General features: G+C 38.0%; 1 protein-coding gene across 3 annotated transcripts; it reads right to left on the bottom strand.

The window, feature by feature from the left end:
* Positions 1-15321: 15321 nt before the first annotated feature.
* On the bottom strand, positions 15322-91276 carry POT1 (protection of telomeres 1). Of its 3 annotated transcripts, XM_056340589.1 has the most exons (20): positions 91147-91276; positions 86737-86870; positions 81382-81454; positions 79870-79961; positions 73839-73949; positions 72099-72146; positions 70811-70925; positions 58333-58463; positions 45841-46131; positions 41340-41495; positions 35198-35355; positions 32374-32462; positions 31214-31258; positions 30709-30865; positions 27709-27914; positions 25333-25468; positions 22482-22576; positions 20937-21028; positions 17915-18020; positions 15322-16971 (listed from the first exon to the last, which is right to left on the bottom strand). In XM_056340589.1, the coding sequence occupies exons 2-20, from the start codon at positions 86857-86859 to the stop codon at positions 16859-16861; spliced, it is 2337 nt and encodes a 778-aa protein (XP_056196564.1). In that variant the 5' UTR covers positions 86860-86870; positions 91147-91276; the 3' UTR covers positions 15322-16858. The 3 variants fall into 3 exon arrangements, with proteins under 3 accessions (XP_056196564.1, XP_056196565.1, XP_056196566.1); XM_056340590.1 differs by lacking the exon at positions 45841-46131; XM_056340591.1 differs by lacking the exons at positions 81382-81454; positions 86737-86870; positions 91147-91276 and having other exon boundaries at positions 73835-73949; positions 79870-79960.
* Between the last annotated feature and the right edge of the window lie 44159 nt (positions 91277-135435).

The following is a 135435-nucleotide window of genomic DNA, read 5'->3' as shown; positions in this document are numbered from 1 at the left end:
GCTGATGAGTCTCTAGCACAGCTTTGCTTTTGGCCTACAAAAGGAGTCTTTGTATTAGCCAAATTTTCTCTTTATGTTGGTGACGATTTTCAGAAGGCTCTTCAGGTGTATTGTATGTATCTAAAGACATTGTAGAAATTAATTCAACAATGTCAGTGCTGAACCTCTTGCAAACATCTCTCATCATTAGGAGAAACACCTTAGCTGGTTATGATGTCATGAATGAGCAGCTGGGATGGTAGTGAAAGGTTTGCTGTAGGTTGAAACTTTGATTTTGAAAAGCAAAAACTTGATTTGATTTTGAAAAGTAAAACTTGAAGCTGTGTGTGTACTGGGACAGGACTTCAAGAGCACAGATGGCTTAGCAGGTAGCTGCTAAAGACATCGCAGGACATGGAGTTGCTGTGCAATAGCAAGGACAACGCAAGCAGAGTCTTTTCCTGCCTGGCATGCTCCATAATTTACATCCTTCTCACTATCCCAAATCTAAATAGATCAATAGATAGATAGATAGATGTTGATGCTTTCACTGGTGACAGCTTATACATGAGTTTAGAAACAACTGATAGAAGAGCAGAAGACAACAACTTAAAAAAACGTGCTGTTCCTCACACTCTTCCCTCTATATAAGTATGTCTGTAGCTGGGAGGCAAAAGCAGGATGAATATAAAGCAGCACAGGAATTGTTCCCTCAGTCTGCAGGGAGACAACCCAAAATAACAGTCCCAAGACATGTAAGCTGCACTCATTCTTCATTATGACAAGTTAATGAAAGCAATTTATGGTCATCCTCTTAATGACTTTACTGTTGATCAAATCACCTAAAAGGAGAATCCATGTTGTGAAAGTTTGCAAAGGAAGGCTTGGGAGCTTATGACCAGAGTAAAATGCAGGACTCCTCTTTTTGATGGCACCATGGACTTGATGGGGCTTAAGTGACTTATGAAGTTGCATCTTCTGAAAAAGTTGTATCTATGCAAAGCCTGCTGGTGTACAGGACCTTCCGCGGAGATACTAGAAAAAGCAGCAAGTGTTTTCAGGATCCAGTGGCAACATTTCAGGATGTTAGTGGTTGTGTCTGAGAGCAAACCAGCAAGCTGGATTCACAGTACTCAGATGAAATTTAGAGGGCTTAGCATCTAACATTAACTAAGCACTGTCAGCGTAGGATCCTTGAACCCAAGGATCCCACACTATCCTTCCCAGACTGGGGAGTGACTGCTACACTTCTACAAAACGAGTTCCCAGAGTGGAGCAGCATTTCAGAATGCAAACAGATAAACCAGGCACAAGGCAGCTCCACGGAGCTTGGTATTAAGCCTGGGCTGCCAGCTCCTCTTGCGTTCAGGTGCACCAATTCCATCCATGTTCTTGTTACAGATGAAGAAGCAATTTTAAATGAATTCCTGCAGGAGCCCTAAACCTATTCAATATATACACACAAGCTCCTTTTCCTCAAAGAGGTAGAATGTAATGGATGACTTAGCTGTCAAAGGAGTAATTCTGTTAGAAGAATTTTTTCTGTGTACCATATCAACACATAATAAACTAAAAGGTTTGAGATTTAATAATTGTTTCCTATATTGGAAAGACTTGAACTCTAGCCTTTTGCCAATGAAATAAGTTTCAAAGTTCTTTTGCCTGTATCAGTATAATACCTATACTTTCCCGTGATAGTTTTGGTAACTGTGCGACTTTAACAATCACGAAAACTTTTCTGTGTGTTCACCTAAAGTTTTGTTTTTAAGGCCAAATGTCTAATTCACAATCAGCAGGAGCACTCTGAAGCCAACAGTAAATCTTTGCTATGAAGTGCAATACGTTTAAGTCTTCATTCCATTATCTAGAAAGAGTCACATAATGTGGAATCTGATTCACATAGTTCAGCCTATCTGTTCAACCTAACTGCTTTGAAATTGCCTTAATTACACAAGGGATGAATAAGGCTCGTTGAGTTTAAGAAAGCAATAAGAAGACTCATCTCCATATTTCTAAAGATGAAATGTTAAAGATAGCGATCACTCATCAGCATTCAAAGAAGAGCTATGTCAATCTCAACTCAAACTCCAAGAGTTCTGGCATAAAAAAAGTGTTCAACTGGCTCAAGAATGAAAACCAACACTGGATACATTAGCTGAATTTTCAAAAATTGACTCCTGCCTCCCTTGGATGTGCAAAAAAAATGATCATGAAGTTGTAAAGATCCAGTTCCTACCCGTTGCAGCACTCTCCAGACTATTAAGCTGCAACAAGGTCTTTTACCCTCTCTTACCAGCATACTCTTCATGCCAGTCCCTCTGCTGCCTTCTCTTAGTCTCACCTCATCCAGGGCATGTGTTCTCTCTTCTCTTGATTCTTCCTCAGCTGCTCTCTCTTCATTGACTCTCAACCACTTAACTTCACCAGCCACAGCTGCACCTTATCTACATCGGCCAACCCGCCGCCCCTGAAGCCAGCCCACAGTTCTATATGATCAATGCTAATTAACCCAGCTTCGTTCCTCTAACCTTACCTACTTTTCATACTCACACAGCATTATGCACAATATAAAGACTGGTGTATAATCTCAGAAGGCAGGAGCTTTTTTTTAATTTCTTTTAGAAGTATTGTAATATACTTTAATCAGACCTGGTTTTCCTGCTATAGTTTTAATACAGAGGGAAGATCTATTTCATACTTCGTGCATGATGCTCTGTTGCTTTGAACAAGCAAGGAGTTTGTTTCTTCAAACATTTGTGTTTCCTTATGTCCTGGTTTTGGCTGGAATAGAGTTAATTTTCTTGGTGGCTGGTGCAGTGCGGTGTTTTGGATATGGTATGGGATCAGTGTGGTCTGGGACTTTCTGGTTTCTCAGGCCCTGCCAGCGAGAGGGCTGGAGGGGCACAGGGCCTGGGACCGAACACAGTCAGGGCAGCTGACCCAGACTAGCCAAAGGGATATTCCATACCATGGGACAACATGCTCGGTATATAAACTGGGGAGGTTTGCTGGGACCCGCCGATCATTGCTTGGGCACTGGCTGGGCATCAGTCAGCAGGCGGTGAGCAGCTGTATTGTGCGTTACTTGTTTTCTTTTCGCCCTTCTTTTTGGATTTCATTCCTCTCCCCCTTCTCCCTCCTTTTCATTATAACTGTTATTGTTACCATTACTATTATTCTTTTATTTTATTTGAATTATTAAATTGTTCTTATCTCAACCCTTGAGTTTTGCATTCCTTTCTGATTGTCCTTCCCACCCCTCTGAGGGAGGGGGGAGTGAGAGCAGCTGCATGGCACTTAGTTACTGGCTGGGGTTAAACTAAGATACCTTAGGAAAAGAAATAACTCGCCAGCGTTTCAGAGCTCTGAATGAAAGCCTCTAACAAAGTCATTGAACAAAACCCTTGCCAGCTTTTCAAAAGACAAGTTGAACAGCTTCTCAGAAAAGTGCTTTTGAAAAACTAGTTGCTTTCTCAAGTGGGGGATGAGCAGTGTTTGGAACCTTGGCTTGTAGCAAAGCTAGGAAAGGAAACTAAATGTCTTGTATTTGGTGGACTTCAAATGGGAAGACACCCCTTCTAATAAAACGGGCACAATAACTGGCCTGTAGCAGCTATGCAAGTTTAATTGCACTGTTATCCTGACACCCTTTCTTTCACATCCCCCCCACTCATCTGTTTCATTTCTGTGTTGCATCCGATCATAAATGTGCACAATCATCTACAAGGACTGTCTCCATATGCCTGCCTGTGCGGGGGTACACACATGATTCCCAAATCTGGCTGTGGTCCCTGGCTTGACTGGCTTAAAAATTATGGTCTCAGCTAAGTTTGAAGTATGACCACAGCCAATTCAAATAGTGCTCTATCACTAGGCTGATGCAGGTAAAAAAAAAAAAAGGGGGGGGGGGGAAGTAAAAATCTTACTTCCCAAATAGTATTGTATCTAACACATTTTTCTTTCACAGCTGTGATTGTTTACTTCAGATAGCAGCAGTCACTTCAGATACTGGGGAATAGCTTCACCTACCCGCTTGCTTTATTCAGCCGTCCTGAATGAATATCTGTACTTGTACACCTTGAAGCTTCTTCAGTTTCACAATGCTCTTTGTATATCAAATGACTGCAAAAGATAATACCTGAATAAATGTGCTGAACTGTCCACACGAAAGGCACTGCCCCAAGAAATACTGCATAGGTTTTGACTTTGGATTTTGCCTAGGTAGACACATGGGTAGACAAATTTATGAGCCTATGGTACAACTTTCAAAACAAAAATGATGTCATATTCTTGTTGGACAGTACTGTAAAAGGCTTACTAGGACTGTGTCTGTGCTTGTCTCTTTTCTTCTCTAAAGACAATTTTCAGTCATCATCCTCAATTTAGGTACCTTTACAGTGGGTTTCCCTTTGAAAGCATCTTGATGTGACCAGAACAATAAGGGTAAAGAAGAAAAGCTTAAACATCCTCCAGATACATGCTGAAGAGATTCCCATTACAGAATAAAGGGATGAGTAAAAAGCTCATGCTAGAGGGTTTGTCATGAAGATCTTACATGGAAAGCATTTATATAACACCTGAAAATAAGAATAAAATTCAGATTAAGAGAATTCTGTGAATAATTTCCCAATTCCTTCTTTTAGAATCATAGAATCATTTAAGTTTGAAAAGACCCTTAAGCTCATCAAGTCCAACCATTAACCTAGCACTGCCAAGTCCACCACTAAACCGTGTCCCTAAGCACCACATCTACACCTCTGTTTACTACCTCCAGGGATAGTGATTCCACCACCTCCCTGGTCAGCCTCTTCCAATGCTTGACCACCCTTTTCCATGAAGACATTTCTCCTAAGATCCAATCTAAACCTCCCCTCAATCAACTTGCAGCCATTTCCTCTTATCCTGTCACTTGTTACTTGGGAGAAGAGACCGATGCCCACCTCACCATAACCTCCTTTCAGGCAGTTGTAGAGAGCAGTAAGGTCTCTTCTCAGCCTCGTTTTGGTTTGGGGTTTTTTTTCTTTTTTTTTTTTTCCTCCAGGCTAAACAACCCCAGTTCCCTCAGCTGCTCCCCATAACACTTGTGCTCCAGACCCTTCCCCAGCCCCGTTGCCCTTCTCTGGACACGCTGCAGCCCCTCTGTGTCCCTCTTGCAGTGAGGGGCCCAGAGCTGAACACAGGGTTTGAGGTGCGGCATCACCGGTGCTAAGTGTGGGGGGATGTCTGGTCACTGCCCTGGTCCTGCTGGCCACACTATCTCTGACACAAGCCCGGATGCTGTTGGCCTTCTGGGCCACCTGGGCACACTGCTGGCTCATGTTCAGCCAGCTGTCGACTGACATCCCCAGGTCCTTTTCCTCCAGTCAGCTTTCTAGCCTTTTCACACATATTAAGTGAAACAACACTTTCTTTCAGTAAGTACATACACCTCTGGGGGCTGCAGTAGTTCCAGTACCATTAACAGAAGAGATGTGTTAATCATTTGCTCAATTATTTGAAGCCCTTTCCATCCACTTGTTTGTCACTTAAACTAGATGAGTTAATGGATAATAGTACCACTGCCTGGAGCTCAGCTGGGTAGAAGTGGCAACAGCTTGTCTAATTTCTAAGGTGTTGATTTAGCCTTAAAAATATTGCTCTGGTTCTGCACTATACAAGACAGATGGGTTATTTGTACAATCAGGTCTTAAGTGTTAAATTCTTCTCTTAAAATGCCCGAGTCCTCCCTCTGTTGCCAACTACCATTTAAACTGTGTGCATCTAGTTCAGGGAAGGTTACACTCTTAAGTATTTAATTATGTTTTTCAGATAGCTGGGTACAGAAGGGTGGAAGGAATACTGCACATTTCTGTTCCACATTATTTCTGCTCTTAACTTGGGAAATTGAGCCATTTGCGGATCATAACCAAACTTATTTGTGTTTACCAAAACCTCACATCTCATCAAGAGGCTGGCTCTGCTCCATCAGTGAACAGATTCAAATTTTTGGATTAACAGCTTTTCACGTTATTTATTATGCTGTCAATTTTTATGCTGTTGTCTTTAACTAGAATCAAGACATCTCAGCCATCAAGGGCAAGACATCAGTGTCTTAGTGTGCGTGAGCCTGATCCTGTGCCTGCAAAATCAGGCCTCATACGGTGTGTCCACGCCCCGGTGCTAGCGGTGGGGCTGGGGTGGCCTATGTGAGGGGTGGCCGGGGCTGCCCCAGGCTGGGCACAGCTGGTTCCAGCCGGTTCCAGCCCACCCGCCACAGGGCACCGCTGGGCACCGCGGCCATGGCGCCTCGGGGAGAACCAAGTTAAGAAAGGGCAAAACACGGCATGGCAGTGAGGAGTGAGGGAAAAAAGTGTGAGGAACAGCCCTGTGACACCAGGTGTGATAAAGAAGGAGGGGAAGAAGGTGCTCCAGGCGCTGGAGCAGAGATTCCCCTGCAGCCGTTGGAGGAGACCATGGCAGAGAGATTATCCTCACTGCAGCCTACGTTGGACCCTACACCGCAGCAGGCAGATAGTTCCTGAAGGATCTGTGGCCTGTGGAGAGCCCACGCTGGAACAGGCTCCTAGTGGAAACTGCAACCCATGAGAAGGACCCGCATGGGAGCGGGTTTATCCCAAAGGTCTGCAGCCACGCCGGAGCAGGGGCAGAGTGTGAGAAGGAAGCAACAGCAGAGAGAATCTGCTATGGACTGACCACAGCTCCCATCCCTCATCTCCCTGTGCCACTCAGGAGGGGAGGGGGTTGAGGAGCCAGGAATGGAGGACTGAAGTTGAGCCTGGGAAGAAGAGGGTGGGATGAAGTTTTAGTTTTTGTCTTTGTTTCTCACCATCCAACTCTATTTTTAATTAGCAACAAATCAAATTATTTTTTCCCAAGTCAAGGCTGCTTTGCCCATAATAAGTAATGTCCCTGTCTTTACTTTGGCCCATGAGCTTTTCCATCTTTTTTTCTCCCCTGTTCTGCTGAGGAGGGGGAGTGAGAGAGCAGCTGGGGGGGGCCTCTTGCAGCCAGCCAAAGTCGAACCACCACAGCCAGGCAAGGGAATGGGACCTCCCCGCCCCTTCCACTGTGACAGCAGCACAGGTGTAAAGGTGTGGAAATTCATACAGGTGCAGATTTGGGTACTCTGTATGCAAAGGTGAATAATCCTCTTCTTTCCTAATCTGGTTAAAAAAAAAAAGCCTCATGTCATCAGAGCAGGGAGGCTGGGCCATCAGGAAATCTGTCTAAATCAAATAACTCTGTCTCTCATTTCCACCCACCTCTCCAATCTCCATCGAGCAACAGCGTCAGTCAGACTGCTGTGCTGTTTCCAGGTGCCTTTGCACTTGCTGTCAGTACTATGCCCCTACACCTCATGCACATCTACCACTCCAACTACAAGAAGCTTGAGAAGCTTTGATAGTTTTTTAGTTAAAAAGGGTAACTGCAGTGTAGTGTGAAACAGTGGGGAAACACTTGTTCTTTCAGCCAGGACAGTATGCTGGCAGAGAGGAAGCACTGGTCCGTTCCTGGCTTGAAATAAATTTGTTAAGAAAATACATCTAAGTCATAACATTGTTGGGCCTAAGTTTCACTTGTCTGCAGTGAGAATGCTGCCTGTAGCCCATGCCCCTACTCCAGTCTGCAACGACATATGGTGGGACACTGGGTGGGCTTATTGAAAATATATCTATTACCACTGATCCCATCTGTTACAGCACCTAGTTCTCTACAATCTTCTAAAAAAAAAGCGTATCAACATTCAAACAGTGCCAATTGGCAATTGTTTTCCTCTACTCTCTATGTGAAGATTAGAAAAGTAATTTTTTAACTAAGGAAATTGGTTAAAAGTAATTTTCTAACCAAGAAGAAATTTCTTTTACAACCAAATAAACGCTGGAAGTAAGCACAAATTATAAAGGAGGAATTAAAGGGCTGTTTTGCTACAGTACCACCTGGCATTATGCATACTCATCCATACGTGTTTTGCAACTGTGCAGACACAGCTATTGTAATCTGTGATTTAATCTGCTGCTTCTATTTTGAACTTGCCAGTGTTCTCTTTTTGATTAAGACCAACTGCTGCATTTTTTTAATATTCAAGATTCATGAAAGAATTTGAGGAAAAGCAGCAAAGTACTGGCATGTTTTATAAAAAACGGTGTTTTGCACTAAGGAGGTGCAAACATTCTTATCTTTTGATAAGAAAGGCACTGACACTCAAAGCTGGTTAGACGATTTATTTAGAATGGAAATCAGAGAAAAGGTGACAGTAATTTTATGTCCCTCTTGAAGCTGGGATGCAGCTAGCACACAGCACAGCTCTTTACACACTCCTGACGACTGTCTACAGTTATGCTTAGTCACAATTCTCACTGGTTCTTACACGTCTTGCCCCCATTTAAAGGTACGGTGTTCTTTTTTTTCACCACCATGTTCTGTGGGGAGGAGGCCTTGTTAGTAGGGGGCTCTCTTTGCTTGAGGATGGATCTTTTAGTACGACAATCATGATAGTTCACACGGAGTTCCAGTAATTTTCTGTTTAGTCTCATTAACAATTTGGTTCTCCTAGAGTGCACCTTGCTGTACCCCAGCTTAACATATTTATGGTGTCTGTTCCCTCTCCCAAGGCCATGTTTTGTTAACTGTTTGTAAGGATTTAACTAACATCCTCTGTGTGTAAAATTCTATGGTTTTCACTATAGATATTTACTTTATTTTTTCCCTCTTTTTCTTTTTTAAAGTAAATAATGCTAATATTAGAAGCATGCTGCACAGCGTTCTGGGCAATGGTGGGGTTCACCAGCTCTGTGTTCACTGGCACTTAGGAACAGATTCATCAGTCACTGACAGCTGTCAAGTTTGGAATCCGGATTCAGTTTTGATGAGAACCCTGGATAGTGTGTTCCAATACTCTTATCTCAATGAAGGTATGGTTCCCAAAGTACATACATTATTTGAAGGGCACAAGCTAAGGCACTATACCTAGAATTATATGTATTGAATACATGCAAATTATTTATGCATTTATATATATATATACACACACACACCTTGATTAGTTATGCTATTCTATAAAGCAGTTGCATGGTATTCATGGTACTGATAAATACACATGAGTAAGCATGGATTACTCTGTTGGTAAGCACTCACAGGCTATTCGGAGTACACATGAGAAGGCAGCAAACACACAGATCTCTAACCCCTCAGTGATAGTCTTCCAGCTGCCTCACTACAGATAGGAAAGACTGCATGGAGGAGTTGTAAATGAATATTAGCGACATTTCTTATCACCTGATGTGTTCAGGATAGCCTCCTAGATCCCAAAGAAATGATAGCCTCTAAGTGATGGTGTTTTTATGCTGACATAGAGGCTTAGACTTCAGTTCCAGTAAAATAAGGTGGAAAATCCAAAGGCTGGTTGGACTGGATTGGGAACCTAAGTATACTGATTATGAAGAAAAATGCCTGAAGAATGAAACTCTCAAGGAAGTCAGGTTAATCTATCTGCAGTACAAAAAAAAAAAAAAAAAAAAAAAAGCCTCTTCTGAGGTCTTTGCTTTATTTAAGCAAGTAGTTTTGCTATACTTTTTTATTTACTATTTGGTTTAAGTTCAGACCAGAATTCTTTACCAAAGCTGAATTACCAAAACTAGAATATACCACTGTCACACTTTTCCTTGTGTCAGTTTCAATTGGAATTGATTTCTAGTTCTGATTTGCTTTGCTGCACATGCTCTTGACAGTTTTTGGTACAGCTCTATGATTTCCTGACACATATTAGCCGATGACCTCAATATTTAAAATGAAGCTTGAGTACCTTTGCCGTAGCCACTAAGAAAAGAGTTAAGAATTCCCTGCTCCATCACATCAGATCTTTGCCCAGACCGAAAATTAGGTCAAACACATTCACATTTTTCCAGACCTTACAGAAGAGCTAAATGAGCTTTGAAAACTATGGCTATTTTTACAGTATCTTGGTGAGCTTGCTGTGAAAAGGTACACTTACACAGTATCATTTCATAATATTGTCATTGCCAGAACAAATAAAATAATAATCACAGAATTAATTAAGTTTGAAAATACCCATAAGATCAAGTCCAGCCATTAACCCAGCACTGCCAAGTCCACCACTAAACCATGTCCCTAAGCACCACATCTACACCTTTTTTTAATACCTCCAGGGATAGTGATTCCACCACCTCCCTGATCAGCCTCTTCCAATGCTTGACCACCCTTTTCCATGAAGACATTTCTCCTAAGATCCAGTCTAAACCTCCCCTCAATCAACTTGCAGTTGTTTCCTCTCATCCTAACGCTTCTTACTTGGGAAAAGAAACTGACACCTCGCTACAACCTCCTTTCAGGTATCAGTACAGAGTAGTAAGGTCCCCCCGAGACTCCTTTTTTCAGGCTAAACAACCCCAGTTCCCTCAGCTGCTCCTCACAAGACTTGTGCTCCAGACCCTTCCCCAGCCCCGTTGCCCGTCTCTGGACACGCTGCAGCCCCTCTGCTCCCTCTTGCAGTGAGGGGCCCAGAGCTGAACACAGGGTTTGAGGTGCGGCCTCACCAGTGCTGAGTGTGGGGGGATGTCTGGTCACTTCCCCTGTCCTGCTGGCCACACTATCTCTGACACAAGCCCCGATGCTGTTGGCCTTCTGGGCCACCTGGGCACCCTGCTGGCTCATGTTCAGCCAGCTGTCAACCAGCACCCCCAGGTCCTTTTCCTCCAGGCAGCTTTCCAGCCACTCTGCCCCAAGCCTGTAGCGCTGCGTGGGGTTGGTGTGACCCAAGTGGAGGACTCGGCAGTGAACCTTGTCAAACCCTCTACAACTGACCAGAGCCCTTCGGTCCAGCCCGTCCAGATCCCTCTTGACATGCAGAATCGAACTCCACAACTCGAGGAGAGTTATAAAGCAGGTATGTTTATTGCAGCGCTGGGTGCAAGGGGGCTCGCTCCTCCTAACTTGCACACCTTCTCAACAAGCTGACAGCTATTTATTGTACGAAGTCATGCATATACATAAGGTTTCCCAAAATTCAGAATGTCAAGATAATACATGCCCCCTGGGCTGGTTTTAATCTATATCTGCATGATCCCTGGGCGGGGTTCCACCCTTCTCGGGTGGGGGCCATTTGAGTAGAAGGTTGCTGATCTCCCACTACCACCATTACTCCACCCTGGCTTGTTTTCTTTTAGGAGTTAGCACATCCTTGTCAGAAGGCTCCTTATTTACATTCTTGTTGAGCTCATCTACATCATCGGTGCTAACGGTCCCTTCTGGAAGTGCTAAGCTCCCGCCCTTTGCTCTTTCTGGGGTGTTAATGTTCCTGTTACCTATGCAGCTTCTGTCTGCAGCGGAGTTTCAGGTTTTTCACTATATCGCTCCGCAGAGCCTTCCTGCCCTCAACTTGGTGTCATCTGCAAACTTACAGAGGGTACACTCCATCCCCTTGGCCAGATCACTGATAAAGATATTACAGTGAACTGGCCCCAATGATCTGATGTGAGCAGGCCCTGGCACTCAGTGGAGTGCAAGAGTGCATCTAATTAATGATGAATGTTGTCATCTTGCCAGGGGTTTTGGGTTTTTTTTTTCACAGTTTCAAACGCACAAACATACTGACCCCCCTCAGTTCAGATAGAAACAATTTCCAGTAACTGGATCCAGTGGAAGTAGACTTGTTTAGAATCAGAATTGTAAATTAGTGGTCTAGTTAATCTGTTATATACAGACGAATACTATTCAAAAGGTTATTAACTAGACTGGAAGACTATTCAAAAGGTTATTAACTATCAAATCATATAATCATGGCAGTCAACACATTTGAATCCAGATTTTTGAGTTACAATATCTGATTTTTAGAAGTGCAGTTAGATATTTAAGGGGCTTTCCTCATTCCTAACTGTCCTTTCATGTGTAACTTCTGACCTTTCCCATCTCTTCAGACAAAGCTTTTCCACCTTTCTTTTCTGCTGCTTTTTCCTACAAGGACCCAAGCAGCAGAAAATTGCTAACAAATGCATTTAATGACCTGCAGGGGAAAAGCAATTTTTCACCCTTCTCCTTACTTTTAATGCTAGTTGATTCACCCTCCACAAAACACAGCAAATAGTAGAAGCGCAAAGTAATTGTCTCCCTTTAAGATGACTGTAACTTTATGAGCAGTGAGACCTTACACACATCACTATACGTACTAGGATACCCATGCACAACGAGAAACCAAAGGGCAGCGTGTCAAGATGATCTGCGACTTCTCTTTATACTGTGGGTTTACGGCAGAGTCAATCAATGCAACTACTTTTTTTTTTTTTTTTAATGCGATTTTGCACCTTTAGCATGGTAAACGGCGATAGAAGAAGAGTATCCTTCGAGATGGAACATCGTATCAACGTGTGCCAGAATAACAGCATTAAACACTGCTGCCAGGTGCAAGCCCCTTACCCATCCCCCTATTCAACACAATAAAACACCCCTCTGGTAATACACACCCCTCCTGTGACTGATTGTCATTTGAAACATTGCTTCAGAGGGGCTTTGAGTTGCTTAAGGGGTCATTTGCAGACCGAAGGAAGAAATAATGTCTGTACTTCATTGTGTCCAATCAACAGATTTCAGCGTTCATTTACGCCACTCTTTTAGTCACAAAATTCAAGCAGTATTTCTAAGTTGCCGTCATTCAGAGAATTCCTTTCAGCAAGTAACACCTGCATAATTCAAAGCCACCTGACAGCCAGTCTTTGAAATAAATACAGACTCAATTGTAAAGGTGTAGGCTTGTACTCACAACTATTTTAACGGTGGTAGTCCACAGGCTGTATGCACACAGAAGGTAAGAACAAATTCATGCTCAAAGGTTTGCATGCAATAGAACAGTTTTGAGGCAAAAAAAGTATTTTTTCTTCTCTAATGCATATTTCTACATAAGACACGTTTACTCCTAGTTTACTTGCAAGACCTCAAATTATAGGAAGTATCTACTAAAGGCAGATTTATTCCTAGACTTTCAACTTGCTCAGTTTATGCAAATAGTAGCATTGCAGCAGTTTTATGGAGTTACCCGTGTGCATATATCATAGCTGTAGCAGGAAACAACAAAAATCCCCGCGTTGCAGCACTGTTCTGGCGTGAAGTCCATCTGTAGCTTTACCACAAATATAAACTCGTTAATTATAGCATAATTCTGCTCAACATTTTTCAAGCACTTTTGATGCAAACATCTGATGGATATTTCCACAAACCATCGTTCTCACTGGGAATTTCGTGTACAGAAAATGCCGTGAACAGGACCTGCAGCAAAAGGTCTTGTAGACTCTCTACCATCGCATCCTGCCTTTGCTACTGTCCTCTGAAACTGTTCCTTCCTTCTTTCTTCATCTTCTGCTGAATTCCCTTGGTCTCAACTCTTAACATTCACTGTTCAGTACAGCTTGGAATAATGTGTATTTAAAGTTAATTCTTATTTCAATTTTTTTTGTCTCCTGCACTGAAGATTTTCTGCGGTGTCCCCACTCCATTTGAAGAACTTACTTGAACATACATGTTTGCTTAATATTTTCACAACTCCATTTCAATTGGCCTTGCCCCTTACTGCAGCTCTGGCCCGTTTCACATATTAATGGAATGGCTTTGGCCAAGAAGTGACCCAACGTGAATAAATTCCTGTAATATAAACCACTGTGGCACTGTTATCCGCTATCAACATAAACTCTCTTCCTTCTGTTGCAAACCTGAGCCTGTGGGCTCTGCTACTCTTCTTTGCCAATCCCAGGTCCTGCTGCTCAGTAACCAAAGGATTAGTATTAAGCAAAGCATGTCACACTGTAAATCTCTTCATGCTGTAACAGCAAAAGCTGATGAGAAAGTTCAATCACCACTGAACAGCAGGCCACCTATCAGGATTGCCTCCTTGTTTCTGCAGTGTATGTTATTTACATTGTGTCTTTTCAACTGGCGTTTCAAGAGCGTGAGGCATCCAAGAATTTAAATTCAACAGACTTTTGAGAAACCTCCGATCTTAAGTTTTTAAACACCCTTAAAAGAAGGGCTTCAATGAGCCCATTCATACAAGCACCCCTGAAAACACTATTCCACACTTATTTTTTCTCATTTTTTTTTCCCTGAAAACTTTTTTTTTATTACAATTTTGCCACTTTTATGCACTTACCTGTGTTGTGTAACTGAAGGAGGGGGTTGGTGTGTTCATGTTCCCTTACTGTTCTTTTATAGTTTTATTTTCCCTCACCGCTCCTCCTTTACAATCAGACACAACTATTTGCCCTTGCCTGTGGTGAACGTTGCTGTGTGCTGTACACTTGCACACCTCACACTCCATGCATGTTTGCTATTTCTAGTAAGAAGCTGATGTTTTGATGCAGTTACCCTGTATGCTGGGATGTATGTGGATGGAGGAAGATGAGACACCAGGAAAACATCCCTGGAGTTTTCATTGGACCTGGTCTACCATTGTTTCAAATTTTGAGTGTCTTTAAATACATTATGATCTAATTCAGTAATTTTTTAAACTATTAGAATAGACATTTGACCTTTTATTAATGTTTTAGAAACTTAAATCACATACTTGGTCAAGAAACTGACCGAGGAAAACATGACTTTTGTTTCTATTAAGGAAATTATTTCTATTACTACATAAATATTATTTCTAATTTCTTGTATCTTCTATATACTGTTTTAGCTTGTAATGGCTAAAGTCATTGCCGCCTGGGATACTCAGCTTCCAGAAACTGGAGTCACTTGGTGCTGTAAGTTTAGGACACAGCAATCTTGAGTTTTCCATCCATCAGTCAGCTATTCCCAGGCCTCAGCATTTACCAGGGTAAGTAACTGAAGGTGTGATCCTGTCCCCATGACTTCCATTGCTCCATATAAAGGCTGCCAGTGAGACACAGACATTTTCGACTGTCTGTGCACTAATGCTTTCCTGTGCAGTGATCGTTAGTATTGCCAAACACATACTCTTTAATTATTGATTTAAATTATTTCTATGAACTATATTCAGAAACAGAATCAAACATGGATGTTTCAATCCATCAAACTACACAAACATTCATTTGGAGCATATTATTGGATGAAGGTTACTGACAAAATTTTCAGTATCTTATGAACTAGGAACTAAAAGTCAAGTAGAAGAAAACCTCAGTATTTGGAAAAATCTTTACTAACAATTTTAATACAACATTCAATAATAAAAAAATAAAATCAAGTGACGCATACGCAGAGTTTTTTGACAGGGATCTCAGACAAGGGATGTGGTGAAATTGATCTAACTTACACGAAAGTTCAAAACAACAACTTACTTAGGAAATGTTTTTATTTTTGGATTTTTTTTGTAACAACTCTGATATTGTACATTTTTTCTTCCAATGTTTTCATATACTACATACAAGAAATGCAAAAAAGATTGCCTTCAGCTTAATCCATTTGTATATGGCCAGTGTCTGAAGTTTTATAATATTCATTCCATAACTTGTTCAACTGTTTTTTGTTTATGCATTTGTTCACAGATTCAGGCAAGCTTTCATAAGCCAGTACTGCTGATTCATAAACTGCTCATCCAATTCCAAAGTGTTCCCCCCCCCCTTTTTAAAAGGAAATATCCACTAACCACTTTTAATATTGATTCTCCCTATACATCAATCAATAAAGAACAATCTCCTGGTTTATGACATATAAACTCAGAATAACTTTTTAGAACACCAGAAAGTTATCAAAGATATTTAGAAGAAATTTTAAGTGACAGAATGCATAACATACTAAACAGCCCTGAGAAATTAAAAAATAAAATGTCATCTACTATCAAAATAATAATCTACTTGCAAGTATTCCATCTTGCTTCCGAGCTTCCTTAAAAAACAGCTGTTGTAAATATTAAGTAATTTTGCTCTGATGGAAAGCATTTGATTTGACAGGGATTTCTACATTAATTATCCTTGGAGAAACATGTCCTGAATTTGTCCTGTAGACTTCTGAATGAAGAATAAAATCGAGTAATTTTCCTACTCCAGCAGTATTTTCAAGCCATGGTATCACTAGATCAGTTTTGTATCTCTAAATTTAGTCACACAATCTGGTTACGTAAGACAGAAAAGGCAGATCTGGGCAGTGTAATCTGACAGCAATTGTAGCCAGATACGTGAAAGCCCTTAAAAACAGAGACCCAGCTAATAAACGTGCTAACGACTTTGGTATCCAGTAAGTCCCCCCTAAAAATTATGATCTAGTGAATGTCAATATTAATTTTACAATTTTACGCTACCGTACTTTCATGGCTTGACTTTAATTTTAGTGATTATCATAACTCCATCAAAATCCACAGTAAATGGAACACATAGCAGTTACTTCGGTGTGATTAACAGGAAGGATTCTGTCTAAATGTACATATCGGTGCAAAATCAAAGAAGTCTCTAAACACAGACAACCCCCCTACCTGGCCAAGAACAAAGAGTAACATATGCTTGCACAAAGTAATCCAAGATGGAAGTTTACTAAAGAGCTCCTTTTTCCTACCTCTGCTGGCTGACGTTGTTTATTTTAATAAGGAAATGGACAAAGCAACATCATTCTGACTATTTTCTGAGTAAAAATCACCAGTTCAGAGTAACATTCACTGCCTTTTTGAAGGACAGATGGATACTAGATTGCTTCCACCTGCCTGAGCCAAGCAGCCTCCAGGGAAAAAGCTTAGCACCTCCACCCGCACTCAGATCATAAGGCTGTACGCCAGGAAAGCAGTAAATACATCAAAGCAACTAAAACTTCATACATACATGTTGAATTCCTAAGAAGGGAACAAAGATTTTTTTTAATACAGTCTGCTCCCCAAAACCTCTAAAATTGGTTTCTCACTGGGTCACTTCCGATACGCAACACATCACTATATAACATCTTCAGCAACTGTAGTGTCAAAAATTTGGTAATAAACTTTATGTCCCGTCGTATCTCTGACATTATAGGACTTGATGAAGCAATCCAGCCATGGCAAGTCATCTACAAACAAAACCCAAAATATTGTTTATATATATATAGGGGAGAAGTAGAACTTCACAACAGTTAGTAGCAAGAAAAATGAATTACTGATTTTGGAATTCCAATTTGTACCTTAAAATTTCCCACACAGTCTGAAATGGTGTTCAGTGACAATCTTCCAAGCCTCACCCTCCCTGCCCTAGCACTTCCCCCACCCCCCAAAACACCTGGTACCCATAGCTGTACCACAATAGCACATACAAGGACTTTCCAAAAAATAAACCCTCATCTCCATGTGTCTCAAGGAGACAATTTCATTGATCTCGAAGGAAACATCCTTTACACCCTTTACAATAGGTATAAGCATGGTAAAGACTCCAGCAGGGTTGCGGTGGTCACTGACAGCTGTGCACTTAGAGGGAGCATGCTCCAGAGATCAGAGCTGTAGCAGAGACACGTAGCTACTGTCTGCCACAACAGAAATACTGAACAAGCTTTTGCTCAATTTCCATGGATGTTTCCTGAAGCAAGGGATGCTCTAAATCCACATGTGCATTCAAAAGTAGAATCTCTCCCAAAGCATGTGCTACACCCCAAATTCCCTTCCAATTTTCCCCTAACGTGCTCTGGCATTCAGTACAAGGGCATTGTGGTTAACTTCCCTATGAATACAAATGGCATGTTAGTGCCTGCATAGTGCAGACTGTATTCACATATCGCTGCGTGCTACGTGAGAATTTACTGAACCATTACTCTTCTTTCTCAAAAGGGAGTTCTGCTATTAAAGAAATGTATCAAAATACATATCAAAATTTGAACTCTCCTTACAGACTCCTGCATTTCTCTGTTCTGAGAAACATGCTGCCCATGTGTAAGTCGAACTCTAAGACTTTGCATATGCAATAGCAGATTAAAAGACCCTTTTCCCTTCCCACCCCCCCTTTTGAAATAACGGCAAGCTGACCTAATTTTCTTCCTGGAGGACAGAGCATATTCATAGTCATCTGCATCTTTTGCTGAAGAAAATTATTGGTTAAAATTTCAGAGGCGGGAATTTGGAAAAACTTTTCCTGGAAGAGAACAGAAAAGTATGAGCTGTTGGAAGAGGGGTAAAAAGAAGTCATTAGCCAGAACCCTGACTGCACGTTCTTTTATCGTTTAAGGAACTTAGAATTATCCAGATAGGTAATGAAAGAGAAGAATATTATTTCTAAAACCGTTCAGGTACGGAAAAAGCCCAAACTGTTGGAAAAAATTAAGTCTGTACTTCAGTACAGCTGAGTATTCAGGGACTACAGCCACCTGGAAAGCACACGTGTAGGCCTGTATAGATAACTGGCAGATATTCCTCATAAACCTCCAGAACCAGGCAATGTTATGGCTGGAGAGGATGGTCAGTCCTCCTCAACAATACCTATAAAACTTTTATATTTTTTCCCTTCATGACTTTTCCGATAAATAGGAGAGGAAAGAAAAAGAACTGAGCACTCCTACGAAAGTGCAACTGGAAGCTAGTGCAAAGCTGCACTTTAAAATAGCCCAGTTTCTTCTCAGGTGGTGCTGAAGGACCCGAGTTTAGGCTTGGAAGGTGTTGGCTCGTCTGTGAAGTACAACCAGCAGGAACACCAGCAGCTGGCACTTCAGATGAAATTGTGTTGCTTTTCCTGCAGCTAAGCTGTAGTACTAAGCAGTGTCTGATAGGAATCTGAGCTACCCTGAAGCAGAGATTTTTGGAATTCTGCATCAGGAGATGATTTAAAATCTTTTCCTCCACTTTCCCTTTGCAGTTTAATTTCTTGATATAAAAAGGAGAAAGGACAGTAGAAGGAGAAGATGACTAGGTGAAATGGGGATTGCAATCTTTGACCTCTTTTGCTGCTAATACACAATAAAAAAAGCACACTTACGTTTTTTCCAAAATAATTTTTACTTACAGTGTTGAAATCAAATGAGGAAAAGTATTCCCTTCTAAGTTTCATTCAAAGTCATTTAGTACAATGGTGGAAATATGCAGATATATACACATTAAATAGCACTGCTGTGGGGAAAAAATCCCACTAAATTGTTTCTCTGTCCCCTTTTGGACAAAGTTGCAACACATAAGTGCCACTACACTATTTTCCATTTGGATAGATAGATTATTCCAACTGTGTATTGTGAGATCCTGACATTCCAGCTGTGAACTGCTGGAATAACAAAACACATAAATGCACTTACAGCAGGACAAATGGTATAATGTAATAGTGATCTATTTTAGATTATAATTATCTTCTCTACCAAGTTCTCGCTTTTTTATTATTTTCCTGTTTTGAAATGATGGACATACCATCTCAAAATTTAGGCTAGTAACTAAAATGGATGTGTGCATGTGTGTAAAAGACAAAACAAAACTCCAAAAGGTAAAACAAGAGAAAAAAACCCATAAAGTACATCGCAACAGATATTTCTACTGCACACAGAAATACATGTAAAAGTAAATTTAATGAAGAGGGTGCTAAATATATACAATTAATCGCCAGCCCTACATTGGTGATGTAGGAAGCAATGACCAGTTCATCAGTCAGAAATCCTCCACCTTCATCATCACAAAAATTCTTAGTCAAACCATCTTTGTGTATCAAACTGCTAGTGTAATAATAAAGGAATGATTTAGAGTAAAAATGAAAGAAAAAAAATAATCCTTAAGAGTAGTTTACTGTTAAAATGGGAGATGTCCAAAGTGGATTCTGCAGGGGATTGTTCCAAGTCTGGTGATTTTGAGAACTTCTCGTTAATAACATGCTTTATGGAGTAGCAAATAGGCCCACTACATTTACAGATAAAACCAAGCTAGGAGAACTGAAACCATACAGAATTAAAGACTTAGAATGAATTTTTTATAAACTTGAAACTCACAGGACAAAACCACCCCAATACCCCCACTTTCCACCAGACACATGTATGAACACTGCTTTTTAAGCAAGCCAAATCAACCGCTCAAACAAAGAATGAAGAGTAATTTCCTAAAGCCAAGGCTCTGCTCAGAGATGAAGGGATTATACCATGAATCAGTAAGCAAGAAATTAACGCTTCTATATGTAAATTAGTATGGTCATCGCTTATCTGCCAGTGCCTTGTGCTCGGGTACTGTTTTAGCATTTCAAGGAAGAAGTTCTTTTGGATTCTTCTCAGGTGGCCCACACCAGAGAGGATGGCCAGAGTTTTTGAAAAACTCTGGTATGGGAAAAAAAACAACTGGTATGAAAAAAACCTCTGATACAGAAGAAGATAGAACGAACAGTGTTTTCTTAGCCTTCAGAAGGCAAAAGCATTACACAGTGTGTAGTGACAGGAAAACCATCTGTTCTTCAGTGTCTCAGGTCGCAGGAATGCTCTTAAGCTGCTCCAGAGAAAACTGAAGATAGGTTAATTCTAAGGTTAGCAAAATAGTTGAATAAACTACTTCTGAAATCAAAGACAAATATCTATATAGCTGAGTCCTGCCTAGGTTCACGGGAAGGAAGGCCTCTTCTACCTTATGGTCATATAAAACAAAAATCAAGAATAACTGAATGGATGGATTCTACTGAGAGTTAAACAAACAGGTAATAAGATTTTGAATTAATTCAGAAGTTACCTGCATTAATCCTGAAACACTCCCATCATTCACACAGCATTCAGGCTGCCCAGTTTAACATTGCCAGTAAAAAAGAAATTCAGCCATGGCAACATATAGAAGTCTATAGAAATACCAAATAATCTATCTACAAGCTTCAGTTTTGTCTTTATGCTTTGATATTCTACACACCGATATTTTATTGAAAAATTACATTCTGTGCATCTTCATTTATGGACAGTATCAATAACATTACAGCAGTTATCTGCAGTGTTTTGCTGGGACAGTTACACAGAATGAGTATTTCTGTACATACATTTGCTATTTTAAAAACAAATAAAATTAAACCCCACATAATCTGCAGAGTCTACCTTAACCTAGATTTACTTACATAATCAAATAGGTATGCGTTTAGTGCTCCTGTTCCATCAACCAGCGTAAACTTCATAATAAAAACATACTGGAGCAGTTTAATACCTAAAACTAAAGAAAAAAAAAATTGGTCTTTCGTAGAGTGAATATGCAAGACAAACCATAACAACTCAAGCTGACAATATCCTTCTTTTAACAGTAACTGACTTTGAATACTGTCATTAGGAGTATAAATTGAGAGTCCAAAAAACCAGAGGCTCTTAATAGCAAAACATGGTTTGTATTTTGAGTGTGTTGCAATTTCCCTACAAACATTTTAATAGATGAGTCTATAAAAATGCGGGAAGATTTTAAGTACTTATTCTCATCCTAGCAAAATAAATGCTAGCATTTGCTTAGATCTTTGATCCTATCTTTGTAGGATCCTCCTACTCCTTTTATCCATAGAAGATTAAAGCAGACTTGCTCTTAATCCAGTGATAATAAGATAGCATTCCACCTGAAAACATATCTTCTTAGGAATACAATTTGTTTCATATGATGTAGTAAAAGCTACCAGGCAAAGCCTTATTCAGAAACACTTTGCTGGCAGTTCTGAAAATATTTCAGCATAAGTACGTGACTACAGTAAATTCTTCTTGCTGGACGCAGTAACTGTTATGCTGCAAACATAAAATACCTTAGATATACAAAGTTACTGCAACTCTGCATCAGATGACAGAAAGCATTTAACAAGTATAATTTTCATTTTGAGAATTAATTGAAAAATAGATGTCACAGGTGCTGTATCACTGCCAGTTATGTATTACTTCAAATTTATTTAATAGAATTATGACCTTTTAAGAGAACCACTGTATTGCTCCAAGATTTTTCTTTTATAAAATCCTTACCAAGCTTAGAGATTACTAGATATTCCAATTTAGTATGCTAAACATGAACTGATAAACATGAAAATATTCTCTTTCCTTAATGTGTGATGAAGTTTTAAGCTCCATTTTAACTCCAGCATTTCAATGTGCTGACAACAAAGTAACTCAAGGAACACTCAAAGCATGGAACACATATGTATGCTACGGAATAATTCCTTTCATTTGAGTATTACTTCTTGCAGAGTCTCTGGAATATGCTGAGCATCGATAAGGCTTACAGAAGATAAAAGTTTAACTTGTTCTAGACACTACATAAGACACTCTTTAGTTCAGGTCAGAAAACCTGTACTTCTAAAAGGAAAAGGAAGATTAACTTCTAGGATTGCAACCATATACAGTTTTAAAATTGCATCTGCAATCAAAAATTCATAACATCTGTACTGCAATAGGTGTTACTAGTGATATGTATGGTAGAAAAAACTATTCAACATAAAATCGTTTAATTCATACTGCAATGGTTTCAAAAGTAAACGTTATCTCAGCTGGTAAAAGGTGAACTTACAGCTTTATACTCAAGCACAACCATGATTATCTGCTTTCTGTACAAAATTGCAACCCGGAAACTAAACTATCTCATATGAACACTTCAGAATCAAGGCACAACACTATTTCAGGACAATATCATGTCCGCTGACCTTGTGCTATTTCAGTTGGTTCCCACGACGGTTGTTGTTCCGCTGCAATGGAACTTAGATTCTTGATAGGCTTTGGACTTGAACACTGCTTGCACCTAGCATTTAAAACAAGAAACTTAGACTAATCAAACATTGATTTATTTATACTAGAAGCTTTCTGCACAGAAAAAAAATAATTCTGATTTTCTTACTCAGAGGGAGTGCAAAAGTATTTCTATTGCTGTTTAAAATAACTATTTTACCAGATACACAAGCTTTGGACCACAGCAAAACCCTTAAATGCTGCTTTTGAATTATCCCTGAGAAGAAATAATATCCTTTTGGTCTGGAAAAACCACCTCAGTGAATAGAAAGGAGGAAAACCCATACATCAAATCAAGGCTGAGAGTTGGGGTTGCCAGCCTGAAGAACAGAAGGCTCCGGGGAGACCTCACTGTGGGCTTTCAATATATATGAAAGGGGCTTATAAGAAAGATGGAGACTTTTTACCAGGGCCCACAGTGACATGACAAGGGGCAATGGTTTTAAACTGAAAGAGGGTCATTTAGATTGTATACAGAAGGCAGAAATTCTTCATGACTAGAGTGATAAGACACTAGAGCAGGTTGCCCAGCGAAGCTGTGGCTGCCCCCATCCCTGGCAGTGTTCAAGGCCAGGCTGGATGGGGCTTTGAGCAACCTGGTCTAGTGGGAAGTGTCCCTGCCTATGGCTGGTGATCTTTAAGGTCCCTTCCAACCCAAACCATGACATGATTCCAAGATCACTACATTGCTAAACTTACATTCATATGCCACTGCTAAACATATATTCATATGTTACTACTTTGTTGTTTAGCAATACAACATTCCACTTTGTAAAAGCAGGAATGAATCTGAACTTTCAGCACACTAAAACCTCAATAGGGTTAGAAGAGAAATTTGGCTTTATCTATGTTAGCAAATTATTAACTATGAGTTATTAAAACAATCTCTTTCATTACTGGTGGATATACACCAGTAATTATAAATCTTGCATGTGACAGTAAGAAAATGCTGCAAGTAGATGAAAATCAGTACTGAAGAATTGTTTTCAAAGTTGTTCTCGTTTGCCTCAAGGAATACAATTACAGAACAACTATCTTTTCCAAACTAGGCTTCTGTGCTAGTTAAAGTTAAAAATTAAAATACACATTTATTATCTTTTAGAATTACATGCAAAATGTGTAATAAAAATCAATAGCACTAGCTGCTCAAGTGATACAAAGCCAAGTTCAATGAAGTTACTGTCTGTCTTTAAAAAAAAAAAAACCACACAAACTCCAGTAAAGTAACTTAGCTGTGAATTTTGGTTTTTATATGCAAATATGTGTGTGTTTAGTTTTTTATCTATATATACGAATACACATGCATATGCACACACATATGAATATCTATACTGGTATTCAGGTTCATTCCTATACCAAAATTACTTTGCTTTTCATTCTACTAGACAATCTTTTTTAGACTTTGCTATGTATATGCTATTGATTAAAAAGCACATGTAACAAAGCTCTGAAATGTCAACATCCTTGTAAGGTTCCTTCCTAAATATCCTATAAACAATCATGGAATATCTTCTAGAGCATTGGCTTTTACAATACAGCCATTTAAACAGAGAATGATATCAGAAGGTGAGTTGTATGTAGCAGGAGAAATATATGGATTATGAAAGTGCAAGGGGAAATACTTTGTACTGGTTAAGATCTAATCCCAGTAGGAATACCCATATATTGCCTTTATTTAAAAAAGCTGTGGATAACCAGATCTGGAATGGTCAAAACAACGTATGACAAAGAGAAATCATTATCTGTATTCATCTTATCAGGTCTTTACAGGAAACTTTAAGGGTCATGTGAAACGAGATATTTCTGCACAGAAATTTTTTTACTGCCTCCAGGACTGAAGCAGTGCAACACAGTGCTCTGCTTGAACTTACCAGGACTGCTGAGAGGGCAGACCCAGTAAGCTTGCATGAAGTAGACTGACATTTCTGAGCTTAGTTAACTGCATGCTGCTGTACAGTACTGGGAGAACATACCGCTGCTAGCTCTCACTAAGCAGGAAGAGTGTATTGCATAGAATAGCACATATAGTACACCTATACACACACACAAAAAGTGTGTACCGTATTCTGCAGCCTTGGAACTGTGGAATTCAGAAACCTGTTCAAGTTTTCTCTATAGTGACTGACATTCACAAATAGGTAAGGCACTTTGTAGTGTGGCGGAGCCCAATAAATGGCAAATTGTGAGGAAAGGCTGTCCAAAATCCCTTACTGTTCCAAAACCCAAGCTTTCCCAACACTAGGAATGATTTCCCAATACTAGGAATAGAGAGAATGAGATGTGGATTGACAGCTTGAAATTATTTTCTGGGTCTCTATTTAAATATTATCTGCGTACAAAAAAATGCAGCGTACAGTTTTAACAGGTGTTTTGACTGTAGTCTAATAAGACAGACCAGAAAATGGAAGATCTGGACTAAAAGAGGAAGATTTAGGCATTCTGCAGACTAAAGAGACTCATATGTACACTTCTGTCTCTGTAGTATATTGCCCTACCCACACACAGGCAAGATGGAACCTGGGGTGCTGTGTAATTAAGGGTGTAAGATTTACAGAGCAAGATAAAGCCCAGATGTGGTTGAGTCCTTTCATATGAGGCAGCAGTATGGCATTTCATCCCTGATCTCAGTGCTGCGATCACGTTATGTGTTTTGCATCAAACTATCTTTGGGTAAGTTATCCCTTGAGTAGTGCGATTTGAATTACTGAAGAAAATGGTATCTATTTATTACTGCAACTACTAAAATATCAAAAATTAGTCTTAACCTACCCATAATAACTTATGTTCCCTTGTAAAAGAAAAGGGGCTGAAAGATCTAATAATTCAAGATCATCTTCTGTGGATCTCACAGGAATGACACATTTAAATCTTTTTGTAAGCTTCCAGACTTCTTTTAGTTTTCCACCTATTTAAAACAGAAAAACATGGGTTTTTTCCAACTGTCAACAAGAATAAATTGAACAACTTGCATTTCTTGGCTGATTAGATGATGATTTCAGGATCTTCAAAAAAATATTGAGACCCACTATTTAAAACTGAAAAAATGGTCCACAACCTTCTCACTCTTACTCAACGACAGACTTAATAAAGAATCAAAGATGGACATTTAACAGAGCAGATGCTTTGGTATCTTCCTCATAACCATGAAGTTGTATTCAGTTAGCATCACTTTCACTCAATTTTTCCTATGATATTACTAGCTATTTTCTTGGGGGTGGGGGGAGAGAAAATAAACTGCATTCTTGCAGTTGCTCCTAAGTGTTTTTTCAGCTTATAGGTGGCAAAAATCTATGCAACTTGTGTTGCAGAGGTAACTAGAGAAGAAAATAAATTTTATGAAATTGGATTATTACTGGTGATGAAAAAGTACACAACAGCATGAAACCTTCTCAATGAACTTGCAGTAAAAAAACCCCCAACACCAAACAAAAGACCAAGAACAGAGGCACAGATACTTGAAATGGCTTCCCTAAGGGTTAGAAAACAAAGGTCCTCCAAGCACAGTGACACAGATAAAGCTTCTCATATACATTTGAGCTCTCATTCAAGAGATTTACACATAAAATTCAGGATAGTTTTAACAAACATTGCTAAAAGGTCTCTAGAATTTAAACTTTGCTGTAATATGGAGTTATACTGAACAAATGTATTCTGGCTTCTAAGAAACTGGGGTAAACCACAGAGAATTATCAGGGGCTGACAATTATATGAATCCCAGTGATTTCATGTACAAGTGATGAGGATATGCAAGGAGCATTAATCTACTTGTTAACCGTAACATTTCGCTCTTCAGTTCAACTAATCTATAGCAATGGTTATAGAGTCCCGTCACTCCCTGTAGAGAGTCACTTACAATTCTGTCTGTTACCCAAGTATTTCCTCAATTCCACCCGAATAGATGCCAAACACCCGAAAAGAAGTCCTTGTTTCAGCATAATGATTATGGGGAAGAATAAAGTATTGTGTTGTGGAAGAGCAAATTGCTTGTGGTTAACAAACACTTAGAATCCAGACCATGTCTAATAAATAATGGGTTTGGCCTTTGAGGGTTGTCTGTATCTGGAAAAGCACTCTGAAGATTTCTAGGGAGACTTCAAAATCTCCACCTCCAAAACTTAAAGATAAAAATTAAACCAGCATGTAGCTTTGGCAAGGTCCATGATCAATATTCTGGGAACAAAGTGCTAAAACACTCAGCAAGTCTCTTCCTTGTGCACCAACATAAAGCACATATATCCACATACACACATAACTTAGCTGCTGGCACTTCAGTATCTGAAAAAAGATTTACCAAGATATATTGTTCAGTTATTTTAGGGAAATAGATTATTTTGTCTTTTGTTTTCATAAAGCTAAGGTTAGATTGAAAAACAAACAATCCAGTTTGGAACATGTCAGAAATAAAGCAGCTATCAGAACTAGCTGAATATAAAACAAAGCAGAAAACAGAAGGGGTTTTGTCATTGATCCTAGCATGAAGGACCACATGACTTACATTTGCTTATTCACATCACTACTTGAGCACAATTGAAGATTTTGGTTTAAACTCAGGAAGTACTAGATGCATTTATTGATATTATTTAAAATATTCTTTATTAGTAGTCTTGCTATATTACTTTGTTTAAAGTTCAGTGGCTACTCCTCTTCCCTGAGGAAACGTGATAAAAACCAAACCAAAAACCCCTCATACTCCAAGAAGCTCTATTAATATGATACAACACTGACATCCAGAGGCTGACAAAATTAATTGTAGGTTTCTGTTATCAGAAACCTTCCAAAACTCTTCCACATCCACGCCAATACTAAAACAAGTGCTTTTAGAAGACTCAAAGTTTCAAAACAGAACTGAAAAATCAGTAAGCATAACTAGAAAAAACAAAACATATTCAGATGCTAACTTTAGCAGACTCAACAATAAACTTATTGGTATATTTTTAAAATAGACAGAGGCATCTTACAAGACCTTCAGAGATAACTTTTTCATGTTTCCATGCTTCAGTTCCAGCTGAGTTGTTCTTTTCTTTCAAGATGCCTTTATGATCATCACAACTTACACTGAATATAACCATTGCATATCTTAAAATTGTAGATACTCAGAGAGGACACTGCACCATAAGAAGTGGTAATATTTGCAATTTATCTTACCTTCTATCATAAGCAAGGTGTCTTCAGGATGCTGAAGCATTTCATCATGCCTTACAAAATGCATAGTTATTTTCCTTTGGTTTTGGTCTTGTGTAGTCCACGTTACAGAATCATACCAGGATGTATTGTGTAATTCCGGGTTTGAGGGAGTAACAGCAGAGTCTTGTAAAATAAAGTCAAAGCTATCTCCATCTGGAACTTCTTGCCTAAAACCATTTCCAAAATGAGCAAGTAAATTCTCACAGTTTCTCCTTAGGCAATCTAGCAACTAGGACAACAGTACTCCCAATAAATATTAAAATATCACGAGAGTTAAAGTGTATACAGGAAAAAGTAACTTTGTTGTTGTATCAGTTTAAACATTTAGAGTTGTATAGCGAATTATGAAAAGATTCATTAATTTCCATGTAAATAAATATGCTAAGTAATCTAATCTCACCTAGGAGCAGAGGCAGCCCAATGGCTTCATCCACACATAATGTAAATTAATGGAAAAACAAATACATCGGCTTTATGTGATTTCAGTTGGATTTCAATTGGGCCTTAAAAGGGCTACACAACTGTACACCATGTCAGTAGAGCAAAAAGACCATATAAGCTCATATAATTTCAAGTTTTATGTCCTAGCCTATTCTACTTCACATATTGAGGGGGGTGGGGGGGGGTGGGGAGGGGGAAGAAGGAAGGGTAGGAGCAGAATAGCTTCACATATATACTGTAAAGGGAAAATCTGGAACTCTGCACCATGCGGCTTCTCTTCTGTCCTGCTCTCCTAAGCAAGACAGAATTTGCTGCCTTCAGGTGGAATATGAACCATGACAAAAAGGCTAATGAAAAAAAAAAAGGCAAAAGCCTGGGCTTTCGTAAAACACTGAAAGAAAGTAGGTGCCAAGCTTCAGAGTGGAATTGAAGAATGAACATCATCAACTCCTGCAGATTATTCTGACGGTTTCACTTCCAAACGCACGAGCAGCTGCTTCCACCAGCGAATAGAACAATTCCTGTTTATGAAACCCAACTTTGATATTCTTCTGCCATGACTGTAGAACTGGCACACAAGAAGTCTTCCTCAACCAGAACTCTGACTTCATGAACACAGTGCTGTTCATATGAACTCTTTCCACATGTGTTCCTGCTGGATTTCTAAGTTAAATGCAAACACAATGGACCTAACATAACAGGTTGACTTTCCAGATATAGCCATTAAACTCTTCCAGCCTCTACAGCCTGCCTGTAGGTTTTCTGCAGAGGCAGGAATGGAACTAATTGGTTTTGAACTAAGCTACACACAAGGGCTAAAACTTCTGTAATGTGGGTATATGAATAAAACTACATTCATGTATATCAATATGTTGCTACTCACAGAGAAGCTTCCAGGCAAAGTCTAAAAACCAAAAACACTTTTCTCACAAGGATTTTATACCCCAAGCATTATATGGATCTTACTGCATGAAGTGTTAAAGCAGCAAAACTTGCACGAACTTTGTTCAGTCAGGCTCTTCAGCATACGCTAAAACTTTGAACAACTTTGTCTGCCACAGCAGGAAATGTAGGAGAGAAGGATGCCCCTAACTCACTGTTTCCTTTATGGGCCTCTTCACTCACCCAATCTAGGCTGCAGTACAGCTTTACTGATTCCTTTCACCTGATACGCACAGTTGAGAAAAGAGAAGCTAAAGTTCTGGGAAAGCACTACAAGTACTCCCACCATTGCAGCAGGACAGTGGTAGCAGTAGTAGTAAACTACTAACTAAAGCCCCTAATTCTGTGGTAAAGAGAAGGCAGCAACGTGTGAAACAGGAAGAGACTCAAATGAACAGAAATAAAAACATTAATAAGTCAAGTATACATAAAAAGGCTATAGTACTCATGGAAAACTGTTGGAATAAAAATAAAGTCCATAAGGGAACAAACACAATTCTATCAATTGTATCTGCTTATTACTATACAGGATTGGCAGATATATCAAAATGACAAAAAAGGCCAAAACAGTTGGTAATTATCTCCTTTTTATACTTGGTTATAAAACCCATGTTCTTTTATTTTGTGAAGATGATGAAGCACTTCCTCTTACACTGGCAACCAAAAGAATGTTATAACATCTGATAAGGACCAATACGGTTAATGCTGCAAGAGTGGCACTTTGCATGCAAAAGCTGTAAGGGAAACAGAGTAGGGGCATTTTCTTCTGTCATGTTTGTATCTATTAAATCTTGATTGTGCAAACAATTTCAAAAGGCTAGGAGAATGCTAACTTGCCATCATTTAAAGAAAGCAATAAAGCTGTTTGCTTGGGACAGATGATAGGCTAAGTCAGACCAAAAAAAGTGATACAGGATTCCAATGATCATGAATAGCACTGTGGGGCATGTCACTCTAGTTTAATCAAGAATAGGCCATTTCAAGCAAACCTTCCTTCATGTTTGGATTAATATCCATCAGAAGTGGTATACAATTATTTGACTAAGCATTATTTGATACAATGACAAAAGGCATTAAAGGGGAAATAACAATGATATAAAGATCAGTGAACCAACTCAGGTTAAAAAAAAAATATATCAAAAATACCAAGATGAATGGTGTTTCCCTGATGTTTCTGGATCGAGAAAAGATGCCTTCTCTGGAAGATACAATTTAGTCAAAGATATTTCACTCATTTACTTGGAGACTATCACATCTTTTTGCATATTCTATTTTTAAACTGCAATACAGAAACAGGTACTTAAATGCAAACAACAAATGGGAAAAACTGCACTGATAAATTTGAAAATAAAGTAAAATTATTGTTTAGAAAGCACTCAAATGATTCTGTAAATCAAACTGATTTGATGATTTAAAATTTTCCTACTATAGCCAGTGATTTTCAAATCTCTGCTTAAAACTAAATATGTTTACATTCAGCTCATTTTACACAAAAAAAGATGAAAATACACTGACAATCAAGGCATGCCAAAACTTATAGAACAATTCCTAGTTTCTTTAATTGTGTGAAACACTTACAATGAGTTGCAATTGGAACAATGAAGTTTAAGAGACTGATGGAGCTCCTGGGGTTTGTAATTTTTCAGCTTTGCTCTAATACGGTACTGTTGAGGAGCCGTGCTGTTCAGAATAGTTTTCAGTTCTGTGTTACTAAAATGCTGATGATCTGTTAATACTGCAAAGTAACAACAGAAAAAAAATATCCATGCATACCTATTAAACACCATAGTATCTGGAATACAGGAAGCAGTCACTGCAGTTATACATTCTCCCTTAATTCCTAGCTCCTCTTCCCTTCCCAGTTGCAGCCTCAATTTTATGAATACATATTAGTACAGCCTTTAAGATAAACCACAATGGGCTGTGGAAGCATGGTGTACCTCAGGGTACAGAAATTCAATGTGTAGAGAAAACCCAAATGAAAGTAGAATATATAGATATGCTTGATTCCTTTAAAAACAGAACAAACCCAATGCCCATTTATAAACTTATACTTTCACCACGAGGTCAAAATGTTTCCTACCTGTAACAGGTAACTGCTGATATATCTGTAAATGTGATTCAAGATCTAAAATCAAGAAGAATTTCCTGATTATTTTCCTTCTTTTATCATGTGGACACAAAAAAACAGATAGATACGCATATAGATAAACACATAAAACCAAAACCTGAACAAAAGGAACATGGAAATCCCAATAACACATGAAAACAATATAGCAAAAGGAAAAAGCAAAGTAAGCGGGGAGACAAACATTAGATAGATATCAAGACAGATAGATAAATATCAAGAGTTAATACATTTGAGGAGAAATTAGCGTATAATTAAATAGCAGTGCTCATAAAAATTAACACTTTTCAAATGTATTCTGTGAATGACACTGCTGACAAACTGTATCCATACCCCTGTAATCCTTCTGGACAAGAGCAAAAATACGTTATTCTAAAACCAATATTGACTGCCTGGTCCCTCCTCTAAACTGCTTCTACTACACATACACAGTTCAAAAATTATGTGCAAACTTCTTTCTAAACTTGCAGTGTTATGGTCTAGATATGAAGTATTTATTTATTCTTGACTTTTGCACCCTTTTAGAAATATCCTGTCACACTATATTAATAATGGCTAAAAAGATCTTAAGAGCTAGAAGCAGAGTACATCCAACCAGCTTTAGACTTCAATTCACCTTTAGTTATTGTTATTCTGGGCTAAAAATACCTTTCAAAGAATAGTATGGGATCTGTAGAACTGTTTATATGACTATTTTTCCATGTGCTGCATCTTGCAACTCTGCCACTGACACAACTTTCCATTTAACTGCTTTAGAAAGGCTCCTCAGCAGCAGCTGTTAAGTACTGTTTCAAGTGCCTGTCTCAAAGGAATCCCCCCTTAGATGGAGGAAGTTACATTACTCTGCTTTATGATCCAATATAGTATGCTTAAGAACACCATCTCTGTTTAATAATTTATTCACTACCTCCTATGAAAGTATTTTTCCATGTATATGAAAGGCTTCTGCCTGTGAAACAGAAGGATAAGGTAATGTCAATTTCCAGTAGAATAATCCAAAAGAATTCTCCAAGGCTTTGCATGTGAAAGTAACATTCTACACTTAAAGAAGCAGTAACTTCACCTTACCTTGACCATGTACGTTGGAAGAAAAAACGAATCACAATTGCTCTTACCTATAGTGTCGTTAGAAGTGCTGTCCGATTCCACTGAAGACACGCTTTCCGTATTCTGACTGTCTGACAGATGCACAGATTCTAAGAATCTAAAGATAAATTACTAAGTATTTTATAACCTAGAGAAATCCTTCATATATACACACACATATACATGAGACTATACATACAGTTATGATAAACAGTAGGTTCATAATACGCAGATATAATGTTCAGATGTAGATTTTCCAGCAGAAACATAAAACTCAAATTGAGCCAGAAGTTGAAGGAGCATATAGTATCAATGCAGATGACACATTCCTTTCCAAATCACTTCTGGAACTTTAAACACAATATAGTGCCAAAAAACCCCTGTACTACTGCAAACAGAACTCCTGATGAACATGCACTTTGGTTACTTAACCTTTCCCAAATGAAAAGAAGGGAGAATTTCTGATCTTCAGAAGGAGGGGCACACAACTCAGAAGGACTATAAGGATATTGTGAGGTTATGCAGGAAGAAAATTAGAACTTAATATATTAATTTATTAGTAATTAATTAGTAATAAGAAATTAATTAGAACCAACTAGAACTTAATCTGGCTACTGCTGTACAAGATGATAAAAAATGTTTTACAAATACATTAACGACAAAAGGAGGGCTAAGGAGAATCTCCATCCTTTACTGGACGTGGAGGGAAACCCAGTGACAAGGGATGAGGAAAAGGCTGAGGTACTTAATGCCTTCTTTGCCTCAGTCTTTAATAGTAAGACCAGTTTCCTCTGGGTACCCGGACACCTGAGCTGGAAGACAGGGATGGGGAGTAGAACGAAACCCCCATAATCCAAGGGGAAATGGTCAGTGACCTGCCACACCACCTAGACACACACAAGTCTATGGAGCCAGACAGGATCCACCCAATAGTACTGATGGAGCTGGCAGGAGCGCTCACCAAGCCACATCCCAGTCATCTGCCAGCAGCCCCGGCTAACCAGGGAGATCCCAGTTGGCTGGAGGTTAGCCAATGTGATGCCCATCTACAAGAAGGACCAGAAGGAGGATCTGGGGAACTACAGGCCTGTCAGCCTGACCTCAGTGCAAAGGAAGGTTATGGAGCAGGTCATCCTGAGCGCCATCATGTAGCACGTGCAGGGCAACCAGGGGATCAGGCCCAGCCAGCATGGGGTCGTGAAAGGCAGGTCCTGACTGACAAACCTGATCTCCTTCTATGGCAAGGTGACCCACTCAGCGGATGAGGGAAAGGCTGTGGATGCTATCTACTTTTAGCACAGCTTAGCCTTTGACACCATTTCCCACAGCATTCTCCTGGAGAAACTGGCTGCTCGTGGCTTGGATGGGCATATGCTTCACTGGGTAAAAAACTGGTAAAAAACTGAGTTAAATCCAGTTGGAAGATGGTCATAAGTGGTATTCCCCAGGGCTCAGTGTTGGGGCCAGTCCTGCCTGAACTCTTTATCCATGGTCTGGACGAGGGGATTGAGTGCACACTCAGTAAGTTTGCAGATGACACTAAACTGGATGGGAGTGTTGATGTGCTTGAGGGCAGGAAGGTATTGCAGAGGGATCTGGGCAGGCTGCATCGATGGGCCAAGGCCCAGCGTACGAGGTTCAACAAGGAGAAGTGCCGAGTCCTGCACATGGGTCACAACAGTGCCATGCAACAATACAGGCTTGGGGCGGAGTGGCTGGAGAGCTGCCTGGCGGAAAAGGACCTGGGGGTGTCAGTTGACAACTGGTTGAATATTGAGCCAGCAGTGTGCCCAGGTGGCCAAGAAGGCAAATAGTATCTGGGCTTGTATCAGAGATAGTGTGGCCAGCAGGACGGGGGAAGTGATTGTCCCCCTGTACTTGTCACTGGTGAGGCTGCACTTCAAATACTGTGTTCAGTTCTGGGCCCCTCACTACAATGAAGACACTGAGGAGCTGGAGCGTGTCCACAGAAGGGCAACAAAGCTGGGGAAGGGTCTGGAGCACAAGTCTTATGTGGAGCGGCTGAGGGAACTGGGGTTGTTTAGTCTGGAGTAAAAAAAACCAGAAGGCTGAGAAGATACTGTACCATGCTCTACAACTGCCTGAAAGAGGAGCTTATAGTGAGGTGGACCATCAGTGTCTCTCAAGTAAGACACAACAGGATAAGAGGAAATGGCCTCGAGTTGTGTTAGGGGAGGTTTAGACTGGATCTTAGGAGAAATGTCTTCATGGAAAAGGGTGGTCAAGCATTGGAAGAGGCTGACCAGGGAGGTGGTGGAATCACTATCCCTGGAGGTAGTAAACAGAGGTGTAGTGTGGTGCTTAGGGACATGGTTTAGTGGACGACTTGGTAGTGCTGGGTTAATGGCTGGACTTGAAGATCTTATAGGTCCTTTCCAACCTAAATCATTCTGTGATTCCTTATGTATATAATGCAGTTCAGTGAAGCATTTATACTGTATGGTTCATTTTGAACACCCTTAAGTCTCACCATTTCCAAGTAACGTATAAGCACATGCTCAGAATTTGCTCAATTTGCTTAACCATAGCTTTTATCTTTAAAAGGTCACATGCACTATAAAAAAGAATAAGGATGTTAATGTGTCCTAGCCTTATTATTACAGCACTTTAAAACAGAACTCTTAATCCCTACTGAATTTTAAATTGAAAAAAATTAGCCTTTGTTTATTTATCCTCTGGAATACTTAGTCTTCATCTGGTACTAAAGACATTATGTTCCAGAGTTTCTGGTTCTTACATACGTTTGTAATTCTAAACTGTACAGGTGTTACAAATAACTGTTAAATTTAGCCTAGAGTTCCTCTAGGAAAGAACTCTACATATAAAACTTACTCTTTTAGTTCCTTAACGTCAGGGTTACTTTCTGGCAAGACTCCTATTCCTCGACCATAACAGGTGCCACCATGAAGATGAAATTCTATATGAGAGACATCAGCAGCAGCACTTGCTTGTTTCGTATGAATACTGTAAATTCTCAGAAAATTTCCAATCTTAAAGAAAAAAAAAAAAGAAATAACACGAAGTTAGCTATTTACCTGGAAAATGCTAGGCCTTGTAAAACTTCACTCCTGTTTTCACTGAATCACAGAATAGATGAAGTTGTCAGGGATATCTGGAGATTGCCTAGTGCAACCCTCATATGCACAGTAGTCACCTAGAAAAAAATTTATTAGGGCTGTCTCCAGGTGAGTTTTGAATATTTTCAAAGATACTCCAAAACCTCTCGGCATGATCTTTATCAGACAACATTACTGGCAGTGAAGGCCGATTCAGAACCAGCATAAGCCTTCTCAGTAAATCTGATTCTCAAGCAGTCCTCAGAAGACAGATCAAACAAGGCAATTATTCCTTTCCTGAGGGTACAATTTGTCTTCTATATTTACAATACAGCCCTCCAGAGACTGACATGCTGTGATTTGTCCATGTATGATCGCACTCAGCAATTGACCTCATGACCATCATCATGCATAACATGTTATCTATTTATTTATACACGCAAACACATCTGCTTACCCAGATTTTTTTATCATATCTTAGTCTTACATTGCAGATAAAATTTTTTTCAGCACCAGGACAAAAGGCAAGAAATGTTAGAAATTCAAAGATTTTGGCACTGTTCCTAACTTAGATTTTCTCCTCAGGTACATTGAGAACATGCTTCTTGTTCTGCTTCGAATTATTTTGTGTTCTTTGGAATGGTTTTATGAAGGTACATGAATAGACTTAGGCTAACTTATAGAAGTACCTGTTAAGAAAGCAGTTATTGAGTGCTGAACATCAAACACATCTTTGTAACTTTGCTTTTATTTCAAAATACCACTCCCATTATTCCTCATCCCCTCCAAAAAAACAAAACCAAGGTTCTAAAAGTAGATCATCTGGAGACTTAATTATATAGTTAATTTTCCTATGTGTTTTAATGGCCTTTAAACCAAATTAAAAAAGTATATATTTGGGTGACAGTTAAAGTATAACCTAAGATCCAACTGACAGATGGCAAGCTACACATTCATTAACCTAGATTTATGTTCATTTTGAGTGTCTTTTTAAAAGCCCTATGTAAAAGTTGAAAGTATTTTAAATTGACTTCAATTAATATTAATATTACAGTAGCCAATCAGTTAAGTCTTATTTCAGCTTCAGCTCCTGCTTTAACCAGTAAAAACCTAACAAGTATTCCTATTAGACTGTATTGTCCAGGTCTTAGTATGACACTTATAAATGTATGCATAAATGCAGATAGAGCAGCATCCCACTTCTAGAATCTTCCTACATATCAAGGAACAGACTATGACTATACAGTACTGGTATCGAACTGCTTTTTTAAACAATAATCACACATTAAAAAAGTGTATTTTCAGATTCAGGCACCAGGGACATAAAAAGCACACTTCAGTTTGCACCTGTTTTGATTGTGGCATGTGGCTTTTACCAGATCTTTAATTGATCTGCACCATTAGGGGGCTGCTCATTTTGTCCATTCAAAGAATATTAACAGGACAGCTTGTGCATTTAGATAGCAGATAAGAGGCTTATCTGGAGGCTTTTTTTTTTTTTTTTTTTGCTTTTTTTCCTTTTCTTTTTTCTTTCCAGATGCTAAATTTCACTTACGTTAAATATCCAAAAATGCAAGGGACAGATATTATATAACTAATTTAATGACTACGACAAATGCTTTTGGAGAACTTTTTTTGTGAAAGATTTAGTTCTAAGTTCTGCTTATCTAAAAATCTTATGTCAATATAGTAGTGCCAAGTGACTTTTTTTAACTTTCAAGAGTGACTTGTTTATAAGCAGGAAAAAAAATTATAATTGAAGAATTTCTTTCTTTAAAAAAAAAGTATGAGAAAAAGTATTTACTAACTGTACAAACACAAAACATTAAATGTAAGAGAGGAGAGCCCAGAAACCAAGAATAGAAAATGCTGGGTTTGCCTTCTAAACTTCTGTCCTAAAATTCATGCAGAAGTCAACCAATTTACGTATTTTAGCACAACACTAAACTTCCCCAAGATTTACAATCACCGTAAAAATGCTATATATGCATTTTTTTAGATCCTTTTTCTGAAAATGTTAGTATTTTATATATTTTAATATAAATGAGAACTATACAAAAGGGATGTATTATCATCATCATCGCCAAACACTGAAAAAGTCTGGAAGGTTGTGAATGTCAACACAGACCACCAGACCTGACCGTGCACACAAAGTGCAATTTCCGTGAAGTCCTTTGGGGGGCAGCATTGCTTACAGTTAACAGTGGCAAGCAAAGGTAGGTGTTGCTGCTAAAAATGTTACTGTGTTTCTGTTGCTTACAGCATGCCTGCAGATCCAGCACACTTTATATACCTGACTGAGAGGAAATGATAATCTACATTAACGTAAACACCATGATTTACAGAGCCATCACTAAAATTAGTACAAAACCAACTCCTTACTTGACTTTACAGCAGTTCTGGTTATGAACTACCCTACCTCATTTAGAGCAAGTTCGTTTAAAATGAAATTAAAGCACTAAGAAAACATTTCTTGCAGTAAAATACACTAATACCCTATTTGCAATCTAATTAAAATACAACTATTTTAAAAATACATATTGAGGCTAAAAGGAATTAAAATTAAGTCATGTACGCAGTTCTCTGTAACACTGGCCTACTAAAACAACATTTTAATGTAGCAAATTCTCGTGTTTATTTCAAAACAAAGTCACATTTAAGATGCTGATAAATTTGGAATGGTCACTTATCATGGCAGTTAAATATTCATGTTCGGCCAGAAAGACACTCATGACAAGAGGCTGTTAGCTACAGCTATCACTTAAAATAATCAGTACTAATTTTTATGCCTATTTTATGGTTGACTGTATTCAGCGAGATCTTTGTCATTTTATCGTATCAATGGTCTAATTTTACTGAGAAGTTGTGCACAACTTTTTGCAAATGAGAGGAAGCATATACACAGCATTTGGGTGTGGTCCCTTGCAATAAAAAAAATACTAACTTAAATCCACTGAAAGGTTTGGAGGACTTGGGGGTGGGATGGGTGGGTGGGGATTCCTCCTTCCCCCCCCCCCCCCCCCTTTTTTTTTAATGAGTAAAGACAGAAGTGGGGAAAATGCCACTGACAAGTCAAAGGAATGCCATCCAGGCCTGAAGAACATGATGCTAGATATTACAGCTATGTAACTCAAGTTGCAGGTTGGAAATGTGACTCAGACACTAGAAAAGCAGGCAAGGCTTCCTAGTCCAAAATACTACCAAAAAAGACATGACACTGTATACAGCATGCGGAACAGCTGAAAATATTCAAAATCTGCATCTGAAGATGCATAACACAAAGCGAATACTGTGAAACTACAGACTAGGTAGGGCTTGTATGTATGCTCAAGGTTAATTGTTTCAGTTGTGCTATCCAGAAAACACATGACAAGGTTTAATATGATCAGTTTTGTAAGAGGAACGCACAGTTCTGTATATGCAATGAATGACAGTACATAAGGAAATTGGACAGCCAGACTCCTACTGTGCACTGACTGGCTCACTCACCTTGATGGTTACCATCTACCAAAATGCCCCAGACGGAGAAACGCATGTCACAGACCTATTCCCAAGTCGCACGACAAGGTCAGTGAATCCTGAGAATCTCTGGAAAAACTGTACTAAGAAATGCTGAAGAATAATGAACTACAATGGAGATCTACTTCCGAGATGAGATTTCTGAAAACTGTGTTCTGTTAAGGCAGCAAATGCTGAAAAGCCACTATCTTGCCCAGCAGGAAAGGGAGGCCAGTAAATACAGGGGACAAAAATTCTACTTACAATATCAACTGCAGTGTACCTCCAATATTACTGAAGTTCTTTCCATTGAAAACTGTAAGTATTATTTGACTGTATCAGAAAACGGGATAAAATGCTCATATCTTCCAGCGTTCTCTGGACAGACAAACCAAACAAGGAGGTTTAAAAACTCTTGTGGGAATATCCCCAACATTGTACTTGAGGATTTGCTAAAAATTCACTGTAAGACATTACCCACATTCTCTAGACTGTAGTGCTTACTCAGAGCTTCCTTGACGGAACATGTGCCTACAGGTATGATTTTAAAGTAAGAACAAATATTTCAGTTTTATTTTCAATAAGCCCTTCCTGGTATCAAGGCTGTGTAAAACAAATTGTTCCCACATAAAACATCATTTCAGAGCTGCAAATGTCGTTGCAAATGGTACACAACAATGGAGAGTGTAACCTAAAAAATTCCATAATAATTTCCAACAAAAAAGGCAATTCTAAGCTACTGTGAAATGCAGAAGAGATAGCTGAAAAATACTGCACTTTTATTGTTTCCGAAACCATGACCTGGCAAAACATCTAGTCTGGTTTCTGTCCACACTGTCGTCATGTTTGCCCTTGGGAAGGTACACATGCATACACTACACGCTCTCCAGCTTCGCACTTCTACATAAATGATTTAAAAAAAAAATATCTTTGCATAACAAGACCCTGAACTAAATCAAATATTATACAGAATAATAGAGTACTTTAATTATATTTTCTTATGACATGACACAATTTCCAACAGTATTTAAAGACAAACTTTTTATTAAACCTTTCATTTTAGGAAAAGTCCCTCAAAATTCTATCATCCTTATTCTATGAAATAAAATTAATTGCACGTATCGTAACCTGAACTTTCTAAATTTTCCTGAAGTTTAATTGTTAGGGTATCAGCACTTTTTCTTCAATATCTCAGCTAAAAAGCTGTTTTCAAAAATGATCGACCTTAAAACTTTTACAGCTTTCATGAGTGTAACTAACTGCAATTTTGGACATGGCCAGAAGGACAAAAAACACTTCGTGTTGCTATGTAAGTCAAACCTGGTTTCTTAACACATTTCTTTGACATTAGATCTTCTGTTACATGAGTGCAGTATCCAACAGATGCTTTACAGGTAAGAAAGAAAGGGCTTATAGGAAGGCAAAAAAACCTGGTAACTGATGAAGGCATTCTCACATATACACACATGTTCACTAGGAATTCCTGAATCAAAGTGGGAGAGTAATAAAAGGAGTATCATCAGCTACTCAAGGAAATATGTTTTGTTATTATTAGTGTTATAATATCTAATATTAAAATATTTCCCCCTTGATTTTCAAAACATATTGCTTCATTGGAACATCCTCAGTTATTTATGTCAACAGACTTTACCAGTTAACAAAAGAAAAATTCTGGAAGAGAACCTGTAAGTAATGAAATACTTCTGTAAGTTTTCTTATGATTTCTTACACAAAGGCAAGTTATTTTGCTACCTGTCATTTACTTATGAACAGGTATTAATATATCAAATTGATTTCATGTCTGCTGATAGCTTCAGCCTGACAAATGGTTATCACTTATCTTTATTTTCTGGTAAACACCTTCTTAAAAATGATGCTTGGTTATAGAGGGCAAGGCATAAACCGAAAGAAATATTCTTCGCTCATTTACTGTATTCAGAAGCAAGATGGCAGTATTGCTGAAGATCAAATGTTTAATTATGTTGTTTTCTCTAAGCATAATCAACATTACTGACCCACTAAATGAAGACTGCACTTCAAATTGCAGGAGTTTATAGAACAGAAAATCTTTTATTGACTTCAGAATTACGATCCTTTAACGGGACTACAAGTTTAACCCCAATTTATACAATTTAATTAATTCTAAACTACATTCTTTGTGCATTATTTTCACATGATTATATATATTACAGTGTCTGGAAATAACTTAATTGAAATAATTTTCATGGCAATTTTAGGGTAATGAGGCCTGTTTGTTGAAGGATTTTTGCATTCAGATTAAAGGTATGGGGAAATACAGGGAAAGATAAAGAGGAATATTTGAAACTAATTAACAGCAGAACCAAACTTATACCTTCTCTAAAATAAGTTCTAAGCAGAAAATAGGCCACAAAAGTCAGAAATACCAAATTGTGCATTACCTTGAGTGATTTTGCCAGTTGTACATGGTTATCATAGACTAGAATGTCCACTGTTAGATTTCGCAGCTGTTGAAGAAGAACTTTATCTCCTTCCAGGTCTTTTGCTTCCACAGGCACCTTCCATGTTGGATAGGGGCATTTTGTGCCATCCCATACCTGAAATGCAAATAAACTATTTCAATACATTCAGAATACTTTAGATTGAGATTTTAAATAATGTTTATTTTTTTAACAGATTTGTTGTTTGATTAAAAACTGGTAACAATAAGAAATGTTAATTGGAGTCTCAGTCTTAAAGTCCTTGAATTACTTATATTAATTTTATGGAATTTTTAAAAAGTATTATTCCTCAAAAAAATAATAATAAAAAATCAGCACTAGCAAAACCTCAGCTGTTTATTCAGCTGTTACAACTATTAGGTATCACCATATGCAGAACTGTCTATATTAAATATTTTAATCCTGCTATAGGCTTTTTTTAACTATTCCAGCCATAGTGTATGAACACTGAGTACACAGCATGTACTCCCTTAATTATTGATGATTTGCTGTATGCTGATATACTGCTAGTTACCCAGAACGTACTAAAAAACATCAGTAAACATACTTAATAATGAGGATTTAAAAAACTGTTTGCCTAAAGCTAAGTTCTTGATACACTTAAGTACTGAAATATCAGTAGTTATTTTTGAGCCATCAAAGTTACTGTGAAAAATTAACATTACCAACAGACTCAGCACTTCAGAACCGATGTCTTACTACTGAAACCAAACATTAAGATTTCAGTGATAACTGCTTAAGACATATTCTGTAAACTATGGTGTCCTGTGTTCATGAAAACACACTCTTCTCAAAGACAACAAAAATAATGATCTAAAATACTGGCCACAGAAAAAGAAAAATCCAGAGCTATTTGGGCTGTAAGACTAAAATGGTGCATTTCATAGGATTTCAAGCTGTTGTGGTTTAACCCCAGCCAGCAACGAAGTACCACGCAGCCACTTGTTCACTCCCTGCCTCCCCCATTGGGACAGGGACGAGAATCAGGCAAAAAAAGATAAAAGCCATGGATGGAGATAAGAACAGTTTAATAACTGAAATAAAATAATATACTACTAATAATAATTAATAATTGTAATGGAAAGGGACATAAAAAGAGAAAGAAATAAAACTCAAGGGGGAAAAAAAACCCAAACAAGGAAGTGATGCACAATACAACTGGGAGCAATACCCTGCCCCCCCGGTTAACTAACCCCAGTATATATATATACTGATAATGACATCATACGGTATGGAATATGGCTTTGGTCAGTTTGGGTCAGCTGTCCTGGCAGTGTCCCCTTCCCAAATTCTCGTGCCCCTTCAGCCCTCTTGCTGGCAAGGCATGAGAAGCTGGAAAGTCCTTGACTTACTAGAAGCACTCAGCAACAACTAGAAACTTCAATGGGTTAGCAATATTCTTCTCATCCTAAATCCAAAACACAGCACTGTACCAGCTATTAGGAGGAAAATTAACTCTGTCCCAGCCAAAACCAGGACACATGCATACAGGTTCAATAGAAGCCAATTTTCAGATAGTTTGTGATATCAAGGCATTTTGTCCCATGAGTTAGGTATTGCAGAAAGGGAATAAAAAAAGACACCAAAGCTTAATTTTTTAAAGGGTTTCTACTCCTTATGCTTAACTGCTGTGGATCAAAGGACCCACAGGAAAAGATCTAAGAATCAAAGCCATGTGTAAATACACTGAGAATAACTCATGGCTGAAACACTCATCCCAAATCAAGAGATAAAAGGGAAAACTGTCCATAGTGAAAAATCACCCATAACATCAAATTAATGTTCCCAAGTAAGTGTGTATTCTGAAGGACCCAGATAATGAGGCGGTACATGCTGTCAAAGATTAAAAAAAAGAAAACCTATTATCTTCTGATCCTGTACCATGAAATACTTATAACCACCTTTCAGAGAGAGGTTGCCCATTGCTTGAATTATCAAACCTTTTCCAGAACTGAGCTTGAGAAACATAGTTTTAGTGCATATTATGAATTTAGTCACTTTGACAAAATAAAGAACCTTAAGTGTGTCAAATTTCTCATTATTTTTCAACTGGCTTTACCTAGGACACTTTGGAAGTTCTACACTGAAGAGATGGATCTGACAAATGGACCAAAAGAAACCTGAATGCTCCCTCCCAGATACAAGGATGACTACATAGCTTTAAAACATCCTTCACCAGAAGAACTAATGGGGTTTGCGTCAGGGCACCTTTTGGAGGAATCTGTAAGCCAGTAAGCTTTATTTACAAAAAAAATTAAAAACTCCCCCACAAAGAGTAGTTTGTTTTATTTTTTACTTGCACAAATATGAAAACAGATCAAGCTCTCTACCTCAGGAGCTTGCCAGCTTCACTTTAATTAAATTACTGATGAAAACAGAAGCCCTGGTTTACAAAACCAACATGATTAAATTAATTCTGGGTAAGAAACAGCAAATCACTCCATTACTAGTCATGAACAGACTGGAGCTAAGGAATAGTTAGGGGCAACCTTTCATTGCCATGGTCGGCAAAACTCTGAAAGGGAAGAGACACAATGAACGCTGTTTCTCTCTCCAGCAGAGTATGCTAATTGTATGAAATAGCTTAACACAGACAACATAGAAGGAAAGAATAATAGCAGAAGTCTTATGAAAATAAATGACAGACTAGTTTCTAGTAAGAATTATTTAGTCTCCATCAGTTTCAGTAACAAAATTCTCAGAAAATGGTAAGTGATACTATCTTTAAGCCATGTCAGCCTTAGGTGCTGTGCATATCACAATTAATTTATCAGGTATATTATTAAAAGTTATGCTATGGGTGAAGCACAAAATCACCAAAATTAATTTCAGTTGTCTTTGAAGCAAAGCCCACTGATCTCAACACTTAAAATATTCATTATATTTTAAAGTATAATCAGCCATTAATATAACTTGATATACTTGGAATGACATAATAAATTATTGTGAAACATAACCAATCTAATATAATAATAATATTTAATGTTCACTCAATTGAACTGGTATTGAATTTAGGCTTTTTTTGGTTTGTTTAGTGAATCAACCAAACAGATATGTCTACAATTTTTTAAATTCTCTCTTCTATGAAGACCAACATTTGATATAAGAAAGGGATTTTGCCATGCTTGAAAAAAGGGAAAAAATTAGCAACAGCACACCAATATAATCTGCCATTTTTAAGCTTGTCTGATATATTTTAATACAGATTTGAGAGTATATTGGGTTTTAGTAGTATAAGATATTAATTAATTAAAAGAATTGCGTATCAGAAAAACTGAGCTACTGGTATTTGATTCCAAACTTTTACCTTCCTAAGTCTATCCTAGGTCTTCCTCTTCTGAAGTCATTATCTTTACTGTACAAAACTGAAAAAATTTACTTCAGATCTTCCAACACAGAAAAGAATGTAAAGAAATATTAACAATTTAAGAAAGCAGTTGTCTGTCATTGCAAAGGGTCCTTCGATGCTCAACATATACTTATTAGTGAACAATGTAATTAGACTCCACAGAGTTCTGAAATTTTACTGGGTCTCATTTGACATCTATTTCACAAAGGGTAATTTAATGAAAATATTTGTAAAAGCTGCAAAGCATATTACAGGATGATACAAGGTTTGTTTCTGTGTAGTGCATGTATCGTTTTGCACAAGAAAAATCTTTGCTGTGTTAGTGAAGGATTAATGCAGCGTGCTCTTTCTAAAACTGTTGTAACAATATAGCTTAATACAGTAGAACCAATAAATAATTTTATGAAGTCATAAAATGGAAAGTAACAGGCTGTTCATCACTCACATTTTAACAATCACCTTATAAAAGGAAGAAAAAGAAATACAAAGGATGTCAGAATAACACCAGACTGATACATTCCAAGCCAAAACCAGGAAAATTATTCAGACCTTTTCATTTAGCAGACGTTAAGTATCACCCTTGGAAAGTACTCCCCTGTTGCATGGCTCTTTGCATTTTGTACTTTCACTGAGCACTGATTCCCGAAGTGCTTATATATAACTAAAAGAAGCTACCTAAAAATCCATCAGGATAGACAACATAATCCATTCATTACTTTTCTAGGTAGTGCTACTTACTACATTAATTATACCCAGCAGATCTAGAAAAAAAGAGCAATACTTGGTGCTAACTATAAAACAAGGTTAGTATTTAAAACAGTATTTTTCAACTTCAAGAAGTCTTGCGATATTTTTGTACAAATGTTTGTGAATTGATGATCCATACCAATGCCATCTTACAAGAAATTAAACAGATGAACAACTAAACTTGTTTTCATAAAAATAAAATGGTCAAAGATCATAAATTTACTTAACCATTAAATATATATCTATGTAACATTATTTAAATAAATGAATAGGTCTGTTTTACTGAAAACACAATCACAATGTCTTAATAAATAAATCTAAGATTTTTTTTAAAAATAAATCTACCTTTAGAAGAAAGGAAGATCCATCTACTTGTGCTTTTCCTACCAGCTGGCAAGTGAGATCAAAGAACAGCATTGGCTGAACACCAGACAATTTTGCTGCTGGTCCAGAGATGGAAAGATTACTGGCTGCCCAGACACGTAGTTCTTCTATTATTTTCAGATCTTCATCCATGAAAGTGTAAGCTTTGCTAGAGGCTCGAGGAACTACTGGAGCTCCTACATTTCCATCAAATGTCAAGGATGAAAATCCCACACTGGTAATTCCCTGCATCTGTCCGTTGTATTCCCTGATCTGTAACAAAATATGAAGAAAAAAATAGTTGCACTGTATCAAAATGTACATACACTTTTGCTTTATCACGTGCATGAAGAATGGACCATTGAGCACTTGTTCCTAGTCCTATTAGAAAGGCAAAGTCAAAATATATATATAAAAAAAAATTAACAAGAAAACAAAGTGAATGAGCAGAAAACATAATCACAGAATGGTTTGGGTTGGAAAGGATCTTAAAGATCACCTAGTTCCAACCCCCCTGCCAGGGGCAGGGACACCTTCCACTAGACCAGGTTGCTCAAAGCCCCATCCAGCCTGGCCTTGAACACTCCCAGGGATGGGGCAGCCACAGCTTCTCTGGGCAACCTGTGCCAGTGTCTCACCAGCCTCACAGTAAAGAATTTCTTCCTTTCACCCAAACTAAATCTACCCTCTCTCAGTTTCAAGCCATTACCCCTTGTCCTCTTACTGCATGCCCTTGCCAAAAGTCCCTCTCCAGCTTTCTTGTAGGTTCCCTTTAGGTACTGGAAAGCTGCTAGGAGGTCTCCTTGGAGCCTTCTCCAGGCTGAACAACTGTCTCAGCCTGTCTTCACAAGAGAGGTGCTCCAGCCCTCTGATCATCTTCATGGCCCTCTGGGCTCACTCCAACAGGTCCCTGTCCTCCTTCTGTTGGGGGCCCCACAGCTGAAGGCAGTACTCCAGGTGGGGTCTCATGAGAGTGGAGTAGAGGGGGAGAATCGCCTCCCTCCATGTGCTGGTCATGTTTGTTTTGATGCAGCCCAGCATTCAGCTGGCTTTCTGGGCCGTGAGTGCACATCACCGGGCCATGTTGACCTTCATGTCAACCTACACCCCCAGGTCTTTCTCCCCAGGGCTGCTCTCAATCCATTCTCTGCCCAGCCTGTGTTTGTGCTTGGGGTTGCCCCGATCCAGGTGCAGGACCTTGCACTTGGCCTGGCTGAACTTCGTAACATTCACATGGGCCCACCTTTTTAGCCTATCAAGGCCCTTCTGGATGGCATCCCTTCCCCCCAGCATGGCGACTCCACCACACAGCTTGGTGTCATCTGTAAACTTGCTAAGGGTGCTCTCAGTCCCACTGTCCATGTTGCCAACAAAGATGTTGAACAGCACTGGTCCCCAGTACAGACCCCTGAGGAATTCTACCTGTCACTAGCCTCCACTTGGACATTGAGCCATTGATCACAACTCTCTGAGTGCAATCATCCAGCCAATTGCTTGTGCAAAAGACCATCCACTGGTCCACCTGTGAAATGCAGTTTTGACACAAGGATGTCATGTGGGACAACACTGAATGCTTTTCACAAGACCAGGTAGATGGCAGCAGTTGCTATTCTCTCATTGACCAACACTGTAGCCCTGTCACAGAAGGCCACCAAATCTGCCAGGCACAATTTGCCCTTAGTGGAGCTGGGCTGGCTATCACCTATCACATCCTTATTTTCCATGTGCCTCTCAGCATAGCTTCCAGGAGGATCTGCCCCATGATCTTGCCAGGTACCAAGGTGAGACTGACTGGGCTGTAGTTCCCTGGGTCTACCTTATTTCCGTTTTAAAAATGGGCATTATGTTTCCCCTTTACCAGTCAGTGGGAATTCACTGGATGGCCGCTTCTCAAATATGATGTATAGTGGCTTCGCCACTTCATCTGCCAATTCCCTCACAACCAGCAGACGCATCTCATCAGGTCCCATGGACTTGGCCAGCTTCAGGCTCCTACCACTTTTTTTTTTTGAAGAGGCAGACTAATACCTACCTGTAACTATAAAGCACCACTGCAGAATATTAAGAGTATTTTATTCACAAATTTCAAAATGTTCATGCGGGGTACACATCAGGATTGCTTTTACAGATTGGGAAACTGAGGCATGAGAGAAATTAATTTTTAAGGATCATGCAGCAGATCAACTGCAGAGCAGAGTTATGGATCCCTGTTTCTGACTCACAATAGCCCTACTTCCAAGTATTACGGAATTCAAAAAGAAAATATCAGTTCTAGGAGGTATTTTTTTTTTTCTATAAAGCAAACAGTCACCAGCTTTCATCCTTTGAATTATGAATACAGCTTTCACTATTACTCTTACGTCTACTGCCCTGCACATTGCAGGTCCCCTGTATCAATCTGATTTAGCTTTGTATCTGCTACTATATAAAGCAGTGTTCAGTCTGAAGCATTCCTTCAAGGATCTAGTCTAGTTTTACTGTTCCCTGCATTCCATATATGTATACCAAAACCTTGCATGACTCGTTATCCAGAAATCTCAAACCAGCTGCTTCGATTCATCTCTTTTTTTAATTAAAATTTGTTTACCAAAAAAAGCAACAGGACTTGTGAATATAGCATTTGTGAGAGAATCTAGTTTAGGATTCCCAGGTGCTCAATTTTCAAATGGTTGAAAATCTTAATGATATACAAACGCAGAATCTGAAAGACGTGACAGAAGTTCTAAACAGCAGCGATTTTTACCAAAATAATGCCAATGATTTAGGCCTACATTTTATAAACACACTGAAATTTAAAAAGCAAATTTAAAAAGCAAATTAAATATTCCTTGGAAATTCATAAACAAGCAGTTCAATCTTGGTGACAGGAACTCCTTTAATCCTACTTTGACATAACACATAAATGTATCAATTCACAATGTAGTTTTTCTTCACTTGTAACACTGAAAAGCTTTAGTCTTTTAACCTTTAGGTTTAAACATAAAAATACAAGAAAAGCCAATGGGAAAAATCAGGAAAAGACAGAGTTTCTTAATTAACTGTGCCCATTACCCATAAACTGGAAAAAAAATATTCCGCTATAAGACGTTATCCAATATAACCACACAGATTTGACTTTAGTTGCTGCCACTGGCATTATATTCCATAGTTTCTCAAATAGTTAACAACCAGAGGGAAGGAAAACTCTCATCACTTTTACTCATTCATCCACTATCAACTCCAAGCATATTTTAAAGTATCATCTGACATGTCAAATGTTTCTCAAAGCATTTTGATTTCCATTTTACCTACTTATTTCTTCACTAATTCTTTTAAGTAATCATCAAAATCTTTTTAATTTTTTTTTTTTTTTTTTTTTTTGTAAAAATTCTGTCCTAGATCTCTAGCCTGCTCAGGAAACCAGTTCAAGAAACTACTTTGTCTCCCTGGGTTTCCACTAATATTTCATCAGACTGTTTTCCCTCTTTCCCTTTATGTCATGTTTTGGGCATTCATGAAGCTGTGTTTGAACATACTGTACTTTCGGCATCTCCTAGTACCTCATTTACAGTATCTGAAATCAGCCTTACTGTAGGGAAAGGCAGTTATAAAATAACAAGAGAAATAAGTAAGAAGGTAAACCTGAAACATCAAGATGAGAAAATTACCAGTGATCTTGAAGGAAACCTATATGTATAGGTAAGTGGAGAAGCCACTGAGTGGTCTCCCAGGTAAACAGCATTCAACAATATTATTTAGTGAAGGACAGAACAGGACAGGACAAGTAAATATAGAGGAATGTAAAACGGAACAACATATTTCATAGCTGGAAAATTACTTATGTCAGACCCATAGAACAGATGACAGTTGACAGAAATTCTCCAGGCTTGTCCTTTGAAAACAAATCATTGCTAAAGCGATAAGGAATCACTAGAGTATAAAATGAACAAAACCTATGGGCAAATGTTTCATTATTGCACTGTAAGTAGATCTGACCAAGTTAAGCGCTGATACTGTAAACTAGTTATATTTTCCACACACAAATGATTTTGAAATTGAATTAAACTTAGGGAAAAGAGGAATTGAGACTTTTGTATATGACAATTCCCCTTCAGTAGTTTTTTTGTGTCATTTCTAAAGGCATTGGGGACTTTATAAAAAAATGGGGGTGGTGGGAGGAGGGGAAACAGGGAAGGGGGGCAGATGGTTATCACTTTAAGAATTCCCTGAGAATTTTAAATAAATTCAATAAATAATGGTTGCTAAACAAAAATATCTTTCTGGAACAAAAGTCAAGCAGACACCACGTATCTGGCTTGTTCTAAGCAGGCAAGTTAATTCCAATACATACTGTGGGAGTCTTTGGCATAGTTTTTATACACTAAAGAACAAAAGCTGAAATATCACCTCAACAAACTACCTGGACAATCAACTGTTTTCTGTAGGGTACAAGTCCATCCTGAATGTGCTTATTGAAAATAAGCTAATCTTGAAATATTTATAAATAGATGTACAGCAATCTAAACCACCTGAATTTTATTTTATTTTTTTTAACTGAAGGTAGTGTTATTCACCTCACTCAATGGAAAAGTGCAACAGTAAGTAGTGTATAAAGCTGAAATAACAGCATCTCCCAGGTAGTTTTCCACCAAAACTGACTGTTGTATTGCAGAAGCAAAGGATTTACAAAACAACTGCAGTCACAGATTGCCTTAGAATATATATCTAAAAAAAAGCCTTGATACTAAACTAATGTACATGTTCTTATAAGGCAGGATTCCCAAAATAAATTTAACCATTGATTTGTGGAAGTATCAGGAATTTAAGATAATATTTTGAAACATGAGTACATTTAGCTTAAACTCCATTATTATTTATACATATAAAATTATTTTAAGACATCAAGTTGTGTTGTTTGGTTTTTGTTTGTTTTGTGTTTTGTTTTTTTTTTTTAAAGTTGATTTATTGCATCATCTGAAATGCACTTCTATTCCAATTTGGGTTTAAATTCAGCTGAAGACCTCTTGTAAAGTATCTTTTACCTAAGCAGATGTCCAAAACTTATGATCCCTGTGATTCATGGCTGCCAACAAAGTAAGAGAAGATCAATGTTCACATAAGCCTTGAAAAATTCCAAGCACAGAGGTTCCAGAGCCTCCCCCCCCCCCCCCAGGTAACCTGTTTCAATAATGCATTGCTCTCTGAGTCCACAACCATCCTTGGAAACATTCCTTTTGCGATACTAAGTCTTACCACCTCTAGATCTATAAGGTTCCCTAGCAGTGATTACTAAACATTTTTACTGTACTGAATGTTTAAAAAGATCTGTAGGAACTTGGGGAAAATACCTACACATGGTTTATATTTCCAGTGAAACTCCATCAAAAACCTAGGCAGTAACTTGGTATAGTGGGGAAAAAAAACCCCAAAAACTCACGAACAGAATATACTAGATGCCACACACTCCTCCAATTTGTTCTTATAAATGATAGCTATGAAAAAGCATATTTCTAGGAGACTGAAAAAGAAATTCCTTATGCTAGGGGATGGGCGTTCCAAGTCATAAATGGATGTCCTTCAATTCTCCCCACTCACGACCTTACAGAAAGTTTTAGAGACAGATCGCTGCACTTTAACTTGAAAAATGGTCCAGAATAGCTGGAGCAGATACTTGACGGAAAAACACATACACATAAAACACAGATTTTTCCATTGTGTCAAGACAAAAGATTACACAGGTATTTAATTTCCTTGGATTCATTCTTTTCTATTTTTGGCTGCACAGGTAGCCAACACAACTATATGGTATCTAAGAGCCACTGGTCCAAGACAGCACAGGTTTCAAACTTGTCTGAAGTGAACCACAGAGCATTGAAAACTTGGAAACACTCCGTAAGTATTCAAGCAGTGATGGCTTATAAACAAAAGCTGCTTTTCCTTTTAACGTATTACTTTATCAGTGGTTCTGACCTTTTAAATAAGAAACAAAGCAGAAGCAGCTTGATAAGGTGTCTTGTAAAGAAGTTATGTGTATATGCCTCAAACTAGCTGAAAAAAATCCCAAAAGAATTGTCCTGAAGTCTTTTAGGCTATGAATGGCCTCAACAACTTCATTTCTAAATGGCCTTTCTATTAAATGGGAGTTTCGACTTTGTGTTATGGACTTCCTAGAGAAAAATTAAAGTCCTAATTTATGATGATTTGTCTATCTCTGAGACTGTAGCCACTGAATACAATACTCTGTATGCTCACATCACCTACAAGGATGTCAATAAGTAATCCCCTTAATTTGTCCCTGTTCCACTGCTGCTGAAACTTTTGAGCTTTATTAGGAATTGCACAGGGCTAAAAGAAGAGGCTAAAAGTTACAGTAAGACCTTTGGAGATGCTTTTCACCAGCCCTGTCCAGACTTGACAACATGAGAATCATTTCAGCCCTACAAACTGGAAACCTACATTTTTAAAACTAACCTGAAAACAGGAAATGCTTGCTTTCCGTTCTGAGTGTCATGCAGTGCATGAGGGTGGGATGGGAGGCTAAAAAAAACCCCATCATGAACACTGAAGACCTACTTCAAGCTAAAACAAAGCTACAAATCAAGCACTGGAATGATATACACATCCCATGCAAACACGCGAACAAATACTCCAATATAAAAAAATATTAATATGAGTCATTACAATTGTTACTAATTTAATAACTTATTACTCAAAAATATGCTAGGCAACTGACCCTGAGCCTTACCACCATATCAGATCCAGAAATTAATTTCTTTGTAAAAAGTTTGATGATTGTCACTGATGCCATTTATATGAAAAAAAGTTTCCTGTCAAAAAGCACATGAATGCATTTGGTATATTTCCTTATATTTTGTAAATGTTTTCTGACATAAAGTAAAACAGTCTAAACAAGTTTGGCTAATACAGTATTCCGATTATGTTTTCCTGTATTTTAATAATGTAATCCTAGTGTACATGTACCTCCAGCTCCATGAACAGCGAGGTAATAATGAAAGAGAAGCAGTTTGAAGTAACTTAGTTTTAATTTATATAAGGAGAGAGATTATGTACTATTTTGAGCACATTTTAATATAACAAAAAGAAAACTGAACTACAAAAACTATCTGCAGGCACATTCCAAAAGAACGTTAACAAGGCTAGTCATATGAAAGTTAAATGAATTTTTATGAAGATATGAAAGATACACCTAGATACTAGGACCATAAGTTAGAGCTTATCCTCTACTGTTCTTGAGAACTACTGTCTCTGAAAAATAAGATTGTCAGAAAAGTCTGCAGCAATGGAAATACAGGCTAAAGAAGGAAATGAGCAATACATTGTACATTTCATTTACCAGTTCACCTGAACATATTATAACTATTTTGCGGGAAAAAATTGTACGCAAAAAGTGTATTTACTTAAACCAGCTGCAATAATGTCGGGTTTGACAATAATTTAAAAAAAACAGCAGGCACTGTGATACTATTTTAGAAACATTCCTCAGAGGAAGTGGCACAGTATATTTGAGACAATTCCAGTAAAGTAAAAAAATACTATTTTGGAGTATTTCCTACATATTTAAGACATGACCAGGCAACTTGACCAAAAGTACTCAAATGAAAATTTTAGAAAACATATGTGCAAAACTCTAAGACTTCACATTATTGACTGTAGGTAGTGATATTTTACTCCGTATTTTTTTACATTATCTACTATAGAAGAAATAATTGGGTTTTGAATTCCATCAAAACTTCTAAATGAGTTCCACGCCTTACGTGATTTTTGAAGGGAAGCTAAAAGCTATAGCAATGATATTTCCAAGAAAAACGCTGGTTTCTCTGTGTTAAAAAGAATCTTGTTTCTGAAACTTCTGCAACTGTTTACAAAAAAAAATTGCTTCCACTCTTCAGAACAAGAACTTGAGAACACAGCTGCAGCGCCGCAGACAATATGTTCTTTGACATCCTTTGTAGTAAAAAGTCTCAAACTAACTTTGGCCAAGTTTACTTATTTGGACCACATTTACTTAGAGGACACAGAGTCTGGCAGCTAAATTCTGCTGAAGTTTGATGTTCACTCAGCACGTTCTATATCTAAGTTCCAGGCTTTCCCCTCTCATCCTTATCAACGTGACAGCTATGGCCAGAGCTGCCCAGGAGTAAAGTGAGCAGATGCTCCTGTGTGTCTCTCTCAATGCCTTCCATATTGCACCAAGTAGAAAGAAAAGAGAAAGAATCCACTTTCATGGGTCAAACTGGATCAAACTAAAGGAGGGAATACACAGAGACAAGGAAACCACTGCGAACTGCTCCTAGAAACAATGGCAGGCTGGTTTAAACGTCAGAATAAGTAACCTAGTGGAACAAATGCTCTGTTAAGTATTACAAGGTTAAGGAGAGTGATGCACAAGTGAGACAGGACAGAACTAGTAAGGATAACAAAAAAAAGGACTGTAATTGATCCTTCTATGTTTTTATGAAGCCATGTTCCATATGCTTAATATTCAGATTCCCATTCCTCTGTGGACAGGCAAACAGCTTAGAAACTCATTAGCAAAACATACGTCTTATACTTGTCAACTGACGGACCTATGGAGGGAATAACCATCTATACCATGGCTATAAAGTATATATAAAGTACTTTTGCTCAAAGAAGCAACATGTTTATATTGAAATCTAAAGAGTTTGAACCAGATGAGTATGCATGGAATTTGTTGTTTCTTGCTGGTTTTCTCCATTTTGTTATTCTAGAGACGTAGGATGCCACATCTAATTGCAAAGCCTAACCACTAGACTTATAAACCATAATTATTCCAAAGTTAGTAGATGACACAGTTACTGTTGTCTGTGCAAACAGTTCAATTAATGGTGTATTTATGATACCCTATTCTGTTACTCTATTTTTCTACAGGACATCTTCCTATGCAGTATATGACTTTAGTAGTACAGTGGTGATGAATTGGTGCTGTGTAACAAAGAAGCTGTCATCTTGAAGACTCCTGCTTCATTTGTTACAGTGACTGGAGCCTGTGCACGGAAAAAGTTGAGGGACAAAGGTAAGAGAAGAGAATAGTATCAAGTTTACGATGACAAAAAGCTACAGAATTAAGACTTTGCTACAGAGATTGCATTATGCTGAGTAAGTTATACAAGTAAAGATTATACTGAGAGGTCACTCCTTTGGTCTTCACTCTCCAAGTGTTTTCTACAAGAGTCACACAGCTCTATAAAGCTGTGCATTTGGGAGACAGACCCATCAAAATACATCCTAGACAGTGATTATACCACACAACTCAAGTATGCTGAACAAGATGAACACCTAAATCAGAATGTGCTTCACTTTTCTCCAATTCTCAAACATGAAAATGGAAATCAAATACCCATTCACTTCACTAGGAGTGAATAAATTCTTGTTTGTGAACCACTCAGTGGTAATAAGGAATACTTGAGAAAAGCCAACAAGAAAATTAACAATTCCGTCATCATGACAGCATCTGAATAATAGACAAAAGGCAGAACACATGCCAAAACTCCCAAGTCAAGTGAGGATAAAACACTGCAGATTTAGTCAGTACAGCAGGTTGTCTCTTCTCTCTTTTTAACAGCTTAAACATTAGGCATTAAGTCTAAGATATTAAGAGCATCCACAGTGAATAAAAAAAAGTTCCAAGTAAACTCTATTTGAGATAACTCCTTCTTTGCCATGAAGATAGAGGGATGCTAGACAGATCACAAGTCTAGCTTTTATACTGGGGAGTGGTGGGATCCCCCCCCAATGTCACCTCTGCAGAGCACTGACTGTGGTTGAAGGCCCAAATACAGTACTGCAAATCACTAAGTACTATTCATTCATGAGAAATCATTATAAGAAGTCATAAAAATGCAATTCAAGAAATATTAATAGAAATTTAATTAAAACTGGATAATCCTTCAGTTCTGTTACTAAGACACTTAAAATTTTCATTCTTTGCAACAAATACTGACTGAATAAAATTATTCTCTATCCAGAGTAAGCCCAAGAGAATCCTTTCCATTATGTTATTAGCTCTGAACCACTGGACCTTGCCAACACCTGTGTTACTATGAAGTTATTCATTAGCAGCTGAGGACATAGCTGGGAGTAGTCATTTTTAAAATGCATTTGCTATCAATATCAACTTCTTGGAAGTCTCTCAAAAGCATATCTGGGACAGGGAAATGTGAATATATGCTGTTAAGGACTGTGTATATCTGTCCTCACTGGTAAGCACATGTGAGACTATGGCCTCTGCTACCCTCAATTGCTTTCCATTCAGCACCCTAAGAAAAGGTGCTAAGGCCTGAAGACAAAATAGAGTGAAGGAATAACTGCAGACAGTGTAATTAGAACTCTAACTAGAGTTGTTTTTTTTCTTTTAATTGAAAATCACGTTGCACAGGATTCCCACATGCTATGCTGGTTGTAAGTGAAAGGAAGAGATCACCTCCCTCCCAGTTTACTCCCAGCAGTTGGCACCAGGCTTCTATGTCAGATCTTTACCTGCTCAGATCAGATACGGGAACATGCAAAGTAACTTTGTTAGCCTAGGGTAGTCAAAACATTCCCATCCAGAAAAAGACAGTTTAGTGACTCTAGATCATTCTAACTTTTAAAGTAATTAAACAAGCTGTCAGCTGATGCATCTGAGGAGATATCAACCATGAGCAACTGAAGGTCAGTTAGGGCTAGAAACCACTTAAAACAGCTCAGCTGTGATGAAAAAAACTTAAGTGTATGTGCAGAGGGAATTAACAGACCGTCCTTGAAACGGAAACATCATCTTGGAGAACAATGAGGTACCAATTACCAAGAATTTTAGAATGATCTCCTGAAAAATGATGCCAAGTCAGAAGAATGGTGAGGTTCCTTCCATGTGCTATATCAATAGCTTTCCTGAGTAAATTTAAATTAAAGACTGTCTCAGCTTCACTCTTTATATTATATTTGCATAGAAGAGGGTACACGCAGAACTTCCCTAACAGTGGTCTCATTTGGTTTTATAACCTGTACTTCCCACACCTTAGAAAAAAATCTAGTATTAACCTATCACAGACATGCAATTTTTCAATTATTTTCTTTCATTCAGGCTCCTTTCTACTGTCTCCTTTTCACACATGTATTATAAAGTATGTAGTTTTGCTTCAGAAGCAATAAACATGTTTCTATCTCCATATATTTTCAGAAATGAATATATCTGTGTAATGCTCATCCTGCTGTTTTCAGACAGATTTAAGATTTAGCAAAAGACTTTCACATCTGAAGTCAAATCAATGAACTTCCAAGCCTAACACAACCATATCTCAGGTACTGATTAGCAACACAAGCTTCAAAGTCTAAATATAGTTTAATTCCACTCTAATTATAAAGATGACCTTACAGAAGCTTTATACTAACCCGGAATAGGTTATCTAAGTTCTCTCTGAACTGTAAATACCTATAAGAATAGCTGAAGACTGTTTCTGAATCTTAATAAGTTCTTTCTTAATTTTCTCAGTGGTACCAATCTCAATTACTGGATAAATCTTACCCCTTTTGCATTTATTGTCATAGGGTTTTTTTCTTTGTTCTCCTGCTACAGAGTATCAAAGTGTACATGCTCAGTACCTCCTGATCTTTATCCTTTCATCACCCTTTTGTACAATCCTAAATTTCCTAGATGTCTCAAGAGTGTTTAAATGGGCAAACTGTTGGCTTTTTTTCAACTGTCCTCTTTCTGGACATTCACTCATTTCTGCTATAGTTGTTTTAAGCAAAACAAAAATATGTAATTGTGTTATCTTGCAAATTAATATATAACATGGTAAAATCATGTCTTTGGTTCTATTCTGCACATTTCAAGTATGGTCCAGCATTACAAGACTTGCATTCAGTCTCTGTAGTGTGGCTCCTCTTCCCTATACAGTTGCAACAGGCACAGGACAAAACATCCTATCTATCTATATCTCACCAAAGCTATATGCACTATTTCCTTCACGACCTTTGATAGAGATAAATATGGGGTAAGGCAGGGAAACGTGAAAGCGGCATCTAGAGCATACTGCATACTAACAACCCCAGACAGATTACATTTACTTGAGTAACTCTTGATCCAGCTGCTCCACAATGACAGCTCTAAAGTAATCCTTCAATTCTATTAGTTTGAAGAGGAATAAATTGTACACATTTATGTCAGTTAAATTCTGTTTATCTAGCAGTATTACCATGTGATTTCTGTCACCTACTTTAAAAAATAGAGTTGCCATAGCCACATCTAACACTTTTAAAGCGATGTATCAGCTTAGCACTCTGTTGTTTAAAAATATTTGATTGTTTACTTCCACTTTTGGAAATAAACCACAACCATAGCCATCTTATCAACCAACTGCTTTATCCAATGTCGCCATATGTTAATTTCAGTACATGAAGAATTAAATTATTCCTACATTTCTCTCACTGCCAAAAAGCAAGCATAGAAACCCTCCACATCCTAGTACCTACCTTTATTCTATGAAATCGAACAATATCTCCAACTTTGTAAATTTTTGGTAGTGAATCTAGATTTCCATTAAAAAGAGTGCACGTTAACTTCACATTTGATGGGTCCACAAGTGTTACAACTGAGCAATAATCTGTAAAATATAAAAGTGTTTGAATGAATAATAGGCATTATGGTATTATTAATACACAGGTATTAAACTTGGCATGAACAACGACATGGCCTATTTTTTTCTGCTACAAACTATGTAACTCCTCCAAAGTCAATTTAGTTACAGGACCAAAACAACTGAAGTGTGGCCCATCTTGCTGATAATTAGCCCAAATAACGGAAAATGAAATGGGTGATTAAGCACAGGTCTGTGATCCAGGAACACACAAAACTACTTCTTCTATCTGCAACAGGAATACTACTTTTTCACGTTTCAATTACTTCCTTTATGAAATGAGGAGCACATGTACTATCTTGTACAATCCTTTTCTAAGATTTACTTTTGCACTGTCTTCTGAAGAGGTAATGAGTTCTGTAACTACTAAAAGCAAATTAAAGAATAAATTACTTCTCTTTCACTTCAACAAAATGTGCAAGATTATATACTGCAGGCATACACAGTCCCACAGTGGTAGTTAAAAAGTATAGTAAGAATCTGAATGTCCTTTTGAAATTAAACTTCATTAATAGAATTTCACTTCTATTAATGATCTAAAAAGTAAACTCAAAGATACAAGTATGACAAAGCAAACCAGCTCAGAATAGAGCAGTATTTGCAGATGACAGAAATGAAACCTGTAATTTTCCATTTCAGCTTACAGAAGCATGTGTGCTCAGATACCTTACAAACATAAAAAGGAATGAGTACAATTGCTCTTTCACAGGGTGCTAGGTGGTTAACCTGCCTGAGAGCTATACAAATACGCAGTATCAGCATGGCTGTACGTTTAGAACCTCAGGCATCCACATCTTGTCCTACTTGCTTTTAATCAAGACTACAGTGTTTATTTTTTTTGGCTACTTACTGTGCTAGATTTACTGAAACTTACAGCTCAGGCCTGGACTACAACTTTTTCAGCAGATGAGTAGAGCAATAACTTTTATAACCTTTTATTTTTACCTTGATGACAGCCTTTATACATTTACGAACACAACATTTTGGCTTTTCTAAAGAGTTAGCAAGATCCTCAAGCAAAACCCACAATTTTTAAGCATTAACTGTTGAATACTGTTAATTTAAAGTTTGAACTCTTGCAATGGTGAACTCTGTTGGTTTTCAGTTTGAGCATACCACTCAAAATGTCAGAATGAGAAAACACAAAACCAGTATTCGTAAGAGTGGCAAAATTATTTTGTACTTTTCCATACTGGTGTAACACTGATTTACTATCTCTCTTAGCATTTTCCTGTACTCTGAAAAGAGTGGAAATATCTAAACTGTTTGCAGTGCGCACAGTGCTTTCAGACCAGAATAATGAATAAAATAGTTTTGTTACTATTCATTCTGACTGAAAAAAGCATAAAAGACTACATCTGAATTACCCAAAGCACTTGGGCAATTCTCCAGTCTTACAATGCCATTTACTTTTAACTCACACTTTTACTGTCACAGTCCTATCTTAAGAATGTAAGTTTTCACTGTAAAAGTCTGTTTATTCATACTGCTGACCTGCATATAAAATACAGACACACCGTTTAGAAGCAGGAACAGTTCCTCTGTGTACAGAAACCATTTACACCTGCTATAATCTTAGTATTATGGACCCTTATTTGAATTAAAAGTTCTTTGCCAATTTTTGTTACATTTGGTAACAGCCAACAACAGAATCTCAGCAATGTAAAAAGAAAGTAGTTGTAACTCTTACAAAGACTTGCACGAAGACTTAGACCCATTCTCTTTATGTATCAAAAATGATAACACTCTTCAAGATAGAAAACTCTCTAAACAGAGTAACACACAAAGACATCATAATTCAGCAGGCATCAAGTCAACACTAAAGAACATGAATGAATAAGCCCATTTATGAATTCTATTGCTAATATTCAAACAAACTACAGAAACTACCTGTACAAAAATGAAATCTGAACAACTGACCAGAAGCTTCTTGTTTGGCAGTGTGAGCTTTCTCAATTTCTATAATGATGAAATTAAACACTGGAAGACTACAAATGAAATCCAAGGTTAAAGGAACTGTGGCTTGTGGGTAAGCCCATGCCAGCCACAGCAGATATGCACACATAAGGATGGAGGAACACACATCAGAGCAGAGGACAACACTAAGAACAAGGGTACGGGGCTGGGGGAAGAGTAAGAAAGAAGGAGCAATAGCAAGAAACTGCTATGCACTAAACCCAATCCCCTGCACCCCCAAAAAGACACAACAACAACAACAACAACGGGAGTGGAGACTAGGAAGGGGGAAGGAAAAGTGTCTGGAGTAAAGCTGAGCCTGGGAAAAGTGGACAAAAGGTGTTTTCCCTAGGTGTTTAGATGTTTCTCTTCATTGTTTCTTAATACCTGAACCAGTTATTAAGTGTTTATGTTAACCGGCAAGGAATTAAATTCCCCAAGTCAAATCTGTTTTGTCCATGACAGACACCTTTTCAACTCTCAAAAATAAAACCCCAAACAAAAAAGCAACAAATCCAAACAAATCAAACCCCCCAACTTCCCTTAGCTATAATTCTGTGAGGCAGTCAGTGACAATGACACTAAACCAGAGTTTACATATCTGGGAAGTGAACAAAGGTTTCATAGTGCTAAGACAAAGTTAGTAAAATCTCCATCATGCATTTTATAAAGATACAGACAAATTTTTGCCACACAGCTTTGAAAGAGAATACTATCAGTCTACAACTGACAGTTTTACTTTATATAAAAACTACAGGAATGCAGTCAAAAGAAGACAATCTATGAACAGACTCCCCAAACATGAAGACACATAGATTAACATACATAATTGTATGTGCACTGCCTATTCCTTCAAAAAAAAAAACTGTTCTGCCATTTTCAGCAAATACACCTTTGATTTTCACTATCACTTAAACTTCAAAGTTTAAATTCTCTACTCTTTTCAGTGGCTGAAGTATTGAAAGAAGAAATGCAATAAATGCTTGCTAAGAAAAAGAAAACTACTTTGCCTACAGATACAGAAGTATTTCTAGAAAACCCCTACTCTTCCTCCTCCAAGACTTTTACACAGACTCAATAATGATAAATTCTCATCTATTGCACTCAGAAGTTGCTAAGCATCACTCTTTGCATGCTCCCACCAAAGGCACATGGTCAAGTACCATATAGCACCTATCCTAACATTCTATGCTAGGATAAGCAGATATAAAGAAAGTTGCATCAGTGGCTGACAAAACTGCAAGTATTTATACTGTAATATGAGGATGGATTGTTGTATTTCTTTGAATAAGAAATATGAAATATTTTTGGTTAGAGGTTAACTTAACAGTTCAGCTGCAAAATGACATGAGCAAAATGAGCAATTAAGAAGAAAAACCCATATGGCTCAAAGATTTACAATCCTTTGAGGACACAGGGTAACATGTTACAGTGCATTGATAAAATCCAACATAGGAATGAAGTGAATAATGAAAATGATCCACAGTAAAACTGTGGTTACTCTTTGATGCTGTGCTCATCACCTTCACACGTGCAGCTGCCTGCTAAGGGAGAAAAAGAGAACACACTCCCTCCATTTGCTGTGCAATCAGCATACTCAAATGACTAATAATCATCCTACTCAAAAGTAATATAAATTATACTTGCTTTATACAGTTCGATAACACCTACGTAAGTTCAGTTTCTGCGATTTTAGACTTCCATTCTTAACTATCATCTCAAAACATCACTTCTACATTAAAATTAATTAAAATAGAGTTCTTCAAGAACAAAGCATAAAGACCAGTTTTCTTCCAAAGAAATCCTTATCCAGCAAGTCCTTTTTGAAGGTTAAAACCAAAAAGCCATGCATCTTTCCTTCTCCAGCTGGAATGTGAAAATTGCCTTCTGCTTTCCATAGCAGCATAGCAGTTCAGTGATCAAATTCACTTTTCTGCACAAATAATGAATTCAACTCTAAACAGTATTGCTGAATTTAAATAATATCCCAGTGTTATAGGAAATGATATAATAAATGCTATTGGTCAAGCTTTTGATTTTTCATAAAATACTTTCCAATGAAGCAAAATCCCTCAAGCAAAAAAAAAAGTTTACATATTGTAGTCAATCAATTTTCCTTTACTAGGTAAGTTTACTTCACTGATTAACTTTTCTTAAAGAAGGAAAACTTTACCACTGGCAATTTTTACTTGTAATAATCTGTCTTAAAAATATTACACTTACACACTGGATTTACAGTTGAACTTTATTACTATGAAAGAATGTTTTCACTTTCATACTAGACTGACTCAGTAAAAGCATTGGGTTTAGGCTTATACTACACAGAACTCCAAACTATACCTATGGGTTTTTTTAATATATGGATTATTATGAAGGGGTATTCCCACTCAGGCTTAACATCATGTTAAGGACTGCCAGCAATGGACACCTGTCTAATTATGCTTGTAACACCTCAGAACTGGTGTTTATGCTAAAAAAAAAAAAGCAGAGAAAAGCAATGTTTGGTTTAATGAAAGTACAGTGATGCAACTGTCCACACGCTTCTTGCATCTTTCAGACTAGTTCTTAACTGTTCTTTAGAAATACAATTACCTTACCTTGTTACTTAGTTTTTTATTTCATCTCATATAAACCCCACAACTATTTGATGAAGCAGCTTTTAGAAAATAAATTTACGCAACAAAGGGAAATCATTAATATTGCACAGACTATCTTAAACCTAGTCAAATTCCAGATCAGTGCAAGGTTACATTAACTACATGGAGAACACTGATCTCCTCCAGGCTTCTAGGTCTTGACTTTAAATAGTCTGAAATACGAATGTTTTGTAGCCCTGCAACAGTCATTGAAAAGCTGAAGTTTCCTCCAGTGTGATGACGGTTTAGGTTCATTTTTCAGGTTATAGCTTTCTTTTTATAAATGCCATAGCATTTCCACTCTTTTATGGACTGTTACATCACTCATTAGCATGCTCAGAAAGTCAGCATCTCTCCACAGTGTACAGATGTATTAAAAAAAACAAACCCATACACAAACCCCACAGATTCTTACTTTTTATTTCAGTCACTGTAAGAAAACCTGAACTGCTACAAAAGCTTTCCAGATTAGTAGTTACTGATGTTGTAGGAAGCCATTTAGCACTTACTGATAAAACATTTATTTTAGTTTTATTGAGGACTTCAGCAGTTCCTAACAAATGCGTTTGTATAAATTTTTAAGGTAGAAAGCATCGATTTAATTATGAATCTCCTTTTGGGCAATCATATATGCACTCCTGACTAACATTTCAGTAGAAAACCCACTATCCTGAATCAATAACTTCCTCCTGCAAAGAGAGAAAAATGTTTTTGGCAATGTTGTTGGCAATGAGGGATGCTAATTAGACATTGCCTTCTGTTTCTTATATTTCAATACACACACAAAAACAGAGGGAGATTATTGTAGGAAATTCTCTCTTCAAAACTACACCAAACACCAATGTTTTCAAGAATTACTGAGGCCATTCAATACACAGGTGTCTTTGTACTAAACCCAAGCAGTTGAACCAGCTAATTTACCAAATATGTTCAACAAAACACAGGAAGGAAAATAATGCAAATATACACACACTCCTATACAAACACATATACTGCCAAAACCTAAACCAAAACCTTTAAGAATCAAACTGAAGATGCTTTACTACAGCTTGTTATTTCTAACATGCAATACACCTAAGAGATACATTGAGTAACTACCAGAAGCATCTGGCTGAACAGATGCTTTAATGCCATTATTTGTAACTTGTAGATCAAAGTGACTGTCCTAAGATTTCTTTCTGTTAACTATTTATTCAACTGTATTTTTTTAAAACTTTTATTTATCTTCATTATTAAATGATAGGAAACAGCAATTATTTTAAAAAAAGAAACACAAACTCCACTATGAACAGAAGGGAAAGAACATTAATCTCATTTTTAGGCTCCAGAAACAAAATCACTATCTTTACCTCTGCAAACCTTTATTCTGTTCTGCAAAATTTAAATTCATCCTCAAAAAACCAAAATGGAACTCAATACTTCAAAGACCAAAACTACTGCAGATTTAACTATAAGCCTGCTTCCTCACAATTAGACCATCAGTTACCACAACAGTCTGGTTTGTTTTGCACTCTAAAGTTGGTTTGCTATTACTTAAGAAAATTTGACTATTTTAATCAAAGTTGCCCACATGCTATAGTTTAAAGTAATTTTTTTTTTCAGCTACATAGTTTTAAAAAAATTCTGGACTGAGAATTTTGATGAACTTGGCTCAAGATCAAATAAAAACTGAAAATAAAAATAAAATTTAGGGCTTAAAAATATCTTGAGGAATCTGATTGTTGGTTCTTAAACTGTGTTTTGGGCATGTAGAACTGCAGACCTGGAAATGTTCAAGTTTTTAGAAGTGTACTTTCTGAAAATGCTACCCTTTATTAATTTGATTCTAAGAAGTATTTCAATAGTTGTCATTCACATGCATGTCTAGGTAAGCTGAAATGAGACTTTAATTCAACATCTGACATTACTATACTGCATATATCTAAGGGAACAAGCTAGGTGGAGGCTTCCCCAGGAGAACAGGATTTTACTCTCATGACATCTTGTGAACTAGCAGCAAGGATTCTTCATGCCATAATTCTTCCCTGCACTATGGAAAACAGTGACTAATATCTGCAGGGAAAAAAAAAAAAAAAAAAAAAAAAAAGACAGACTTGGGGAAGCAGCAGCATCACACTGTAATGTCCCAAAACCTTCATGGTCAAGCACATAACGTCTGTAATTGGACACTATAAAGACAGATGCATTTACTGTTTTTACTCAGGCTAAATACTTGAGATGTCCTTGTTGGGCTTAAGGGAGGGGAGGAGGAGGTGAGAATCACCTTTGCTAAATATAATATAAAATACCTAAGACTCTTAAATTATTCAGGAAGGAAACTTACAATATAATTCTGAACACCTGCAAGAGACCTTCCAGCAGACAGAAACCCATCTGTCTGTTGTACCAAGCAGGACCTGAAGTACTTCCTTGGATGGTTTTCAGAACACATGAAATTCTCATGTATAGATATTCCAAACTACACACCCTGAGCTGAAGCATGCTTAGTTAAAACAACTTTATCTGGAATAAATAATGATTTATGATCATACTGAAAACTCGTTTCATGCATTAGTGTTTTAACATTTGTCTAATGCAATAATTGTCATCAAAATTATGAACGTTTATAGATTATATAAACTGACAAGGATAACTTGGGTACCACTTGCTTTCACGGGAACACAGTGCAAAGCTTTAGCCTTAAGCTTTAATACATGTAACAATGAGTAATATCCCCTATCTAGGGGCATATCTATACAGTGAATAGACACCCATACAGATTAAGTACAGTGGCTCCAGTGCCCATGCTTCCAGCAGGTACCAGTTTAAAGCTGTATGATTCTATTAACACAGTGTCAGAAAGAGAATGTAATAGTGCAGGATTGTGCCAGATCTAATGCGACTACAGAATCTCCTCACAACCCGTTTCATGCCCTAGCATTTCAGAGCAATCATTAAGTATTTTGCACCCTCTCAAGCAGACATAACTCTGGATTGTGTAAAAAAACCAAAAACCTAACACTGAAATATTTAACTGAGTGTGAATATTTTTATGTCAATCAACTTTACCATATCAATGATATCTGTTTAGGAGATTTTCATGATACAGTAGCAAGTGAATCATAACTATCCTCATAAAAAAGAAACTTTTCAAAATTGTGTCCATTATCTTCATTGATAAATTGTTGTGCTTGGGGTTTTTTTTTTATATTACCAAAGGAAAAAAATATATGGAAGATATATTAGAAAATTAATGATATTTAGGCAAGGACTAGTTGTTAAGTAAATGATCCTCTATTTAATTTCTACTACTTATGAAACTGAAGTCATCTGTCAAATAACTCAGTTGCAAAAATCTGTCCTAGTTGTTTCAGAGACATATTATCCTGACAGTTTATTTAACATTTTTGGTTTTACACATCTGGAAAGAATGGCTGTCTTGATAATTTCCAGCAATTGGTGCTTATCTAAGTAAGATGTTCAAAGTCCACAGGTCCCCAGAGTCTTGTTAAAGCAGCTGGACAAATCACAAATCTAGACCATGCGATCCTTCAAGAATGTCCTGCCGTGATTTACTCAAAGAGTAAAAATAGTACTTTCTACATTTTATTAACTTCCTTCCTACCCTTTTAGTGGTCAGCAGTGTGAACAAAGGAAACAAAAGCTGTAAAAGATTTGTGGGGTTTGTTTTGTTTATTTCTTTTAAGCCTGAGTTTTGAACCTGCAATATTTTTCAAGGGGAAAGTACCTCCATTCACAGCTGGCAATATTCTGAAGTATTATAGACAAAGCTAATCTTTTCAGTTCCTTACAAACACAGCTAAGAAATCTATTACAATTGCAGGCTGAGAGTATCAGTGAGAGCTCAACTTTTCAAATAAATATATATATGTATTTATGTATCTATATATTATATAGATATTGTAAGACTGATAGCATTTGAACAGGTCTAGCATAAGCAATCACCATACAGCAACACAAAATGAAGATTTTGAGAAGCTCACTACAGTGGACAGATGTTGTTTGGCAGATTGACTTTTTGATGTTTTCTGCACAATCAAAATTAAAATAATTTAACTTTTTAATGTTAAAAACAAAACACTTATCTGCTCTGTATAATGACCTTTATAACAAAGTCTTTAGCAGATTTAGTGGCGTGTCAAGCAGGAAAGAATATCACTAATGAGAACTCCCATCCAAAAGAAGTGTTTTGTAAACTTTTAAATTTACTCATTCTATTTGAGAAACCATGAAGACTCTGTTACTATTGTTTGTCTTTTTAAGATAAAGAGATTTTTCATTCCCCTGAGATTTTTATCTTCAAAGGAAATTTGCTTCTCAAGATCCTTTCTGCAGATTTATACTCATTTCATTATAACCCAAAGAACAGGAATGTTTGAAAAACCCAGAGAGTCCTAGCATATATGCTGGGGTGGCCTTGGTGGGTTGTGTGGTGCCCATCCAGCTGCTCTCTCACTCTGCCTCCTCAACAGGACAGGGGAGAAAATAAGGTGGAAAAGCTTGTGGGTTGAGATAAAGACAGGGAGATCCCTCACCAGTTACCATCGCAGACAAAACAGACTCAACTTGGGGAAGATTTAATTTACTACCAGTAAATATAGGGTAGAATGGTGTAAAAGACTAAAACACCTTTCCCCCCAAACTCCTTCCTCCCAGGCTCAACTTCACTTCTTCATTCCTAACATCTCTACCTCCCCTCTTCCCTAGAACAGTGCAGGGGGGATGAGGAATGGGGAGTTGTGGTCAGTCCATAACAGATCCTCTTCTTTCACACTCCTTCTGTCCTTACACGCTTTTTCTGTAGAACAATCTGCTCATCTGAGGTCTGCTCCAGCACCTGGATGACTTCCTCCCCTCCTGCTTCCCTGACCTTGGTGTCACAGGGTTGTTTCGCACATTTTTCCTCCTCACTTCTCAGTGCCATGCCGTGTTTTGCCCTTTCTTCACTTGGTTTTCCCAGAGGCACTGCTACCTTGACCAAGGGGCTCAGCCAGGCCCTGTGACAGGTGGGCTGGAACCAGCTGTGCTGGGCCCAGGGCAGCCCCAGCCACTCCTCCTGGAGGCCAATCCCCAGGGCACCCACAGACAGCACAGTTTGCTTCTTTCCCATTTTCAAACCTTTTTCATGCCTGGCAGCCCCAAATCCTTCTCCTTAAGCCCCCAGCAACCTGACACTACCCATTCACTAGTATCTGGGAATCTATCTCTGACCTTTGAAAAGCTCCTTCTGGAATCTTTCCTTCAATTAATATGTTATAAATATTAAGTATTGCCTAAGTATTAACTGTAGCTAAATCACATGACAGTTCCAAAAGTATTCAGTTCTAGGGGTAGAATAAATTTTATTACTATTACTTGTAAGCTAGCACTGTAACTTGATTTGCTATACACAGAGGAAACATGCACACACTTAATTTAGTATTTTATGAATGGCTGCATTTCTAACTAGAGAGCAGAACACTTTTCTGTTTCCACACTAAATGCATTGAGTTCCTGCAAACACTTTCATTTACTGTTATTCCTCATTTACATCTAGGAATATCTGTTGTGTTGTAACATTTCTAATGAAAAACAACTGGAAAACTGTAGTCTTCCACTTTTACTGGGTTACAGTATTAAAAATCAATTATTTTCTGAAAAAAGTGACAACCAACTTTGACACAGCCTTCTCTTAACAACTACCATTTGCTTTTTCCTATATAAAACACTCAAAACAATATATAATCTTAAAGATTTGCAGTTTATTGTTTAGAAAAATAACTTTAGTGTACTGATGACTAAATTAACATTAATTTTATCCTACTCTACACAGTCTCAAAAGGAAAAAAAAACCCGACCAAACATGCTATATTTGCTATAAAAACAGATGGACCATTACTGGCTTAGTTCCCAACTTAATGACTACATCTATTTTTCAAATGTTTATGTTTAAATTAGATTATCCCATATTCTTCAGACTTGTTTTTTGTTTATGTTTTAGAGTTATTTTGGGAACACTACTGCCTTTTCAACACTAAGAATGCACAGCAGAAAGGTTTTCTAGGAACAAGCCTTGTCACCTTCTATAACAAACAAAAACAGGAACATACATTTTGACAACTAACTGTATGGGAAGCACAGAACTGCTCTCCTGCAGACATCAGGGCACTGAGCCCTAACGCTGCAGATATATGCTTTCTTCTGTTGACAGGGCCAACAGTATGTAAAAACACTGCTGAACTCCCTGCTGCAAGGAATTCATTAGCTGCAAGCTATTCATTAGCTTGTGGACCTAGTTAATTTCATATATTCTTGAAAATTCCTATGTTACTATGACTACTGACGGGGCTGTTGGCTGCCTTTAGTACAGCTGACACCTGGTGTACTACAGCCCAGAGAGCAGCACACACGTCTTGTCTTTTCTGTAGGCAAGCGTTAGACCACACTTTAGCTACAAGCGAGAGCAAAGATTTCCTGTCAATAGGATCTTTCAAACCAGTATACCTGCTTATCTAGAAGAATACTATGTGCACCAAACAGAGGTAATTAGCATAGCCACAATACAGATTATATCAGTACAGTTCATTTGAACATACTGAAAGTAGTATACATGTATTTGTACAGACCTCCCAGACGTTTCTCCTACACTCTAAACTGATTCAAACGAAGGGTGAAGATTGCTTGGTATTCAAAAGTGAAGCCATTAGTTGAATCTTAGCTGGACTTGGAACTTTTTTCAAGTGTGCCACCAAGTTTGCACACCTTTTGGCTATTTCATTTTTGTTTCAAGCTACCCAACAGTAAGCAAAGCTCATTCTGGAAGCCATGGTACTGCAGCTATAGTACTGTGCTCTCACAAAGGCATTTAATGCCTTGCGTGCATCACCTTTCAGACTGCTGCTGGCAAGTTTTTGAGCAAGTAAGATCACACAGATCTGTTTGAAAAGATTTTGCAAACAAGCCACTAATTCTTAGTTCTGATTTAACGTTCACTTAAATTTTGGTATTTAGAAGCCAAATTCATGGCTATTGACATTGTTCAAGAAACTTGCATGCATAACTAACACCATAAAAATCAGTCACCATCCTAATTATTCTTTTTTGTTTGATTAGAAATACATATAGAAGAGGAAACCCTCCCTGAACTTTAAAATGCACAGTAACTTTATAACAAGCATAAAATACTTTGATTAATTCTGAATCAAATAAGAAACTACTGCTTAATTGAATTTAGCAGGGATATCACCTAGCTGTATACTTACTGAGCACCTAGTGAAATGGTATGATCTTCTAGCAAAACCAACACAATCATTAAGTGTTCATCTCTCAAAAAATTCAGTTGTTGCACAGCTTCTCCAAATAACAAATATACTGGCACCGCATAAGCAGTTCATAAAACTCATTGTCAAAATCTCAAGGAAGAATTGCACATACTTACACAATAAACCTTTCCCACAAGGACAGGTGCAGGGCTTTTGCACTTTTTTTTTTGCACAGGTCACTTTCTCTGTTTTCTACTGATAGTATTAGCTTCATAAACACTTTCTTCATTTACTATGTCCACCAGTCTGCCTAAAGTGACTGATATCCCTTACCTATTTGTTGTTCTGTTTTCTTGAGGTTAACTGAGAACTGTGGTCAAAGGATCACCTGAACTTTTTGTTCTGGCTGATTTTTAATAAACATCGTAAGAACAGTTCTGTTTGAAGGAGGAGTTTTATATTTCTTGAATATAGTACGTACCAGTTCCTTTGCTTACATATGGAGGCTTGAAGAATTTCACAATGCCATACAAATTCACTATAGTTCCATCTTTAAGATGATTCAGAGGAGTATACACATATTTTGGTGCAACAGACTGGAAAGGCATGATAAAATTAGGGAAGAGAAGAAAAAATTGTTGAAATATTCATCCATAATTTTGTCTTTTAACATTATATACCCCCAGATATGATTTAATCCTAAAAAGAAAAAAGGTTATCTATTTCTTCCTTATTCACTTTAGACTCTCTAAAGATACATACATATGTATTTTCACACCTAATAAAGCACACAAGACTTACTTTCATTTTTTTGAGAAATCTTCCTTAAAATAATGTCCATATAAGTTTCAATACATGAAATAGGTGAATAAAAGTAATTATAAGAAAGAATGATGGAAAGTGATTTTTTACTGATTGATTTTAACATGTCCGTGCAAAGGGTTTTTCAGAGTATATGCATAAATAATTTTATAAGTACTATTGACAGTGTCACTGCACAGATCACTGTCTCAGGGGCTGGTGGTTTACCTCTCACAGCCATTGTGTAAGTCTTCTCATTAAAACAGCATTTCTTGGAGGATTAAAGAAATTGAGGACTACCTTCTACTGTTTAAGGGCTACTATCCTTTCACCTTAAGGTTACATTATATGCTGATTGGTCTCTTTTAAAGAATACAAATTCTGCAAAACAGACTGAAAACTGGTTTCCTATTACTATACTGGGGGGTGGGGAGAAAAAAGAAGTGTCTTCCCAAATTAATACAAAGCCAAGCTGTAGCATCTTTAGTACTAAACCTTTAACCTTATGAAAGAATAATAAAATTTCATACACCAGTTTCTATGCCTTTAATATACTATCTCCTGTAAATTTTTAATTTAGACACATAAAGGTTTGTTCTAAATGTTAATCAAAAGATAAGACCAGTACATGAAGTCTGATTATAAATCAAAGGAAGATTCATATTTACATTTTTGTAAAGCGCATGATCTTTAGAATGACCATTACCTTTCTAGTTTATCTCTCAAACCAACATACAGCCTAGTTTGAGATCAAAATAACTACACTGCAAGTACAGAAAAGTATTACTTTTTCATATTTTCTTCTGTTTTCCAGACATATTTGCAAAATTTAAAACTAAATAAAATAACTGCTGTGATGAGAGTATGGAAGTGTAATAGGCAGGAAAGAAAAAGAATTCCATCCAGACATTCTTATTTACATGTAGTTAGTCTCTCACAGTTTAAAAACATCCCAAATATAAACTCACCACAGATGCAGTTTCTGAAGCAGCGTATTTTTTTTGTTTAGGATAAATCTGAGGAGAAAAAATAACAAACTTGCTGATTACAAAATTGAAGACACTGCATTTGATAACTCTAAAGCAAATATAACACCATAAGCAAATATAAAACAGCATTACAGGCTCTTTTGCTATGTGAATCACTTCTGAAACTAGTACAATTTTATCCTACAAAGAAAACAGTATTTACTCTGATTACACTCAGACAAAAGCTACTTTAAGTAACACATATTTTCTAAAGCAGAAGTGCAGTATAACTCAGGTCACATTAACTCAGGGCACAGTTTTGCTATTATCTTCAGTGAAACATACTTCTTCTATCTGTATGTCATTGTTATCAATAAAAAATGTCATGAAACAGTCTGCACTACAATTTTAATTGATTTTGTTTCTCATTGAGCTGCATGCCAAACTTTAATTATCTATAGAGGTAAATTCTGGGGGGGGAAAGAAGTGCCTTTCTGAAATAAAATATTTTCTTAAATTTAAAATTATTTTCAGACAATTTTACAGAAAAAAGTTCACACCTTAATAATGGCACAGAATGCATTTTAGAAAGACACTTTTCTATATGCTTTTGCTTTTAATTTCTCATAATTATTTCTAAGTTTGTTTCAAAATCTGATGGATGGGCTCAAAGGAATCACCATACAGTATAATGCTTTATTGTTCTCCAGTGAAGGTGCCCTTTCCTTTTCACTGACTACAGAATAGTTTACAGCATTGTCACTGAGAGTTCAGTTCAATACTATCATCCTCCTTCTTAACAGTAGTAAACAATTACAGTCATCAAAAACATGCAACACTCTCTCACCAGATGCCCATAACTATTGTAATAACTTTCGTAACAAATATTAGAAATATCTCCCACTGAGGCATCCAACAAAGTTTTTGAAAACTTAAGCTTCATTCCACACCCAGACACTCTCACTGCTCCCCATGGAGGGGCTATGACAGTTTTCCAAATGCAAAATATCCTAAATACTTTGGTATTTAAACTTTTGTAATTTTAAAGTCCTATAACTTTTAAAATACCTAGTTAGGCTTAAAAAGATTAGCAAATGTTTCTTGAAGCAAAGACACAGTGCCTACAACAGCCATGCACTGCTGATGCATTACCACACATAGAAGCAGCAGAGGAAGAACAGGGTACCTCCACTCTCATATCTCAAAGATGGAAGCATGTAAGATGAACTGTACTGATGCAAGAGTAGCACAAAAGAACAAATATTTTCCTCAGAAAAAAGGCTGTAACTCTTTCAAAAATTAACAATCTAGGAATTCCTATATTTCAAAGGCAAAGTATAATGATGTGAGTTAAAGCAATACAAACTCATAGACCAGAAAAAAACCTAAGAATTATAAACTCAAGACCACTCCTGCTCCCTCTACCTTGTCTGCATTTCCGCACTGTGTCATGCATGAGAATGATTTAAACCATTCTCCAGGTTTCAATAGTCCTCTAGGGATCTATGTAAAGCCAACTAAGGTCAAGTTTCTGCGCTCAACAAGTAGAAATTTACTGGGGATGTCCAAGATAATTTGGATCTTGCATGGTTTGGGTTATCACAAAACTGTATGAAGACACACAGAGATGTGTCCTGACAAACATGCTAAAATAATCTAATGTATCAGATCCTAATAGATCTTATTGCTTTTTCTACTGTAAAGGTATTTGGAAAAAAAAAATTTTGGGTACTCACGTACATAAATGGCTGATCCATCTTCTTCAGATGCCTCCAGGTGGCAATGATGTCTACCATCCTCTGCTGCTGTAGGTGATTTTGCCAACTTAAATCCTGCTACTACAACTGTGTCCTATGGGAACAGGGTGATAAACAGATTATTACATAGGCTGTACCACATACTTTTAAGAGCATGTGACGTGAAATTTCACCCTAAAGTCTCAAGAAATTCAAGAAACAGAAAGCCTGAACAAATTCTCAACACTGCCTTCAAGTTTCTCTATTTAGGTTTCCATCCACAGAATTCATATTTCCAACCAATGCCAGTGAGCATTTTTTTTTTTTCAATTTCTGCTAAATTTTTTTGTGCTTTCAATGCTACTGTGACTGAATGCTAATTTTGAAAAGGGCTAGAGGGGAAGAGTCACACTGAATAAAAAAGCATAATTCCCCTTCCAAAATACTGAAGACTGACTCCTTTCTGAGTTAAGTGTAACTAAGCTAGAAAAGGAATCAGACATCAGATCAGTAGTGACAAAACACTCTTTCCTCAGAACTTAGTTCTTACTGAGCTACAACTACATTTTGAAGAGATTCTACTTGTAGATATTTTCTGTTTTGGTCTTCCAAATTTCCTTCTTAAGGGTCAAACAGGTAGGTCAATCAATAGGTAGGTTTCTGGTAGCAAAAGAGACATTACAAACTTGTGTGGTGTCACTCCTGCGATTCTGGCACAGAAAGTAATTGCATTTGCAACTGTATTTTCACTTTGGTATAAAGTTCCTCAGACACCAACAAGAAAAGGATGATTTAAGGGGTAAATGATTTAAGCCCCTGAAGCAACTCACTGTTTTAGCAGCAAACTTACATTTTTTTTATTTTTTTTTTAAGGGGAGGAAATAGAAAACATATTTAGGACACAGAGATAGTAAGAAAGGTATCTGACCAAACAAAGATAATGCTGGAAAGTCTGATACAACGTAAAGCTCGTTTAAAATCAGTTCCTTTGGTACAAGAACTGTATAGCAGGGCTATACCAGTGTGATCCATTCCAATAAACATGTTAGACTCGGAACCCTATTTCTATTTGACCTTCTACCAAAAGCACTTCCATAAGCTTTTACTGAATGACTTTCATTCACGTGTTTATTTGATTACAAGATATAAAAGGGTTTTCTGATTAAAGTTGACAGTTTTAGCTAAATATTGCACTATGATGGCTATTTTTTGCTATTTCAGCAATCTGACAATGCTACTCTAAATGATTTAAGATCCAAAACCTTAATGTTTTGTGCAATAAAGGCTACTAGCTTAAGTGACAGTGATATATTTAGTTATTAAAGGATTTATATAATTACTGCAGAAAAAAAGTTTAATCACACAGTTTAATACAAAAGGAAACTATTTAGGGCATGGTGATTTTCCGGTAGTGCTGTAAATGGGAGTACAATGTATATTTTGACTAAAAGACAACATGTAAGTCACCTTAGTGTAACCCATACTCAGAGCTACATAAGTTAAAATAGGTCGAATCAATTAGACCGCTCAATATTTCTTGCGCCTGGAACACACCGCCCTACTAACGTATGTGACAGTCATTTCATTCTTTCCACACACAAACACAAGCTTCAGGAAACTCAGCTACTTTGCAGAAACCAGGTGTTAACATGTGTCCTTCCTTTCACTGTTGCTGATGCTACTCATGCAAATGTTCCTTCAACAGTGAAATCAACCTTCTGCTAAAAAGCTTGCCCTTCTATACATTATTCCCATTTCAGCATTTTATTAGATTGCAGGCTGAACAAGATTCTAGGACTTGGTTGCTGAGTCAGGATTGGAGCTCTGTACAGCTGACTTGCCTTGTTCTCCTGTGTCAGAAGGAACTTTAAAATTACAGACTCAAGCCTTTACACAAGTTGCTAATAATGGAAACTTTTTTGTGAATAGTAATAGATCACTGGTGACTACTTTCAAGTAATATGCAGTGCATTACATTTCATTCAAAAATCACCTGTGAAAGGACCGTGCAATTTCAATGAGGAAAAGACAACAGCACTAGCCTCAAAATCTAGTTTTATAGATAGAACAAGTATATTCTCCAGTCTGTTACAAATTCATGGTCAACTCTGACAGGCTGTGACTTGCAGATTTTTAACACGAAAAAACTTTACACAAGGTTTGCACACTGCTTTGAAATTTAATGCTATATTAGTCTTCAAAATAGATTAGTTTCAATTTGACCTTTAGCTACAAAATTCTCTGATAAGTGGCTTGGGAATCAAAGTCATTTACATAAATTGGTGGATTTTCTTACCAACAGAAGAATATTACACTGCACACATATATACATATATAAAAACTCTAAGATTCAACCAACATTTTGAAACAATAAAACCAAATCCTACTCCCCTCATTCAAATAAAAGTAAGAAATAAAGGAAAGACAGTATTTCCCCTGACACTTAATCTGTTACAAAACCAAAAGCCTCTCAGGAGACAAGAACAACATGGTTATTCACATTTTTTGGGAATAGCCTGCTCCTCCCTCCAAGCTCATTAGCTAAAGCTGTAACAGTATGGGAATTACAATATGAAAATCTACAAAACTGAGGTTTGAAACAGTAAGAGGCAAACAAAAATACTGGACCTTACTGAAGTAATTCTTTAATGGCTAAAACTTTGCCTTTTTTAAAAACATTAAATCTATTTCATAACTGCCAAATTGCAACTCTGCTAGTTTCAGAAATCACTGCGTTCCCTCACATTCAGATTCTTCCACAATTAAAACCTTGCTTGAGACACACGGAAAGTACTACAAAGGTTCTACTGGGGAAGACTGAACACTGGTTTTAGTGTACTCTGGCTGTCTAAGGGTTGTCCTCTGTGCGCTGTGGTTTCCTACCCAGCTCTTTAGTACTGATCTTTATCTTCTAATTGCCACTCAGAGCCTTGCTCAATATTCTTATTATTATCAGGACAATACAGCCAATTTGTTCTTCAAATTTAAAATTGATTCTCCGGTTTGTATATTTAGAAATAAGTTCAGGAACTACCCATTCTGGGCTCACTGTCAAAATTCTGTGGAACCAAAAAATTTGTATAAAGACTGTCACTCTTATTTTATACATATTTGATGGATGTAGAAGATTTTTCTGCCCTAAGCAGACTGGTTTTGCTGATCTTCCAGGCATGTTTCTCTCTTTAGCATGGTATATGACAAACACTGAAATAAGGCTTTGATTCATAGCAGAATCCAATGTAAAACTGACCTGCACACCTTACCACTCAGTCCAAAACCCCCGTGTTGTTCCCTCAAGTTCACACGTATCAAAGGGCTGAAAAGGGCCACGCACCAATTTTGACATAAATTAAAAGCACAATCTCTAAAGGGGTTCTACTAAAAGGATCTAGGTAATTTTTATTCTTGATAGCTAAATCAATTTGAAAGAATTCAATCTGTGAAATCCTTCATTCACAACCATGAGGTGTTGCTGACTTTTCCTTCATATAACCTATGCTCGTTGGAGAAGATACTTGATGTAAATAGAAAAAGATGCCCTATAGAATTTTCTTTTTTGCTCTCAAAGATGTATTTAATAGATCACATACTACAGAAAATGTATACTTCCCAAGACCTACCACCATGCCATCTGTCAGAGCAAGCACCTTTTGCTGGAAAATATTTCTTAGACTCAGTGATTTCTCCAAAATCAAAGTTTTAACCCATTCTGTTTGTGGCACAAGGTTGACCAACTGCTGATGGAAGCCATACAGTAAATTATGCCAGAAAAAATTCCCCAAAGTACAAGGAATCACATTGCTAAGCAAGACTTCTGAAGTATTTTACTGATTCATAAAAAATACAGCAAGCTATTTAAATATATATTTAATATTAATTACTGTTAATATTATTTCTCATTATTAATATTAATTTAATAAAATACATTATGTGACAGGAAATAAGGCAAAGTAAGAGTAACAAAGAGAGAAGGGTCTACAAAGATATATGCCAGAATCCTTCATTTCCACGGGAAGTTTTCACCAATACATGATCTTGCAATTTATTTTTTTTTTTTAAATGCTGCACTAGGTCACAACTATAACTTCAGAAAACTTTCTTCAACTATTCACTAAACATTTATTAAACTGGTTTTTTAGCCTTGCTTTTTAGAGAGATAAATGTCACTGTCATGTCAGTCTGCCCTACATGTTCTGTACTTTCCAAACCTCTTACTGACTTCACCTAAAATGTGAAAAATGATAAAAATCTCAGAGTTACACCTCTGTTGGGAAAAACATAAGGATAAACAACTTTTTCTTAGCTGAGATACTCTTCTTCACCCATTTGAAGAGGCAGCCAGTGTATGTCACCTGCTCTTTGAGGATTGTCTACATGACAAAAGTAATATTTAAACATTTAGTTCCTTCTATCTGCATATATTCATGAAATCCATGTTAATTTAGTCAGATTAACAATGCTGAAAACATAGGGATTCAAAAGTTATCATGTGAATATTTCTAAGCACATAGTTATAGAAAAACTGTAATATAGGTCACTGTACATTATATAAATACCTCAGCTCTAATTTTAGGTGTAATTCTTGAAATTAGCAGCTTTGGTCCCATTTATTTCATGAACTGATTCATGCATCCTTAAAAATCAGTAAGATTCAGGGTGCAAGCTACTATCCAGAAACAGAAAGATCCCTCTCAAGGAATATAAATAGATTTTTTTTTTTTTTCCCCTCTCTCTCTCCCCCCATCCCACACCCCACCCCTCTCTCAAAGCTGGGAAATAAGCAAGTCATTATTTAATCTTAGGTAGAATTACATAAAAAGCATACACAAGTCTCTGAACTGAAAGTAAAATGTTCCACAGATTCAGAGCAACTTGAACTTTAAGTGGTATTTGCCCTAAGGTCTGCTATAATTTTTACCCTTTTTCAATACACAGATCACCAGAGCTGAGGTGTACTAGTTTGAGCTGAAAAACCCTGACAGAATCCTAAGCCATTGTTTTTCCATACTTGACAAAGCCCTTAACCTTTGTGCATAACAAATATTTCCAAGAATGTCAAAACAAAGCTCTATTTTCTTCACTAAATAACTTCCCATCTTTTTGATGAAGAAAGACTTTTTACCAAGGCTTGTAAATGGCTTTAAACTGAAAGAGGCTAGGTTTAGATTGGACATAAGGTAGAAATTCTTTACATTAAGGGTGGTAAGACACTGAGACACTGGAACAAGTCGCCCAGAGAAGTTGTGGATGCCCTGTCATTGGAAGTGTTCAAAATCAGGTTGGATGGGGTTTTGGAGAACCTGATGTTGTGAAAGATGTCCCTGGCTATGACAGGTGGGTTGGAACTGAACGATCTTTAAAGGTTCCTTCCAGCCCAAAACATAGTATGATTTAGTATGAATTTATATTGCAAATGAAAAAGCACTAACACAAGCTAATAACGTATTGTATAGTAATTTTAATTTTATATCTGGCTAATATTGAAGTGTCAGCAAACTGACAGGCAATCTCATAAAAAATACTGAAGTAACTGTTTGCAGCTTGTTCTCCTTTAGTTGCAACACTGTCTCACAAACTCGTAGGCTGACTTGCCAATGTCCTTTACCCAGAAGCTAAAAAAAACCCCAAGCTTTTATCTCTGCCAAAGGAAGACACCAGCACCCAGCCAATAAAAAAAACATGTACATAGTTTTGATTATTTTTTAAAAGCTTTTAGTATAACTGAATCAATTTAATCCTACAATCTATCTTACCTAATGGCAATAAACATTCAAATTATGAACATAAATATCATCCATATTCATGATCCTTTACTTGCTACGTAAAGAGCATTGACAAAAAGAATTGCTTTGTTTCAATATTATTGTTAGAAAGAATTTACATAAGCAAATACTTTTTGGGTGGGTTTTTTTCTAGTTCATATTTATAGATTTCAGTTGACTGAATAGACTATTTCTGATTTTCACATATAAATACAAGAAGTCAACATACATCTGTGGAAAACAATTCCTAAGGCAAGAAAAAAAATATCTTACCCCAGAGTGTATCATTTTCACACAATCCACTGCCATTTTTCCATATATTAAAATATTGATGCTGTTGATCCGTGAACACAAGTTATTCAAATCTAGAGAAAGAAAAGCAGAAGCAATTCCAGTCACCATACCTTCTCCAAGACAAAACAGCAATGGAAAGGGATTTCCAAAATAAGTTACTCTACAGCATAACACTTTCCATTCCGATTAATCTACAAATAGAAAATCCTTTCAAATAGTTATCCAACTTCTTTTATGTGATAACTATAGGTATATCAAGCAGAATATTCTTCATTAAGAGGACCTATTAAAATGTGTACATTAAACAGAACTGACAAAGACTTCCACTTGGCCAATTCAGTGTATAGTGTGAGAGAGGAAATACTATCCAGTCACATTTGATTTTTTACATGAACACAAATCATATTTTAGAACTATATAAACTGGAGATGTTCCAGGACACAGACAAATAAAGAGCCTTCCACGAGGACTGAAGCAGAAATTACATTATTATTCTAAGAGTTTTCTACTTTTTACTGTTTCAAAAGCAACACTGATTATTTAGATGTGCAAACCTAGTTTTTGAGGCTGTGGAAAATGTGCAGGAAATCTCATCCCTCCTGAACAGTCACATGAAATTTGGAAGACTCAAAGAAGGTTTGCCTCCCTCTTTGGGAATCCTGAAGCCAGTAGGGAAACTGACTCAGGTCCCATCAATTTCATTCAGCTCTGCTAACACCAGTTACAAGCAACATCACCAGGTAGGATCTGCAGCCCCCAGGCTGGTGTTCAGACACAGTCACAGAATTTGTAGAATTAGGAAAGCTCAGAGGGAGCAAGTGATGTTTCTCTAATTAGTGTAAGGAAGCAGCTGAGAAGAAAATAGAAAAGAACAGAAATCTTGAATTCAGCTGACTCCTGACTAATGACGTCCTCCTCCCTCCTGACTGGAAGGGTGATGAACTTTTGGACTTAAAAGGGACTACTGTTTTTTACTATAATTTATTACATGATGAACAACTTAAGAAATGGAATTTCACCTGATCAGTCAGGTATTCTAATATAAGCAGACACATTGAAAGACTTATGTGCTTACATTAAAACAGAATGAAATACAAATATTTTGCTGCTAATCAACATACCAACCTATATTAAATGCGCACTTACATAGTAAGCGTGCATTTTTCTTATTCCTTCCTTATGATAAGCCGTTTAAAGATACACTATTAAAGCTGTACATATAGCTAATGCGTTTCCAGGGCAGTATGTTAAAACATTCTGCAACGAGAACTCTACTGAAATATAAAGACTCTATTCTTCCCATTAACTTAACTGGCATAAGTTTAAAGTAATCTTGTTTCTGTAGAAAATGAACACTTTTAAAGGTTTTTAAATATAACATTTTACTGAACACAAAAATAAGCAGGTACTAGTGATGTAATAGCATGAGGTCAAAAAAAGTGTCAAGTAGTTCAACAAAATAAATCTAAAATGTATACTTAAATATAGTACCTTGAAGAACAATCTTCAAAAAGTCAGTCCCATCTCCAAGTTTCACTAATGGGTGGGAAAGAACAACTATTCCCTAAAAAGTAAAATAAAAAACAACAAACAAAACCAAGTGTGAATTGTGAACTAAGACTACACACTTACTGGAACAGTGATAATAGCCGAAACAGCAGTAAGCTAAAAAAAGGTAGAACTAAAGTGCAAATTACCATCTGAATTCTTTAAAAAAACATGAATAAAACCTGATAAAGACAGCACTGAAGAGCAATATTCTTGAGCTTTAACAAAGGAAATATGACATGTCGACACTACTTAGATGCTATGACTAGATGACAAGCTTAGACTAAACAATGGAATAGTAGCTATGGAAGTACCTTTACTAGTTACAATAACAGCACAAAGGCTACAGTTTTAGCACAAAACCTGAAAGACAGCTAAAATGGTAGGGTGATCAAAATCTTAAAAGATACAGTACTTTCTCAAAAAATGTTGGCAAAGGATTACAACAAGTATCAAAACAAAATCACAGTCAAGGAATAAAAGATGTATATGAAGCTGAATAATCTTCTGTGAAAAAAACTGTACAGCTGAGAGAACAGTATTACAAAGTTTTGAAACTGTAGTGACTCATTAGTCAGCAATACAAACACTCTAAAAGCTGCAAAGTTTCTGTTAATTAGGTAAAAATACTCTATAGTGAAGTTGAAGTTACAAGAAGCAAAAATCACAGACCAGCAACTTCAGTGATGTTAACAGCCCTTTGGAATAAATGTGTTTTGAAAGAAAGACCTCTCATCTAAAAAAGGTTCTCCTTTTAACAGTAGCAAAAACATTAGTCAATTGTACTCTTCCAAAGCATGGCAGGTAAAGCACTGTATCCTTCTCAAGGATAAAACCACAGAAACTTCTTCAATAAAGAAAAACTAAAAAAAAATTAAAACAGACTATATAAAGTGTTTAGAGAACTACACGAACAGCACAGGAAATAAAGTCAAAGGTTTCTTGTAATGAGATAAGCAGGGGCAATCTTTCTATAAATGCACAAAAGCAACTTTAAGAGGACAGTCAGGTAAATCATAATGATTTCAGAGTACATACTCAGTGGGTAGCTTGTTTAATATAGTCGTAAACATTTCTTAAGCCAAAGTAGGATTACACACACAGTAGCAAATTGTTACTGTAGAGAATTTTTACAGTAAATTTAGTTCTACAACATGTTAGTTGAGGAGAAATCCAAATCAAATTCAACATTTTTACTGTTTTATAAAGAAATACTAAAACTTCACAAAACAACCTTTTTCAACCCAAAGTATATTTTATTACACTAAAAAATCGCCATGTTGAATTACATTTAACATGTACCATATTGTTTTATTGCTTTTGAGACAGCAGTGCTTCAAGACCAAACCAAAAGTCAAAAATCTATGACCATATGTTTTTAACAGGTAAAGTTCCTACTTTTCACAGGAAAGAGTAATGAGTTCTGTAAGGAGACTAAAGTATCAAGTACTTACTTTAACAATTAGCATCTGCAAAATTATGCCAAAACAGCACAGAGTTAACTGCTCAGAGACAAATTTTGTCTTTAAGCAGCAAAGGTATTTATTTCGTGCAATGTTGGGGAGCTAGCTGATTCGCACCGGACAAAGTAGCTCCAAAGTTTTCAGTGAAAAGTTAGGTATTTCACACAGTTTTCGTGAGAGGTTACATCTTTACATACATATTCATTTGATTTTGACATCCAATCATTCTATTCATAATAGGTGGGATCTAGGTGGAGAAAACCTTTCAACTTTCTTTGTTCAACGATTTCCTGACTCCTGGTCTCCTTATCTCCTTCAGGTGCCCACCTTATCTTTTCTAAGTATTCAGAGTACATTCCTTTAACATCCAGTCAGTGGAACCTTTTCTTATTATTCAGAGTACATTCCCTTCTCAATACAAACAGACCATCACCTAGAGCGTTGTACCAAACATCCTGACTAATCTTTTTAAGACCTTGCTCTGTTTCAAAAATAACATCTGAGATCTGTCTATGAATACTTGCAGAAAGATCTGCCACTTGTTTTCCATATTACAACTTTGTTTAATATTTCAAATATTATATATAATTGCTCTTGATGAGATTGTATGCCCTGAACTGTACTCACAGATAAATAAAATACTACAGAATTTTTCTTGTAATAACGTCCTTGTAACGAAACAAAGTCACCTCAGGAACAGTCTGTATTTATACATACATTTTTTTCTTACTAAAGAAATTTCAGTCTGTCCAAGCCTGCTATTTAAAGGCAGAATACATTGATGAGACTGCTTTCTGACCTTTTTTACTCATTATTTTTCCTTTTACCTTCCAGTACCCTTCCAACGAGTTTTCAAATTCTGGGACCACATTCTCTGTTATAATAGTCTGGCCCCACTACTTTCTTCTGTATCCCAAATGACATACGGAATTAAACTCTATAACTCAAAAGTTATAAAGTAGGTATGTTTATTGCGCGCACATGCACGGGGGATCACTCTTCCACAAGCGTGCATGCCCAAAGTGACGAACCATCTCACATTTATACAATAAAACAAATGAATATTCAATTAATGCCTATACATATTCGTTACCTTACTCTCGCTTCGTATGTTAATTAGCTTATCAGTCCTTTGCCTGGAATGTGGTGGTCTTGCAGGTTTGTAGGTGATTCATGCCCTTGTGACCATCTGATCTTCTCCAGCAAGAAGACTTAGCACTCCCTTCCTCTAGATAACATTGGGATGTCTCTCATCCTTTTCTCATCCTTTTTATAAATAGCCCCTCTGTTAGAGGAAGAAGGGTAGGTGTCTCCTCAAAGCTGTGTGACTATGTGACCAGACACCATACCCACATTCCTTGAGCAGACATATACAATCACAATCGATGTCCATTGTCCCTATTTCACACTATTTCTCCATATCACAAAGGCGTATGCTCTAGGTCTCTTTCTCAGCAGAAATACTACCCACTGCTTTCTCAACATGCCTGAAACTCTCGGGCTCCAAATTCCAACAAAATCTACTTTAGCAAAACCTGCTCAAATTCACTTTTCCCCCACAAATCCTGCACTGTTTATTGAGCCCATAGAGAAACCAACCCCTCCCCATTCATTATGCCACTTAGACAGTCTCAGACTGACCACGTGCAATTCCTTTATTGAATCTGACTCTTTCCTTGCTGCAGCCTCATTCCTCAGTCTGGTCTAACAGCTGACTTGGCAGCTGATTTTCAGGTTTGGTTCAGCTTTGCCACAGCAAAAGCCAGAGGATGATGAAGTAATGGGAGAAGGTATCAAGTTCAGTTAATGGTCATCGTGACTAAGGATGTATAGATGTTGCTCATGCTGTGTTCCCACAAATTTAAATTAAATTTTGTATTGTTCAGAGAGATGCCAGGAAACAAAACAGTTTCAGAATAACCAAAGGACTGAGGCACACAAGCCAGACAGCAGCATCCTAGATGCTTTTTGTTGTTTTTTCCCGTAACACACTTCATGAAAATCCTCCTCTCCCCTTCCTCCCTCCTCAAAGCAGGACCTGATCCCTATTTTGGCAGGTCTACTGACAGTGTGCTGTGCCACTGCTAAGATAACCTAACATCAGTGCATTCTAAGGTTTGCTTCAAGCTCAGCCTGCAGAACTGGATTTTCCTACACATTTAATGATGCATTAGCACAGCTTTATCAGCTGTCCCATTGCACTGAGCACATATCAAGCCGTTTTAGTCACCTACTAATCTGTGTCAGCAGCAGCATGATGTTCTTTCAATACAAGGCAGAAGTCTGAGAGAGATTCCATACACCTTCTCTTTCCACAATTGGCTATAACACCATGTATGCTTTAAAACATAGTCTGGTAACAATTGTTCCGCTTTCCTAATGGAAACATTTATTTTCGCAGAAACATCTTCTAATATATAATACATTTTTGTCTACTTCATCATTTCCTTTGTGAACAAGAACCCCTGTTTTCCCATGTCAGGGGTGCTTGCAGACACAGCTTTTAAAAGCAGGAAAACCTGTATGTCCTACAGGTGAATGGGGACAGAAAACTACACCCTGAGAAATAGAACCCTCATTTACTAGCAGCATTGGTTTATTGATGTTTCCATTTTGTTCTCTTACAAGACCTAAGGTAAGCTGGATCATTCTCAATCAAATCACCTCCTATCACACCCTGCTTCCAAAAAGGGCAGCTTTGTTTTTTGTTTTACCTGATTATGCTACTCCTGGCATCTCTTTGACACCGTAACAAACCAGTTCAGAGAGGAGAGCAGCAGCAAACTACCCTCTCTTCATCAATATGGACAGCCTTCTGCCACTTCATTTCTCATGAATGGACTCAATCACAGGGTCAGGTAAGCACTAGAACTGGAACTGCAAATATACAGCTGGGGAAGCAAAAAAGTTTTTTTGATACAGAAAATGACTAGGCCAGTTCAGCTCATATTATTTAAAATATTTGTGCCATTTTTTAAGGATGCAAACCACCTAAGGTTTTATACTGAATGTTTGCTTTATTTTTTTATTTGTTTTCTCTTTTTTTTTTTTCCTGTAACAGCCTGAAGGCAAGCCTGGGATGATGTGGATTTCCTGCCACTTAAGCACCAGAGATGATTAAAAGTATTTCAGAACCATTCACAGAAAAAATTGAACAGGTTAAAAAAGAAAACTCTCAAGAAGTGACACCACATTTTACAGAGTATATTTGTTTTAGGGATGAAAAAATATTTCTGCACTTCACTAGTACCCTAGGTTTGTACTTCTAATCTTAAATATATGTGGGACTACTGTGAAGTATAAATGCACACTTGGTAATGGCAAAGAAACTAACTGTGTCTTGGTGCAGGTAGCTGCCACAGAGTCCTCTTCATAACACCGGATATTGCATTCCTTCACACAAGAAAGGAAAACTGCTTTAGAAGTCATTATCTGAAATCTGATCTTTAAGTCTGATCAGGATGGTAGTGTTTATTACTACTTATTTAATATCAAAATACCACCCCTACAATCCCTCCATTTTCAGCACAGCTTTCTGTATATTAATGTGGTTTTAAACAGGTCCACAGTTTAGAAAACAAGAAAAAACCCATTCTTCTAAAATTTAAAGTGTGCCAGTTTAAAAGGAAGGGGCAGAACTATGAATCAACGAAGTCAATAGCAACATGCAATGAAGTACAACAGGGTCATAGTTTTGCATTGCTTAAAGATATGCAACAGATGCACACAAAGAAACACAACTGCAGCAAATCACCAACCAGGCTGGAATATGGAGCTCCCTTATAATTATAGCAGGAGCTATTTCAAAGCCAAAACTCTTTTATTACTAACTTACCTGAAAGTATTTGTTTGTATGATCAAAGCCTTCTTGCAAATGTTCCAAATCCTCCTCCTGCAGATGGCTTGGCAGTGAGGTTTCAGATTCTCCTTTAACAGTCCTCAGCAACTGAACAGGCATAGCTGCTTTATCTAAACAAAAGTGATAAATAGACTCCTGAAGCTACACCTCTTGTTCAAGTTAAGAGTTACCAGAAGTTGCAATTTCCTCAGAAAGGGGAGTATTTATCTAATTCATAATAAGAAAGCTTAATTACGTAGGACAAAAAAAATCTTCAGAGGGACTGTCCTCATCTCTTATTACCATGAATAGCAGGAACAGAGAAAGTAACATTTCCTTGGCAATAGACAGCCATCCAAATTATTCTGCAAACATTCCAAATGCTGCAAATGGTAACAAAATGTTACTTTATATACAAATGCAAAGGGTAAACAATGTGAATACTTCACATACAGAAATGTACACTAAAAACCAAGCAGGGACTTCGAATGACCCAGTCCCAGCACAGGTCATGGATAAACAGTCTCTATATTCAGGTGTTTGCCTGTAAGATAATTTGATTGCATCAAAGTAAAACATCTGTCATTTTAACTTACAATGAACAAAATACACCTATGTACAGATTAAAAAACTGATCAATGTATCAGGTAGAGAAAAAATAATAAAGAACAGAAGATGGGCATCAGCTTTTTTTCTTAACATTTAAAAGCAGTAATAGCAAAACCACCTCTGGTTCCTTAAGCTACTGTACCTAGGCAAGAAAGTATTCATTTAAAAGCAAAATACATTCTATCAAGTCTGATAAATATCATATCTCAAATAGGAAAAAATTAGCACCTGACTTGTGGGTCTTATTTTAGATTGTAACTTAGCCTTTGAAAACCAGTCCTCCTCTACTCCAAAACGCAAAGCAGCCCCAAGAATTCAGGAGAATAACAAGGCCATGCATCTTCACTGCTTACATTATAAAGTAGGGGATTATATATTGTAAGCCAACGAGCAACTTGTTTCTCTGTAACTTCCTCTCCAGCGTACATGAAATAAGGAGGCCTTATTATAATATTCAGAAGACACAGCGGCTCCAGGAGGCACCTTTACTTAAAATGCCATAGATTCTGAGCAACAAGCATAGCTTACTAAGAGAAAAAAATCCAACAATATGTTTGAAGGACTTTATTTATACTTGTCCTTCTCACTTGCAGTTCCACAGTTTAAACACACACAGACACGAATTAGGCTGCCAGGTATGATCTGGAGTGTATGTACAAGAAATAAGGAAAGCTTTCAGGTTCACAGTGTTTTGCTTTCTGTGTGAACTGATAAAAATAATTAGCATTTCCTTTTAGGTGTAGCAGAACCCAGATACAAGCTCTGAGAGCCCAGCAATTTCAGTGTTTAAGACAAAGCATACATCCAAAGGCTTGTGCACTTACAGAATCAGACAATGGCTCTGCAAAGAGGTTTAAAGACTAATTTTTGACCTTTGCACTGCAAAATAGACATGACAAACGGATCAAGTCGACCTCCTGTTAGAACTGGGAATCACTTCACTGTACATTCTGAATATACAAGTTACTGAATTCTTTTGAGCAAGGAGAATCTCTAGGATTCAGTGATAACCAACTGAACTTTGACAGATGATAACAAATCAGAAGAAAACTCATTTCACTAGTAATGGAACGATGTTCTATAAACCTCATAGATCTGAGGACACATAGGAACAAGTAATACAAGGAAAATAGGGTAATGACAGTCAGAATTAACATCTCTGGGTTTTGTCTCCCAGATCAAGATAAACAAGCATTCTTCTGGAAGAGGACAAAGAGATCACAAAGCAAGACTTCTCCCTATTGTCTTTTTCTGATTAAAAACTCCATCATACTAGTCTTCCATGTCCAGATGCCTAAAACATTAAATTGTTATTTCTTTCAGTAAAAATTAATCAAGATACATTTAAAAGAAAAAAAATAACAAAAAATATCAAACTGAGTCCCTAATAGCACCCTATATTATAAATAAGATGCAAGACATGCTTTACCACTTTTAGTTCATACTGCCAAAATTCCAAAATATAAGTGATTATTAACAATGGAACTCAATTGTAACAGCTGCAAGCCCTTAATCTTGTAAAAACACAAGGCTAAAAAAAAATCAGCATATTCATATTCTACATCTTGACTCCTGAACTGATTTCACGAAGGAGGAAGTCAAAATTAGATCTGCTTTTGTTATAGTTTGATGTCATCGTAGTACATCCATCCAGTGTGCAGCACAGCAAATAATTAACACCCCTTTGCCTGAATTACTCAGATCCACCCAACAATTGAGCCTTTACTCAAACGCAGGACACACACTACTGGGTCCTGTCTCTAGCTCTTGCTACGACAAATGAACTGTTCCTCTGTACCCTCCTCTAGAACACAACTTTTCTTCAAGCCCTAATGAGAGATTAGCTTTGAGGCAGAGAAGCAAAGAAAACATAAGTAGTAAGGTGTAAATTGGAAAGATTACTCCCATCTCTACAACCAAGAAATACTTCAGTGACACATCAAAATTATATAAAGAGGATTAATGTCACGTCAGGAAAAGCAAGGTGTAGTGGTCAGAGGCATGAGGAGATTCCTCATCTATCAAAGCAGATGTGACTTGCAGAGAAATGTGTAAATTAATTCTCCAAATCAGAGAATAAAACACACTATTGTGTGGAGCTCTGGAGGAAACCTCACCAAAGTTTCATAAAGAATAAGGAAGAGCCAAAAGCATCAGCATCTTATTGATGTGATTAGTCAAAATGGTATCTTTAGATATCAGTAGATATCTGAAGCCCCTGTAAACACAAATACTAGTCAGCTCAGTATTTGGGCCAATTGTGCAGAAGTTAAAACAATTATGAAATAGATAATGGCTCACTCTAAATGTGCACACATATAGAGATACAGCCATACGCTCTTTATATAGTTTATGTGAAATTTTCTCATTAAAATGAACATTTACACCATTGAACAACACACAAAGTACAAAACTACAATAAACTCAATCTGCGATCTTTGGTCGTACTGATTTAAAGAATCACTTTACCAATATACAAGTGAGTGGAGGTTATCTTTATTCGGCAGCGCTGGGAGCATGGGGGATTGCTCCACCAAAGTCACGCACACCGAGGGAATCTTTCAGCCCTCTCTTTATACAAGTCACTCATGTCTATTAATTAACTTTCCGGGAAGTCATTAACATATCTCGCACAACATTCCCTATGTCACCTATTCAAGGATTTAGTACATCTTCAAGTTAACAATATTAACATATCTTGTGTCTGGACAATTAGCACACTCCCTATGTCACCCATTCAAGGCTTTAGTACATCCTCAAGTTAACAATAAGGGTCTCCTCAGACAAACATGAGCACATTGTTCTTTAAATAGATTGTATATGGCCCATTATTCAGTACAGCAGTCTTAATGAAATCCAGACTACTCGTGAAGACCAAAAGTCTGTAGTCTAGATTTTTTGTAATAGTCTAAACTTGTAACTTGTCATTTCCTTGAGAATTCTTAGGAGAAAACGCCATGCCAGATAACTAAAACAGGAGGGAAAAACCAAGTCAGCAGTGTAACACATCTTATTCTCTTAGCAGCAAGGCTTTAGCTTGCTGTTGCTGCAGATCTTCAGGCACTTATCTTCTGGAAATAAGTCCTAAGTTATTCTAATTCTTAATACACAGCTGGTACTTCTTTCACTAGAAATTTTAGTTTTAAAACAAGCCAACAAAAAACAAAGAACCGAAACAAAATATCTTTTATTAGTTTCAGATTAAAATTCAGTAATCTGATAGCGTGCTAAAGCGGCCACAATTAAATGTTACCTGAGGAAACCCGATTCTTACGCTGCCGTTACCTCTGCAACATTTCCCCTCTAGAAAGCGGCGACCGCGCGCAAGCCGCGCGGAGCTGAGGGAGGCAGGGCTGCGGCGCGCACGCGAACCGAGACCGCCTCAGCGCGCCAACCCCGCCACTGCCACGGGCCAGGCCCTTAAAACTAGGAGTTTCTATGTATTATCACAAGAGTATTGACAGCAATTGATTTTCAGTACACTCAGCGTCAACGAAGAAGAAGCGAAAAAGAATTTTTAACTCTTAAAGCACCGTGCTTTTCAAAGCGGGGATTCGAGGGCCGCAGCAAAGCGGCGCGAAAGGCAGCGCGGGGGGGGGGGGGGGCGGAGGCGCCCGGCAGCTGCAGGTCTCACAGCGGAAGGCAAAGCCCAGCAAAGCACCGGGACAGCACAGGGCAACGGGGTCCCCTCTTCCGCCGCCACCCGCCCGCTCCCCTCTGCCCTACGGAAGGGGCAGAGCACCCCACCGCGCCCTGCCCGCCGGCACCGCGGAGGGCGGCCCGCGACCTCGCCGGTACCTGTCTCACGGCGCGGGCGAAGAACGCACAGCCCGGCAGCCGCCTCCACGCTTTTACGCCTGCGCTTACGCCCGCGCCGCGCGGCCGCGGCCCACCGCGCATGCCCAGCCGTGCTCGCTCATGCGCGCGGCGGCGCCGCCCGCCCGCCTCGGGTGGGCTCCGCCAGGGGGCGGGGCGAGCGCGCGCGCTGCCCTCAGCGGGGGCGGCAGAGGGGGAGGCGGGGGGAGCGCAGTGTCATGTCCGGCCTGGCCGTGGGCGCTGCGGCGGGGTGGCGAGGCTCGCCGGCGGTCGTGTCGGTGCGGGCCTGCTTGCAGGAGCTGTGCCGGCCCTGGGGGCGGCTTTCTCCCCTCCCGCCCTTCGCCGGGCCTTCCCCCGCCTCCGGGCGGGCTGCGGGCGGGCTGGGCAAGCGCCGAGGCGGTGCCGCCTCTCAGGCCTCTGCGGGGGGGGGGGGGGGGGCGCCGTCGGTAGCCGGGAAAATGTGGATGCTGGGAGCCGGTTCAGGCACGCTTAAAAGCTGTCGCCTGCAGAAAGTTAAAAAACATGGCGGGGAGGGAAGCCCAGCTGCTTGCTGGTATTTGTTTGCTGTGTAAATGGCAGGAGGCATCAGGCCAGGCTTTGAGCACGAGCAATTGTCATTGTCAAAGACAAGGGGTACCTTCATGCTTGCTGATGTTTGGGTGCTGCAAGTTCACACGTGCAAAGATCCCGTTTGCGGTGCTTGAGGATCCAACATTACAGCATAACGCGTGGCTGAACATCGCTGCAACAAGGCAGCTTCTTTAGATCCTGCAGGTTTCTCTCTCCTAGGTACCTAAGAGACACATCATCTGCCAGACTCTGCTCGCTCTCTCCCCTTTCTCATCTCTGCAGTCCTGAATATCTGGGACAGCTTTCCTTTTCTTCTTTCTCATCACTCAGTAACTTTTAAAAAAAAGTCCCACTGGAAATAATTTTCTCCTTTCTCTCCTTTAAAGCTTTTCGTTCACAACCCTCTCCCTATTTTGGAGCTGTTTTAGTTAAGTCTCTGAAGTGTTTTAGTTACACTTGAATTCAAATTCAGTTCAAAAATTGGAACTTAAATCTGTCCATGTTCAGAAAGCCTCTGGAGGGGGATTCACTGACATTTATGTATTGTACTCATTTTCATTGTTGACAACCTTTTCTGGAACAGGTTTCTTTTCTTTGGTCATCACTGTTCTCAATAAATTTTAACCCTATACCTTCTATTGAGTATTAATGTAGCAGACTTTTTTTATAAACAAAAATACTAAGTTGTTGGGTTTTTTTTTTTTTATACAGGTGTGGTAAAAATAGCCCACAGTCAGAGCTAAGGTGGAACTGGGAATTTAAGCACACACGGTTACCTGGAGGTCTAATGATCTGGTCATCTGAAGCAAAGTAGATGGGCTGAGAAAGTTGGTGTCACTTGCCCATGTCCTTAGTGTCCATCAAAAGGCTGGGTGAAATCAGCCCTATTTTTAGACTAAGTTCTGTCAAGTAAGCATTTCTGGCGGAACATTGTCTGTCCTTTCTTATGAGCTCTATTTTTAAACCTGTATTTTGAAAACTACAGTTTTGATCACAATTAAAAAATTATCAGCAAAAATAGTTGATAAAGCAGTGAAGGATACAGTCAGGAGTGAAACACTTTTAGAGCTCCTTATCATTGAATAATAATAATTAAAAAAACCCTAAAAATCAAAACTCTGGAAAATTTGAAAGAGTGCAAAGTGAGGGAATTCTGCTTTAACCCACTGATGCACTTCTCTTTTCTGTTCTATTTCCTTTGTCCTGTCTGTAAAAGATCTGCTTAACAATTATAGTTATGCTGAAGTGAAATAATGAAAAGCTTGTACGTTATAGAAGAATTCAATTAAAATCATTTGGTAACAGCAAGTTATGCTCCTGAGTAATTTAAATGAGTACTTGATCTCATCTTCTATCTTTTACTGCTTCTGTTCCCAGCTACCTTTTCTAAATTTACTATTAAATTCTTTTATAAAGTCATCTCAAACCTAGAGGAATTTGAGTTTTGTATGGACTGTCCTTTATATAATCAAAAGAGAATATTGAAGTAGAAGCTGTATATAAGCAGAATTTTGATAAAATAAAATCCCAGTTTTATGTGTTGACAGAGCAATCATTGGGTCTGTCAGAAATTGAGTCTGAAATGTGGTTTTCTTTGCTTTCTAATACTGGTTTTTGTTTTGTTTTGTTCTGGTTTTTTTAATTATACTCAGCTTCCTCTTCAGCGATTTTTTTTTCCTGAGAAATTATCCAGTTTCTGCCAGTAGAATTTTACAGTCAATATGAGAAGTTAAATGAGCAATGTATTGAATTACATCACATCAGAAGGTGTTTTTTAATATTCCAGTAAGTGTGTACTGTATGTGCTCATGCTACTTGCAGTAATCTTGAAATGTGCTGCAATTTTAGAATATAATACCTTGGCAGACGAAAAAACAAAAATTAACCCCCCACCCCCCCCACCCCTCCCAAAACAGAATTTTTTTCTTAACATTGGTTTGCTGTTAGGCTATCAATAAATAATTTTTAAAGTTCTCACTATTAAGTGAAAGTACATTAAAAAAAAAAACCAAATATGACAGCCTTATTTCTTTAACTTTTGTTTTGAAATCGGAGGATTGCAAAAAGGGTCCACAGGTAACAGTTGCCCATGTTCCTAACCCATGTAAGAATTCTTGAAAGCCCCAAATACAACTGAAATTCTGATCCCACTGAAAATAATGAATATTTTCCATTCACTTCAGCCAGACCAAAATTTCCCCCTATATATGACGTGCGGAATTAGACTCTATAACTCGAAAGTTATAAAGTAGGTATGTTTATTGCGCGCAGATGCACGGGGGATCGCTCCTCCACAAGCGTGCATACCCGAAGTGACGAACCATCTCACATTTATACAATGAACAAATGAATATTCAATTAACGCCTATACATATTCGTTACCTAAACCCCGCTTCGTATGTTAATTAGCTTATCAGTCCTTTGCCTGGAATGTGGTGGTCTTGCAGGTTTGTAGGTGATTCATGTTCTTGTGACCATCCGATCTTCTTCAGGTGATTGTGACCACCCAATCTTTTCCAGCAAGGAGACTTAGCACTCCCTCCCTCTAGATAGCATTTGAATGTCTCTCATCGTTTCTTATTCTCTTTTAAATAGCCCCTTTGTTAGAGGAAGAAGGGCAGGCGTCTCCCCTTTGTTAGAGGAAGAGGGGCAGGCGTCTCCCCGTCTCCTCAAAACTGTAGTTGTCACCGCACCCATGACTAGTCACCATACCCACATTCCTTAAGCAGACACATACAATCACAATCCATGTCCATTATCCCCATTTCACATTATTTCTCCATATCATATACATCAAAAATATATGTAACATAAGACATTGAATCAAAGCTTTCAGAAACAGAAACCTTATATATTAAATCAATACCTAGTTACAGGGGCTCCTGAAGACTGTCCTTCTAATGAGGCAGGAAACTAAATAGGGACTCAGGAAACTAACCTCAAGCTCATGTTTGGTTTTACTTTTTTTTTTCCCAAATTTTTGGAGCCATTTGAAAATACCGGGCAAGATTTTCACATGTGTTTTGACAAACACATTGAAATTGCAGTTGAGTCCATAAGCAATATTGAAAATTCTGTCTCTCCAACCTTATTTTTCTCTGGAATCTTAGTAAACAATAGCAAGAGAATTGTCCTATAGGAATACAGTCTTTCTCCATGAGCAGCTCTATCAGTATGATGTTTTACAAGATCAGCATGAGACATTCCACAAGCTGCTGATATAACGTTGTGTGAACTACACACTTAGATTCTAAATAATACAGCTCTCAAAAATGATCAGCTTTGATTGCATTTGAGAGCTATTTGTAAAACTATTTCCAAATACCTCCTCAGCTAAAGGCAGCCCTTTTCTACTTCTTTAATCTTGCTTTGATGACAGTACTTGCTTTTTTAGTAGACTTTTATGGATACAGGCCAAATTCAGTCAGTTATGGGCAGAGATCCTTTGTGGCACACCTGAAATGATGTGTTGTTGTTAGAGTTGATAAGCTGATAAAACCTAAAAATTTACTAAAATTACTGAAATTGTTACACTATAAATTTTTAATAATTTTCTAGATTATTTCCATGAGGTTTTTCTATCACTGGTGGCAAACTTGAAATGCAGAGGACAGAATTAGTCTTTTGAAATCAGTATATATGAAATACTAAAGTAATTCTTCATTATTTGTATTATATTTGTGGTTTATGTAATTGAAGCTCACTTACGTGGATATAGCTTTTATGGATGTAAAAATAAATAGAACATACATTTAATAAGTATTTAACTATGATAATTTAAGAAGAAAGATTTTAACCTTTTATTAGACCAAACTGTATCGGTTATAAGTTGTACAAGTTATATGATAGCAGTGGAACACTTTCATGGACTATTGCTGGTATTTCAGTCGCTCACTCACAGACCAGATTCATGACTGGCTCCGTGACCAGAAGCCATCAAGTTTAAATAGCAGTGGGTGAAGAAAGACTTATTCTGGGCAGAAGACAATCTTCTCCTCTGTTTAGGGGTTAATGAAAAGAAATGGGAGAGGATCCAGGGAAAAGTAAGAGAGGGAGTGTAGGTAAGGGAGTGAAGAACGTCCCCGCTATTCTAGCGACATCTCTGCTTGTGGCAATATGTGGTTCAGCAACTGTAAAATATGTCTGAAAATCTCCCAAGTTTTCTTGTAAAAGGTGGTGATATAAGATACATGGAATCTCTCACAAAAGAACAGTTCTTGTGTCTGCTGGTTGCTTCAAAAGTTGGTGGGGTTTTGAGCATAAGGCAGATGTTAATAGAATATAAAGAGTTATTACTGTCAGTGTAAATTTTGGAACTTGACTCAAAGGTGGTTGAAGTCAATGCTAATCTTTCAATTGGTTTCAAGTGTTTCCTGTTAATTGAATCATCACAGATACTGCAGATTAGATTTTTGTTTGCCAGTACTAGATCTGCTTCTTTGTTTAAAATGAGACTTTTTTTTCTAAATTTAATACCCTCATTAACTATGCTTGCTCTGTGGTTGTGGTCTTAGCTAATTTGCTTAGCAATAGGATTTTATTTTCTAATAAGGCAGCTACTCAAAAGCCTTCTGTAGAAATGAACAATAATGGATATTTGTTATCTCCTTGTGTAATAGTTTTTCTGTATTTTAAATGAAATGCTTCATAGCTCTAAAAATGTTGACATATTGGTCTTGCTTCATAGCTCTAAGAATGATTAAATATTGTTCTTTATTTTAAAATCTCAACTGCCTGAGTAGCTATAGGAGTTTGTGCTTCCTTCACTGATGCTTATAAGCTTATACCAGCTAAGAAGGCTACTGCAAAAATGAATCAAACTTATATAATTTCCCAAGGAGTTGATGTGTTACTGTGGCACATATTTTGGGAGTAAGATAATGAAAAGAAACCCCAACACTTCAGAAGTGCTGGATCTTTTGTCGCAAACATAGGAATAAAAACGGGAATATCTTAAGATACTTGTACAAGAGTAGTACAGCATTCATAGGTACAAAGTAATTAAAAACAAAATGGCATCACTGAGGTGCTTAGTCTTTTAAGTGCTTGCACTTAACGTGGGAGCATTTGTTTGTATGTCCATTCACTGCATGTGAATTTTGCTAAATGTGCTTTAGTTGTAGACAACTGCAGACAGGAACCTAGGCACGTATTTTAAAGGAAGTCATTAAAAGAGCTTATTAAAGGGTGCAGTTGTGTGAGGACAGATAAATAGAACTATTTCTACAACAGCTATTTAAGTATTACTTGTAAGACAGTAATTTTTTCTTACTCTTTTATTTTCATTAACTGAAGCAATTACTTTTCTATGATATGTACTAAAACCTGAGAAATTTTCTTTCTGATTTTTTAAATAGGATTATTTATGAACCAGTTTACTTGGAAAATTCAAGTTCTTCAGTTTCAGGAGTGAAAGTCTAACTGGTTGTTTTCACAGGCATCATTGTCCTCCCTGTGGAAATCTACAGGTGCCAGTATTAAATGGAATCCTTTTGTGTTTAGCAGTGTGATGGCAAACAAAAACCAGCCCACTAGGCTTACAGTCGAAATACACTGAGACAATTAGAACTGGAGTTAATTTATAATGTAGCGAGATATTTACTTCGAAACCAAAAAATACATCAGGAAGCAAGAGACTGGGGAGGAGATGTTACTGGGAGGCGTATTAAGTTACTTATCTTTCACAAGCGTGATAATGGTGCCAGTTTTCTAGACATTACTGCATTCTCCAGCCTGGAGAAAACTTCAATACATAACATGAATTATACTTTAAGAAAAAACTGACTTTTTGTATATATCAAATACCCCAAAAGCAGAAAAAAACATTTGTTCTTTTTCTTGAAAAATCTTTAGCTCTTGGAGCTCAATTCTGATAATTCTATTTTCATGGACTGTAGTGGGATTATTCAAAATACCTATTTTTTTTGGTTGTTTTGTTTGGGTTTTTTACATTTAATTCTCACTTTAGCTTTGCATTAATTTTTTTTTTAATTACATATTTCTTTTGGCTTTCAGTAAGATAAAGGGAAAATTAAATGACAATCAAAACTAAGTAAAAAAAGGAGGTGAAAGACCTGTGGCTTAAACAGAATGACTTTATCACTGGACACGTTCATCTCCTAACCTGTGATATCCTGAATGTTTCCTAAGAGGTCCTTAATTCAGGTTTTAACGCAAAGGGCATTAAGTGTTTTTTGGTGCCCTGAAGCTGAAGCATCTGGCATCCAGTGCTCTTAAGCTCTTCAGCTTCAATGTCCTGTGAAAAATTGAACAGAAGTTGTTCTACCATGAATGACAGACCACCTTATTACAAAACTTGTAGAACTTTGAAGATGTTTGTCTTTAGTCTTCCAAATATTTTCATCTGTTTATTTTCTTAGGCTAGGTGATTACTTTTGAAGCTTCTGTATAGCAGAAAAAGCATTTTCCAAGACATGGTGAACATAAACAACTTTTTGTATTGGGAAACAGCTAAAATATTCGAACTGAGGCAAAATATGCCATTTGTGTTTTGATCATGACTGAATTGAAGAAGTGTCCTTCAGCAACTAAATAAAGGAAAAGCTTCTGACCTCTGTGATAGTACCTGGTATAACAGTTTAGTGATGATTTTGCACTCATCTTTGCTTCTAGAGTTTGCTTAACTGAAGAGTGCTTTTGATTTCATCTGTTACTGGCCACTTTTTTTGAGTGCACCTGTGTGGTATTCAATGTCTTACATTTTTGTGGACTTCAATGAGACTTAAATGGGAATTTTGCGGAAATAAAGATTCTTCAGCTGTGTTAAGACCTTAACAGACTGTTGAGCTCCTGGAAGGGACTGCATGAGCTCAATTTCCATAAAAGTGCCAGAAGAGATATTCAGGGCCTCCAGAACTATAAGAATATGGTGATATGTTCTTACAGGCTTGGCAACGGTGGTGTTGCCATGGTCTCTAAAATACAGCACACCTGGGACACATGCTAATCTGAAGAAAGACTCTAAATAAATAGTATCATATACTGGAGGATGTTGATTCTTTGTTGTACTACAAAAGTATTTTGTCAAATTGAAGAAAATGGTTTTAAAAAATAAGATGCAGTGAACAGGAACAAGCAAAAGATACGGCACTTAAGCACAAATAGTCAACTGCATAGCATAAGGGTAAACAACAGGCTAAGCGGCAGTTCTTTAGAAAAAAAAAAATGAATCACAAGCTGATTGTGAGTCAGCCATGCCATTCTGTTCTGAAAAAGAACAAATGACATAAGTAACCTGTAAGATACATAAAATAACCTTTCTGATCAAGAGCTCTGATAAGCTGAAGTAATGTATTCAGTTTCTGTGATAAAACTTCAAGAAAAGCATAGGTCAGTTGGAGGGGTTCTGGAAGGACACCAGCAAGAATGATGAAAGGCTTAGGAAACGTGACCTCCAAAGATGGATTGAAAAACCCGGGGTTATTTAGCCTAAAGCCAAGAGTATGTTTTTCTCATGTGGAGTCATGTGGTATATAAAAAATAGACGCAAAGAAGAAATAATTGCTTCTGTGTGTCCGTGATACATAGGATAATAAGCTTAAACTTCAAAATGAATTATTCTTACTTTTCTTCTGAAATCTGCATTACTGAATGGATTTTTTTGAACCAGGGTAATAGAATATTTAGTTTAACTATCTGATCTGTCTCAGAGTAGATGGATGGATAAGATAACATCTGAAGGTCACTTCAACTCTGTTTTCCTATGGTTTTATAAGATCTGCTATGAAACTTTTACTTTAAATTTATTCACTTTTTAAAGCCGTATTATTCTCAGACAGCATTATTCTAAGCTGTTGACATGAACCCAAAGCGATCACTAGCCAAGGATGGAAGTCTGTTCATATACAGACTGTGGAATAAATATTTACAACTTGTTGGTTTTTTGTGGCTTACTATATGTTCATTGTATTTGATTGGATGTGGTTAATACATGCTTTGAAGCTGTCATTCTGTTTTATTTTACACAATCTTGCATGATTGTTTACTGTCATATTTTCATGCCACATTAATTCTTCGGGGTTTTTTATATTGACAGTGTCTTTCAGCTTTGTGGTTTGTGTGTTTTAATATTTTTTTGTTTAGTTGTTGTCTTTTAGACAACTTGTAAAATCTAAGAAGTGCTAAGTGGTTTCAAAATAAACTTTAACATTTATGTGTTAATGTGATTAGTAGCAAAAAGGAATAAACATTGTAAACACTTCTCTGATATATCATAATTACATGTGCGTTCAACTGAATTGACTAAAATTAGGTGCTCAACCAAGCATCTAATTATTTTGAAAAATTGCAATTGCATGCTGCATTTGCACTGAATAGAGTCAAGGGTTCCTGATACTGATTTCTGCCTCTCTCAGAAAGCAGTCAAGCGTGGAAGAGCGTAATAGCACACCAAATTTGGAGCTTGTACCTCTTGCTAGTACAATAGTCTTTTCTTAGAGGAGAGGGTCAGTTCAGTTGCATATGATTATTAACACTGATATAATTTGTAGCTGTCAGGAAGATGTCCAAGATGGCATTTTCTAAGAAAACAGGACATTTTTCCAAGACACATTAGGAAAAGTCATGTAGATCTTGTTTGTTTCAACCTTGGTGAATATGAGTATTTCTTTGCTAGTTCCACATGAATCTTTTGTGTGATTCTGTTCACAGGACATTACAATTGATCAAACACTACGTATATGAATATGTCTTCTCAAATGTGAAGCTGTCTCTGAAGAATGTACAACAGTGAGAACTGCAGGAGTTTTAGCTTCTCTGTAGCTTAAACAGGTGGCTTCTTCTAAACAAGGCTGATTTCTTTTGAAGAGTGGGCACTATTTGAAGAGGTCAGCAACATTACCAAAAAGGTAATTACCGAAGAAATCTGTGGTGGGTTGGCCCTGCTGGCAGCCAAGCAGCCACCCAGCAGCTCATGCACTGTCCCCAACCTCACCATGACAGGGGGAAAAGTAGAACTGGAGCAAAATATCTCATGGGTCAAGATAAAGACAAGGAGGTCACTTACCAATTACTGTGGCAGGCAGGACAGACTTGACTTGGGGAAATTAATTCATTGCAAATTAATTTAAATATTTAATTACTCTTTCAGCTATTAAAAACCAAAACGAGAAAAAAGCTTTAAAAGATTTAGAAAAAACACACCACTCCTTTTCCCAGGCTTAACTTTACATCAGGCACCTCTTCTCCCACTTTGTAATGGCTGCAGGTTATGCTCGGTGCCTTCAGTGAGGCAAGGAATGGCCATGGTTGAGGGGTGGTGGCGTTGCAGTCCGGACATAGTGGTTCTTTTTGTTGCTTCCTCTGTGCCCTGTCCCTCTACTGTTGCATGGGTCTTCCATGAGCTCTGTCCCTTTGGAAATACCTGCTCTGCCATGGAGCTCCTCCTGCCCTTCTGATCTCAGTGTTCTCTTGCTGTTTCCCTCTGATTCCTTACTCCTATCCCTGTTCCCTCATTCTCTCCATGTTCCCTCCTCCTCTCCCTGGAGTTTTCTGTCCTTTCTTAAATACGTTTTCAAGAGACAGTACCGGCTTCACTGATAGTCTCAACTCTGGCTTGCAATGGGTCCAGAGCCATCTGGAACTGTCTGCATCCAGCACAGTACAGTCTCTGACCTTCTTCCACAGAGGCCACTTCTGCAGCTCCTCACTTACCAAAACCTTGACACACCAACACGGAAACTTTTATCTACATTGCTTTTTCAGACAGAAAATCCATATCCCATCATCACTTTTTAAGAACTGAATAGAATCATCTGAAATTTGTGCTTTCATCACCTTTCATCATTCCTTTCTTATCAGCCTGCCTCACAGCTTTTAATTTAAACAAATAATATATTAAATGTGTATTTTATAGCTATTAGTCTGACTTATGTGTTCAACAGATATTGCTACGCATTGATAAAGATAATTTACCATTTGTATTGACATCCAGCTATAAATTTCTCTCAGGATGCGCAAATTTTATTGTTATTTATTAGGTTTATTACTGTAACAAGTAGGAGCTTTATCAGAAACTAGCACCACATGGTCCTGAAGAGAACAACAGCCACTGACAGTGCTTTCAACTGGCAGAAGACAAGAGAAGGCCAGTGAGATAGTAAGGCCAGGCTGATGAGAGGCAGTTTTAGCACAGCAGCAAATTATGCATTGCCAAAGTCAGCAGTCCGGTTTCTTAGTGAGTCATCTGTCCATTTTCCTGTTGGCCTGACAGAAGCCAGTCTCCATGTGTGAGAAAAATATCGAGGGAAAATAAGCCAGAAGGCATGAACTGTGGTGGACAAGATTTTTTTAAAAAAATGGTTCATAATGAACTGTGTAGGTCATTATCTTCATTGGAGAAATATCTAATAACCGTTCTAGAGGATTCAAATATCCCATAGCTAGTGTATTTCGCTAAGTGATATAGAAATAACAGAAATATTTTTTTTAAAAAAAAAAGGTAACAAAGGACTGCAGTAGTGATTAAAGATAATTTCTTTGTACATCTCTTAAACTCTGAAAATGCCATCACTACCTAGTAACTCTGCCTTTTTTGTCATCTACCCTTCTTCATAGTAGATTCATTAAACTCTTGGGATCAGAATAAGAAAACAAGATGAGGGTTTCTCTCTGGCCATATAGAGAAGGCTTTCTACAGAGTTTTCTTAGGACAGTGGTGCTGCAGTTTGGCACACCTCACAAGTGGAAAGATGCAGAGATGACAATCATGAAGTTCATAGACAAGATAATAGCAAGACTGATTATTTGGTAGCCTGTTTACTACCACAATCTCACTTTAAACTTAATCACTGAAATATAGAGTGACTTCCCACATGATGTGCTGGCAAAACAAAATATAACGCGCTGCTCAGAATATTAAAAATCTTCCTTTCTTATATTGATGTCAGGAATCAGATTGTTCTGGAAATGTTTATCAGGTGGTGCTGGTAAAATAGAAATTTTATCAGTAGCTCCTCAAATGATAACAGAGCACAGCTTCCACTGATACCAACAGGTGCTGCGTGTAACCATCTGAGAATTGATGCAGACTCTTTCTGTAGAGTGGGATTGAAAAAATTAGTGGATATTTATAGAAAGTAATGAACAGTCCTTTTATGCGTTATTTAACTGTCAGGCATATCTACATAGAAAACCAGAGAAAGATGGTATGAAGAACTGAAATGGAAAACGAGATAGAAAAGGAACAGGATAAGAAAAAAGAAGGCTATAAAAGCAATAAAAGACACATTTAACATTTTACTACCTCTCTAGACATCTATAACTTGCTGTAAATGTATACCCTCTGCCTTAGGGCATGAACTAGGATGATTTAGAACTATAAGAAAGGGGAGACTAACAATTAGGTCTTAGGTGTATTGGTAACTAAGGAGAACTATCCCTACAGTAGACTAGGAAGTGGTGAATGAATTCCTTGGTTTGCTTTGCTTGCTTCTCATGCTTCTCAGAGGGGAGTTTAGGTGTGGCTAGATCCAGACTTAGTCTCAGACATGGTCAACAATTTATATCTAAAGGATTGTATGTGCACCTTTATACCACCTAGCTAAGAATGTGAAGTTTAGCATGCTATTAATCACTTACCGAGAATCTGTTGTGGCAAGGTATCTCTTAGCCTTGAGGAGTGACCTTGAGAGGTGTCCCTGCTCAAGGGGAGATCCTGGCGTGCAGCCCTCTGCCATGCAGGGCTGGGCTGTCCACTGTTTCTGGAGTAAGGTGATTGACTTACAGGCATATTTGCACACCAACTACAGAGGTTAGTTTCTTTCAAACTTGGTTTGAGTCACACCTTACCAAGCAGGTTGGTTTGGTGGGCTCATTGTTCAAATTAGCCCTTGGCTATCACGTTGTTATGTGTCTCCCCTGAACCCACCTTGAGTTGGATACAGCCATCGCAAACAGATGCAGGCATTGCGGCTGCCACTGGTGGTTATCACTTCAGTATTGTTGTGGGAAATAAAGGCCAGGATGGGGGGGGGGGGGCGGGGGGAGGAAGCACACCGCCACAAAACCTGGGAGGAGCGGCCTGCTAGTGCTACCTTCAGAGACCCTCAACAGGCTAGAGCAGTGGGCCAACAAGAACCCAGGAGACAAGCCATTTTAGAGTAAATTCATACAAGGAGCCTCACTTGTGATCTCTGAAGGAGTCTGTGGAAGAGCCTGTCTCTCATCACTGGAGGAACCTGCATAATTTAGGCTCTTGCACCTGAAGTTACACTTCGTGAATATGCACCTTTTAAGAGGCCAGCTTGTAGAGCTGTAGTACATAAAATCAATGTGACAGGAAGGATATTTTCTGTCGTATGACAACCGGTTTTCAAGAAGTGGAACACAGAGCTGAAATGACATAGGTTTCCTCACTATTGTCACTGTTTCATTCCTGAGTAGTGCTACCTGGTGCTTGTCCAAATAACATCCTGACAGCTTGTCAAAAGGCTCCTTGGAAATAGCTTTCACATGATTTACTACATCAAACAAGCTGTCTTTACATTCCAATTCAGGCTTGACAAATTTGTCAGTTTCTCCGGTCTTTTCACAGTTTGTAAAGTCAACATTTCTGTGAAGCAACCAATTCTGAGAGACCTGCAAGGAAGCCCCTGGTGATTGTTTCAAGTGTGACTAATTTAGAAAAAGTGTAAGATATTTTTAAATCTCAACAAAAGAAAGGAGCTCAGAAGGTAGCAGGAGGGCTTCATTAAAAATTATCTAACAACATCTGAGAGTTTGCTGTGCAGCAAAGATTTATTTTAGAAAATTCTCACTGGTTTAGGAAAACTCAGTGCTTCCCTTGAGGAAGTATTTGATCCATATTTGTAAGCTCTTAGAATGTGTGTTATAAAAATGATGAGGATACAACCTTTAAGCACTTGGATGAGCAAAAAACCCTGCTTATTTTGCTGGCTGGATAAACAACTTGAGTCCTGCATTCCTCAAATATTGTCATCCTTTTGAAGTTGTGCTTGCAAAGAAGTTTTCCACTTACTAGTTTTTGCTGGTTTTATTTCCTTATTGCAGAGAAGAGCAGGATATTAAGATGTTACAATACATATGACAGTAAAACAGGAAAAGGTACGTTAGATCTTAATAGTTCTCTCTGCTGCTTCCTTTTCTTGTGATTTGTTATTTTAGTGAAATTGATTTTGTTTTGTTAAAACAGATGCCACAAGTTAAAAGAAGCAAAACTATCTAAATTACTAGGAGAAAAAAAAAGTGAAGAGGAAAAATAAAAATGCAAACATATAAAAGAATTCTGACTGTATGGAGTTCTAAGATGGAATTATGTTTAATTCATGTCACTGTACATTATCAAATAATGTAGCCTATTCGTAGTAGCAATTGCATGATGTGATGCAGAACATTTTTTTACTGTTTTCTGTACTGATTAAATCTCTTGCATGAAGTGGAGAGATTAGTTCAGCTTTTACAAAACTTCAAATTGGTTTTTTCTGAATAAAAATAGCAGGCTTTGAACAAAGACAATGCAGATCTGTTGCTTAGCAGAGCAACCTAATATGGCGTTGCTTCAGAGGACAAGAAGTGGTCTTTCGGTGCTGGCCAAAGCAGCAGGACTCTTTCATTTATTGGCAGAAGTATGAGCCTGAGATTAGTTGAATGTGTGGGCAGAGAAGTGTAACTGATATTCACAAAATCACAAAAGTTCTTGGAGGATTTATGGCACAAACAGGACTAGAAATGTGACTTCAATGTTTTATACAATTGCTTCTGCCTCACAGTCTCAGCACTAACCAGTGTGCTTGGCTCTGCTGTGGCAATTATATATCTAAGAACCCAGGGTAATACCAACCCCCTTTTGTTCTCGCTGCATGCATGCAAACATTACTTGAGGTAGTCTGGTTTGTGCTACTGCACCAGACATTTTCTCTGTCAGCAGAGAGAACTACCAAATTTGACAGATCAAACCACTCTTGCTCAATACACTTTTCTGGAAATCAATTTGACTCTTTCACCTTGCAGGTCTGTAAATTCCCTGAACCTGATATTCCATCCTTGAAAAGTGCTTCAGAATATGAGGGTGTTTTTTTACTTTCTTTGGGTCCAAGACATTTGTCCCACCTACAATTTGTGAAGCAGTTCCTCCACAAAGCCTTCAATAATTTCTTGTGCCTTGAGACAGTGTTCACTGTGTTAATCATCTGGAAACAGCTACAGGAGATGGTCATGTGTGAGTTTGGCCAACAAAAGTCATAATGTTCTCCTTAGAAGGAGTGTTTGGTAGTCTCCTGCAACAAGTTTCCTCAGCCTGAGGTCATGATCTGTGCACTCAAAATACCTTCCAGAGGCTGGGCGTAATAGAACAGGTCAGCTGCAAGTCGCCGGTGCAGCTGCATAGTTCAAGGCAGTTTGGATTTGGTTGGAGCTGCATGGGAAGTTTAATTCGTCTAGTCCAGCTGTGCTCCTTGCATACATCTATTTGCTCAGTTTACACCAACAGGCTTTACCTAGACAGGAGAAATATCCTGTTGCTGTTTGTTATTGTAGCTTGTACTTATCGTGGAGCCTGTTAATAACTACTGGTCATCAGTTCCTTGTAGTCCAGCCTTGTCCATGTAAGGTTATGTTCTCCTGAACGGTGGAAAGTCTGCTGAAACAGCTTGAGAGTGCTCTGTCATCATGACACACTGTGTTATTCTTGAAGAATGGCAGAGCTATAGACAATGTCAGAAATACATGACAAAAGGAACTTGTGCACTTCAGACATCTTGTGTTTCACCTCTGTGCTGTGCTCTGTGGGTTGTTTCAATGAAAATACAGCAGGTTCCCTTGCCAGGGGACTGTTAGCTGTAACTTGGGGCAGAAGAGCAATGTGTGAGATTAAGAGTGAGTAAGTAGACTTCGCATTAGATTAACCCAATGTAAAGACATGATGTAAAATTGAATCAGGATGAATAGACATAATGTTTGAAACTATAATGTATGCAGGAAGCCACAGGAACTGTTGTCACATATCATAGCTGTTACAACATCTATTATTTGTAAGTTTATTTTATATATATCTAAAATTATATATATATATATATATATATATATATCAATCCTGATACTGGACAGAAGCTACTAGCTCTTTATGCAATGTGTAGTGCTGTTTCTGGGTGTTGGAACACAGCTGCCTATGCTAGTAAGCTTCCCACTTCTTAGCTAGTGTTTTCGGCATGATTTTTTCATGTGCCATAAGTAACTTACCCAAAGAATTCCTGAGCACGATGCTGGGGTTGGGAAGTTCCAGTGAGGGCTGCCAATAGACAGTTTGTGTGAAACGACGCAATTTCCCAGGATAACAGCAATTACTAGTGTAGACACAGGCTTTTCTGTGCCAACTGATTTCAAGGCCCAGGAATACCCTCGGTAAATTTAATTTACAAGCATAATTCTCAGGTGTCTCATCATTCTTTTCTCTTCATTATGGAAATTCTTGATCTCCATAAAACTTCCTCTGATCTCTTACAACCCAGAGTTACTGAGACTGCATTCAGAAAAAAATAAGTTGGGTCTTTCATACTTAGGAAACTGGCTGAAATGTTGATTAAGAAAATAACTCAAGGTTTGTTTTATTGCTTCAAGCTACCATAAGTGTTATATGTCAGATGTTCAGACTTTTCTCTGCAACTACCTAGGAATTTAATATTTTTCCACCTTCTAAATCACAAGAATCCATACACTGAAGCTTTGGAAGAAAAATTGTCAATAGGTCTTCCTGTAAATGCAGTATGCAACAAAACATCATAAAATCTACAAAGGGCATAAAATTAACTGCAGAAGTGCTTAAATGCATGCAATAATTGATGTACTATATTATTTTAAACTTTCTGTTGTCATAGATGCAAGCATTTAATATTACTGACATAACTAATCCTTGTGAAATCAGTAGGACATCTCACAATGACTGATACTGAGAACCAACATTGGTAATTGCAACATCACATATCGCTAAAATAAAGCTTTTTTTTTTTTTTTATAAAACCTCCATAGTTAGATGGAGCACAATTATCAAAAAAATTCAGACATGTTCAGGTCCAAAAAATAAATTAAAAAAACCATAAAGTCAACTGTCTTAAAAGGAAGTAGTGAATTTGGCTTCTCTTGTTCAGTAAAAGTTCATATAAGAAAGAAAAAACTGTCACTTCAGAATTTTACCTGAGGTTTTTAACATGTAATTTATGGATTCTCATGCTCTAGAATTGTGATTTCCCTCAAGGGAAAACATCAGGATTTTATTAAGGATCAGGGAGATAAGTTATTATGAGTCCTTCTGGCTAGCCTTGTGTTTTCTTCTTTTTTTTTTTTTCTTTTTTTTTTTTTTTAATTATACCAGATTTACTGATGTGAAAGTAATTCACAGGTGTTCAGACATATATGGATCCAGCTCACAACATCCAAAGATAAAGCTGACAACTAAAATAGAACCTATCTTTTTTCCATGGGATGTTTAATTTTTAAAAAAATCTGTATAGCTGTATTAAATAATACTCAGACACTAAGCTAAGACCATGAGTAACTATTTGAGCCCAAATAGCTTTCTTTGAGTTCTGGTGAATTATGCTTAAAGTCAGATTTCTGTTTCTGCTGTCCTGGTAAGCCTAGAGCCAGTTCAACTTGTCTTATGAATAAGAGCAGCTTGAGGTTCTCCAAATTTGCACAGTAAATGCACTATTCCAGCACTCAAGCTGTTTTGCCAATACTAAGGATGCTGTAGTGACCTTCTTTCACTGTTGGTAATATTGTTGTAGCCACAGCAGTATAACGATAAATGAAATGTAAGGTAAATGTAGAGTGGCAATAGTCAGATAGTTGAAAAAAGTGGCAGAGCTGGAGGGAAGAGGATTCCTTTAAATGCTATTCCATTATTGGGCATTATTGGGCAAGTATTAGCATGTCTCTGCCATAGACTCAGGATGAGTTGAGGGAAGGGATAGAGAATGAAGAAAACCTGATAAACATGAAAATCTCACTATATAGCTTGAACTGTCTTGAATTTTTGTCAGGTGGAGATTCCCTCTACCACAATTATTTGCAGCGCTTCAGTGCTGTATGGATTTCAAGTGAAGCTGTTTATTCTGATCAGACCATTTTTTCAACTTGTTTGATAATCACCTTTGAGAGAGGCTCAGTGATATTTCTGAGAAAACTGCAATGAAAAATGATGATCCATCCCTGCCCTGATAATTCATCCCTGGATGGGACCCTGTTACTTATCAATTGTGTAATGGTCTTTCCTCTTCCATTAATGAATTCAGTGAAGAATAAGAATCGATCAATTTTTGTTGATAAAATAACTTGATACTGCCAGTCATAAAATTATCCATTTCTTTTTAAAATCTGTCAAGAACATTTGATGCTATGACCTACTAGTGTTGACAGCTGCACATCCTGACTACACAGGGTATGCAAAGAAATAGCGTGGTGCAGCCTTCAAAAAAACCAAAAAACCACAGTGATTGCAAAAACATCAGTTACTTGAAATACCAAGTACTTTTTAATATACTATAATATATAATAAAATAATATTAGTAATTTATTAGTTGTATTACAGATCAGAAAGCAAGGAGCTAGAATCAGAGAGCAAGAAGGTCTCTTTTAATCTATACTTCCAGGGTTTTATTACTTTAACTAACACTAATCATGGGTGAAACAGGCAGGATGGGCAATGCTGTTGCATCAGCATGGAAATGTGAAATATATGGCTTCTGTACTTTCTACCTTCCCAGGAACCAGTTGGCACCATAATCCAAGCACTATTTTTCACAGTACCAGGATCAATATTGAAAATGAGAGAAGTAATAAGCAGTTTTAATTCTTCCCATAAAGTCAGAACACCATATACCAAACAATAGATAGGCTCAACCATTGCCCTGTTTTCTGGAATGCTACTTATCCACAAGGACCTATTTAATTATTTCTTTGGTTTTATGGGTCTGTCTACAGTCATTTACTTTTCCTTCATAGTCGGTTACCCAAGGTAATTCTGACTCTAATGAGACTGGAATGTTTTGCTACAGAAGTAGGAGGATGGCTTAGAGGTCCTGCTGAGAGCATTTTCCTCTCACTAATAGCAAAAACCTCCTCTGCTGAGGCTCCTGAATTCTTCTGTGAAATAACCTTAGTGGCCTGACAAGCCCCACCTGGGACCCCCACCCACCGTTTCCATGTCCAGGAGCCCTGCTTCAGCTCAAGCCTGGCCCCTAGTCTTTACCTACTGTGCCTTTCTCCAACCCTGTCTACTGCTATTCCTGAGCTGTTGATTAGATTTCCTGGACTGATATTAGATGTGAGTTGTTACCTCTGCTTTATTTGGACTGTGAGTGGGACCCATTGTAACAGCCATCCCTGCCATGCTCACCCTGCTCAGATACTGTGGATCTTTGCCCTGCTGGTGAGGACATGGTGATGCCTGTGCCGTGCATAACCTCAGTTGTGCTTTGCCCTCTCTGTGGAGCAGCCTGCCTCTTGCTGCTCTCCAGCAATAGTTTTGGCAAGGAACCATAGTCTTGGGGACCTTTGTCAATTCAGTGGCTGTTCCAGTTTTGCAAAGCTAAATTCAACAGGTTACATGCCCTACAGCACCCTGGAAGATCTGCTCATACCTGTAGAGCATCTGGGTTCCCAGCACACAGCTCAAACACATCATGAGGGCTGAGGGATCTGGACTGGGACACCTCCCAAATCCCACTTCTGTCATTTCATTTTAAGATGAAAACCCTTAAGATGAATTCTCTTCCAATGGCCTATTATCCTGTGATTTATCATTACAAAATTATTTATGTTAGCCGCCAAACACCTCAAAAAGAGATATCTGTATCAAGTTAGCACCCACTAATATCCATGATAAATACCCATCTCTTCAATGGGAACATAAGCTAAAGTTTTGTGTGGCTTTGAAGACTTCATCTGTACTAGCAGTCATGTCATCTGTTAGTTTAGATGATCAACCAGATGTTAGTGGTAGCACAGAAAGGGCTGAAACAGAGTTTTCTGAATAATCTACCCTGGATCTGAAGAAGAACCTTAATTTAAATGAGATAAGTACAAGGGTGAATGTGTAAGTGTATCCTTTAACCAGACTGTCTTATGTGCAGCAATTTCTGTAGGATGACAAGCAAATTGCTTAGCATAAAATCTAAGCATGGAATCATCCTTCAACAGACCTATTTTTAAAAGATAAAATCAAACAGGCAAAGCTAATGGAAGGAGCTAGCAGACTTTAAGACAGGTGTTATTTTGCATTTATTTGTTGAAAGGCAAGAACAAATATGTCAATTTTGCACATCATCCTTTTGCTTTGATTATATTTTTGTATTTCAGCCCTTTTTGGTTTAAATACTTCAGCATCACTTCCATGTCATCATCATTCCTGTTTGCTGTTAGCTTAAATATCCTCCTTTGAGACAACGAACTGATAAGAAGTTCTGAAGTGAACCAATGATCCTAACCAGGCTGTATGGGAGAATGATTAATCATAATTAATAATTATATTTTGAGAGAAGTAGCTGTCCTCAGACTAAGGGCTGGAAATGTTGCACGACACTAATGTTGCTTGATTGTTGCTTTGTTTCTTAATTACCTCCGAAAAAATAGGCAAATCTTTCTTGTCAGGAAGCTCTCTCTCAGTGTAAGCAAATCGCACATGGGGGCCCACTTCACACAAAGCATGAGAATACAAAATTAGCATTTTAAACTCCATTCTTTAACCATTTTGTTATCATCTGTGCCTATTACACAGTAAATTATTGCAGCTTCTGTTTAGAAATGTAGTAGTAACATTTAGGAATAAAATAAGTTAAAGCTTCCATCATCTGGCTTATGAGGTCTAGCTAAAGCTTTAAATGTTATTTAAAGATACATTTTTATGACTTAATTTGGTTTTAAATGTTATATTTTAGAACATTACCAATAATGCTGTCAGCCATTTTTATATGAGTAAATTACATAGGCTTGTGGTTTTTTCCTTTATTTTGTTCCTGATTCTTTTCTGTGAGTTTCAGCAATCAGCCTAAAATTCTCAGTCCAGATTTTCAGAGGGATCATGTTAAAAGAAGGCAGTGTTAGATTATAGGGTTTTTTTATTGTAAGAAATAGAAACTCTGACTCTGAACCTGATAGCATTGACTGAAAGCATCTGAAAAAATCAAACCACTGCAGTCCATTCCTTTCTTCTTGGTTGTTGTAAAGGAAAAAAAAACCCACAAACAGATGCACAAGAATTTACATCTGCACAGGGAGGATATTTGAACAAGGAGAAATGTCTCAGCCTTGCCCTAATCCAATTAAGAAGTTTCAGTTTCCTGAAACTGTTGTTTCAGTTCCTGTTGCTCCTTAAAAATCTTTCCCAACCCATCTCATCCCAGCCCTATGGGGATGAGGATGGCTAGCTAGAAGGATTAGATTGCTTAAGTTTTTATTGTTGTGTGTCAGCATAGTTTTTCCTTTAGTAATGATGGAAGTTATTTTCTTAATTAAAATAATTAGAAAAAGAGAAGATTTTTACATGACAATAATTTTAAATGTTTTGTTATTAACCAGTTATAATTGCCCAGTTTGGGTACTTCAGTACAAGGGAAACACCAACAATCTGGAGAGAATCCAGTGGAGGGCCGCTAAGGTGTTTGTGGACATAGGAAAAGGGGCTACAAAGCTGAATTTTAGACTAAGGGGATCTTCCCTTACTGAAATGGGGTTAGAGATGATGGAGTTAGACTATTCCTGGAGGTGCACAAAAAAGTCTTCACAGTGAGGGCAGTTAAGCACAGGAACAATTTGCACAGGGAGGCTGCGGAATCTCAACTGGACAAGTCATTGAGCAACTTGCTCCAACCCTGGTAGTTAGCTCTGCGCCAGGGAGCAGCATGAGCGGGCTGTTCTGCAGAAGTTGCTCTCTGATCGTCCAGGGATGGGGTTAAGAAACCCAAGGCTGACCTGGAATTGAATCTAGCAAGGGATACGAAGGGCAAAAATAAAGGTTATGCAAGTTACAGGAAAAGCAATACTAGGGAAAACTAGGTCCCAGTGCTGAATAGGGAAGACGAACTGCTGAAAAAGGGCGTGGAAAAGACCAAGGTGTTCAGTGACTTCTTTGCTTCAGTCTTTACTGGTAAGACCAGCCTTCGGGAATCACAAGCCCCTAAGACCAGAGGAAAGTCTGGAACAAGGAAGATTTATTTCCCTTGGTGGAGGAAGGCTGTGTTAGGGAAAACTTAAACAAACTGAACATACAGAAATCCATGCAGCCTGATGGGCTGCAACCTCAAGTGCAGAGTCACTAGAAGCACAAGAAGATAAAGCATAAAAATGTCATCAGTTGTAGTCAGCATGGATTTATGAAAGGGAAATCATGCTTAACCAACCTGATGGCATTATACAATGAGGTGACTAGGCTGGTGAATAAGGGGAGAATGGTGGGTATTTTTTACCTTGACTTTAGTAAGGCTTTTGGCACTGTCTTCCATAACATCCTCATAGATTGGCTGACAAAACAGTTGTTATATAAATGGATTAAAAACTAGCCAAGCAGCCGGGCCCAGAGCATTGCACTCAGTGGCACAAAGTCCATTTGGAGGAAAGTCACTTGTGGTGCACCTCAGGGGCTTACCCTGAGGCCAACATTACTTAACCTCTTCATTATGGCTTGGATGATGGGACAGAGTTAGCAAGTTTATATATGACACAAACCTAGGAGAAATGGCTGATACACGAGATGGTTGTGTGGCCATTCAGGGGGACCTGGACTTGCTGGGCAATTGGGCTGAGAGAGTTCTTATAAAGTTCAATGAAGGGAAGTGCAAGGACCTGCATCTTAAGCGGAATAAACCCATGTACCAACCAGTACAAACAGGGGCTGGCAAGCTGGAAAACAGCTCTGCAGAGGAAGACATTGGGGTCCTGGTGAACAGCAACAAGCTGCCCGTGAGCCAGCAGTGCACGCTGGTAACAAAAGTGGCCGACTGCATCCTGTACTGCATTAGTGTGGTGGGTTGGCCCCAGCTAGCAGCCAGGCTGCTTGCTCGTTCCTCCCATACACACACAGTGAGACCGGGGAGAAAAATAGGAAAAAAAAGAGTGAGAAACTCAAATAAAAATAAAGACAGGGAAACACTCACCCACTACTGTCATAGACAAAATGGACTTGACTTGGGAAATTTAAGTCAAAACATTTAATTACTGTATTGGGAAGTAAAGAAGACAAACGTTTAAACGCTTAAAGGAAACATCTTTTCTCCCTCTTTCCCACGTTCAACTTCACTCCAGACACCTCTCCTTCCCTTTTGCTAGTGTCCCACTCCCCTCAGTCCCTTCATTGAGGCAACAGGCATTAGAGGAGGTTGGGGTCCCTACATAGTGGTTTCTTTCTGCAGCTACTTGTTTGTTACTTTTTTCCATTGTATTTTCCTTCTTAGTGGCTTCCTCTATGCTGGTAGTGGTCCTCCATGGGCTGCAGTCCCTTCAGAGGCACCAACAGCTTCACTGATGACCTCAGGTATGTCCTGTGGTGGGTCTGGTGTGGAGCCAGCTGGAACCAGCTGCAAGTGACACAGAGGAGCCCCTTACCTCCTCCCACAGAGAGTACCCATGCAGCTCCCAAAACCTTTGGCATTTATACCCCAATACAGTTATGTAGTTAGGAAGAGTGTTGCCAGAAGGTGTCTAGTTCTGTGATCCCACGTATAAGACAGAGATGGACATAGTGGAGCAAGTACAGCACAGAGCCATGAAGATGGCTAAGGAACTGGAGCACCTCTCATATGAAGGAAGGCTGAAAGAGCTGGGACTATTCAGCCTGGACAATATAAATCACAGGGTGAATCTTATAAATGTCTGTAAATACCTGATGGGAGAGAAACAAAGACAGAGCCGGACTCTTCTTGGTGGTGCCCACTGACAGGACAAAAGGCAATGTGCACAGATTGCTTCTTGCAGACCAATTTTTCCCTTGCAGACAGGGATCATAGTTCCACAGAACCCAAATGAGAAAAGGAGAGCATATCTGGTGATGGTAACCAAGTTCATCAAGAAGTCTGTAGTGACAAAACATATTTGAGGTCAAGGCAGAAGGTCAAGCCAACAAGGCCAGGATCATCATGATACAAGGCCATGCAGAGTGTGCCTACATTATAGCCTAAGGAAGGATGGAAAGCAAGGGCTTGAGGTTAAATGCAGCTTATGAGCCAATGTGCACGAAGTGCATGGTTTGAAAAGCTAGATGAGGCCTCTCAGTGCTCTTTTTAACCATTTAGTTGTCTTCATAGAAGTCTGAACCAGAGGTTCACAGCTGTGCTATATCACAGCTGACTTTGACACAGGCAGCTGATCCCTGGGCAGAGATGTTACAGATAATGACAGGTACAGAGTGGTAAGGGCAATTAGAGCTTTCTGGTGCACATATGTACCTACTTGGAGGAGGCAATTGGACTAGATGATATCCAAAAATCCTTTCCAACCTGAATTATGTTATAATTCCATGACTGATAAGGGAAATCCTGTTAATTCTTCTTCAAAAGGATTATGTATTTTTGTTAAAGTACATTCATAGTATGTCCTTGTTGATGACACTTTAGTTACTGGAAGACCAAAAGATGAAAAACAATGTGCCATTTCTGAGTGGTAAATTCTCCTCAGTTCTTGGAAGCGGAATCTGGGGTCTAGCAGATATGCCTTATAGACAATATACCTGAAAGGGCCAAGGCCATGTAATTAATTTGCTATTATCTTCAATGCAAGATCAATTAGAGCTAAAGCATTTTTAACAGTGGCTTGATTGACCGCTTAAAAACCTCTACCGACGAAGACAACTGAGCTTACACTGGCAGTACTTCATCATCTTTATTATGAAGTGTTTCCTTACTGTCTACTTTAAATGTGTCTTGCTGCAGCTGAAGCCCATTGTTCCTATCCACTTTAGAAACAAAACAAATTACTTTCTCTTCTCAGCAGTGTTTTATGTATTTAAAAACTGCAAGTATGTCCGTTACTTCTTTTTTCTTTAGTTATTTTTAATCTGAGCAATCCTACATCCTTCAAACTCTTGCACATTTGGCATGTTTTGAGATATTCTTATTATTCTCCTCTCATCTTTTTTCTGGTCTGCATCTTTTTTTGAAGTGCAGTGCTCAAACTAGAACATCACACTATGGCTGAATTCTTTTCATGACTGAACAAACTGGAAAGCTTAATTCACATATTTTGGAAGTTTTACTTCTGTTTACTTGAAAAAGAGGTGCTAGAAATTGACAGTGAAGTAGCAGAAGCTTTCAAAAAACCACATTCATACTAAGTGGAATTGCAGAAAATAAGTCACTCAGCATGAACCAACGTTCGTGTGGTATATGTGTGTTCTTCCTAAAATAGCTATGTTTTCTATTTCTTGCTTTCTCACACATATATGTAGGATCATAGAATCATAGAGTTTTTTAGGTAGGAGGTGACCTTTAAGATCATCGAGTCCAACAGTTAATCCAGCACTGCCAAGTCCACCAGTAAACCATGCCCCTAAGTACCACATCTACACCTCTTTTTAATACCTCCAGGGATGGCAACTCAACCAGGTCCTTGGGCAGCCTCTTCCAATGCTTGACCACCCTTTTCCATGAAGTCATTTCTCCTAATATCCAGTCTAAACCTCCCCTAACACAACTCGAGGCCATTTCCTCTTATCCTGTCGCTTGTTACTTGGAAGAAGAGACCAATGCCCACCTCACTATAACCTCCTTTCAGGTAGTTGTAGACCGTGGTAAGGTGTCTTCTCAGCCTCGGGTTTTTGGTTTTTTTTTTCTCCAGGCTAAACAACCCCAGTTCCCTCATCCACTCCTCATAAGACTTGTGCTCCAGACCCTTCACAAGCTTCGTTGCCCTTCTCTGGACATGCTCCAGCTCCTCAGTGTCTTCATTGTAGTGACAGGCCCAGAACTGAACACAGAGTTTGAGGTGCGGCATCACCAGTGCCCCGTACAGGGGGATGGTCACTTCCCTGGTCCTGCTGGCCACACTGTGAACATAGGTCTCCAATACTGAAGACATACTCTAGACACTTTATCATCTCGACGAGACAGCTCAGTCTCTCCAGTTTTTGTACAACTATTCACTGGGCAATACTCCCCATCCCTGTCTTCAGCTCAGGGGTCTGTGTACCCAGATGAAACTGGTCTTGCTATTAAAGACTGAGGCAAAGAAGGCATTAAGTACCTCAGCCTTTTCCTCATCCTTTGTCACTCTGTTTCCCTCCACGTCCAGTAAAGGATGGAGATTATTCTTAGCCCTCCTTTTGTTGCTAATGGATTTATAGAAACATTTTTTATCGTCTTTTGCAGCAGTAGCCAGATTAAGTTCTAGTTGGGCTTTGACCCTTCTACTTTTCTTCCTGCATAACCTCACAATATCCTTGTAGTTCTTCTGAGTTGCCTGCCGCTCCTTCCAAAGGTCAGAAACTTTCATTTTCTCTGAGTTCCAGCCAAAGCTCTCTGTTCAGCCAGGTCAGCCATCTTCCGTGCCAGCTCGTCTTTTGGCACATGGGGACGGCCTGATCCTGTGCCTTAAAGATTTCCTTCTTGAATACTGTCCAGCCTTCCTGGACTCCTTGGCCCTTCAGGACCACCTCCCAAGGGACTCTGTCAAGGCGTCTCCTAAAGAGGCCAGAGTGTGCTTTCTGTAAGTCCAAGGCAGCAGTTCTGCTGACTCCCCTCCTTACTTCTCTGGGAATCAAAACCTCCATCATTCCATGATCACTATGCCCAACATGGCCTCCAACCATCATATCACCCACTGGTCCTTCTCTGTTCACAAAGAGCAGGTCCAGCAGGGCATCTCCCCTGGCTGGCCCACTGACCAGCTGTGTCAGAATATTATCTTCCACATACTTCAGAAACCTCCAAAACTGTTTCCTCTCTGTATGTGCACATACTACTAATTTATCTTGTATTTAGAGTTAGAATACATCATGTTCTCTTTAGTTATATTTATAATATAGATATCCACAGCAGGTATCCCATTGCCATCAAGGAAAAACACAAGAATAATTAATCTGATTTATTTTGAGATGCCTTTTCTAACATGAGACATACCACAATCTAGAACTCCCATTTTTTTCACCACTGTGTATAAAATGAATCTAAATTACTAGCTTACATATAAACAGTGAAGGAATTTACACATGGTCAGGTGCAGCCCATCTCCTATGCTTCTGATCATTTGCAGTACACAAGTAGCTAACTATAATACTTGTCCATAAAGATCAAGGAAATCAGTAAGCTTCTTTGCCCTGAAAATAGTATTTATTTGACTCGCAGGCCATTTAGTAGCCATGCTACAATGCTGTTACTAGATGCTCTTTATTTTGAATGGCTTATGTAAGCTAGTATTGTTGCTGCTGTCTCGGGCCTCTTTCTCACATCTAAAATTCAGAAGACTTTTATGTGTACTGATTGATAGTTTCCTATTGATGCTGTAATATTTTTCATGTATACAAAAAGATGTAGGTCTAATTTTCTTTACATCCATATATTGCACAACATCATTCAGTCCTAAGATTTTTCTGTAAGATGTGAATAAGCAGTCCTAAGAACATGACATAATGTTCTGCTTTAAATACTTTTCCCCTGGTGTTAGAAATGTCTGGATAATTAGTGAAACATGTTTTGAGCTTAGGTTAGTTATTTCATGCTACTTTATTAAACAAAAAGGTATTTTTTGAAATGATGGACAGCTTTTCTGTTAACATTTCTGTCTCTGTCATTGCAATTCCAAAATGAAGAGGCTTTTAATTGGTAGCTTGCATCCTCACACCCTCAGTACAGCCGTTGCTGTTTGCCATCTTGCTGCCTTTCTCAGTAGTTTTGTCAATACCTTCCCTACCAAGTCTGTTAACAACCAACTGACTCTAAACAGCACAAAGTCAGAGGGGTTAATATTCTCTTTTGCATTCAGTAACACGTACCTTACTATCTAGTACAACTGAAAGGCATAGAAACTGAACTATAAAGCATGGGCTATCAATAAAATACTGTCACCTTATACTTGCTATATATTCTTTCTCTTTGTAAGAGCTCATTTCTAAAACATTCTGCATGGGGGTTTGGTTTTTCTCAAACTTAATATCATTTCTGTCTTTTTAATTTAGTCCTCCTCAGTAACTACTGTATTTCATCATTTAACTTAGAAATTGGATGCCTTAGGGCTTGACTTTATCATGCACTAATAAAAAGAAAAGAAACAGACCTTTAAAAATAATTGCCAAAATAGAGTCTGTCAGCAAGCATTAGACTCAGCTGTGGCACTGTCTTGAAAAGGTTATTTTGCTTTAGAATACATTAAACTTTTATTAGCTTCACTTCAGGTAAACATGCAGTTGTTTACATATCTGCAAATTTGTATAGACACACTTGTAAATGTATTTAGAAAGGAGCATCGCATTCGTAAATGTATACCTTCCTTATCTATGGTTTGAAAAATAAATAAATTGGCCAGGGGTAGAAAGGTAAGGCTTATGGGGAGCAGGACCCGTTTCCTTAACCTGTTTAATAAAATGTGCTACTTCTCATTTGATTTGTTTTGTCTTCCTTCTGCCTCAAACTCTTCCTCTCCACAAGCAATGCAGATTGGCTTAGGGGAGCAGTGTATGAAAGTAAAATGAATTCTGTCTTTCTTCATTCTTGCAAGTAAGAAAGGATGACTTAAACCCATAAGAAGTGTCTCTGCTGTGATCAAAAGAGATTTGTGAAACTGAAGGTCTCAACAAACTCTGTTTTTAAAATCTTGCTAAGCCAATTCACAGGGCTTTCTTTGGCACCTAGGATGTTTTGTGGAATATGGACATTTGCTGGACCATGCAACAGAGTTATTAAGAAAGTTTATTTTCCAGAACTGGTCAATTAATTTGATGTCAACATTTTGAACTTCAGAGCTCTTCAAGTCTGTGAACTTAGACTCCTACTTATGCACAGAAGTAGTCCAGTCTGGGGAAAGTGTCCAACTCACATCCAAAGTCCCCAGATTAACCAGCGGACAGAGAGCCTCAGGGCATAGCAAACACACAAAAAAGTGAATGAGAAATAACTGAATGCTCAAATGCTGTATAAGAAATCTGGGTTCCAGCCTGAGTTCTCAGGACTATTTAAATCTTCTGCATAATGTAAATGAATAAATAGTCATAGGATTTGAGACAGCATCAGTATTTAAAGTTGATTTTGGACCTGGAAACACATTCCTTCATGCTATTTTCCAGTGCTTGACTCAGTTTTATCTGCACTGTCACTTCTCCCTGTAACATTATTTATGTAGTGTTTCCTCAGCACTTTTATTTCTAGCTATCTTTAATAATAGATATCTTTCAGAAACTATGTTTTATTATTCTTGTCTGTCTGCCGCTTGTAAAATATGTTTTTTATGTCCTGTGGCAGTAATTCAGATTCTTCTGTTTTGTTCCTTGCAACATTGCACAAACTTTCTGAGCTTTTACTGCCCTTACCAAATTTTCCAAGTAGATTAGGTTTCATTCTATCAATGATTGTGTTGCTAGCACCTTTTTCCTATAAATTTTACCATTTTCCTCCTCTTGCAGTTCTCTTTCCTGTGTGTGTGATTGTCTGATTTTTCTTTTCCTTTGTACTGAAATCAGGCATGGACACTACAGGACTTTTTACAAGTTTCTTCACTAATTTAACATTTATCTTAAAGTTTATCTTACCTATATATTTTCCCAGCTACTTACATAGATTTCATCAGTTGAGAGAGTTAATCCTTAAAAAAATACTCCCAGTCCTAAGACAACCCCGGCTTTTCACACGATTGAACCACCTTTTCATTTCCATTATCCTGTCCTTACTTCTCTAGAAAAAAACTCCTTGGTCTGTACTTCTGTAAGCCTCTTGTGCAGATTTGTGTAATCCTCCATGCACCCTTCTCATGGGATACCTGGCAGTCATTCACTGCAGTGTAAAGGACAGTCAGGACACCTGTTGTACTTACCTTTCTCTTCAGCCCCTTCGTCTACAATACATATTCTCGGTCATGGCAAGCAACAAGTAATATTAGAGCTATTGCAGTGACAGGCTGAAAAATGTCTAAATACGAAGTTTCACTCATGTAGATATGCTTCTGCCAAGTGTCAGTGTTCTTTCCATTTACAGATCTCCAACGTTAAACCCTTTTGGTTCTTGTATCTTTGCTAAGTGACTTTTAAACTTTTTTTTTGTTTACCTTTTCCATAGATTAGTATAAATGTCATTTAAGACTGACAAGCTAAGCAACAGCTGTGGTTAAATGCCAGGAGTTTCATATACATTCTCAGCTTTCAAGGCATGGTAATTCCCTGCAAAATTCCTAATCTTCAAATTGGAACAAGTCACTAATACTGTCACCTGTGACCAAACAAATCACCAGGAAACAGACAAGAATAATTATTTTGTGCCCAAGGAACAAAGCCTAGGTTCCTGTTCCCACTAGCAGATGTTTCATTTAAGCACTTTGATATCTTTAAGGAATGTCCAAATTAATGTGACTAATAAAATAATTAAAATATTAACAATATTTTACATCCACATCTGCATTTGTATCTCCTAAGTAGTGTTCTTTATTTTATTCTTTAAATAAAAAATACCTGGAAGGTACTTAAAGCTTACAGGGATTTCTTGAAATGAAATAGAAAAGCTATTTTTTGAATGATTTCTCTCTTTTAACATTAAGGCACATAGTGAAAATACCTCTGTGTCATAGCTTTACTTTTTCTTTAGTTTCTGTTATAATTTACTGCAAAAGGCTGGAGCGCACATGACATTATAAATGTACATGATCTGAGGCAGTGACAAACCCTTTCACATTCAGATGCTCATCATGTCTATGGACTAAAACGTATGCAGCATGTAAACACTGCAAAAAAGCATGCTTCTCTCCTTTAAATTATAATCTGTATTAAACTCATTGTGCCTGCATCACACGAGTACAAATAAACAATGCAACTTTGTAGAAAATACTAGTGCCAGAACTTTATAATAAGTACAGTCTCCTCTGCTAAAGCAGTTAAAAGTAGTGGCATTGTTCTAATTGCAGGACGCTTTAGCCATTAAAAAGACTTATGAAGTGTGCTCAGCCACCTCTGACCATTAGAGAGAAGGACTGCTGCTGGGGTGTCTGTCTGTTTGTATTTGTTAATACATAGCTATGCCATATCCACTGAAACCGTAGTAAGATCTCTCATGGCTCAGCAGGTAGAAGCTGACATTGATGTCACTTTGTTTACGTCAGCTGTATCCCTTTTAAAACTGTTGTGAATATGACCTAAGATAGGATTTTGAGTCAAACTGCAGGATTTTAGTTTGTTGAAGTGATTTACCCTATGCACACATAATTTGAGCAAATTAATGTTTTTGAAAGTGTACGTTGAGAAAAAGCTATTAATATAAGCGTTCACACTGTGCTCATCTGTGTGGTATGTCTGCTGCTTGCACAATGAGCAGGGAATAATAAAAAAAAAAAAAAACAAAAAGGAAAGAACTGATCAAAGAAGCTTCTTTCAGCTTCAACAGTGTGCATGCTGTTGTGTGTCTATGCCATCTAGTTTGCTTCCACTATCCCATGTCAACAGAAAAATATTTACTGTGTGTGATTTTTCTATGAAAGGGAAGAATATATGAAATACGGTGCATGCCAGTTCTGCACTATATAGTATTATACCCCTTTGACACGCCTCAGACAAACTAAATGGAAACTGCACTTTTGTAGCTCAGGGCAGAATTTCAGAAGATAGGAGGCACCTCTTGACAACGTGAGGCTTGAAATACGCATGAACATTCTTCTGAGAGTCTTCAGTCTTGTGGAATTAACACAGTACATAGTTTAGTAGGTACATCAGGTTAAAAGAGTAAGAAAAGATTTTCAGCCCTTGGTGTAGTCCCTCGCAGCAGCAAGCCTTCTACACATAGTGTGCAAGTAGGCACAGAAGGGGATAATAATATTCTAACCAGTGGTTTTTGAAGTTCCAAAACATTAAAGAACACCCTTTCTTTGCAAATCTCATCCCAAACGTTTCAAAGCCTCAGTTCTTGGACCTCTTCTTCCTCACTGTTGCCATAGCCATGACTCTGACACACTAAAAACCAAACTGGGAATTTCCAGACATGTGATCATGAATCAATACAACTTGATCTTAACTGTCTGCTGTAACTACTCTAAATACTATGTAGATCAGGCGCAGAAAGCAATACCTAACATACACTATCCAGTGCGTAACAAGAAAACATAACAGAAAAAGAAATTAATCATCATGTGTCACCATCTTTGCAGAACTGTGTTGACTGGTGCATTCATGCCAATAACATGACAAACATTTCACATTTCGTAGCCAAGAAACAGGTTTGTGGCATAGCTGTCACGTTCAAAAAAGTACTGTATCTGCTGCCTTCCTTTTTGGCAACAGTGCAAATGATTTGGCAGAGGGACTGGCATAAAGATAGCATCAGGATATCTCTGGGATGGTTTTGGAAAACACTGTCCAAGATAATTTCAAAAAAACCTTTTGGCTTACAAGTTGCATCTTTAATCTTCTGGTATAAATGTAAATATGTCTCAGATAGTGTTAGTCCCGTTTAAGAGGATATTCTGTATAAAACTAGGTTAGAGAAAATGCAAGAAGCTTGTTTTGTGTTTGGCAGTAAGAACAAAGTACCTTGAACTACCATTACACACTGCTTGCTTACAGAAACGCGTGACACTTGAAAAAGATATCTGTTTTTTCTTAACAGCTAGAAATTGCTTGGAGGATTTAGTGGCAGAATATATTAATTTTCTTTAATGGACCGTCAATAGATTTTTATTATACTTTGTACTTGCACTAATACTGATGTGAACTAAAGGGGAAATTGCGAGTTTAATTTTGGCTGGCTTACATTCCTGGAAGCAAGCATTTTAGCTTTATCCATAATGATTATATAAAAGCTGGTACACCTTTAACAACAAAATATGCCACCTGCCCTCCTTCCAGAACCCAGATGCTGTTTAGCAGAATTCCTTACTGTAAAGGTTACATGTTAAGAATCCGGGGCAGTAATTTTTTAATGAATTTGCTATAGTGACAAAGCAATGGCTATTGTTGATGAAGGACTGAGCACTTCCAAAATGGATGCTAGCATGAAAGCAGGTGGTTTGATATTTCATCGACAGCTAGCAAAAACTTTAATTAAAAAACATGTTATTTGTTGTTAACAGATTTGTGCATGTGAATTTTGTGGATAACCATTTTCTATCAGCCTGGAAAATGGTATAAAGCTAATTTCATTGGCACTTTAATAGGTCATGTCTCAACTAACTTTAGTTACATGAAAATTACGTGTTTAGTTTAAGGTGGTTGTCTAGACGGCTCTTTAGTCAGTGGAGGTATTTTCAGAGTGTGGGTCATTATATCCAGAAATAGATTTCTAATACAGAATGGGATTAATTTTTCTCTGGGTGTGCTCATTTCTCTCCACAGGTCAGAGAACAATGACAAGCCCAAACTATGCACATAGTTAAGTGAAATAAATCCTACCACTAAATGAATGAAACTCACATTTGGTTACACTGAAGGACAGGACAACATTTTAACTTAATTAACTCACCTTCCAAAATTAATTTGAATGTATATTGCCCCAAGATATTTATTCACCACAACCCCATATTTAAATTATTTAATGAATATGTATATATTGACCACTGAAAACAAAATTCTGTCCTGTGTTAAACAGAAAGTAGGGTCCGCAACTGCTGTAAACTGACACTGTGTAATGATGGAGAAGAGATGCAGAACTTCTGCACTAGCACATAGCACATGCTGCGTAGTGTGCTCCCATTACTACTGTCAGGTGATGCAATCCAGTCCCATTAACTTCAAACCAGGTAATGTTTTAGCCATGGGAGACCATTCCATTATTCTCACTTTCCACCACAGAAGAAAAAAGTCCATCGAAGTATACCCTAAATGATGTCATATTATACTCAGTCCTTTCCCAGTGAGAAGCAAAACCTGAAAGAGCAGCAATGCTTTGAAACAGATGAGAACTGAGAAAAAATCTTGGCTAACAGCACACCACTTTGTTTCAGGTCTCTTGATCCTTTGTATCCAGGAGATAAGGAAGACGGAAGAATCCCATTTTCTCTCCCTGGTTCCCGAGCCTACTCTGTCTGTGTACCAGAATTCACATAGCTTAGTTTAACCTTGGTCCTTAAATAATCTGTCCTTGTTTATAATAGGCCTTAAGAGTTTAACAGTCAGAAATTATGCTAGCATTGTAGTCTTCCAACATCTCTCCATATAAAGCAGGTACCCTGCAGAAAAATTAAGTAAAAGATGGCTATACAGTTATATATCTACACGATACTGAGAAAATAGATGGAAAAGAATAGAAAATATGATCTTCTATAGCAACATCTATTGCAATTACCCTTAAATGAAACACTTCAAAATGCATTTATAACACACACATGCTCCTGTATGGATTCTTTTATTCAAAATAACAACATGGAGTGGGGAGGGCTGATCACACTCATGATATGCCATAGAACTTTAGAAGTTGTTACCTCATTCAGGTAATAAGGGATGCATTTTTTTCTGCTATTACAAATGTTATATTCAGTCATGTTCTTTTCCTCTAACTGAATATAAATTGACCTCGTCAGTCGGAGGAAAGGATAAAAAAAGAGACAGCAACAAGGCATTTCCCCCCTGTTAGCACCTCAAATCCAAAGGAAGAGCACTCAGTGCCCTCTGGCTCATTGCTCTGATTCTTGTTTTCCCACAGAGAAACACTGCAAGTAATTTTTATGTTCTTCAAATAAGTATTTTGATTTTATGATGAAAATTACATAGCTCAGCATTTAGACGGCTCTTTCTTAAAAAATTTCCTAAAGCTAGATTTTGCACCCAGGGTTTATTGATTGCAGTACAGGTCATAAAGCTGAGACATTTGGACACACCAATCCATCCAAATCTATAGAATGAGCTTTGCAGGATTGCTCTAATTCTATCTGGGTTTTGCTTGCCTTTTTTGTTGTTGTTGTTGTTGTTGTTGTTTTGGGGTTTGTGTGTGTGTGTGTATCTTTTGGTTTGTTGGTTGGTTTTTTTTTCCTCAGTAGATCGTATTTTACAGACTCTTCTGCCTCTGCCTGATGTGTCAAAATCCAGACGCTACGTACTAATTGCTGTGATTATGACATTAAAAATCAAATTTCTGACTGCTCAGCTGCAGTGGGGTTAGCTCAGCAATCTCTAGTGGATGAAGGATACATAAAAAGTTTGAATACAGTGTCATATTTATTTCGTAAGTGTCACAGTCTTTCCTCATAATTAAATCCGTTGGGTATTCCTTTGTAAAAAATAGGCTTCACTTACAGTTAATCTTTATACATTTTTTGAACCAAAAGTAACATTGTTGATTACCTCTGACAGGCAGAGGAGGAGCTTTAAAAGTAAAATGTGGTGCTCATACCACCCCTTCCCTCCCCTTCCTGATCTTTTAAGTGGAATTTCTTGATCCTCATTACAACACGGCCCCACAGGGATGTTGGTTTGCGCATAATAATGAGGTCCAAGCAGTACTGTAGATAAATCTTGGAACAGAAGGAAAACAGGCTATAGATGAAAAAGAGAAAACTCTGCTAGAAATGCATGTAGTGGGCCAGTTTTGCTGCTGTTTGAAACCAGTGTATTTAAACAGATAGTCTTAGGATGAATAATTAAAAATTATAGGAGAGAAAATGTATTGACACAAACATATCCATGGATACCCTATAAACGAGATCTGTAGTAAAGAGAGAACTTTCATATTTATTTCTTTATATTTGAAATTGTGACAAAAATGAATGAGCAGAGGAAAGAACTTCAAGAACGATCAGAGCTAAGAGCAGTGTTGCTGGAACTGATCCAGATTCTGGCCTGCAGCTTTCTTCTTTTGACCTGCTTTCTTTTGTACAACAACTATGTAATAATTTTATTCCTACTTGAACTTCCGTAGTAAGACCAGCCTGAAATAATGAGAGAAGTATTTGAAAGCCTTCAACATAAGAACATAACAGATAACAGGGGGAGTTCAAGCTGGCTTCTTGCAGGAGTCTTGTCATACACTTCAGTAGGCATCGGAGCTGGCATAACTTAACTGAAGATGAGAGCATGTTTTTAAACGTTATCAGAGCTACATTAATTATATCTGTACTGTAGAGACATGCTCTGCTCAATTATTATGGTATGTCCGGCTCCATATTGGAATCTTGTGGCAATGCGCTTACTTTTTTATTTCAAAGTCAGTGGAGTTATTTTGAGGGTTCCTCCTGGGTAGCAGAGCAGTGTTTGACCCCTCACCGTCATTCTTCTTCTGGCTGTCAGCTCTCCCAGCAGCATGCCACACGGGTTGCAAACGGAGTCTGGCTAATAACTGTCCTACCGAGTTAATCAGTGGATGGCAGTGTGGAAATGCATTTCCTCTGTATTGTTTCATATTCCAGTGAGGGGGAAAAAAAAAAAAAAAAGGCATATACTGTTTGTATTACTGAAATGACAGGCATGGAGTGGAATTGTGTAAGTAACTATGATTCTGTTCTTTTCTTCTAGTTATTAGAATGGAAAATAATATATATATGTCTGTATATATATATACATATATTACATACTGAGGAGAGTCAGAAAGGACATGGAGAAAGGTCAGTGTAATTCAATTCCAGTAAGTTAAATTTAAGAAAAAAACGGAAGTGAACAAACATATGCATACACACACACTGCTGAATGTCATCCTCTTCTGCACAGGACTATGTGGTTGCACTATATAATCTGACGTCTGTATTTCTCCTTCCCCCAGCAAAGCCACCCTTGATAGGGCACACACAGAGAAATATACTGAAAGATGATCAGCTTAATATTTTGTTCTGTTTACACAAATCCACATGATTTCTGTGTTAGCTGTGTTAACCCTTTAACAACTGATTACACAAAAAGAAAAAACTAAGGAAAGGTGATGAGGAAGCGGAGAAGGTTCTGTGAATGTGCTGCTGGCAATATATGGCTATACTGGCGCATGGGCACTGGGCTCCCCATCACTGCATTAAGGCCCAGCACATGACCATTTATCTATACCTCTTGGAAAAGAGGCCATATTTGGAAAATGACTTTTGGTAGCTAATGAACTAGATGGGTTTACTAAAGTGATTTTGCCAAACAAAAGCAATCCCTTGACCTCAATAGCCTGATTTATCTGGTAAGGTGAGTTCAGCAGAGGAACTCTATCTATTAGTTGTAGAATATCGTGTTGTTTGATGTATACCAGATGGACCAAAATACTGTAGCATGGATTTGATACCAGAGAAATAGCAAAGTGAAGAACCTAACAGGGATAGGAAAGGGAATAGGATTACTGAAGTAAAAGAAATTGTACTTTTATAGAATAAAGTGACATTTAAATCATTATCATGTTTGCAAATATCATCTATTGTGGTATAAAGGTAATGCAGTGCTCAGAAACATGTCCACTTCTTGCTTACCTACCGTATTAATTTCCCATTGTTGGCTTGCTTCGTGTGGTTTTTTTTTCCTTCCAATTAGTTTAGATGGCCATAGTGTGCTGTAGCCCTGACAGTGATGACATCAGAGATGCCTAGCAGCCAGAATTGTTAAGGGTTTATTCTACAGTTATCCAACACTTGCTGCACCTTTTTTATACCAGTTTGCTACTCTTAAGCAGAACAAACAAGTTTTTCTCACTTGTCTTGGTTTAACCCTGACTGGTAGCTAAGTGCCATGCAGCTGCTCACTCACTCCCCCCTCACCCAGCGGGGTGGAAGGAGGATGTGAAAGGAATGTAAAACTTGAGGGTTGAGATAAGAATAGTTTAAACATTGAGATAAAATAAAACCAGCAACAATAGTAGTAACAACAATAACAGTTATAAGGAGGGAGAAGGGGAGAGCATGGAAATCCAAAGGGGAAGGAGAAAAGAAAACAAGTGATGCACAATGCAGCTGCTCACCACCCGATGACCCATGCCCAGCCAGTGCCCAGCAGTGATTGACCCACCCCAACCAACCAACCTCCCCCCAGTTTATATACCGAGCATGTTGTCCCATGGTATGGAATATCCCTTTGGCTAGTCTGGGTCAGCTGCCCTGACTGTGTTCGGTCCCAGGCCCTGTGCCCCTCCAGCCCTCTCGCTGGCAGGGCCTGAGAAACCAAAAAGTCCCCAGCCGCACTCTTCCCAGACCAAATCCAAAACACAGCACTGCACCAGCCACCAAGAAGAAAATTAACTCTATCCCAGTCAATACTAGCACATCAGTGAACCTGTTTTTCCTTGGAAGAAGGTAATTTGATGGAAGTGGAGATTTTGTAAAAAGTCATGTTTTTAATGTACCTGTCCAATGATATATTTTAATCTGATATATCATTCCTGTTTCGACATTCACATTAATATTTTTGGAAGTACTTATTTTGATTTGAGAGACTGAGGTTTCCAGCTCAGCACAATTCAGTACTTCTTTTCTGAGTCTTATATCCCCACCCCAGTCCCCTGGCTTTCCTACAAAATGGAAAGGATTATCTGAAAACCAATACCAGCTGGGCAGCAGAGCAACTGAGACACAAAAGCTAATTGCAAAATGCCCTGATCATGCCAAAAGAGTAAAAGTTATATGAAATACACTGCCAAGAATTATAAAAAAGTTAATTCTAGGGCAAGAAAGTATCACATAACTTGTCAGGGCCTGTCCCTGTCCCCAGGGATGCCAGGGATGTGCCCGATCCGCAGGGCTGGGGCTGCCACATGCTGCCCCCTTGGTTCACGCTGCTCCTGGCTGGGGGCAGGCAGGGCAGGACCCCACAGGCAGAGCCCGTCCTACTGCCAAATGGACCCTGGCTGCCTTGTCCTGCCCTGCCCACCCCGGGGACAACCAAACATTATAAACTCCTGTAGATCCTATTTAATTTTTAGCAAAACAAAAAGCTCATGCATCATTATGATGCACCACTATGACATGAAGGAGCTTCATGTGCCGCTGGGCATGTCGCTTGACAAGCTGCAGGCACCTCTGATAGTGAAGAGTAGGATGATGCAGAGGAAAAGTCAGAAAATACAATGAGATTCAACAAGAATAATCCAGTCCAAGGATAAACATAGGGGAAACAACAACATTTTATAGTCAGGAAAGATAAGACTCAAGAGGAAAATCATCACAGTCTATAAACACCATCAAGGTAACAATAAAAATGAATGAAGGGAATTACGCTGTCTTAGAAGGTGGCATGACAAGAAGTGATGGCCTGAAGATAGGAAAGGAAAAGCTTAAGTTAGACATTAAGAAAAAGTCTTTAATGGCTAGAACAATTGGACAGTGTGTGAAATCACTGGGTGTGACAGTTAAGTCACCAGCACCATGGGGTATATTCGAGAAAAAAAAAAGTTGCTTTTAATGCTTCTGATAAAGAAGTGCAGCAGAAGGTGGAGTGACAGACCAGAAAATGAATTCACTTTTCTGAACTGAATTTGTGAGATTACGATTTTTTATAGATACCTCTCTCTGTATTTAGAACTAGACTTGGGGATTGATTTTGAAAAAGAAATAACATTTTTATTTGCTATTGATTAAAGTCAGCTTTCATTTAGGACAAAGAATCTGATTTTATTGTTTTAAAACACATTTTGGAGAAAATATCTTTATATTAAGATTGCTGGCTCTAAATTCTTAGACTTAAGTAGCCAATTTCTTTAATAAGTCAAGGACCAGGCTATTGAATAGGAAGAAATGACAGACATGCTAATAAATGCCTGCATTCTGTTTCTGCTGATGTAAGAAATCAAAATACAGATCATAATCATCTAGAGTAAACCACAGGACTGCAAGTTATGGGAATGAACTGGTTTTTTAATAAAGAAAAGTTGATGACTGTTCATGATTCTGGAGATACATAAAATAAATTTCCTGTTGGTGAATTTGGAAAGGCATAAAGTGAAATAGTGTATGCTCCTCAGAAATAGCAGCTGAGGACTTAATCGATTAGAAAAAAAAAAGACTGGAAAAATCTTTTACAGAGCAGCTCAATTCCTACAATGTGGTGATGTTTGTGGCTGTTGCAGTGCCAATATTGCCAAAATTGCCTCTCGTTGTCTTAGCTTCTTTCCATGCAGGGAGTTCTAGGGTTACACAGCTTTGTTTTCCTTTGATAATAATGCCCAACATTCTCATAGTCCCCAGGAAGTATGTAGGTTTTTGGATTTTTTCTCTTTCATTCCAGTCTTTTTCCAGCAGCCCAGCAGAAATCTTGGAAATTACTCATAACCATTTCAGTGGCCTGTGAGATCTAGTGCTTGAGTGCTGGTAAATCTTTAGACCCAAAATCTAATCGCTAATCTTGGATTTTTTTTGTACCTTACTTGAGGTAAATTAGGATTTTCTTTTTGGAGTCCCAGCTGCAGCAATGTTTCAATATGAAAAATGAAATAAATAATGCAAATGCCTGTCTCCACTTTGTCAAGAGGCAAAATATAGTGATTCTGAAGTACTTTTACAGTCCATATGTAGACTTCATACAGAACACATGTTTTCTGTCAAAGACCTATTTTGATCTTGGTAACAGACTAGTATTATGAGGAACTGAATTCGTACTCTAAGGATGAGTGAATGCTCTGTATGAAACGAATGGTTCTGGAGTGTCAGGATGTGTTTGGAGTTGGCCTGATACATATTACTGTAATGGCTGAATTGACTGTTCTAGATGTTAAAAAAAAAAAAGAGAAGCAAGCAAGCGTAATGGTAACTTTTTCCTTTTTGTTTTGCATCTCTAGTCAGAGACAATGTACTACAGGACTTCGAATTGAAGATATTATTAGGAGCACTGTATTATGGAGCGTGTCCAGAGAAGGGCAATGAAGCTGGTGAAGGGTCTGGAGCACAAGTCTTATGAGGAGCAGCTGAGGGAACTGGGGTTGTTTAGCCTGGAGAAAAGGAGCCTCAGGGGGATCTTATTGCTCTCTACAGCTACCTGACAGGAGGTTGTAGACGAGTGTCTACGGAGAGGTCTCTTCTCCCAGATAACTAGTAATAGGACAAGAGGGAATGGCCTCAAGTTATGCCAGGGAAGGTTTAGATTGGATATTAGGAAAATTTTTTTCACTGAAAGGCTGTTGAAGCATTGGAACAGGCTGCCCAGGGAGGTGGTGGAATCACCGTCCCTGGAGGTGTTTAAAAAACGTGTAATGTGGTGCTTAGGGACGTGGTTAGTGATGGACTTGGCAGTCCTGGGTTAATGGCTGGCCTTGGTGATCTCAGAGGTCTTTTCTATTCTAAATGATTCTATGATTCTTGGGATGGCTGAAGGACTTTTTTTTAAAAATCAGTGATCTCACAGAGCTTTTCAGCAGTAATTAGATGTCACAGATCCATAGAGATGTAGGTAAATAGGACTTACTCACCCACCACAGGAATACAGCTGTATTCAGACTGGCATACAGCAGCTAAGAACAGACAGTAAAATAACATGCAGTTTTGCTCTAAACTAATATCAAGTAACAGTTATCAGGGTGACCAGACAGTATGAAAACTAAAAGACTACTATGAAATGAATAATGGTATTTATGTTTGAAACATTTAAGTAGACAGACTGTAAGCACCAGTAGATTCCAGCTAACTGCAAATCAGTAAAAACCCTTTCTTATACCAGTTCAAATGCATTACCCTTTCCTCTCCCAGTTCCCTTTTTATGTCATATGCTTGGTTTTTAATTTTCAGAATAAATAATGTACATTGAATACAAGCAGTATTTCTCCAATATTCAGCCTTTCTGGAATTCTGTCATTTAATGGTGACCCTGGTTAACTTACGACATTTTAATGGATCGCTGTACAATCTGCTAAGCATGCAATATTAAACAATAAAATGTAGCAGAAGGGCTTAAAACAGAGGCTGCTTAAAACTACTCCTGAGACCAATAAACACAATTAGTGTCCTGCAAGGGAATTTTAATGAACGAAAGATCAGTTCAAGATTTGGTGCACTAATGAATGAAGACTGGAAGCATTTTCTATGAAAAGAAGTTTGGCCATGACTGGATGAAAATGTTAACCATGAGTAGGCTGGGATATTGATAAATCAGGTGGGAAAGACAGGGGACATCAAGGGATGCTTGGAAGGGAAGGCTCTATGCTATGAATCAGTGCAACTGTGGGTGAGAAGTCTGTTTCTAAAAAATACTGCAGGGGCAGAATTTAGTCATTTTGCTTTTTCATGCATTAAGAACACAGAAAATTGCAAGCCAGATTCGGACAATGGCAGGCTGGTGAAAGTAGAAGCCAACCTGTGGGTCCCAGAGGGAAAAGAGGTGTTACAAAGAAGGACACTGCCCATACTGCCAGGAAAAAAAAAACTGGCCCAGAGCATCTGAGGATATTTCATACCGCTAGGGAGGGCAGCCTAGCAGAGGAACAAAGATACCCTTGTCCAGCACATCTCTCAGGGTTCTCAGGGCTAGAACTGAAAGCTAGTATCTGGCCCATATCGTTGCAGACGGGCACTGGAGCTTGGGTCACCCAAAGTATAAATCCTGTATTTGTAGTTTGTATGGTGAGTAGGTTGTTGAATGTCTTCACTGGGGCAAACTGCCTCATCTTGTTTTTATAGAGGGACAGACCATGTTTCAGTCAGTGGTTTGATCCCTCTCTTTGAGTATGTCTCAAGACCTGCCTGATGCCTGCAGACTCTGGAGAGGAGCCTCTGGGCATACTAGAAGGATTTGAGACAAGTATACTAATGCTTGCACAAGTTTCAGTGCAAATACATTTTGCATCATTATTTCTAAGAATATAACTTTACTCAAAGTAAAAAACTAAAACGCTAGTATAGATAGTAAAGGGGGCTTAAAGGAAGGGGAGGTCATCAAAATGCTAGATATTACTTCCAGTTAAGTAAATGACAAGTACTTTTGCTACCTTTACTCCATTTTCTTTATCATCTTTGTACTGAAAGGGATTTATCTGAGAAACAGTTTCTTGCATTGGGTTAATTTATCAGTAGGCTATTGGTGTAAAATAGCCTTCTAAATGTGCATGGTAATCTAAGGAGGAAAAAAATGAAAGAACTGAACCAAGGTAACCACTATGAAGCCAGCAGATCTAAGCCTACTCTTAACTCACAAAGTTAATACTTTATTTAAAAGTTAGCATAGGCTAACATACAGAGAAGATCGTGGTCTTTGACTAATAATAGCCATGATGCATTTTTTTTCTTATCAGGCGCTGCAGAAGACTGTGCTATTTTTAATGGATTATTGCAGCTGAAATTTTGATGGTGAAGAAAAAATGAAATCTGGTTGGGTTCTCTACATTTAGAGTTAGTACAACGTAAAAGTATGTTATAAATTTGTTCTCAGTTCTACAATGAAATATGCAAGCTGCAATAGTTTTGCTGCAGGATTAACAACTTTATTTATGGATTTTTTTTCTTTAATGAATTTTTTTCCAACAAAATCAATCACTAACCTGGCTTAGCTCAAGTATTTGCTGTGTAGCATGTTATGCTTACTGTAAATTTACTTTTTCTTGCGTCTGAGGGAACTGCAAATGTGATAAAGATTTATATAAATTCATTTTAATTTCATCTGTAGACAAATCATCTGGGCATTCTCTACTGGTACAGAGTAATGATAATTGGACTTCTGATACCTCCTCATGGTACCTAGGTCTCCTGTCCTGCTCAGTTGTGTTCAGCATGTATTACAATGACTAGAACTGTGTGCATCCTGACAGGACCCAGTAGACTCCCGGTGCTTGATAGTGGCTTTATGTATCTCCTGCTGTGGCCATCGTAGTCAAAACCCAGAAATAATGCATGCAGGTGTGACCAGACAAAAATAACATTGAAACACCACACACAGCATTTTGCCTTTTCTGATCTGCATTGTGATCGATATTTCTGGTGAAAATGTAAACTATGAATGAAATCAGTGCTGAGGTTTTGCAAATGCAGCAACACTATGTAAGATAAAATAGCAGCATGGGGATCAGTGCTGGTCTTCTTACCTGACTCAAAGGGTGTAGTTTCTTACTAATCAAAATACAGAGTTTTGCATGGCGACAGAGTAGAGGAAGTCAGTCCTTTTCTACTCTTTGCTGCTTAGCTTTGCTAATAAAACAGTAGCAGAAGTTAACTGTACATTGCTAGCCAAAGTTAACACAGTGAATTAATATAGTACCTATATTAATTCATATTGTAGCACTGTATATTACACTTAAAAAGGAGAACATTCATTACTGGTCTTTAAGTGGACTGACCTGTAAAAATAATCTGGAGGCTTCCTTTTTGTAGTTGCAATGCATGGTGGTAAGGTCAACCCTAACTTCCTAGACTTCTGTTAGACAAAAAAAATCTTGTAAGGAATATCCCAACATTTCAGAGTGTTCCTGAGTCTGATACTACATGGAAGCTTAGAAAGTAGTACAGGGCTCCACATCACACTTTATTTCCCTCAGAAACCCATGTAATGCTCCCATATAGCTGGGGCTTAGTAGTTCAATGTGGGTGGTTGTTATGATTCTCCTCTTTTGATCTTTTATATTTTGTATTCTGGTAACCTTCTGCACTTTTGAGTGATGAATATGGGTGTGCATGGCACAAAACTCATCTTAGTCCCATACAGAAAGAGATGAGTAGCTATCTAGGAGTGAAAATAGATCAGATTACCACAAACAA

Source organism: Falco biarmicus, chromosome 5, assembly GCF_023638135.1.
Source record: "Falco biarmicus isolate bFalBia1 chromosome 5, bFalBia1.pri, whole genome shotgun sequence".
Classification (NCBI taxonomy): domain Eukaryota; kingdom Metazoa; phylum Chordata; class Aves; order Falconiformes; family Falconidae; genus Falco; species Falco biarmicus.
The sequence above is the reverse complement of the archived record's forward strand: the minus strand, read 5'-3'. Positions and strand labels throughout refer to the sequence as shown.

What these genes read in the sequence shown, in the direction of transcription:
- POT1 (XM_056340589.1), bottom strand. Translation starts at nt 86,859, where the DNA reads ATGCCTGTTCAGTTGCTGAGGACTGTTAAAGGAGAATCTGAAACCTCA. An exon ending in GACGTTAAGGAACTAAAAGA is followed by an intron (nt 32,463 to 35,197) that starts GTAAGTTTTATA and finishes ATTTATCTTTAG; the next exon opens with ATTCTTAGAATCTGTGCATC. An exon ending in TCCTCCAGGAAGAAAATTAG is followed by an intron (nt 16,972 to 17,914) that starts GTCAGCTTGCCG and finishes TTTTGTTTGTAG; the next exon opens with ATGACTTGCCATGGCTGGAT.